The sequence below is a fragment of the Haliotis cracherodii genome, unplaced genomic scaffold (assembly GCF_022045235.1).
Source record: "Haliotis cracherodii isolate W230 unplaced genomic scaffold, xgHalCrac1.p SCAF_13, whole genome shotgun sequence".
Classification (NCBI taxonomy): domain Eukaryota; kingdom Metazoa; phylum Mollusca; class Gastropoda; order Lepetellida; family Haliotidae; genus Haliotis; species Haliotis cracherodii.
Genome location: NW_027266268.1, coordinates 23,127,190 through 23,256,441, shown reverse-complemented (window position 1 = coordinate 23,256,441; position 129,252 = coordinate 23,127,190). Strand labels below are relative to the sequence as shown.

General features: G+C 40.7%; 6 protein-coding genes across 8 annotated transcripts; 3 read left to right on the top strand and 3 right to left on the bottom strand.

The window, feature by feature from the left end:
* Window positions 1–8,397: 8,397 nt before the first annotated feature.
* LOC139459780 (cytochrome P450 3A41-like) lies at window positions 8,398–21,417 on the top strand. 2 transcript variants are annotated; one of them, XM_071241444.1, is made up of 11 exons: window positions 8,398–8,489; window positions 8,958–9,074; window positions 10,961–11,049; window positions 11,400–11,545; window positions 12,124–12,254; window positions 15,014–15,137; window positions 15,607–15,764; window positions 16,407–16,495; window positions 17,424–17,561; window positions 18,330–18,492; window positions 19,544–21,417. In XM_071241444.1, the coding sequence occupies exons 1-11, from the start codon at window positions 8,439–8,441 to the stop codon at window positions 19,619–19,621; spliced, it is 1,284 nt and encodes a 427-aa protein (XP_071097545.1). In that variant the 5' UTR covers window positions 8,398–8,438; the 3' UTR covers window positions 19,622–21,417. The 2 variants fall into 2 exon arrangements, with proteins under 2 accessions (XP_071097545.1, XP_071097547.1); XM_071241446.1 differs by lacking the exons at window positions 8,398–8,489; window positions 8,958–9,074 and adding an exon at window positions 9,166–9,182.
* Window positions 21,418–22,216: 799 nt separating this feature from the next.
* On the bottom strand, window positions 22,217–39,841 carry LOC139459779 (dopamine beta-hydroxylase-like). The gene is made up of 9 exons (XM_071241443.1): window positions 39,656–39,841; window positions 37,125–37,332; window positions 34,751–34,880; window positions 34,120–34,218; window positions 32,878–33,060; window positions 32,102–32,259; window positions 31,138–31,381; window positions 24,946–25,042; window positions 22,217–23,524 (listed from the first exon to the last, which is right to left on the bottom strand). Exons 1-9 carry the CDS (start codon window positions 39,661–39,663, stop codon window positions 22,960–22,962), a joined length of 1,692 nt encoding a protein of 563 aa, XP_071097544.1. The 5' UTR covers window positions 39,664–39,841; the 3' UTR covers window positions 22,217–22,959.
* Window positions 39,842–45,113: 5,272 nt separating this feature from the next.
* On the bottom strand, window positions 45,114–51,334 carry LOC139459076 (uncharacterized). The gene is made up of 3 exons (XM_071240517.1): window positions 50,033–51,334; window positions 46,689–47,240; window positions 45,114–45,862 (listed from the first exon to the last, which is right to left on the bottom strand). Exons 1-3 carry the CDS (start codon window positions 51,312–51,314, stop codon window positions 45,585–45,587), a joined length of 2,112 nt encoding a protein of 703 aa, XP_071096618.1. The 5' UTR covers window positions 51,315–51,334; the 3' UTR covers window positions 45,114–45,584.
* A 5,428-nt stretch (window positions 51,335–56,762) lies between these two features.
* LOC139459075 (uncharacterized) lies at window positions 56,763–61,879 on the top strand. The gene is made up of 4 exons (XM_071240516.1): window positions 56,763–56,850; window positions 57,950–59,536; window positions 60,112–60,654; window positions 61,499–61,879. Exons 1-4 carry the CDS (start codon window positions 56,763–56,765, stop codon window positions 61,774–61,776), a joined length of 2,496 nt encoding a protein of 831 aa, XP_071096617.1. The 3' UTR covers window positions 61,777–61,879.
* A 2,208-nt stretch (window positions 61,880–64,087) lies between these two features.
* On the bottom strand, window positions 64,088–76,637 carry LOC139459778 (deoxyhypusine synthase-like). Its single transcript, XM_071241442.1, has 9 exons — window positions 76,555–76,637; window positions 75,838–76,062; window positions 72,074–72,238; window positions 71,257–71,475; window positions 71,004–71,090; window positions 69,790–69,895; window positions 68,274–68,377; window positions 67,275–67,400; window positions 64,088–66,969 (listed from the first exon to the last, which is right to left on the bottom strand). Exons 2-9 carry the CDS (start codon window positions 76,030–76,032, stop codon window positions 66,871–66,873), a joined length of 1,101 nt encoding a protein of 366 aa, XP_071097543.1. The 5' UTR covers window positions 76,033–76,062; window positions 76,555–76,637; the 3' UTR covers window positions 64,088–66,870.
* Window positions 76,638–76,832: 195 nt separating this feature from the next.
* LOC139459776 (protein SCAI-like) lies at window positions 76,833–123,743 on the top strand. Of its 2 annotated transcripts, XM_071241440.1 has the most exons (17): window positions 76,833–76,933; window positions 85,366–85,461; window positions 86,715–86,801; window positions 87,063–87,161; window positions 91,423–91,467; window positions 96,023–96,119; window positions 96,838–96,936; window positions 98,524–98,676; window positions 99,735–99,857; window positions 102,282–102,314; window positions 106,794–106,968; window positions 107,666–107,762; window positions 111,268–111,349; window positions 112,320–112,392; window positions 114,436–114,609; window positions 114,997–115,097; window positions 115,861–123,743. In XM_071241440.1, the coding sequence occupies exons 1-17, from the start codon at window positions 76,833–76,835 to the stop codon at window positions 116,011–116,013; spliced, it is 1,788 nt and encodes a 595-aa protein (XP_071097541.1). In that variant the 3' UTR covers window positions 116,014–123,743. The 2 variants fall into 2 exon arrangements, with proteins under 2 accessions (XP_071097541.1, XP_071097542.1); XM_071241441.1 differs by lacking the exon at window positions 91,423–91,467.
* Window positions 123,744–129,252: the final 5,509 nt, after the last annotated feature.

Here is a 129,252-nt window from a genome sequence, read left to right as displayed (position 1 = left end):
GTCATAATCATTTTGTTTATATTACTGGCTTCAACCTTTGGGTAACGGGACCCAGGCCCGAAGAAATGACATTTAAAGGTGGATCCATGTCGACTATTTGTTGAATTATACACTGCTTAACTGACAACTGAACTGCTTGGATAGCAGAATACACAGACAATAAACTCAAGCGAGTTGTTCTGATAAATGATCATTCAACCGTCAACCAACCTTGACCAAGGCTTTACATACCCCCGGCGTACGATAAACTCATAAAAGACCCCAATCAGTCATAATCCTAGTGTTTATACTGGATTCACCCTTTTGTTTACACTACTGACTTCGTCGGTCAACATGTCTACTGACCCTTTGTTCAGGCCTCTCGAATCCACTGTGATATGAGCTTCATTAATTGAGGTATATCATTATGTTAAAAAACACTACATTTATTTCTGAGTTTGAGGGGATCCAATATGATCCCCATTAATTGAAGTTTATCATTACGTTTACAGGGAATCTGTACTTTGCCCCAGCAGTTAAACCATCGCTTTCAGGTAGACATTGTTGTTATGATATGTGTATTTGCGTTACAAACAGCATCATGCGTTGTTTTGTTTTTGTGTGTGTTGTTGTTGTTTTGTTTTGGGTTTGTTTGTTTGTTTATTTAAGTGACAAATAGAGTGGGTTGGCCGGCAACACAAAGTGAGAATATAAGCTGTCAAACAAAGAACAACCTTTGTGATTGCTGGTGGAACTACGGTATAATTAAGTTCCAATGTCCATCGGGTATTGACGTTGTACCTCTCGAAGCATCCCAAATCGTAAGGACCAAAGTACGAGGGAAAAAAACGTAGTTCAGTTGAAGGTACGCGAAATGCTACCTTCCAATTACCGTCATTAACATTCTTAAATATACCTTGGACATCTGTTGTCACTACAAATTGTAAGTTGTAGTTGATTTCTATCTGCTTTTGTGTGCAAATTCTTTTACCGCTCATACTTGGAATATAGTAGGAAACTGTAACTCTGCATTTTATAAACGAACTTTTTGAAATATTATTATTTGAAAGTGCCTTCCGACTGAGAAACAACTACGCTCCTATAAATGTTAATGCGGTCGGAGCAGATGTTTCAATCGGAGGTTGTTGTTGTGGTTTGAAACCTAAGGCTCGAGTACTTGTCAACTATGTTGATTTATAGATCATATATTTTTAATTTCATCAGTTAATTGGATTTGAACATGAACCAAGTCAAAATATCGATGTTTTGTTTTTCATTTGATTAAAAAAAGTAATTATTTGTGTTTATAAATACTTTCTCTATAAACACGAAGAAAAAACAATCAATTTGTTGTTTTCTATGGTCCTTTGTAAAAGATTAATTCCACATTATTTTCTTACAATTTATTCAAGAAAACTAAAGTCATATTAGACGTGTATGAAGGGTTTGTATAAGAGTGGATGGTATACACCTGCACGGATGTCAGTTATCATAATCAGCAGGGCTTCAAGACTACCTGATTACTCTTTGCCGGTTCTGCCTTCGGAGCCCAGGAGAACAGGAGCCCAGGAGCCCAGGAGCCCAGGAGTCCGACAAGATGATCTATACTGTATAAAAAGTGTGGCACAATGCCTTCGCTATAGGCAGAATTGCCTTGACCTTTTGAATAAGTGCCTCCATTATCTGTATTGTATTGATTGTTAGTTTTAACAACACAGAAATAATCATTATAATGTGGGTATGTAAAAACTGCAGGTTGATATGTAAGTGAGTATGTATGGTTTTACGCCGCTGTTAGCACCCCTTGATAATGTGAGACCGCCTCCGTGGTCTAATGGTAGAGCGTCTGCCCGGAGTGCGGAAGGTCCGGGGTTCGATCCCCAGTCGCGTCATACAACAAGACGTTAAAAGACTTGTTGTTACCCTGTCTAGCGCTCGGCATTAAGGGGCTAAAACAAGGACTGGTCGGCTCGGAGTCAGTATACTGTGTCTGAGTAGGGTATTCATGTTAAACTGCGGCATGGTATCTCAGTGTGCTAGCACTATAAATCGGCATCAGTTCGGACTAGTACAAGCAGCCACACACATACACATACACGCGCATGCACGTCGCTATATAAGTGCAATAATCCTGGACCCGACGTTAAACCCCATTTCACCTCACCTTGATAATGTGAACAAGAACATCTCTATCATATAATTTGTTGAGAGGTGTGCAGCGAAGTCACAGTGTTGTAGCTGTAGGCCGCTGTCAGCAATATTTCATCAATATGACGTCATGGGGCATCAGAAATTGGCACTCAATGTCCCCATGTGACCACTATACCGAGTCTCCCCCATTTGTCAGACGCATTGAACACACAAAGGCCACGGGGGGCACGGGAGCCAGTCGTCTTAGGCGCCGCGATTCGCTGTGCAGAGTTGCGTCCCTTGGGCACGCCAGAAACCTATGGTTGTTGGTTCGAATCCCGGTTCACCCCGATTAAGTTTCTAGGTTTGTCAGCACCATACCCGTGCTCGTGGGTTTCACCGAAATGGTAAACGTCAGAGACTTCCACCACTTCGGGCTTTCCTCCCACATTTAGCTGAGACGCCGTGATATAACTGGAATACTGCTAAAAGCGGCGTTAAACCCAACTCACCGTCTCACTCATAAAGGCCAAGTATGCCTTCTCCCACTATCCAAGGGTACACGTTATAATTACCACCCAAAGTATCAACTATTATGAGTTACGAAATAAGAACAATATCAATATGCCGCTGCACGAACCTACATACCAGCATTCATTTATACCTCCCTCAATCAAACTATTGGACCCGTCAAGACCCGGGGTAGAATAGATCCACGGCAACCCATGCTTGCCGTAAAAGGCGTCTATGCTTGTCGTAAGAGGCGACTGGCGGGATTGGGTGGACAGGCTCGATGACTTGGGTGATGCATGTCATTGTATCCCAATTGCGTGGATCGTTCTCATGATGTCAATTACTGGATTATCTTGCCCAGACTCGATTATTTACAGACCGCCGTCATAAAGCTGGAATATTGCTGAGAGCGACGCTAAACAACAAACAAACATAAATCAAACTATTGAATGAGTTACCCCGATCATTGTCAAATTTTAAACAGTTGATAAAAACCACTTGCGTACTTTTTAATCGTCAACCGTGGATCTAACACTTTATGTGCACGTCTAAGACACTCTTTTAGTTCCCTAAATGCAGAACTTTAATTAAGGGTCAGGCATTTATTTTAGGGAGGGGGGTGTCATAAAACATTGTAATATGTAAAGGGGGGGAGGGCGATGTACAAATACTCTGGGTCACAAATCAGAGTTGGCCAACATGGTGCAATAATGCTGACCTACTACCGCTGTGCATATAAGGGGTAAATCTGTCTGTTATCTGGCGTGTTGAGATAACGTCAGACGCCTCCAGCAAGTCTAGTTCACACAATGGACGCCCTGACACTGTTACTTGTCGGAGCTGGAGTCGTGGTTTGTGTCATCCTGCTGGGCTATATGTGAGTATCACGACCACGTTCATTACTCACGCCATACATATATAGCACATTATGTAAGTGGTATCGCATGACACGAACTGTATAAAGCAAACACCGATTGCTCGGTCCGCGAATATGTCGTAGCTCAGCGGAAATAGCCGAGGATGTCCGAGAAAAGTGAGATTATCGATCGCCTGAATGCGACCTGAAGGCGGACTTCTGTATAAATTCACAAGGAGCTTGTCAAAAGAGCCTAGTCAGCTAAATATTTTATTCTGTGAAAACCCCAGCGTCAAGACTATTACTGCTTGTCAGCGTCAACATATTAACATATTAACCACAGATAACAGCCTTCAAATGTGTTTATCCGCGCGATTAGGCTGGGGCCAATTTCGTCTAAATTAACGAGGTTTTTGTTGTTTCTACTATTGGGGATAATTACAAATCGTAATGCTCTATTCAAATAAAAGCGACAAAACCCTTTCCATAATCATAAGAAATCGGTCCATTATACGATTCCGACGGAATTGCCTAAAAGTCGGCCCAAGAAAAGTCGGGCCGGGCCGGGCCGGGCCAGCGGGTAATACAAAAGTGGATTGCAGAATAATAAAACGAAACGTGCATATCTAGGTCGATCTCAATTGTCCAGAAACGCACAGTTTTGCTCATTTAATTGAGTTTGACTCAAAATGCATTTTCAGCAATGTAATAAACTGATAATTATAGCTACACACCGAGAGTCCTCGTAGAAAAGTCAGTGTCTTGACTGTCTTATCTTTGACGAGAAGGTTTCTCACCGACCTTAGCGTGTAGGGGTGTGATGTCCTGGGCAGGAAACGACAGTGTATTGACTACTCTTCTTTCATTAATTAATTACCGTGTTTGGCATCCCTAATTAACCTTTACTAATTCATGTTAAACCAACACATATTCGCGAATGTCATAGGGCTGACACGACACGTGTCAATTAATGACTGTTAAAGCGATTCTAAAATTACAATACTAGACAAGTATTATATCTATCCAAATATCAAAATTCCCAAATTCTATATAAGCAACCCCTAAACCCCCCTCTTGGGTTGCACAGACCACTTTCGCCCCTTTCGGAAACACATTAAATGGCCTGGCCGGGCCCGTGTGCGAAATACGCATCAGGCGGAAAGCGCACGTTAAATCTACAAAGTAAGTAAGTAAGTAAGTAAGTAAGTAAGTAAGTAAGTAAGTAAGTAAGTAAGTAAGTAAGTAAGTAAGTAAGTAAGTAAGTAAGTAAGTAAGTAAGTAAGTAAGTAAGTAAGTAAGTAAGTAAGTAAGTAAGTAAGTAAGTAAGTGTCTCATATTGCGGTAGCAAACACGGTGAAGCCCTTTTCCCTCTACATTCTCTCTATCACAAGTGTTTGGCTTGTGTTGGGTCAGACTTGCTCCGGGCTGTCAAAATCTACTTTAAACACACAGATCTATCTTCAAACGTGTTTACATCTATGGACTAGTGTTATATCTACCTATATACCACTTTACAGTGTCTCAGATCGCTGTACTTAAAGAAAACAAGGTGCTCAAAGTGAAGCCCTTTTCCCTCTACATTCTCAACCTAGTCTCTATCAGAAGTGTTTGGTTTGTGTTGGGTCCGACTTGGCCCGGGCTGTCAAAATCAACTTTAAGCACACAGATGTATCTTCAAATGTGTTTATATCTATAGATTAGTATTATATCTACCTATATACCACTTTATAATGTCACAGTGTATCGCATCTAAAGAAAACTGGTCCGTTAAATTTAAGCATTTTTACTGTATTTTCTTAAGAAAATCTATGTCAGGTCTATGTGTTCGGTCCGACTTGGCCCGGGCTGTCTAAATCAACTTAAACCTCCCAGATGTATCTTCAAATGTGTTCATATCTTTAGATTAGTGTGATATCTCTTACAAAAGGAGCAACATGTTACACTATGTATGGTCATCATGCTGCATCGTGTAACTCTGTGCGAAGCACTGTAAACAATAAATCCTTGATTTCTTGAAAACTTAAATCCTTGCATCATGGAACAATTAAATCTTTGAATCCTTGAAACCCCGAAGCATTGATTCCTTGAAGCATGGGACAGTTGACTAATTAAATCTTTATCTTTTGATTCCATGAAAGATTGTAACATTGAATCCTTGAATCCTTAGGTCATTTAAACATTTAATATTTCAATCTTTCATTCCTTGACACATTGAATCAATGAAACAATGGACAATTGAAAGGTTAAATATTGAAATCTTTTCAATCTTTCATTCCTTGAAACCTTGAAACACTGGAACATTGAATCCTTGAATCCTGGAATCCTTGAACAAAGCGTATTGTTTGTGTTCAGATACGCCACATGGACACACGACATGTTCAAGCTGATGGGGATCCCCGCGCCGGAGCCAGGCCTGCTGGGGATTGTGACCCGCTACAAGACAGAGGTATTACCGTACATACTCTCATTATAGAAGCAGCGGCAAGTAGACGAGTAGTCATTGTTTGATTCTTTGTTTGTTGCTTAACGCCACACTCAGCAATAGTCCAGCTATATGACGGCTGTCTGTCAATAATCGAGTCTGGACAAGACAATCCAGTGATTGACACCATGAGCATCGATCTACACAATTGGGATACAAGGACATGCATTAACCTAGTCAGCGAGCCTGACCACCTAAACCCGTTAGTCGCCTTTAACGACAAGCAAGGGTTGCTGAAGAACTATTCTACCCCGGATCTTCACGGGTCGAGTCGTCATTGACAAACTGGGCGCAGTCTGTTTCAGAAACCTTTAGACAATGAAAACCAAACAATCATACTTCAAGGTATCTAATATTTGTCTTCACAAGTATGTTCGGAATGCAACGCAGAGAACTTCAAACAATGTTTAACATGTTTACCAACCTCGTTATCATACTAAACGTGAATGTTGTTTAACGCCCCAGGCACTATATCACCAACATTCCACCTTCATCACGTTGGGGCTGCACAGGTTGCCCAGTCGTCTAAGGCGCCGCGATTCGCTGTGCAGAGTTGCGTCCCCTGGACGCGCAAGAAACCTATGATTGTGGGTTCGAATCACGGTTCGCCCCGATTATGTTTCTAGGTTTGTCAGCACCATACCCGTGCTCGTGGGTTTCACCGAAGTGGTAAACGTCTGAGACCTGCATAACTTCGGGCTTTCCTCCCACATTAAGCTGACACGCCGCGATATAATTGGAATACTGTTAAAAGCGGCGTTAAACCCAACTCACTCACACTAAATCACGTTGGTCTGTAAATAATCGAGTAAGGACCAGGCAAACCAGTCACTACAGCATATGCACGGATCCACGCCATTTTATTATGATCACAATCGAAAAAAGAACCTGACCACCCGATACACAATTTAATCGACTCACCACGAGAATGTTATGAAGCTTAGAAGACACATATTGAGTAAGGCATCACGCACAACCATTCAGGAATAAATATTCCATTGATTAAGTATACCCAGATATAACCGCATAATGTCACCATGACAACGACGAATTCAATACTGATTTACAGTGAAACACTGGTAATGTGGACGGTACTGTTCCTATTGTCCCGATTAGCAAGTGGCTTGCTTACGGAGTAACGTCTCTTTAATCATATACAATATCATACAAATGTGTCCGGGAGACGAGGGATCTGGATTGACGGGGTGTCACTTTACAATATTAATAACGCGTCAAGTCAAGTTCATTCTCATAAGGGCGGTCGGGCAGCCTAGTGGTTAAAGCGTTCGCTCGGTCGGGCAGCCTAGTGGTTAAAGCGTCGCTCGTCATCCCGAAGACCCGGGTTCGAATTCCGACATGGATACAATGTGTAAAGCCCATTTCTGGTGTCCCACGCCGTGATATTGCTGGAATATTGCTAAAAGTGGCGTAAAACCATACTCACTCACCCATTCTCATAAATAACAACATGTGATACAGAGAGGGTATATATACATATGTACATATATACAGACATAGACATGTTCAGTGATAATTCCTAGATAGTAAAACAAATTAATAGTAATAACAGCATAATATTATACATGGTATGTGCGAGTATACACAGATATACAAATATATACTAGTCCCATTATTTATACAATTTCATTAAACTGACTATTATTATTCCGCTGCTTTTCAGGGCCTAGCTGGATGTGACCAGCGCCTTATTAAGGAACATGGCCGTGTTGTTGGGTACGTATATCGGACGCAATCAATCGGTAACCGTAACTGCTTATACAAAGACAGTAGAAGTATACTTATGGTCTCTGATTTCGATATTGGTACACTGTAGTCTTGTTAATCCGAACGCCTTCAGTGTTGAATAAAGACTTTTGTTCCAGACAGAAATCCCCAAGATTTGACCTTAAAGGAATTTCTCTCTGGTCATACGGGATGTCTTGCAAAAATATGTGTTGTTAAAAAATATGAAAATGATCGGCCCCTCATGTTACAGAAAAAATGCGTGTTTGTTATCACTCAGTGGCCGAATATTCTATTTCTTACAAAAATCCTGGTAAGTGTTGTCATATGGTTTGCTGTGCACACAGAGTGGGAGAAACAATATAATCCAAGTCATCATACATGTTATTCAGTTATCAACAGACATCTTTGATGCTTTGCTTTTTAGTATAATTACTGTATTAAACCATAGAATTTAAAGATAGTTCGGGGCACATGGGCACAGTTCCCTGTTTTGGAATCCCGTTTTCCCCTGAATATGTTTCCCGGCTTGTCAGCCACGTACACGTGTTGGGTGGTTTTACCAAAGCGACAAACTAAACCTTGCATCACTCCGGGCGTCCCTCCCCCATCGAGCTGGCACGCCATGATATAACTGCAATCCTGCCCAAAGCGGCGTTCAACCAACTCCAAACTGGTTCCCATTTCAGCGTTTTTCATGGTCGAATCCCTTCCCTCCTCGTCTCAGACCCCGCCATGATCAAACAGATTTGTGTGAAGGACTTCTCTAACTTTGTCAACAGATCGGTGAGTGCTCATGGATCTTGAGTGAGCGAGTGAATGCTTTTTTGAGCACTCTTTAGGGCATGGATCATCATAAATATACACATCATTATTAACTGCTTAATAGTCATAGATTAATTGTACATATTTAGTTTTACCCAAATTAAGCTTTTCGTGAACACCTGGCGTCATCACTGGCTTTTAGTATCCATTCATATAATGTTCACCCCTATTTTGTCTTTTAGGGCCGATGGGATCTGTTTTATGGGATAATTGAGAGTTATTACTCTCTGGCGTTGAGGTTTTATATTTACAGTACAGACAAATTGAGTGGATTTTGAATGGCTTGAATCAAACTTGGTAGGTCAGTCAATTGGATCGAGCTGAGTCTCAATTTAAGCACTCGTCGAATGAATGAATGCGGTTTTTGATACTTTAGCACACACGTCACCTAAGACTTGTAGTAGTTGCTTATTTGCATGTCTGTGTCAGACGTTCGGTCCTGTGCCGAAGATCGTGATGGACTGCATCGCTGAGATCTACGACGAACACTGGAAGTTCATGCGCTGTGTCCTCAGCCCTACCTTCAGTACAGGTAAACTCAAACAGGTAAATACTGCCTTCATTACAGGTAAACTCAAACAGGTAAATAGTATCTTCAGTACAGGTAAACTCAAACAGGTAAATACTGCCTTCAGTACAGGTAAACTCAAACAGGTAAATACTGCCTTCATTACAGGTAAACTTAAACAGATCAATACTGGCCACGTTACATGTAAACACAAACAGGTAAATAGTATCTTCAGTACAGGTTAACTCAAACAGGTAAATACTACCTTCATTACAGGTAAATACAAACAGGTAAATACTGCCTTAATTACAGGTAACCTCACACAGGTAAATACTGTCCACGTTACATGTAAACACAAACTGCCTTAATTACAGGTAACCTCACACAGGTAAATACTGTCCACGTTACATGTAAACACAAACAGGTAAATACTACCCTTAGTGTGGGTAGACTCCAATAGGTAAATACTACCCTTAGTGTAGGTAGACTCAAACAGGTAAATACTACCCTTAGTGTAGGTAGACTCCAACAGGTAAATACTACCCTTAGTGTAGGTAGACACCAACAGGTAAATACTACCTTCATTACATTTAAATTCAAACAGAGAAAATACACTTTGTAAGTATATCTCAAAATAAAGAAAATATGTACAGGTGAACCTAACCAAGGGAGTTTACATAGACATGTCCATATATACAGACTCAAACGTGTGTATATACATAAAAACATGTACAGGTAAAATACACAGACAAACCCATACATCTTTATCCACACAGGTAAACATATACAGGCAATTATGTACAGATTAACTCAAACATGTATGTATATATTCAAACATATATACAGGCAAATATACAAAGACAAATGTACATAGTCAAATATATACGTATACACTCAAACAGGTGACAGTTGACAGGAACAATCATACAAGTAAAGACTTATACTGACATCTTAGCACAACTCAATGCATACAGACAAACCCCGACCAAGGGGTATTTTCAGTTGTAAATTTGAAATAGGTAGACAAGTGATTCGGTTAGCTTATAGGAATACGAAATGTGTTTTTACGGCTTATTGGCTATAAGGTGTGTGTGAGTAAGCTGGGTTTCGTTCTGGTTCACGCTGCAACTGATACATTTTTCAGTTCTATGAGGGTGTGTAGGGGACGGTGCGTGTGTCCCGAGGGACAGGCACGCAAACGATACTGCATCCTTAGAAAATCGGCTTTTTTTCATTTGTCCTCAGTGTTTGTACTTGACAAAACATTTTTTACTGTGTTAATATTTTCTGTTAGTTCTAATTTGTAGCAAAATAGAAGCAGTGAGAACTGGTTTATAATTGTAGAACCCGAAATGCTTCTTGCAAATGTGGACTACCATCATTGGATATTTACATGTCCTCCGCACAATGTAGTGGTGTCGGTGGAGCGTGAATTTCGAAGGATGTTCTGCGCATCTATGGTACAAATAATTCCGAATCGGGACTTCAAAGTCGTTACCAGTTCCCGTTGCCAGCTAAGGGGCATAACTCTATAGCATTGTATCTCGGCTATTGAGAATCTTTGTTTCAGGATGATTTTGTCCTGTAAACTGAGAGTGAGTGAGTTGGGTTTAACGCCGTTTTTAACAGTATTCCAGTCATATCACGGCGTCTCAGCTTAATGTGGGAGGAAAGCCCGAAGTGATGCAGGTCTCAAACGTTTACGCCTTCGGTGAAACCCACGAGCACGGGTATGGTGCTGACAAACCTAGAAACGGGGCGAACCGTGATTCGAACACACAATCATAGGTTTCTGGCGTGCCTAAGGGACGCAACTCTGCACAGCGAATCGCGGCGCCTTAGACGACTGGGCCACCCGTGCCCCCGTCCTGTAAACTGACAAAGTGTAATGTTTGAATGAAGATTTCTGATGTGGTTTGGGCAGATGATGGTCCTGATAGAGAGATGTACACAGTTGCTGGTCAGGAACGTGGATAAACATGCAGGGGAGAAGAAAAACATCGAACTGAAACAGTAAGACTCGATCAGGGCGGAAGCTAGGAATCATGATCATAACGTGTTAACATTGGAAATAACAAAGTCATCATCAAAATCAGACAATGCTATTAATTTCTATGTATATATTATGATTTTCCTAGATATACTAACCAATCCCGTTAAAGCCGATCTAATAGATCAGGTGGTCAGGCTCGGTGACTGGATTGCGTGTCATCGTAAACCGAGGGCATGGGGGCTGCTCATGATATCAGTCACTGGTTTGCCTGATCCAGACTCGATGGTTTACAGGCGGCCGTCATTTAACTGGAATATTGCTGAGTGTGGCGTTAAACAAACAAAAACCAAACAAATTATTCTTGATACAGTTTGATGGGTTGCTACACCATGGACGTGATCGCCAACACCGGCTTCAGCATCGACCTCGACAGCCAGTCCAACTCCGACAACGTCTTCGTCACCTACTGCCGGAAGGCAATGAAGCTAACCTTCCCATTTATCTTCCTTGTTACACGTGAGTCACATGTTGTTACTTGACCCAATCACGCGAGATCTCGTTAGCACTTTGGTAACCTGTGTTCTGAATAATATAATCATATTATCAACAAACGCTATAAACAAATCTCTGATGAAGATCCTGGGTAGAATAGGTCTTCAGCAACCCATCCTTGCCGTAAAAGGCGTCTATGCCTGTCGTAAAAGGCGACTAACGGGATCGGGTGGTCAGGCTCTCTGACTTGGTTGATGCATGTCATCGATCCCAATTGCGAGGATCCAGGCTCATGATGTCAATTACTGGATTGTCTGGTCCAGACTCGATTATTTACAGACCGCCGTCATATAGCTGGAATAGTGCTGAGTGCCGCCTTAAACAACAAACCAACCAACCATTCTTGTGAAACAGTCATTTGGATATTTCAGAATATGAACTGCTGAACATGTATTCAATGAAACTGCATACAAATCGCATATTGACTTATATTAATATAAGGGTCGTATCGCATACTGAATCTAAAAAGAACTAATACTGTTTTTATCATGTGGTCTATGTGTGGATTCCTTTACGGTTGAAGTTGAAACTGGTACTTTCAGTGCTGTTTCCATTCACCAAGTCCGTGTTTGAGAAGGTGGACTTCCAGATTCTGGACACCGACAAGGACAAGGCCAAGTTCCGTTCTATGATAAAACAGGTGATCGAGGACAGAAAAAACAACCCCGACTCCGTGAGTACTCCAATATAAAATCATCGCAGGCATTATGGGGTGGAGGCAATCTCATTAAAATCAGATCTTAGTTCTCGCTTCCGCTAAACAATTGTCTCAGGACATCCCATTTATATGGGTCACGCCAGAACGACCTCTCATCAGACCAATCAGAGCGTCGCTTACCAGATCAGAAAAATGACAGTCGGAATGTGTGTTTTTTTAATCATGCAACCTCGAAAACGTTAACACGAGTTATTCCGAACTACAGTTACGGGCTGTACGACTGATTCCGTCAAAATCAGCGTCTATCTCTCGCTTCAGTAGCATAAACATCTGAGATTTTGCATAACCCGTGTGAAGTGCTGCCATACAATATCGACCACCTGTTAGACATTCCAGAAGGTATTTTATTCGGTTTTCAAATTTTGAATCGAGAACTTTGTCAAACTATTTTCAAAGCGTAGTCTGGAATGGAAGTCACCAGTTTGAAACTGGTGCCGTAATGAGCGAAAAAACGGCTTTCTGAATGGCTAATCCCGACTTCTTGTTAGTCATATGATTGGTCCTTCAAAGTTCGCGAAAGGTTCTGACGTGACCTGTATTTGGATGTTATCAGATCTTTGTTTAGCAGTAGAGAGACCTGATTTTAATGAGATTCGGGTGGAGGAGGCAGGTTGCTTCGTGCTTGTCATGGGATCCGACTGACGTAGTTATAACAGGGTGGAATACTACATGGATGTGTGTCCACTGAAGAGTGAGTGAGTGGTTATTGAATAACGCGGCGTTAGCAGTCTTCTAGCCATACGCGGTGACTGTCTACTGAAGAACACTAGGAGTGACCTGGCATTCTTGTGCAACCTGACCTGGGTTCACTTGCAGTAAGCGATCTAGCACTACGACGATCGTCTACGACTCTATCACAGACTTACGATAGTCGTAGCGCCAAGATCTGTTCGTGCAAGTGGGCCAAGGTCGTCGTTCACTACAGGGTTGTCCTGTTCACATTTTCAACGACGCCGAAATTTATGCGGCGAATTAACTTATTAACTCACACACTCCAAATCCGATAATATGTTATAATATTTTTTATTCTTTATTCATGTACATGTGTAGGCCAGCGGCCCATGGTACAATATTCGGTCCATCATTAACATTTATAGGGTTAGTGTTTGGAGTCTAATATTCATAGCATGGTATATAAAAGTTGCAACATTTCTAATTACAGTTTCATTGTTTACCGCCATAAGCATATTGAATTTGGCAAGAGTAGGATGTACAAAATACTTCTGTGGTAAATACTGAAGACGAAGTTCATCATAAGCGTTACAAATTAATAAAAAATGATATTCATTCTCGACATATCTTTGGTTGCAACTATTGCACAATCTCTGCTCTCGTGGAGTATTAACGTATCTACCAGTCTCAATGTGGAGAGTGTGGGAGCTACAGCGAAACTGGGCTAGTGCAACACGAAATTTGTTGATAGCGATAGCAGACAAATACAACTCTAGACTGAATGAATTTTTGAAAAGTGTATAATGGAACATTTTAGAACTATTTGCTAAAGACCAATGCCAGTCCTGTTCGTAAGCAAATTTTAACCGATCTTCACATTCGGAAATAAATGATTCGGGGCAAATAACATATTGGTTCTCCCATATATATCCAAATCCAAGGCTGTATAAAAGAGTTTTGACTTTTGTAGCCCAATTAGTTTTACCATGTGTGGCTAGCTGAAATAACATATCATAACTTTTCTTAGGATATCGTGAATTTGGTAGGGACATAAGTTTACACCAATATTTTATACAGCGTTTATACGCAGAAATGTACAGTGGGTATCTTCCACACTCTCCTCGCACAACATGATTGGGAGAATATGTTATAATATGAGGCTTTCCACTTAGTCTTTGGCGTATAGGGCGGTGGGGTAGCGTAGAGGTTACAGCTGATGGATCTGGTCAAAGTCATAGATATTTATTGCATGTAAGGTCCATATACAAAGGAAATTACATGTAAGTAGTTTCACATATTCGGATATATACTAATGTTTAACAATTCGTTTATGGGAGAAATTGCATTTTTAACATATACAGCCAGTTTTAATGCAACAGCAGCATCTTTTGAAAAGAGAAGAGAAATGAAAGCATGATGATATGACAGATAGCGCTCTGCTATAAACTTGTTTGTTAGATCACAATAAGGACGTAAAAGTAAAATGAATTTTATTTTCTATAGCTGAATGACGTAATGGGCATAACCTCTTTGATTTTTCAGTGAACATTTCTCTTCCTTCATTCAGCATGAGATATAAAGATCCAAACATAAATTGAATAAATGGACGTCGAAGGGTTATTGGTGTTAATGTTAAATATTTTTTGGGTTGAATAAGACTCTTAAAAGTTCTTTACAAGTCATACTTTGAGCTGTTTTCTAGACTGGAATACAATCTTGGTAAAACATATTTATAGATTGTTCACAAAATTGTTTCAAGAAGAGTTAGAAACCACCAACTGTTTGGTTCACCCATACAAAGTCGTAGCCGCGAGAAAGCAAAAGGTTTCTAATATGTGATGTCCATGTTACTTTGCCCATGTCATCTTAATGTACAAGCGTATCATAAGCAAGTTTGGGGATTCTGCCTTCATGCATTCCAAGAACATTAAACACGTATCTCACTTATATCACTAACCCTATGTCACTTATCCACCACTGAACGGTTAAAAGATAATCATAAATCTCACAACCTGGCTTATGTAGTACATGTCACCGCACAGGGTCACGGTGACATCCTGCAGGCGATGTTGGACACCCACAAGGAGGAGTCTGCAAGAGACCCGGATGATGATTCTGATGAAGATACAGAGACCACGCTTGATTTCAAGTACTTCAAGAAGCGAGGTACTCACCATAAAGGGAACATCCAAAATATAAACCTTGTTCTTTGAACGTGCAGAAAACACAGTAAAAAGTAATGGACTCCCTTTACCGTAATTGTTGACAGTGACACATCATGGTCCTGTTTCAAAGAAAATGACCAAGGACGGATCCATCATTTTTTTAAGAGGGGGTCCAACATATGAAATTCCTCTCTTTGTCAGTTTTACTGCCTACAAATTACTACATTTGATTTTCCAATGGAGAGTGGGGGCAGGGGTGGTGGGGGGGGGGGGGGGGGGGGGGGTGGGGGGGGTGGGGCGCAGGTCCCTCCCTATGATGTCAGATATCAAATATGAAATGTGTGTGTCAATATGGACGAAGACCACGCATAGCCACCACCTTCAAAATACCAACACTACACTTGGCTGTGTTAGTGTCTGCGTTTACCCGGATGTGACGTACGTGTAGGTGTATCGTGTTTATATTTCAGGTTTGACAAACTACGAGATCTTCTGCAACTCCCACATCTTCCTCCTTGCCGGCTACGACACCACCTCCAATGCTCTGACCTTCACCGCCTATCTCTTGGCCAAACACCCCGTGATCCAGGAGAGGTTGTACCAGTCGATAAGGACTCACATTGGTGATGTAAGTACCCACACTGTGATTCGAGAGAGAGACTGTGCCCGTCGAAAAGGACACACATTGGTGGTGTAAGTACCCCACACTGTGATCCAAGAGAGGCTGTTCCAGTCGATAAGGACTCACGTTGATGTTGTAATCACACAACCTGTGATCCAGGTTTAAACCTAATTTATGTTAAACACCATTTCTCTCTTCAAAAAGGTCCGTCCTGGTAAACGAGTATGCGGCGGGATTTGGCGTTACACGCTCACAGTAAATGCATGAAATATCACTACTCCATTGCTGCCCGAGATATTATGTCATTAGCGGAATAAGCCGAGTGGATCCGACTGACCGATATCCAGGTGGGATCCATTATCCAGTAGATAATGACACCCACACTCAGAAGATTCTTCAAAGAAATCTATCTGACGCCAATTTTAGTTTTGATAAGTGTATTTTCTTAAATGTGGCAACAGACATGCTAGTATCCGCCAACGGTATGCCAGTGATGTCCGCCCTCATATGTACCAGATCGGTTTGCGAAAAAGATATTTTGAATTCACTTCTCCCATTTAGACATTCAGAAAAATATATTTTCAAGTCTCATTTGATTTACATCCGGGAAATGTTTTTGCCTCAGCGTGTATACTTCTGTTTATGTAGAAGAAGCCCACGTATGCCGAGGTGACGAAGCTGCAGTATCTGGAGAACGTGTTCCTGGAGACTCTGAGACTCTACCCTCCGGCAACCAGGTCGGTGGAGCCCCAGGCAGACGCTTCCTACACCTACATACATATCGTTCTTGTGCATGGACCGCCTCCGTGGTCTAGTGGTAGAGCGTCCGCCCGGAAAGCCGAAGGTCCGGGGTTCGATCCCCGACCGCGTCATACTAAAAGACGTTAAAAGATGGTACTTGTTGTTACCCTGTCTGGCGTTCGGCATTAAGGGGCTAAAACAAGGATTTGTAGTCTCGGAGTCAGTATACTGTGTCTTAGTGGGGTATTCATGTTAAACTGCGGCATGGTATCTCAGTGGGCTAGCACTATAAATCGGCATCAGTCCGGACTAGTACAAGCAGCCACACAAACACACACACGTGCATGCACACGTCGCTATATAAGTGCAATAATCTTGGCCGCGACGTTAAACCCCATTTCACCTCACCTCTTGTGCATGTAAGACTGACGTAACTACTACTTCATAATACTAAACAAAAGCCTTTTGCATCAACACCCTGCTTGGTCGTTATGATGCATCTCTTGCAGCTAGCTGTTGAGTGGGAAGGACAGCATTCACTCCATATACTTTGTTTGTGGAAGAATATATTACGTATGCTTCGTTGACTATTGGTTAGTGAATACTTGTTTTGTTTGTTTGTTTTTTGTTTAACGACGCACTCAGCAATATGCCAGCTATATGACGGCAGTCTGTAAATAATCGTGTCTGACCCAGACATTCCAGTGATGAACACCATGACCATCGATCCACGCAATTGGGATCGATGACATGTATCAACCAAGTTAGCGAGCTTGACCATCCGAAGCCTTTAGTCGCCTCTTACGACAAGCATAGTTACCTTTTACGGCAAGCATGGGTTGCTGAAGACCTATTCTTCCCCGGATCGTCATGGGTGACGTATGCTGTACCCCATTTACAAACCTGGAATTCCGTCTCTTCCAGGATCACGCGAGTTCCAGCCAAGAGCACCACCATCAACGGGTACCACATCCCCGCCGGCCTGCCTATCATCATACCGGTGTACGCCATACAGCACGATCCAGAGTTCTGGTCCGATCCGGAAAAATTCGACCCTGACAGGTAGGTGAGGTGAGGTGAAATGGGGTTTAACGTCGCGTCCAAGATTATTGCACTTTTATAGCGACGTGCATGTACGTGTTTGTGTTTGTGTGGCTGCTTTTACTCGTCCGGACTAATGCCGATTTATAGTGCTAGCTCACTGAGATACCATGCCGCAGTTTAACATGAATACCCCACTCAGACACAGTATACTGACTCCGAGCCGACCAGTCCTTGTTTTAGCCCCTTAATGCCGAGCGCCAGACAGGGTAACAACAAGTACCATCTTTTAACGTCGTTTGGTATGACGCGGTCGGGGATCGAACCCCGGACCTTCCGCTCTCCGGGCAGACGCTCTACCACTAGACCACGGAGGCGGTCTCTGACAGGTAGAATGAGCTGAGGGGTACATGTATATATGGCTGAATGGTCTTTTACTTAATATTCCTAAACATGTCTTTCATTTCTACCAATCACTGTGCTGTTACTTATTGCATTGTATTTTTAACAATAGGACTAAAGTACAATAACGTTCCTCTCTATCAAAATCGGACGGCGCAGAAATTCATGGCACAGATGCGTCCATTAGGCATTCCAGAAATTTATGATTGTGGGTTTGAATCCTGGTTCATCCCGATTATGTTTCCAGGTCTGTCAGCACCGTGCTCGTGGGTTTCACCCAAAGTAGGAAACATCGGGCTATGCATCATTTCCTCCAAAATTAAGTTGACACGCCATGAACATACTGTTCAATGCGGCGTTAAACACAACTCACTTTACATTATCCAGGTTTCTCCCCGAGAATAAGCATGAGCTTCACAACTACATGTGGATGCCGTTTGGCGTCGGGCCCCGGAACTGTCTGGGCATGAGGCTGGCCTTGTTGGAAGCCAAGATGGCGATAGTGGCGTTAGTGCAGAACTTCCGGTTTGTTGTGAGCCCGGAGACAGAGGTCAGTTGTTTAACCCGTAGCCACCATTATTTCCACACTTTCGTTAGCTCACCTGACTATAAGCCCTGTCACCCGTCGCATCTGTCGTCACCTATGCATCTTCCCGAGGCAAGGGAGTTAACCGACTTTAAAAGTCAAGTTTTTACCCTTGCCGAACTACGATGGAATTTCTGTGATCGATCGTAGCGCCACCAGTGGCGATTACGAGTTATGTCCCTTCCGTGACCCTCTAATTGACCAATTAGATTCCATCTCTCATATTACTTGCATTTGCTGCAAACAAAATGGCGGCGCCCAGTTAAGACGATCAAATCGGTAATCAAAATCTATATTGTAATAAAACGGGTTTTCCTTTGCGAAGTGCATCAAATCACGTGAGCACCTTGATTAAAAACATGAAAAGATTTGGAAAATATCTGTTGACGCCGTGTTGGCGGTACACATGCATTGCAAATCCTGCAATCGACTGAAACCTGCACTGCAGATTACGAACCGGATGTCGGTTTCGTAAACCGAATTTGATTAGGCTTTGCATAGATTCGTTAGTCCAGCCAAAATATGACTCCATAATTCCAGCCTAGTTCGACAAGTGCGGAAACTGTACTTTTATAGTCAGTTTACTTCCTTGTCTCGGGAAGATGTCCGCTATGGTTAATTGTAAACATTTTCTCCTGACACTTGTATTACAATTCAAGCGGTTCCGATCCACGGCAGGGCTGTCATAATGGAAACTATTTTTTCCACAATAAACAAACATATATGTTTAATGTTATTTCTGTTATTTATTTTTGAAATCTGGTGTTTCTATTACCCTTTTAAGGCGAAGATGTCATTTTGTCTAAAAAAATATATTTGTTTACGTCTTCTTTGTATTTACACGTGGTATTAAGACAAAAGGGTCATTTTCGGTGTCTCAACATATCTCTCTCTTCTTTATGACTTTACGCTTAGCATCTTAACCATGGTGAACTATATTGAATACTATTGTTCTATGGGGCGTTTTGTTGATTACATTGTACGTTTTGAAAGGTATTTCTGTTTGCATTTTCAGGCTTCTGTGAAACTGGAAAAGGGAGGTTTCGTTAGACCAGAGAACAATCTTTATATCGGCGTTGAAAGACGCGAGTAGGCTACGTAACAGTCTTCATCCCAGAGGCAAATATGAACTGATTACCTTTCATATGACGAATCATCGCAATATTACTCACGAATTGGAAACTAAGTTGTCTGTGCGATATATTTAGTAACGAGGTAACTGGTAAGGTCAAGAAACTGAAGATGTCCCTTGTTGAGGTGAACGTCTGGGGCGATTTCCATCACCTATTGTCAACAGTACTGGATTCTATCAACAGTTATCACCAATGCCTGCCATCTTCCCGGGGCAAGCGTGTCCACTAGCCTGTATGAGAGCCTAGTTTCTAACCATGCCATTCCAAGTCTACTCTTCTTGGCTCGATCGTGGTGTTGAACACGAGTTGTGTTCCTTTGTGATTAAAACCCGATATCCAATCAGATCGCTGTTCTTATTTCGAATGGCTTGACGATGATGCCAACCTGGTCGATCAGGTAAGGAAAAGATTTGATCCTTGACAGACACGAAAATGACAGATTGCCACAGTATCTGGCAAAGGTGGAAACGAAACTAGAATAGGCTACTGGACATGCTTACCCCAGGAAGATGATCCCTTCGGGCATGTGACTTCATTATAAGTATTATATGTTTTCATTTCAATACATGTACATGTATACCATTGAGTGAGACGTCTGTACCATGATCAATGCATTCCTTCACTAAGATTCATACTACAATGAGCTCACACAAAGTGAAGGTCAATTCTTATAGTGGTTTATCACTAGTTTGTACCTGGAATGAAATAGGACTTTTTGTTACACTGACAACAACCAGCTGTAAAAAGAGAGGTGACGTGAGAGTATTTATGCTCAGCATGCTCTCTAGCCTACTCCATGAACATCTGTTTACAAGGCATGTATTCGAATAATATCAATGGAGGAGAAAGGCCTTTTAAGACTAACCTCAGTCAAAAGACAACGCGTCGTAATACATTTACATCAAGTGAGTGAGTGAGTATGGTTTTACGCCGCTTTTAGCAATATTCCAGCAATATCACGGCGGGGGGACACCAGAAATGGGCTTCACACATTGTACCCATGTCGGGAATCGAACCCGGGTCTTCGGCGTAACGAGCGAACGCTTTAACCACTGGGCTACCCGACCGCCCCCTTTACATCAAGTACAAGACGTCAAAATGGCCGACACTAATAACGTGACGGGAGAGATTTCCGAAGTTGTTAATGAGTCTGTGGCGGTTACATGTGTTGGTCATCAGGTGATTATAAAGATGTGTCAAATAGATACTAAGGTAAATTCATAGATTGTTGTAGACAGTCACTGTCAGTCTAGACACGAATGTGTATTTCGTCGTTTTGTTCACTAGGATGGGTCGTAGCGAGGGTATTCGTGAACGATCATGCAGTCAAAGTCTCCGACGTTTCTCCATGTATGCTAAAACGCTGAGTTCAAGATTAAAAGGTCTAAATAATCAGAAACAACGTTTTTCGTGCTAGGGAAATCTCAGGGGTTCCCCCTGGAGTGTGTAAGTAGTGTTTTCGTCATTTTAAGAATACGGTCTCGTGAAAACGTATGACCGTCAAATTTTGTCGTCCATACACTTATGAACGTCAATTTCGCGGTCATGTGACCGACCTATCGTTCAATGAAAAGCCGTATATAGAGCAAACATCACGTAAAACATTATATAGCTTCAAACGCCATACATGCTAGCGCTTATTGCGCATTACGATCAGTGGTGGTAAACGCACAGATCAGGACCTCGTTCAGGGGCTACGTTCAAACCGCTTTGTACGCAGTACGCAGAACAGAACAATTTTATTCAAGATTTAGAATATGGGAATTTATTTTTGAAATAAATATATGTTTATAAAATATGGTTAGTGTCATGAGTTTTATTCCTCCTTGTCAAACAAGATGACGTCATCAGTCAGTTGTGAGCAGGGTGGGCCAAGTTATCGAAGGCGCCCCTATTCGCCGAGTTACGTCCCTTGGGTACGCCCAATACCTATCATTGGGTGTTCGACTACCGGTTCGCCAGTTTTGTCGGTACCATTACCATACCCATGCTTATGGTAAACGTCTGCGACCCGCATCAATTCGGGCTTTCCTCCTATATTAAACTAACAAGCCGTGTTATAACTCATAATACTGTTAAAAGCGGCGTTAAACCCACTCTCACTTGGAAGCAATAAATTCATCTAAACAACGGACAGTAGAGCGTGGAATGGATGGATTGACGCTTGGACCTCTCGGCTCACTGGAATAATTTCAGCCCCACCGTAATAATATATATATACTAAATTAATATAATGGACGTGGAATACACCCAACTGATGTATCCTCACAGCGCTGCATTATTACCCCGGTAAATGGATCAGTGTAAACTAGAATTTCATCTCAGCTCCCTGGGGATCATACAACCAAAGCTGCTGGAAGGCTTACAGTCACATTACCATCTCCTCCTACTCTCAAGAGTCAAGGGCGGTCGGGTAGCAAAGTGGTTAAAGCGTTCGCTTGTCACGCCGGATACCCGGGTTCGATTCTCGACATGGGTACCATGTGTGAAGCCCATTTTCTGGTGTCCCATTCGACTGACAGAATGAGTGTCGCTGCTGCTGATGTCACCGTGATTATACGAATCCTCAAATGGAGAACACGTATGTAGCGTTTTTTTCTGTTTGGTGATGACAGGAGGACTGCCTCTCCTACGACTATCTCTGGTCATCCTTGGTGACTGTGACTGTCATTCGGCTCCAGCCCAAACTCCTTGTGACGTGGTTCCTTGTTCCTTTATGTTTTCTCACTCAAGAGTCAAGCTTGCCGAACAGTCTTCCATCCACCTACTCTCACTTTATTCTCTGGCGAAGAAAAATGGCTCGCGGAATACAATTTATATTCCCAATGTATGATATTTACGATACGGGAACACACTCGCCTAATGGTCTGTATATTTTAAAGAATGTTAAAACAGAAACCCTCTATACGTCGCACTCAACAACATTCCAGTCATATGACAGAGGTAAGTTAATACTCGAATCCGGACAATCCAGTGATCGATATTGTGGGCAATGATCCACGCTGTCGGGGGATTATGACATTGCATGTCACCGAGCGTGACCACCAGATCAATTTGGTAGCGTCTTAGTAGTGACCAGCATACGTTATTAGGATGCCGGGGACTAATTCTAATCACCGCGGGGGAACTAATTCAGTAATAGAACGACTTCAAAGAAGGAAATACAAAGGAAAGGAAGAAACCTATTCATTAAAAAAAGACGTTTGAAAAATGTCTTTCTATTTCGGCCATGGAATATACAGGGGAACCTTAAGCCAAACCATTAAAACAGCTGCGTTGTGGCAGCGTACGTCTTAGATTAGGCGTCCTCCAGAACGAGGAGCATTAATGCTACCACCAGGCTGATCCCTGTGTCACGTGCTGTTCGTGTGTAGGCTGTGTTTGTAGAAGTCTTGGTTGGCGTGCACAGATCCAGAGTTTTCAGGAAGTCCCTTCCCAATTGGGTCGTGTTGAGAAGACTGTTGACATAGTCGGTAATGTCTCCTCCTTTGAGGCAAGGGTGGCCCATGGCCTTCTTCACTGCTGTCCTACACGACTCCGAACACGACGTCCAGCTGGTGCAAGACACGTCTATGTCATCGTAGATCATCATGGAATCGTTGCTCTTGCCGTCCACAAAGTCCAGAGCATTGCACCCAGCCATGACGACTGATCTGGTCTTGACGGCACAGATTTCCACTGACTTGTAGGTGTCACAGTAGGGCTCTGACATGGCTTCTGACGGGTAGAACCACAGATAGCCATAGCACATCTCGTCCGAGGTGGCATCTCCGTAGTACACAGTCTTTCTGGAGTTGGTGGACTTGTAAGTACAGGTGGTCAAGAGTTCATCGCCCGGCTTCACCTCTATTGGAGGGTCGAATCTGGAAAAAGATAGAAATCAAAGACAGTACCTTTAGAACTCGGCCTCTACTATCCATAGTATATTATATATCAATTCAATTATGATAAATACCCATAAAGCGATCTTAGTGCCAAGGTGGACGTAACGCCTATACTTTAACATACGCTTACTATCATAGTAGTGCTAAAATCGCAAATTGGAACGAGGCCCTGGACCTATTCGCCACATTAGCTTTGTTTTGTGTCCCGTTTGAATAACATGATGCTAACAGTGAGTGAGTGAGTATGGCTTTACGCCGCTTTTAGCAATATTCCAGCAATATCACGGCGGGGGACACCAGAAATGGGCTTCACACATTGTACCCATGTCGGGAATCGAACCCGGGTCTTCGGCGTGACGAGCAAACGCTTTAACCACTTGGCTACCCGACCGACCCAATGATGCTAATAAGAGTCGCCATTTAAATTACAACGATCAGTAAAAAACGCTTGTGATCGATGCAATTCCCTATTTTGACTTGTACCACGTGTTCCCGTGTGTTTTCCAGGTGAACGATTACTTGACTTTGCACTTGTTGGAGATGGGTTCCTGATACACTGACCTTTTCATGAACACTTTGTATCATCCCTTTAAGATAGTGATTCATAAACACATGCTCATGATACAGTCGGAATCGTAAACTCGATTCTGCTTTTAGCAGAGATACGTTGTGCCTATGGAAAGGGTATTGTCGCTTTTATATTCATGATTGAAACAAGTGGCGATCATTCGTCAACATTCGTATCTTTCCGTAACCAACAAGAAGGTCCCGGAATAGACCGGTTTGGTCACGAATGAAGTGGCGATATCACCATGTGCGAATCATTCGTCAACATTCGTATCTTTCAGTAACCAACAAGAAGGTCCCGGAATAGACCGAGTTGGTCACGAATGAAGTGGCGATATCACCATGTCGACTCGACTTCTGAGTGCCGTCTCAAATACAACCGAAATGTCGTTTAGCGTAAGTGCTTCTCTAACCCTGATTCGTGTAACTACATCTAGATGTTATGGTAGTCATTAGGTAGGATTGAGTGAGTGTGGTTTGACGCCGCTTTAAGCAATATTTCAGCAATATCACGGCGGGGAACATCAGAAATTGGCTTCACACATTGTACCCATGTCGGGAATCGAACCCGGGTCTTCAGCGTGACGAGCGAACGCTTTAACCACTAGGCTATCCGACCACCCCTCGTGTCATTGTGACAGACTGAAGCTTGTTTGCGTGTTGCTTAAGCCAACACTTCCTACTATTCAAGCAAAACCACACCGTTACACTTTAGTTTCTCGAGGTTACTTCACAATATCAAATATAATAATTGATTATAATGTTTATAAAAATATCGATTTTATATTTTCTGATAAATATAGTTATTCACCACTTAAAGTGTCTGTACTTACTCATAGAACTTAGGGTCGTCATAGCTAAAGACGGGGTCGTTGGTGATGTACCTCAGTCTTGTGCCGTCCCGGATCAGTTCCACGGACTGGGCGGTACCTACGTGGAACAGATACAGTCAGCTCTGGATATGCCGAACTATGGATATACCGAACTCTAAAAATATCGTAATCTGGATGTCACGAGCTTCAAAACTAATGAACATCAACAAAAGGGATCTTATCGGTGCTGGGAAACAATCGTGCCGTGACATTTTAAAGAATAACGTTTGACGTCAACTAACTTCCGTAAAAATCGCCACGAGTGCGGACTGTACAGAAATATCTTCCTCTCTTTTTATCTCGCGTTCGATCGTTCGTTATGCAATGAAAACATTACTTTAAAAACAATTCAGCATACATGCCTACGTTCGTTTGATCAGACTTTATATCTAAAAACTGAGGCAGTTGTTTCATATAGCAGGCCTCCCCAACATGCTGTTTCTCCCAGTGATTATATGAGGGTGGTGGATGTTATCACAAACTACAGTGACGTGCGTGTTTTATCTCTGCCTGGTCGTATGCCCAAATAGAAGCATTATAGGGTGATGGCTTTGCAAAGTGACACAACAAAGACTGGAGTGTACAAGATGCATATTGCATCGTCACAGAATCAAAGCACTGTATCCCTGTCAACCTCTAATTCCATATGGTTAAAATACCTACCTCACATGTAATGCACCCGTCATCTAACTTATGTGCGATTTGTTTAACAGAACACTTCACTTATGATAAGAAGTGCTATACCTTCTGAGGATATGAAATCTGAACAATTGCAACAACAACAGAAGCATCTGTCACGAGGAAAGGAGTGCAGGGTGTACGAACAAGATCAGCGTGAAGAAGCAAGACAGTTTATGGCTTCTCGGGCATGAACCGAAAGATGAAGCAGCTTTTTACCAACCAAACACTTTCCTGGGAACTATCAACCATTCCTTTGACTGTGCACAGAATGCAATTCAACCACGTGATTCCCAGCTTGGCACGATGTATTTAAGGCCCCTTGGAAGCGCTTTATTTTTGGTGGGACCGCCTCCGTGGTCTAGTGGTAGAGCGTCCGCCCGGAGAGCGGAAGGCCCGGGGTTCGATCCCCTGTCTGACGCTCGGCATTAAGGGGCTAAAACAAGGACTGGTCGGCTCGGAGTCAGTATACTGATTCTGAGTGGGGTATTAATGTTAAACTGCGGCATGGTATCTCAGTGGGCTAGCACTATAAATCGGCATCAGTCCGGACTAGTACGAGCAGCCACACAAACACACACACGTGCATGCACACGTCGCTGTATAAGTGCAATAATCTTGGACGCGACGTTAAACCCAATTTCACCTTACCTCACCTTATATTTGGTGTCTGCTGTGACGGTGGCCCTGAGCAAGTCAACTACCTTACTAATGAAGTTGATTACACCGGAAAACTATTCCCTATAAAGCTATGTTCATCACTATTGAGTGAGTGAGTGAGTATGGTTTTACGCCGCTTTTAGCAATATTCCAGCAATAACACGGCGCGGGACACCAGAAATGGGTTTCACACACTGTACCCATGTCGGGAATCGAACCCGGGTCTTCAGCGTGACGAGCGAACGCTTTAACTACAAGGCTACCCGACCGCCCCTCATCACTATTGGGATACTTTTGCCATACCTTCAGATTCAATCAATCTGCACTGTGATAACTGTGTGGGGCAAAGTAAGAATAACGCTTCACTGGTGTATTTGATCTGGAGGATTATAACAGGAAGATATAATTCTTAATTCTTAATTAACTTAGTTTCCAGCATGTTGGTCATACCCAGTTTGGGCCTGACTGGTATTTTGGTATTTATTCAAGCAGAAGTATCGAAGATCAGGCGTTTCCTTTTTGAATGACATAGCAGATGTCTTTAAGAGGTCATCAAAGTATCAGAAGATTCATCTGTCCATGATGTTGGCAATTAAGCAGTTTATGTAATTAGGAGGAATGTGTTGATTGTACATGTATGACGTTTACTCTTTGTTTTGTTTGATATTCGGACTTTGTTAATCCGTCACTCGAATCCTGTGTTCACCTGATGTATTCTAATCATATACCTACTATTGAAAATTCATATTTCCTTAAATAGAATTGCATAAGTCACTTTATCAGTAATTGTATTCCTGTAATGTTATGTTCTATAGGCCTGTGGCCTCCAACTTGAAAAATATAGGTGTTTGATCTTCGTCGGAATAAAAACTGCGGATAGTAAACCAAGTTTTTAAAAAGGATCTGGCCTAATCAGTTGGTCCAAATAAGTCAGCAGCGAATGGTTCGTAAGGGAAGTTAGATTCTACACTGGACAATAGAGGGTAGCAGCGAATGGTTCGTAAGGAAAGTTAGATTCTACACTGGACAATAGCGGGTAGTAGGGAATGGTTCGTAAGAGAAGTTAGATTCTACACTGGACAATAGAGGGTAGTAGGGAATGGTTCGTAAGAGAAGTTAGATTCTACACTGGACAATAGAGGGTAGTAGGGAATGGTTCGTAAGAGAAGTTAGATTCTACACTGGACAATAGAGGGTAGTAGGGAATGGTTCGTAAGAGAAGTCAGATTATACACTGGACAATAGAGGGTAGCATTGAATGGTTCGTAAGAGAAGTTAGATTCTACACTGGACAATAGAGAGTAGCAGTGAATGGTTCGTAAGAGACGTTAGATTCTACACTGGACAATAGAGGGTAGTAGGGAATGGTTCGTAAGAGAAGTTAGATTCTACACTGTACAATAGAGGGTAGTAGGGAATGGTTCGTAAGAGAAGTTAGATTCTACACTGGACAATAGCGGGTAGTAGGGAATGGTTCGTAAGAGAAGTTAGATTCTACACTGGACAATAGAGGGTAGTAGGGAATGGTTCGTAAGAGAAGTTAGATTCTACTCTGGACAATAGCGGGTAGCAGGGAATGGTTCGTAAGAGAAGTTAGATTCTACACTGGACAATAGAGGGTAGTAGGGAATGGTTCGTAAGAGAAGTTAGATTCTACTCTGGACAATAGCGGGTAGCAGGGAATGGTTCGTAAGAGAAGTTAGATTCTACACTGGACAATAGAGGGTAGTAGGGAATGGTTCGTAAGAGAAGTTAGATTCTACACTGGACAATAGAGGGTAGCAGGGAATGGTTCGTAAGAGACATTAGATTCAACACTGGACAATAGCGGGTAGTAGGGAATGGTTCGTAAGAGAAGTTAGATTCTACACTGGACAATAGAGGGTAGCGGGGAATGGTTCGTAAGGGAAGTTAGATTCTACACTGGACAATAGAGGGTAGTAGGGAATGGTTCGTAAGGGAAGTTAGATTCTACACTAGACAATAGCGGGTAGTAGGGAATGGTTCGTAAGAGAAGTTAGATTCTACACTGGACAATAGAGGGTAGTGGGGAATGGTTCGTAAGAGAAGTTAGATTCTACACTGGACAATAGAGGGTAGTAGGGAATGGTTCGTAAGAGAAGTTAGATTCTACACTGGACAATAGAGGGTAGCAGGGAATGGTTCGTAAGAGAAGTTAGATTCTACTCTGGACAATAGCGGGTAGTAGGGAATGGTTCGTAAGAGAAGTTAGATTCTACACTGGACAATAGAGGGTAGTAGGGAATGGTTCGTAAGAGAAGTTAGATTCTACACTGGACAATAGAGGGTAGTAGGGAATGGTTCGTAAGAGACGTTAGATTCAACACGGGACAATAGAGGGTAGTAGGGAATGGTTCGTAAGAGAAGTTAGATTCTACACTGGACAATAGAGGGTAGCGGGGAATGGTTTGTAAGGGAAGTTAGATTCTACACTGGACAATAGAGGGTAGTAGGGAATGGTTCGTAAGGGAAGTTAGATTCTACACTAGACAATAGCGGGTAGTAGGGAATGGTTCGTAAGAGAAGTTAGATTCTACACTGGACAATAGAGGGCAGTGGGGAATGGTTCGTAAGAGAAGTTAGATTCTACACTGGACAATAGCGGGTAGTAGGGAATGGTTCGTAAGAGAAGTTAGATTCTACACTGGACAATAGAGGGTAGCAGGGAATGGTTCGTAAGAGAAGTTAGATTCTACACTGGACAATAGAGAGTAGCAGTGAATGGTTCGTAAGAGAAGTTAGATTCTACACTGGACAATAGCGGGTAGTAGGGAATGGTTCGTAAGAGAAGTTAGATTCTACACTGGACAATAGAGGGTAGTAGGGAATGGTTCGTAAGAGAAGTTAGATTCTACACTGGACAATAGAGGGTAGTAGGGAATGGTTCGTAAGAGAAGTTAGATTCTACACTGGACAATAGAGGGTAGTAGGGAATGGTTCGTAAGAGAAGTTAGATTCTACACTGGACAATAGAGAGTAGCAGTGAATGGTTGGTAAGAGAAGTTAGATTCTACACTGGACAATAGCGGGTAATTGGGAATGGTTCGTAAGAGAAGTTAGATTCTACACTGGACAATAGAGGGTAGCAGGGAATGGTTCGTAAGAGAAGTTAGATTATACACTGGACAATAGAGGGTAGCAGGGAATGGTTCGTAAGAGAAGTTAGATTCTACACTGGACAATAGAGGGTAGTAGGGAATGGTTCGTAAGAGAAGTTAGATTCTACACTGGACAATAGAGGGTAGTAGGGAATGGTTTGTAAGAGAAGTTAGATTATACACTGGACAATAGAGGGTAGTAGGGAATGGTTCGTAAGAGAAGTTAGATTCTACACTGGACAATAGAGGGTAGCGGGGAATGGTTCGTAAGAGAAGTTAGATTCTACACTGGACAATAGAGAGTAGCAGTGAATGGTTGGTAAGAGAAGTTAGATTCTACACTGGACAATAGCGGGTAATTGGGAATGGTTCGTAAGGGAAGTTAGATTCTACACTGTACAATAGAGGGTAGCGGGGAATGGTTCGTAAGAGACGTTAGATTCTACACTGTACGATAGAGGGTAGTAGGGAATGGTTCGTAAGAGAAGTTAGATTCTACACTGGACAATAGAGAGTAGCAGTGAATGGTTGGTAAGAGAAGTTAGATTCTACACTGTACGATAGAGGGTAGTAGGGAATGGTTCGTAAGAGACGTTAGATTCTACACTGTACAATAGAGGGTAGTAGGGAATGGTTCGTAAGAGAAGTTAGATTCTACACTGAACAATAGAGATTAGCAGTGAATGGTTGGTAAGAGAAGTTAGATTCTACACTGTACAATAGAGGGTAGTAGGGAATGGTTCGTAAGAGAAGTTAGATTCTACACTGGACAATAGAGGGTAGTAGGGAATGGTTCGTAAGAGATGTTAGATTCTACACTGTACAATAGAGGGTAGTAGGGAATGGTTCGTAAGAAAAGTTAGATTCTACACTGGACAATAGAGGGTAGTAGGGAATGGTTCGTAAGAGACGTTAGATTCTACACTGTACAATAGAGGGTAGTAGGGAATGGTTCGTAAGAGAAGTTAGATTCTACACTGGACAATAGAGGGTAGTAGGGAATGGTTCGTAAGAGATGTTAGATTCTACACTGTACAATAGAGGGTAGTAGGGAATGGTTCGTAAGAGAAGTTAGATTCTACACTGTACAATAGAGGGTAGCGGGGAATGGTTCGTAAGAGAAGTTAGATTCTACACTGCACAATAGAGGGTAGTAGGGAATGGTTCGTAAGAAAAGTTAGATTATAAACTGGACAATAGAGAGTAGCAGTGAATGGTTCGTAAGAGAAGTTAGATTCTACACTGTACGATAGAGGGTAGCAGGGAATGGTTCGTAAGAGAAGTTAGATTCTACACTGTACAATAGAGGGTAGCGGGGAATGGTTCGTAAGAGAAGTTAGATTCTACACTGTACAATAGAGGGTAGTAGGGAATGGTTCGTAAGAAAAGTTAGATTATAAACTGGACAATAGAGAGTAGCAGTGAATGGTTCGTAAGAGAAGTTAGATTCTACACTGTACGATAGAGGGTAGCAGGGAATGGTTCGTAAGAGAAGTTAGATTCTACACTGTACAATAGAGGGTAGCGGGGAATGGTTCGTAAGAGAAGTTAGATTCTACACTGTACAATAGAGGGTAGTAGGGAATGGTTCGTAAGAAAAGTTAGATTCTAAACTGTATAATGGAGGATGGGGGGGTTGGTGAATTTGTTGTTGTTATTTACAACGGTATATAGATACAAGAATGGGTTAGCATACCGAGATAGTGCATGTGGTTGGTGCCGCCTGAGATGAAGATAGATCCAGTGAGGGCGGCGTTGGTACACGTGGAGGAACAACGAGAGGTGAAGGTCGTTGCCTCCTTTCCAGGAGGAATCTCCAGATACGTCTGTCCCACACTGAGCACGGCGCCATTGTTGGGTCGGAGTTGAGTGGTATAGTAGACCACCATACCCGATGCGTCAAACCAGCCTGACCTCTCTGACGGATTATTCCAGTGGAACTGACAAGACAAATAGTGTTAAGAAAGACCCGGAATACCCATCGGGATATGTACAGCGTTTCAGGCGAAGGAGCGTGTGAATGTTGACGCAATATTCAAGTTATGCCACATTGACGTTTTCCGACCGTTTATCACCGACATACCGACATACCGACATACCCCTAAAATCTGCCCGATTAAAACAAGCATGCTACATGTTACATACTGAATCCAGTTCCGGTTCTGCTACCGCATTTTTAGAGTTATTTTCAATTCCGAACTGACCTATTCGTGTGACAAACAGGAATATTTCAATGTGGCCTCATATCACGGCGAGGCATTTCTTTGAAAATAGTTGGAGACTGTGCTCTCGTAGCATATTAAAAGTGGCAATTTGTGTTGCCATGGTGATCTACAACTTACTGAAAATCAGATAAGGACGGAAACACTGAAAATGCATATTAGATTTTTTTGTAATACTAGTATTTGGCAAACTGGCCAGAAAAACACAATTTATGTTGTTCTGTGTATTTAAGCATGAGGTAATCAAACACAATAAAGTCGTCGTTCGGGTTCGAATCTCATTCCATGTGTTTCGAGAAGGATTTGAGCACATACACCACGTTTGATGCTTGAAACATGATTATGCGTTTCCATTGTGTGTCAGTATATTTTATCCATAAGACAATAACATCTGTAGAAGATTATCTCTAAACTGAAGCCACGATCATTAAAACTAACCTCTAGAGCAAATCTGCTGTATCGGGATTTGCCAAATAAAAGCCCGAACCTTTCATCAAGGCAGTCTCCAGCTTCTCCAAGAGTCCATGCACCAATCATCGTAGTGCAGGAATTAGCAGCATTCATTCCGCACTCATATGGTGCCGTCGGGAGGGGGGCTGGCGGTCAAACAGAAATAATAAACCTTTTCTTGTTTCAATCAAATTCGTGGCCCATTTTAAAATATATTTACATGACGTTGAAGTAACAAGGAAACCAAAATACCCCAGATACCAAATTTATGTACCCACATTAAACTTTAAAGTTAGGCAAACAAGGGGAATTGTAATAACTTGAACCACAACCGCAGTTCAAAGGAGGTTATTATAGGGCTGGATGGTTGGTTGGTTGTTTTACGACATGCATCAAGCAAGTCAGTGAGAATGACCACCCATTACAAACCATTTACCCCATTTACAAACTTGGAATTCCGTCTCTTCCAGGATCACACGAGTTCCAGCCAAGAGCACCACCATCAACGGTAACTGAAGACCTATTCTACCCCGGATCTTCACGGGTCGTTCTTATAGGGCAGGAGGGGGTTGTACCGTGTATTCTTAACACAAGTGGGTGGGATTGAGCAAAGAGTATTTTGGTTATCGTCTTTCATTTTAAAAAAAAAAAACATACGTCAACTTTTTTCAGTTGAGGTTGTTTGGAGATGTTCGTGTCATGGAGGTTTATCCTTCATTGAACGTTTCAACTGCTCCCTTATGAGATTTCAAGCTTCATCTCACCGTCTGAGTCGTCGCAGCCATATATCAAGATGTGATGCATGACGTTGTCGTTGTCAATGTACGGCTTGTAGCCGATGAGGTGGTGGTCGACGTCGCTGGGCATGTCAAACACCATGCACATGTAGGTCGTTTCCTTGGCCGGGACGGCGGTGCGGGGAAACTGCAGCGTGACGTTCAGTGTGTCTGTAACACGACATGTAATCACATGTATAACGATATTATATCACAGAAGTCTAAACACATAACACGCATGGTGTCTGATTTATTCTGGTTACACAGAGCGCCAGTAGACAGTGATGTCAATCACTGGTCCAGACTCGATAATTTACAGACGTCATATAGCTGAAATATTGCTGAGTGCGGCGTTAAACAACAGACAAACCTTAACAATACAGCAATGATACATTAGTGCCCAGTGACGTCGTCAAAAGGGAGAAATGAAGTATATCTTCGAGGATAATAGAACTTTTATCCTTTTATTTTCCCGGATACCATGTCCTTTCCCGTCCGGTAAATAATTTCAATATTGTCTTTGTCCGACATGTTTTTCGCATCCACTAGATGACATAAAGCTGAAATTTACCACAGAATTTCGGTCACTCATGAGATAGATATGATCACAAATATTATCGAGTGTTAATATATCTACATTCTGTGATGACAAATGAACTTAATCGTTGGTGCGAGTTAGATTGGAATAGAAGGACGCGAGTATAGAATAACCTACTCACAACTCGTTAGAATGATCGGTTCCTCTTGATATACGAAAATAATTACCAGATATCCCGTAATTCCTCGAAGCACGTAGGTTATTCTCTAAGAAAACCATGGCCCCAGCAGTATGTGTAATTGGCGTGGGTTTGGCACACAAGTTCGACCTATACTTCACCCTGTCCATTTCAAGTTCAAAAGGGAGATCACCATTTCCACTGAACAACTGGCTTTGGCGAACATGGATCAACTTTATTATACATAGAGGTGTTTGATGTTCACCACGTTGGTGAACCAAGGAGCACGGATATGGTCCTGAGAGAACAAGACACATACTCTTGGCGATTCTAGGATTGGATCAAACTATCAGCGGATCCTGGTACAACTAAGGGACGAAACCTGATTTGTGCCAGAACTATAGATGAATGGCAACGGGTTCTTTGGATATATTTAACCTGAACTCCAGCAGGAGCTTATACTTCAGAGTCAACACATATTACCAAGAGAACATCATCAAGTCTGCGACTGTACCTGGGTTCTCTAGCGCCGGACATTCTAACACCGCACCAGTACAGTCCACCCAGTCATTCTTGCCTTGACAACCTGCAGACCCAAACGGGGTACACACGCCTAGACAAAAGACAAAAGATATAAGATATAAACATTTCATTCATAAACTCAGGTTGGAGAACCTCTTGTGTTGAGTAAACTGTGTCGTGAACTAATCAACTGATTTCATTTAACTATTTTACCCGTGAAGATCCGGGTTAAAATTCTTCAGCGACCCCTGTTTGTCGTAAGAGGCGACTTACGGGATCAGGTGATCAGGCTCGCTGACTCAATTGCGTAAATCGATGCTTGTGATGTCAGTCATTTGATCATCTGGACTCGATTATTTACAGACCGCCGTCATATAGCTAGAGTGCGGCGTTAAACAATAGACAAACATTTTACTAGTCCAATGTTTTGTTTATTACCAAAACGCCGCAGCCGGCGAAACTACAGCTATATGACGACGGCCGTAAACAATCGAATCTGTAATCGACAAACCAGTGTCCGGGGGTTACTATCGGTGAAATCACTTGACCATCTGATCCCCACTGAACATTGAGAATGGTTGAGTATGGTCATGTTATGTAGTTTTGAAGTCTACTTGTCTTACCTGGGTGTGTGATGTCTGTGGTCCTGTTGGGCAGCGTCCCGGGGGTCCACTCACAGTCCGGGTCCCCCAGCTCCACCCCGTTACTCACACCGTCCTCGTCAGAGTCAAGCCGGCACAGCTCTGGCGTCCACTGTAACACAGGACACGATCGATTGATCCGAAACCAGGCTCTGCGAAATATTAGCTCAAACGGGGAAAGAAATTGCTGAAAACTTTCATCAGGCTTCTGGAGTTACTGATTCGAAGATTAGAAATGGTCTTCATGCCGCTCATCTCCATGTTCGATGGTCACGTGTTGTGCCGCCCCTTACAAATCGTTGCCAACAGACATCAATTGGGTAATCGTCGCTGGTCACGTGTCACGTTTTTAGACGAGTCCCGATTCACTTTACACTTCCTTGATTGACGTGGTCGTGTGTGGCAACGTCGAAATGAACGTCCCCCCCCCCCCCCCCCGTTTACACACACACACACGTTTGGGGCATGATACAGTGACGTGATACGTCGCGGACCATGTTGGCTGAACTTGGTTCAAGAGGAGTGGGACAGACTCCCTCAAATCGCCATTGGGAAACTCATAAGGACTCATAAGCAGTGTGTCTCATCGAGTGAATGAATGTTTGACAAATCGTGGCGGTATTGTACTCACGACTGATCCAAAGACGTTTACTTTGAAATTTCCGTTCTTACCCCCATCGTCTTTCAAGATCGTTGGCGGTCATAACATCAATTGTTTTAACTCAGTACCAGTTGTAATATGTTCCCAATTATCATTATTATTATTATTATTATACAACTATTACTAGAAACTAACATTTCTTACAATTTTGGACATTTTAAGTTACTTTCGAGTATCTCCTACTTTTTGAAGAGACCCGTGAAAATCCGGGATAGAATAGGTCTTCAGCAAACCAAGCTTGTCCTAGAAGGCGGCTATGCTTGTCGTAAGAGGCGACTAACAGGATCGGGCGGTCAGCCTCGCTGACTTGGTTGATGCAGGTCATCTTATCCCAATTGCGTGGATCGATGCTCCTGATGTCAATCACTAGATTGTCTGGTCCAGACTCGATTATTTACAGACCGCCGTCATAAAGCTGAAATATTGCTGAGTGCGACTTTAAACAAAAAGGCAAACAAACAAAACCTTTTAAAGAGAATACATGTATATAAAACTTCTCCACCAGGGAAGAACAAGTCTCTATTATCTGCTGAAACAGGTTCCATTGTGCGTAAAAGGCAAAACACCTGTGAGAATTATATGCATGGACTACTGAAAATCTCAGTGATGACAACAGGTGTTTGCGAAAAGGGTAAGCTAGACAGTTCTCGTGTCCACTGTAACCTGATGACGAGTGCAACATTAAGCATATTGAAGCGCTCGTAATATATCCAACCCGAACCGTCAACTAAGTTTGCGTTGCCGTGTGCCAAATCAGCTCGGTTCGTTAGTTCAGTTTGTGTTTTCCGATTGAGAGAACTTCACTAAACAGAAGCGCTCCCCAAAAATCTAGTTCGGTCTGTCAGCTGACATCATGATTATACTGTAGGGGTTGGGTAGCCCCATTTGCCGTCTGGTTTACTTTCAGCACCGAAGACTTGGTTTGATTCCCACCTACACTTTGTAAGGCCTATTCTAGGTGCCATAGAGTATAGTATAATTCTCATGCTTTCACACGCACACAACGTAAACATTTTGACAGCGCTGTATGTGAGACTGCCACTCCACACGGGGTTTAGGGTCCAATTTGAGGTTGTTCGGGACGCAGAGGGGGTGGTACGCGGGACGCACATAAAATGTATTTTGTAAGCAGATTCATCATTTAAAAACATAATAACTGTTTCGCAATAAAATCCGGATATAATATATTTTTTCAATTTCTTTGCAGTAATTCAACTTTAAATAGCAGGGGGCCCCGTGTGGCCCAGTCGTCTAAGGCGCCGAGATTCGCTGTGCAGTGTCGCGTCCCTTGGGCACGCCCGAAACCTATGATGGTGGGTTCGAATCCCGGTTCGCCCCGATTATGTTTCTGGGTTTGTCTGCACCATACTCGTCATCATGGGTTTCACCGAAGTGGTAAACCTCTGAGACCCGCATCACTTCGGGCTTTCCTCCCACATTAAGCTGACACGCCGTGATATAGCTGGAATACTGTTAAAAGCGGCGTTAAACCCAACTCTCTCACTTTAAATAGCACCCTTTTCTCAATGCCTTTAAGATTTGTGTTAAGTAGTATTGGAGATTCAGCAATGAAAATTAGAAGATATTCGAGATTCAGGGGATGGGGTACCCTCATATGTCGAGTGCCCAAGGTACAAATATCCAGTGCGCTTGCTACAAATAGTGCGATTTGAACAAGTAAACAACATCTTTTACATGGTGATTATTTGCAGCAAAGTCCAGCCCAAAACTGTTTCTCGGTCCTCCACCCTTGACATTCTTGTGTCCCACCCCCTTCCAGATGAAGTTGGGTTTACAGGGGTGTCCGACGCGTTCTCCGTTAGGCAGGCGGGTGCGGTAGTGGCCGTACCCATCGACACCCCACACAGCGAGCAGCGACCAAAGGGAGATAACTAGATGACACCTGAAACAAACAACAGCGTTTTTCTGAAGCTGCGTATAACACCAAACTCACTCACGTACAAAATATTTAAGACCCGTGAAGATCCGGGGTAGAGTAGGTCTTCAGCAACCCATGCTTGCCGTAAAAGGCGACTATGCTTGTCGTAAAAGGCGACTAACGGGATCGGGTGGTCAGGCCCGCTGACTTGGTTGATACATATCATCGTATCCCAATTGCTTGGATCGATGCTCATGATGTCAATCACTGGATTGTCTGGTCCAGACTCGAATATTTTTCAGACCGCCGTCATATAGCTAGAATATTGCTGAGTGCGGCGTTAAACAACAACCAAACACAATACATTAAGATAAATGATCAACTCACATGTATTTCCAGATGGAATCAATAGAATCCTAAAAGTGAAGTTGTCGCGTCGTCGCCCTCACAAAATCAATCAAAAGTGTCAAAATTACCAAAGCGCGACACTAAGACAACAGGACATGGTGACCGATGTCGCATTGTCGCGCTTTAAATAAGATTAAAATCTAAACTGCGTTTTATAAACGCGTTAAAATGCACGACGACGAGACAATGTTCCTTCTTGGATTCAAAAGCGATCACTGCTCAAAGGAAAGCGAGTAAATAAAGAAGAACATTGAATCATCATACAGTATTTTTTTAGTTTGAGTAAACATGGTAAAAAGGTATTGACGGCCTGAATTCGCGATTCTCCACCTAAAGAGCTATTGGCGCGTCTGGCCAGTGACAGACTAGAGTTTCATACACCGTACACCGTACACCGTAGACCGTACACCGTATTCGTTCCGAAATGTCAACCAGTTCGTTAAAAAGTACATATAAGGTATTGCATGTATACATCTCAAGAAAAAGGTGTTTCTTCTCGAAGAACTTATGTTTTCTGGGTCGGGCACTGTTTGCCTTACAACTACTAAGTCTTGTTGACGCTCCGAGGTCACCGCGACCTTACCCGCCGGTTTGTGAAGGGAGGGTCCGTGTATCGACGACTATCCAGGCCACAGATTCAGAGCAAATGTATTCAAAACGTTTGACATCGTAAATAACATGTGTAGGTAAATAAATTGTACTGCACGATGAGCTTACAGTTTGTGCAGGATGCAATGCGCTTTTACAGAGTGTAGAAATGCATGTTGATATGCAACTCTGTGAAGTGCCTTGAAGTAGATGTTATGCAGTACATTTAAAAAAACCAACACTTTTCATAAGTTAACAGTAATTAGGTAAAGCACTGGCGTAGAACCAAATCTCCTCATCTCGCTGAGTGATGTCTCACCACCTATGTTTCATCCTTCAGAACGATGCCTCGCCACCTGTTTCATCTCATTGTACCCATGTCGGGAATCGAACCCTGGGCCCATTTGCACAAAGCGATCTTAGCACTAAGACTATCGTAAGCCTATGTTAAAGTATGGGAGTTACAATCATCTTAGCGCTAAGATCGCTTTGTGCAAGTGGACCCAGGTCTTCGGCGTGACGAGCAAACGCTTTAACCACTAGGCTACCCGATTGTCCCATCATCCCTTACAATGCTACCTCTCCACCTTATGTCATTCCAAAGAATGATGACTGATTGAATGATTGTGGGTTCGAATCCCGGTTCGCCCCGATTATGTTTCTAGGTTTGTCAGCACCATAGCCTTGCTCGTGGGTTTCACCGAAGTGGTAAACGTCTGAGACCTGCATCACTTCGGGCTTTCCTCACACATTAAGTTGACACGCCGTGATATACTAGTAACTAGAATATTGTTAAACGCGGCGTTAAACCCAACTCACTCACTCACTCATCCTTTGGAGGGCAGTCGGGTAGCCTTGTGGTTCGCTCGCCACGCCGAAGACCCGGGTTCAGATCCCAACATGGGTACGATGTGTGAAGCCAATTTCTGGTGTCCCCGCCGTGATATTGTTGGAATATTGCTAAAAGCGGCGTAAAACCATACTCACTCATCCTTTGAATGATGTCTCACCGACTATCTGTCATCCCTTAGACCGCGTCCAAGAATCAGTGACAATGAAGCAGAAACGAGTGTATATACTCTAGGCTAGTGTGGCTATGAATAGCAAAAGCTGTAGTTATGCTTCGTATAACATTGAATACACCAACCCGACTATAGCACCCCATCCCCTTCCCCGCCCGCCTTACGTATTGCTTAATATATCCGACGTATATAACACTGACCATATCCCACATATTATGCAACTCTGAATATATCCCGCCCGTATATCTCGCTTAATGCATTATACCCGAATAAAACTCGGAGTATGAAAAAGCGTACACCCAACAGTTGGTATAGTGTGACTGTCCTACCTGTACATTATTAGACACCTGTGTCCGACTCAGTACGTCAGCAATATGTCTAGCAGGCCTTGTACTCGCAACAACACCCAACAGGTCACGTCCCACTGAACCAGTCAACCACGACCGAGCGTCGATGCGACGCGTATCCTTTGTGACATGGCTAGAATTAGCTCAGCTATCCTTCATGTGCACCCGACCATGTTTCGTCCCGGGTGTTGTATTCTCAATTTCAGATGTTTACTTACATGATCGCTTTTTTTCATATTTGCACTGAACAGTCATCCATATACCAGCTACATCACGGCGGCTTGTTGTTTATACAAGCCATATACACCAGTAAGGAAGGTGAGGTGAGGTGAAATGGGGTTTAACCTCGCGTCCAAGATTGTTGCACTTATATAGCGACGTGCATGTACGTGTGTGTGTGTGTGTGTGTGTGTGTGGCTGCCTGTACTAGTCGGACTGATGCCGATTTATAGAGCTAGCTCGCTGAGATACCATGCCGCAGTTTAACATGAATACCCCACTCAGACACAGTATACTGACTCCGAGCCGACCAGTCCTTGTTTTAGCCCCTTAATGCCGAGTGCCACACAGGGTAACAACAAGTACCATCTTTTAACGTCTTTTAGTATGACACGGCCGGGGATCGAACCCCGGACGTTCCGCTCTCCGGGCGGACGCTCTACCACTAGACACGGAGGCGGTCCAGTAAGAAAGAGAATGTATAGATGTCAACTTCTTTGTTATGAGGAACACAACGTTTAGGAGTATATGCTTACTCCTTCATCAGGCGAATAATAAAGAAGTTGATATCCATATATATTCTCTTCCTTATGTGTATCACTTCTAAATGCCCTTCAAAGACAAGTGTTTGGCAGCATGAGGGGCGATCTATGTCTTTGGGTTACGAAGACATACAATGAACAAGGTCGCACATTGTGACGACCGATATGAGTGGACTTTCCACAAACGTGGTGCTTACACCACAAGTTATTGCACATTAGAGTGAGTGAGTGTGGTTTTACGCCGCTTTTAGCAATATTCCAGCAATATCACGGCGGGGGACACCTGAAATGGGCTTCACACATTGTACCCATGTCGGGAATCGAACCCGGGTGTTCGGCGTGACGAGCGAACCCTTTAACCACTAGGCTACCCGCCCGCCCATTTTGCACTTTAGAAATTTGTGGGTCTTATGGTCCCTTCTTTTCATTGTTCACACAGACCTCTATATATCTTCTATTAAAGGGGTTGTCTGTCAAGACTCGATTATTTACAGGTCGTCTTCACTCAGCTGGAATGGATAAAATGCTGCGTGTGCGTTAGACAAGAAACAATGCCATTAAACGTTTTTCCAGTAAAACACATAACTTCATTACATATTAGTAAACGATTATGAATTAATCATGAATAATGTCAAATGCGTGTCGCCATGCAAATATTCAGCTCCCTCGATCTGTGTTAAATTTAAATTATATTCATTTCATTTACCCAACGGGGGCACAGGTGGCCTGGTCGTATAAGGCGCCGAGATTCGCTGTGCAGAGTTGCATCCCTTGGGCACGCCAGAAACCTATGATTGTGGGTTCGAATCCCGGTTCGCCCCGACTATGTTTCTAGGTTTGTCAGCACCATACCCGTGCTCGTGGGTTTCACCGAAGTGGATAACGTCTGGGACATGCATCACTTCGGGCTTTCCTACCACATCAAGCTGACACGCCGCAATATAACTGGAATACTGTTAAAAGCGGCGTTAAACCCAACTCACTCACTCACTCATTTTGCCAACTTTAGAAGGATAGAGCTTCATACACATTGTCCTTGACGTTGGGCATTGAGGTGGCAAGATTGTGAGTGACTGTTACCTAATAAGACAATCCAGTGATTGATATCATGAGCATCGATCCACGCAATTGGTTGGTTTGTTTATTTGTTGTTTAACGCCGCACTCAGCAATATTCCAGCTATACGACGGCTGTGTGTAAATAATCGAGTCTGGACTGAGCCTATCGCTGAGTGCGGCGTTAAACAAATAGCAAACAGCATAACTAGAGGCAAGGAACAATACTGTGGTTGTAGGTAGGCTGTAGTAGGTGCGTGTTTCCCCAATAATCGATAATGGCACATAAATATAAAAACAAAAACAACGCCAGAGAATAACCAGTCTCGATTATCCACCGAAATATTTTCCATTCGGCGTAAAAGGCAAACAAGTGGTAAGAATTATATAAATGGGTCACTGAAAATCAGAGATGACACCAAGTGTTTGCGAATATTGACATCATGTCCAGCCCTACCGGTTTCACCCGCCACTCACACAATTGTGTTATTGCCTTGGCCGTGTAATAGTGGCTATGAAGGGACTGTCCCTCTTTTGCAAACACTTGCATGTTGATAAGGAAAGGCCGAGTCACCATCACTTTGCACTTATTGACCTGAGCCACGGCAATCTGATTGGACAATGAACGAATGACGTCACATAAAAGAACTCACTACTTTTGCACCCTTTCTATTTCAAAGGAATTTCACAACATACTGTTGTATAGTTTTAATTACACTGATAAGGCCATGTTAGAATGTATAACCATTAGTCTATATTTAGCGCGGGAATTCCCGGTTATTGCACCTTCACTTATAAGGTCCTGTGCCTGTGGTCATGTCTATTTTTAGCGTGACGTCATTCGTTCACTATCCAATCAGACTGCCGTGCCTCAGGTCAATAAGTGCAAAGTGATGGTGACCCGGCCTTTCCTTATCATCACTTGCAAACACTTTCTTGTTGCTTGATTAAATGACGGACGTGAGGGGTAGTCACATTGTCACTTGAAATTCCATGCTTGACCCTTGTTACGAATTTACCTATTTCCAGAACTGCTTCCCCCTGTTAACCTTATAAAACATGTCGATGAAGCAATACTTCGATAATAGACTGAACACGTCACTATTACTACAGCTAAGACAAAGCTTATGAATGTGACGTCATACTAGTATTTACCAGTGGATATGGTGCATATTGGAAGTTAAAATGACAACATCATGCTCTTCCACAGCACGTGGTTTCTTGTACGGTGTAGCATATCATGTACCCGTGGACCGACACAGCCAACGACTAAATACGTATTACTAAGTTTTATTGACCAAAAAATACCCCAAATAAAGATACAAGAATTACACAAACGGTAAAGCTTGAAATAGCGATGCAGATACATACATGTGTGGTGATTAGTTTAAGCAAACATATCTGTCATGTCAAAACATTTTTTCATGTGCACACTGAACACACTATGTGAAGGCTTAACATGACATTGTTGTTTATTCAGCAATGTTACGTAGGCCATCGTCCCGTGTCACAACAAATGTACAGCAGCCACTATTATAATTGAAATTTACATCAGCAGTTTTGTCCTCAATTGCATAGACTTATAAATATACACAGCCAAATTTCTTTTGATATTACATTTATCACTTGACATCAAGACATTGAATTTGTGCGATGTGGGAAATACATAGTAGTTTCTCGTAATGTACTGTTCACGCATTTCGGCATACACCGTGCACACAAACAAGAAATGATACTCGTCCTCAACGAAACCTTTTTTACAAAATTTGCAAAACCTTTCATTTCTTGGAACATTTGCATTTTTGCCAGTCTCATTTTTTGGTTGGTGAGAACTACATCTAAACTTTGCTAAAGCTACACGAAACTTATGGATAGAAAAATAAACAAAGCCAAATCCCATTTAAAATAATAACCTTCTTAACTTTAAAGCCCAATTGCTTTTACCATGACTCATATCTAACAATATCGTAAGTGAGTCAATTCCGGATTCCAGGACAGCATGATATTTGTACTTGATCAACAAGATCATTACTGAACAATGAAAACAGAAGGGGCTTAAGACACATCCCTGACGAACTCCCACGCTACAGTCAAACATATCTAAAAGTAAAGTACTGTCTTAAATTTAACGCACGATTTTACACTTTCATAAAAAGTCATGATACAACACAACATTTTGGCCGAACCCCATTGTGTTGTAGGACTGACCCTAATTTTGAACGATTAACTGAATCGAAAGCCTTAGCAAAATCCACAAATAAAACATAATTTGGCTTTCTTTTCCCCCCAAGAGACGACCAACAACAGACTGTCATATTAAAACATTATCAATAGATGAACAACCCTGCGGAAACCAGCTTGCGATTCCGAATCGTTTTCATAGGCATCACACCCAAATCTTGATCTAGCATTCAAAACTGAAATATAAACTTTAATGAAAACACTCAAAATTGTTATACCTCTATAGTTATATGTAGAATTAAGAACTCCCTTCTTATGTAATGGCACTATCAATCCTATCGACCATGATTCTGGGAAAACAGAACCCTAAAAAAGTCCATTTAATACAACAGTATGAAGCGGTAATAAAATATCACTTGCATCCATAATATTATAATTCCAAGGCGATTTTGAAGTTTTGAGTTTGTCCAAAGCAGCTGCCACCTCCTCTTGAGTAATTGGTAAATCCAAAATGTCGGCAGTAAATGCATCAAAATCTCTTGTAACATCCCCAAGATAAACATTGACATCGTCGATATTAGCCTTACCGAACCGAACGTGAAGCGCCTGAAAAACTCTTAAGTGTAAACTAAAACGATTTACTACTATTGAGATTATCCATCAATCTATCTCTAATTTTATTTTAATATGAACACTTTTTGTCTCGAACAACAGCTGAAAATAAGTTTCTTGCTTTTAACTCCTAATTCTCCCATGATTGTTGAGATTTATGTGCAAAACAGGCCCGTTTACGATTCATACAGTCTAAAGCCTTACATATTGCATGTGTATTTTTTTCTATGGCGACATTAATACTTTTAGACATAGATTGTAGACATTCTTCAAACAAGAAAATCATCTGCCAGCAGCTTATCCTTGAACAGGTCAGCATCGTTTACGTCCCACACATAACGGTAGTCATCCGCTGGTTCACAATGCAAGACGTGTCTATACAACACATAGATGCAGGAATAGTAGCAGACCAAAATATACAGCAGTAACATGATTGCCATGGCATCAACAGCAGGACATAAAGATCAAAAGTCAAAGTTTTGCAATACACAGAATACACACCATGTGTTCCGTATTGGTATGTCTGGTATTAAATAATTATTTAAACTTTCAACCTCAAAATAATTTGAGTCACAATGTGGGACATTTAACTTATTTCTTTCTGGCCGATTTGACAAATTGTCAACCCTTTATCTGCTAAACACTATCAAGGCATAACATTTGACCATTATTCATTGCTGACTTCGTCCAGAGGATGAAGATGCGAGTGACAACCATCCTCGGTGAGCCAGTGTATCACATCTGCTTTCAATGGGTCCGGAACATTTATCATAAAGGAAAATACAAGGATGGTCCACAACGTCTCAATATATATACATGAATAGCCTCTCATGAACAGAATTATCAGATTATAAAAGTTTATTTTTCCTCTTAAAACTAAATGTATGTACATGAATGAATAAAAATATACATATAAAATTAATGATGAACCTGTTAAGAGCTGAGGTGAAATAAAGTTTAACATCGCGTCAAGAACTATTTCACATATTGCTTACTAAAATATAGCTACATCAATGCGTGGTCCAGAATTCAGAGTGCTAGCCCAATGAGATACCCTACTGCAGTATCCATTCAGACACAGTATACTGAACCCGAGTTATAGTGTTCTTCCCTTAATGCCGAGTAACAACTAGTACAATCTTTTAACGTATTTTGGTATGACGCGGCCTGGGTATCCAACCACCGAACTACGCCCTCTGAGCAGATGCTGCAACCTATAACAATAAAGCAGGTAGCAAATATATACATATGATAAATAGTTATAAAGTCTTTCTCATAGGCAAGATGTTCACTCGGAATGTTTCAAGCACTTGCATATTTTATATTCTCATCCATTGAGTCGGCAATCAATGCTAAGCCACATTCCCGGAGGGTAGTCTTCAGTTGTGCATGAGTAGCATCTTTAGAGAAACGCATTTTCCAAAGCAGCAAAGCCTGCAATGCCTGTTCCTGGAGGTTTCGACTGTGGTTGTATTCCAATTTTTCAGTGTCAGTGTGATCCAACCCAAGTTCCAGGGCAACACGTTTCCAGTTGTTCCCAAGTTGTTGTGAAACAGCTCGTAGCACACAGTCTTGAATTGCTGTTGGAAATAAACGTATAATGTACATGAACAAAATTCCTTATAATAAGTGAAATTTGGTTGAACATCGCGGCAAAGATTATTGAACTTATATAACGACGTGCATGCACGTGTGTGTGTGTGTGTGTGTGTGTGTGTGTGTGTGTGTGTGTGTGTGGTTGGTTGTACTAGTCAGGACTGATGCCAGTTTATAGTGCTAGCTCACTGAGATACCATGCCGCAATTTAACATGAATACCCCACTCAGACACGGTATACTGACTCCGAGCCGACAAGTCCTTGTTTTAGCCCCTCAATGTCGAGCAAATGCGATACGATAGCATGCATCAACCACATCAGTGAGCCTGACCACCCGATCCCGTTAGTCCCCTTTTACGACGAGCATATAGTCGCCTTTTACGGTAAGCATGTGTTGCAGAAGACATGTTCTAACCCGGATGTTCTTGGGTTTAGTTGGTTGGTTGGTTTGTTGTTTTACGCCACACTCAGCAATATTCCAGCTATATGACGGCGGTCTCTAAATAATCGAGTCTGGACCAGACAATCCAGTGATTAATATCATGAGCATCTATCCACGCTATTGGGATCGATGACATGCATCAACCAAGTCAGCGAGCCTGACCACCCGATCCCGTTAGTCGCCTTTTACGACAAGCATAGTCGCCTTTTACGGCAAGCATGGGTTGCTGAAGACCTATTCTACCCCGGATCTTCACAGGTCTCTTGGGTTTAGTATACATATTAAACATAATCAGATAATAATAGCATGCGCATATGATATGCATTTCTTTGTTGAAAAAACCATATAATGGTGGACATGATCTTACCGGAAACAGGAAACTGTAGACTTGGCGATCTGTGGATTCGGTGTTCAGGAGAAATAGGCATCATGCTCTCCGGAGACTGGACACTCGGTGTTTGAGCAACATTAGAAAAGGCTTTCTCTGTATCTCCTTTAGGAACATTTATTTCTGACTGTTCACGTATGACAAATCGTTCAGGCGTTTCTCTGCACTCCTTGTAATATCTGTACACCTTGGACTGACTTGATTCGGGGTCTGAATAGTGGTCAAATAAACCCGGATGTTGAAAGGATATCCGGTTTGGAATTGTTCTTTGGCGAAACGTGTTAGCCTGTACAGCCAGAGGATGTGTCCCTTGAATAAGTGACTCAGTGCTTGAGTTGGACGTTGATGGCCCAGATCCCTGCTGTAAGGGATACAGACTAACTTCATTTTGATGACAAGGCACATGTTGGAATGTTCTTCGTGTTTCTGGTGGCAACTTTCTTACCATGATTCCACAATGAAACTCACGAGCTGGAGGAACACTTTCTGTCATCTTTCTTTCAAGCACATCAAATGGGATTGAATCCGGTGCTGAATCAAAGAATAAAATAGATATCACGCTTATTTTCAATTGTACTCATGGATACCACAACAAATATCTTCTGTGCTGCCTTAAGGCCCCTTTACACAGGGCTGCTACCTTTGTGCCACCTTTGAGATATCACAAACTGGCCACTATGCTCCATGGTCGCCTGAACCCAGAAAATCATGTTTCTATGTAACTGCTCCAGCTGATCGAGTTGTTCAACGTCAGCAACCACAATGAAACACTGCAGGTACAAGCCCTCTATTTATAGGTAGGCTGAGGAGGCACTGCAGGTAGGTCAAAGGAGGCAGAAAATAGGCAGAAGCATTGCCATGGTGTATCAAGGGTTGCCGTGGGCTCCGAATTGAGGCACGGCGGTCGCCACAGTCATCGTTCAATGCTTGCAGAGGCAGAAGCATCGCCAGGATTGACGGGGACATTTGCAGCAGAATGCATCTATTACCTGGCGACCATTAGGCGACCACTGTGCCTTCATTCAGCAACAACGGCAATACTTAAGCCTCCTCGATCCCAATTTGAGCAACCAACCTCCTCGTCGACCTTTGTGCGACTGTTTTGAACATGTTCAAAAATTCACGGCGACCATGTTGTCCGTGACGATGTCTGATCCTCCTGTGAACCACCTTGGAACGACCCAGGCAACCATTCTGCATCCTTTGAGCCATCAACGACGGCCTGGCAAATTTTATAGCCGCACACGGGAGGCACAAATGTGGCTATCCTGTGTGATAGCCCCTTACCTATCTGCAAGTTAATTACAATTTCTCGACCAAGTAATAATAAATGTAACTTTGCAGGACAAATGAGTCCGTCAAAACATACATTGGCGTTGTAAAGTATTCTACTATGACATTTTGGAATCCTGCAACCTGATTTATCTGCCATTGGTAGCAAATCTACATTAGACCATGATTTTGACAATTATCAAATCAACGGAAACAAAAATATTTATATGAAAGCCCTGCTTTCTCAAATACTGCGGATTGTAATCATTCTTACAGGGCATCTGCCCTAGTCTATTTTATTTTAAAGTTATTCAGGTATCATGGTGGAAATAATGGTGCGGATTTATGAAACCAGTAGTCATCGATTTCTTTAATTTGACCATTCAACCTGAGGGATATATTGGACTCAAACAATGCCACATCACCCATCACCTTAACAACATCATTACATGTCATGCTGAGTATGAGAACAAAAATTAAGAAATTGTGTCCTCAGTTTGGAGGATTGGGTCAGTTGTTCAGAAATCGATCAACCATCAAGACTGAAATCAGCACATGAAACTCCCTATAATCCTTCAGAATGTCACAATTGTCAGTCAATATCGTGTATGCCCACCACGGGAATCAATGCACGGGAAGCAGAAGATGTCAGACGCGTGATCACAAGAAATATGATTTGACGCCATTATTCTCGGAGGGCGCCTCTGATAACTGATCCTTGTCATAGGGTCGACCTGCTCTAATTTGACGGCCTAGGTGATCCAACAAGTGTTCAGTCTGGTTATTGTGCTGGCCAAGGCACGACGTTGTATGGGACCTTGTGTTATATTGCTGAAACAGAGTCTGGGGATTCTGTAGCAAGTGCGGTAGCAAAACAGGGTAAAGAGATTGGTCGATGGAACGCAGTCCAGGAATGTTTCCTTACAAACATACCAAATCTGTCTTGATCTGGCTACAGATGCCGACCTCAATCCATAATGCCGCCACCTTCAAATTAAGGATTATGTTTAGTTTGGTGGTGCATTTGCTGAACCAAGCAATAGGTCTCACTTTGTAGGGATTGTTATGGAGCTTTGCAATCCAGTATAAAAGAGGAATGGACATGTCTTCAGGTTTTAGAGTCAAGTCAAAAGTTGACAGTACTGTAGCATGGTTTGGGCAGATCAATTCCTCAGTTAACATGCTGGCCTTGATGTGTCATTATTTGATGTCACATATACCAAGGGTTTTATCAAACAATTAATGTAGTGATGTTTACATATAATGGTTGTTATTTGAGGTTCTGTCAGTGGGAACAACTGCAAACGTTTCATGTAGGGCAGCCAGACTTGGGAAGATAGCTGGCTGGGACTGTTATTCCAGTTCTGTTTCCTCACATCACTCACTGACCTAACCCACTCTGAAAGGCATTCTACAAGTTCCTCTTCACTTTGGGCCCATTTAATGGCATACGCTTTGACAACATCCATAATGATTGATATCGGATCCGTAATTGGTAGGGAGGCTGGAACTTTTGAAGTATTCCCTCGACAATAATGGGACAGTTGACTATAGGAAAGTTAAGTCATCTCTCTTGTCATACAGTTTCGTGGAGAGTTGTCTGTCACTCTGAATCGTTATGCATAGATCTAAACATGAAACAGATTGGGTATTGCCTTTTTGACATTATTGATCATCGATATACCTGAAACTGAAGTTAACTCACAGCATTTTTAATTTTTCATAGATTCCAAACCTGTAATTGATAAATGTTAAGCCTTGCAGAAACAAACTGAAATATCCAGGTAGGTACATGTTTTGCAGAGGTGGGTTTTCTCCAAAATAAGGGGCTTACATATTTCCGCGAGCACAAAAGGACGGATTTCTGATACTCAAAAGATTTGATTGAGTGCTACTGATACAGGGTATATTATATACCCTACTTATAGTATCGTGCCTATGCTCAACACATTCATTCGATTTTATTTTACAGAAAGGAATTAATGTTCTCTAAGATACTATGTATTCTCACAAGCTGGCCATGATCTTAACCAACAGCTGAAATAACTTACCATAAAATAGAACCTTTCCTGCTTCTACTGCAAATGTTTTTTTAAAAGTTCCATCTTCTTTGGCAATGTACACTTTCATTATTCCTGCTTTCTCTGTTTCATCAAGCTGGGCAAGTCTGGGGATTAGCACAGTGCTTCCTGAGACGAGGCCACTTTCTTCCAATGTTTCACTGTCCTCAAGACATTTGCTTCTATGAATAATGCTTATCTTTGACGACTGACTTCCAAATTGGTCAGCAAGGAATATCTTCACTTTCCCAACAGTAGACTGAAGGCAATTTACTGTCAGGTGTAGTGTTTCCCTTCCAGGCTGACGGACGCTGAGATATACTGGTTGATGAAAGATATTAGCATGAATTGTGTCTTCATCTCTTACATGATAATCTTGCATCAGATTTGCATTCTCCATTTCTTTTCCTTCAAAGAACATCTGCAACTGGGAAACTGCTACAGATTGTCCCTCCTGTATTATCTCTTTTAGGCGTTGTACCGTGTCAAGTTTGAACAACTTAACAACAAAGCCGTTTTCCTGACCACCTACTTTCAGTTTGATGAACACATGTATCTTCTTTGTGACTTTTGCAGTCACAACACACTTGTATTGAAAGCCCATGGTCTCTGACAGTGTCATCTCCTTCAACCTTTTGTTTTTGATGAACAGGCGCAGGGCACTTGGTGGATATTCTGCCAGAGAAGATATTTCTTGCCGAAGAGCTGCTGTTGTCAATGGGGATGACACAAGTAGGACCTTAGGTGCGTGTTCTACTCCGGGAACATCAATTTTGACGGTAATCGGAAATGAGCCCACTGGTTTAACATGAACAACCAGTCGTCCTCTCTCCTGCAGTGGCGTTCTCTTTTGTTGATCAATACAGTAATATTCATCTTCCTTTGATAGATGCTTGCCAACTGAAAACCATACATCATCATCGCCAGTTTTAAGTCCGGGGAATTCTTGGCAGAATACCTTTTTGAACACATGTTTCATTTCACCAATACTGCTTGCTTGTGAACATTGAATGGTATACTTGTTTTCAACATTAACCTTTGGTGAATGAAAGCATTGCACATTTACATTTGATGACGCAAAACACGAAACATAATCTCCATTCTTAAAGAGAGAAGCTACCATCAATGAATCATCGTCAATGCGCTTTCCTTTATAAAACAGGAAAGGCGGGTTGCCTTTGTTCAGACGCTCATTTTCGCGGATGATTGATTTCAAGGTTTTTATAGAAGTGTCAGGGGGCAAACCAATGCATCCAAGATGCTGCTTTGTCATTTTTAATGATAGCTCATCGATGTCACTATGAAAGTTGATGAAAATAATAAGATGTTCAGCAGCATCATGGATTACACATCCCTCTGACCACATATCGATACATTCTTCACTCACACCATGGGTGTTAGCAACAGTTTTCTTGATGTGCACTGGAATGTTTCTGGGTGAATCTCTTCTGTAACCCAAATGTAATGTTTTGCTAAATATGACAGAGTTCTTCCCGCGGATGTCCCAAACACATATGCTATCTGTCACGCTGGTCCCGATTCTGTAAAATGTTGAATACTCAAAATTATCGTCGTCACTTTCGAGTTCAATCATCATTTTCCACTGCACTCGTGAACTGTTGAAATGAAAAGTGTTGAAATTGTTGACAAGAATAAAAGAAGAATGAGTTCTAAACAGGAACTGTTGGTGCATATCAGAAGTGTATTATAGTGGAGGGGGGACGAGCGAACAGTCAGTAAGATGAACATAGTCTTAAACTAATATTTTACCTGTTGCCAGTGTACACACTGACTTTACCACCTCTGTCGATGATTCGAAAGGTTCGGCCTGAACAAAACAAACCGAACACAAAACACAAATGTTCCCTCGACAGTGCATCCCTTGGGGGTATATGCAAAGGCGGTCCAAATCGACAGGGAATCTATCCACAACGTAGCCATTTTTATCCTCAATTCGGAACCACAAGTTTTCGAGATCAGATATGCTTCCCCAAATGTTTAGCGAGCTCGTAATGGACATTGGAAAGCCTCGACGCCTATTGGGCGATTGGAAAGTTCATATCGAATAGAAGTAGCATCTTATTACAAATATTCTGGAATCGTCTGGTTAATGACATACGAAACCTTATCACTACAAACTAAAAAGGGCTACATTTCCTTTTTTTAATTTTCAAGAATTATCAATCCATTTCAGTGAGAGTTGTTTCCATAGTTTATTATCCCCCGCCCAACAAAGTTGGCGGGGGATATAGAAACGGGCTCCGTCCGTCCGTCCTTACGTCACGTTTCGTTTCCGGAGCATAACTCATCAACCGTTCAATATTTTTTCATCAAACTTTGCAGGTCTGGCAGTTACATGCTGAACTGATGCCTTTTGCTATTGAGAAATTTTAGAAATTTTTATTTTTTACGTTTCCATGGCAACAAGATGGACTTAGGTTCTGTGAGGTTAGGGTTCGTTTCCGGAGCATAACTCATAAACCGTTCAATATGTTTTCATCAAACTTTGCAGGTTTGTCAGGTACATGCTGAACTGGTGCCTTTTGCTATTTAGAAATTTTAGAAATTTTTATTTTTTTACGTTTCCATCGCAGCAAAATGGACTTAGGTTCCAAACTCTTCTTTTTTTACAATTCCCATGACAAGTTCCACCTCGGTTAAAAAAGGTTAGGGTTTGTTTAGATTTAATTATGTCATAAATTCTGCAATAGGGGCGGGGGATATAGCCACGTTAGTGGCAAACTATTGTTTTTATATGTTTCGAAAACTTGGGCTAACAAATGTTGAGACTATGGAGAGAAAAAGTTTTGCCTTCATGACATATCTGAGTTGATGACAAAGTACTCATAAATGCTTTACTTTATTTCACTACTACTAGAAATGATTTTGATATATTCGGAACTCGGATCACACAAGATTGGGGAAATAGATTATATACGATGGTTGAAAAAAAGGCGTTCAGATATAAAGATTCAAAATGTCTTTATATTGGTCTCGACCATTTTTCCATATGGGGCAAAACCATTAGTAGAAATCGGTTTTCTCAACGATGCATATAAGAGATGTTAAAGACTTTATACCTGATATACCTCCTATATACCCCTTGGGAATTTTCCTGAAAAGTGAGTGAGTGAGTGAGTTAGGTTTAACGCCGCTTTTAACATTATTCCAGTTATATCACGGCGTGTCAGCTTAATGTGGGAGGAAAGCCCGAAGTGATGCTGGTCTCAGACGTTTACCACTTCGGTGAAACCCTTTCCTGAAAAGATTGGATGACAATGAAAGCCAGGGTCACTCAGTATTAACTAGTCAAAAACACCTTGTGGGTATTTATCATTAAATATTGACGATAGTATACATGATCTCAAGGGCAGAGTAACGATCGCATCGCCTTTTGGGTGACCTCAAGGTCACTTAAGTTCACAGAATGACACCATTTTCTTAGTAACGTACAGATTCTCGTACTTTTTTTGGATGAGTCCCTTCCGGGATTCGAACCCACACTGCTAGAGTGAGGCACCTAATCTCCACCACAGTGGATGTTATGTGTGTCAAAAGCGGAGTGTATGCCTTTTTACACTCCACATATGCACATAATCACTTTCCTCTTTACATGTCAAGCTCATATCAAGTGTTACGGCCACTCGCACACTGAAGACTTGCAAACAGTACAATTCCGGGGCATGGGAATTTCATTTTCAAATTGGTACTGTATTGGGTGTATGTTTTCCGGGAGTGTCCATAGCTCGTTATTAGGGTAGAAAGCGGCATATTACTAAATAGAACTGCAAAAGGGATCAAATATTTATTAAATGTCAATTGCAAGATAATAGCCAATCTAGATTAACCGCCGAAACAGATTCCATTGAACAGCTGTGAAGATTATATAAATGGACCACTGAAATTCAGGTGTTTGCAAAATGGGTGAGCATGTCCTGTCCTACCAGTAGCACGCGCCATTCACACAATTTGCATCAAATAAGTGCCAGGCAACGGCGGCCCCTAAACAAACCGAACAATCGAGTGATTCGTGAACCAGAAAATCCAGTGAAACGATGGTGCATATACTGATAAATGTAAATTGTTGTCTTGTTGGTAGAAATAAATTTTCAAAAGCTGCCGTTTACCTTCGAAATAGGCCATTAACAGCCCGCTATATATAGGTTATTGACAAGCTCTATTAAAACAAGTACACAATATAGTTTACACTACGAATGCAGATTGTTTGGGAACTCATAAAGAATGTAGGCAGCATAAATTACATACCAGGACAAGAGGGTCTTGTGCAGAAATAAAGGTGAAATATCTCGCCCGATCTAAACAACGCATTCAATCGAAACGAAAGAGAAACGAGGAATGTGTTGCAAAGGGAGGTAAGTTTTGCGTGTGTTTATATCTCGCGACGGATGTTGTTTTGGGGGAATTTTAACGTTCAAATCCGTCAAGAAACTGACAATCAATTTTCGTGTTTTCGCCATTCCGGATTTTTCCCGTCAGCCGTTAAACTGCAGGATTCGCGTATCTGAAGGGACATAATTTAAAATCACAACTTGCGAATATTTTAAGGTGCTCCGCCGAAAACCCCGTGTCAGGCCCAATGTAATTCTTGAGAGAATAATTTATAGGGGAAAATAGCGTCAGGTAACATGCACTTATGAAGTAACACGTCCAGGGGGGGGGGGGGGGGGGGGTCCTTGTCAATGTTGGGGGGGGGGGGGGGGGGGGGGGGAATAGAATGGTGTGTTAAGTCCGAAAAATGGTCAACCGCATTGTCGACTAGCATTGGCTTTTACAAGACATTAAATATAGCCATACAGTTAGATTTTATGTCGAGTTGAAATAAAGAACCACCAAAGTCATATTTGTACTTAGCAAACATTCTGACCATCTAGAATTCTGACGTCAATTAGTCGGATTTTTTTTTTCAATCTGGAACCGGCATCTCATGGTATGTAAAACAAATACGTTCACTACTCTTAAATGCCATTCCAAGATTGCAAAAGATTATTTTACCCTTGACTTTCGATTGTAGTTCTTCAAATGGTAATGAGGTATAAACGAAGTATGTCATTGAAAACTCTGAGTTCAAGCACAAAGTTATCACGCGGTCATTAAATCAGTTGTTCCATACTTTGTCAGATTGGGTGATGACGTGACGTAGGGAATTAACTATGATCGGAATAGAAACAGGGACTGGGGGGGTTTCTACATGCTAAATGAAGCTATATGTACTGTAATAGGTCTTCCCACTCGGGTCAACTTGGCGTATTCCGCTACCTACATACAATCTCGGGAAGCAATCGCGTCGTAATATCCGAATAATTCACTTAGAACCGCGTTACGCTGGTTACCGTCACATATAGTTCGTATGACACGACGGCCGTTTTTAAAGTTTATTCTGTCCTTAACAGTTTTTACGAATACACATTGATTTGACAGAAATAACGTTAACATTTATATAAGGTTCATGAGTGCCGCTAGTTTAATTTGTGATTGTGTCTTTCGTGTGATATTCACGTGCACGAAACCAGATCCAATATGGATTCCTGCCAAGGATGGTCGAGGCGATATTGATGTGAGACGCGTCGAGTAGGGTCGACAAGTTCGGATTGCAGGGGGACGGAAATACACGACTCAACAACAGGTTTTATAAACACCTGAAAAAGGTTAAACACACATCCCTCGATATTTCTGCATGTCCCTTACCGGTAGAGCAGGACATGCTTTCCCTTTTTCTGAACACTGATTTTCAGTGATCCATTCATATACTTGTCACCACTATTTTGCCTTTTACGCCGAGTGGATAACCGAGACTGAATATTCTCTGGCGTTGACATTATATATCTCCATGTATATGTTGGATATTTTTACAAATATTGTTTTCAGTTTACTAAATGTCTATGGTACCACTAATACATACTGACGTGACATTGCACGTGTCGCCAGATGGTCACAAGTAATATGTAATATCATATGATGCAAAGAGTGAGTGAGTGAGTTGAGTTCAACGCCGCTTTTAACAGTATTACGCGGCGTGTCAGCTTAATGTGGGAGGAAAGCCCGAAGGGATGCAGGTCTCAGGCGTTTACCACTTCGGTGAAACCCACGAGCACGGGTATGGTGCTGACAAACCTAGAAACATAATCGGGGCGAACCGGGATTCGAAACTACAATCATAGGTTTCTGGTGTGCCCAAGGGACGCAACTCTGCACAGCGAATCGCAGCGCCCAAGACGACTGAGAGAGAACAATAACAAAAATTGTTTTTCATCCAATGGTCCGCTGACTCATATGGGACAAACCTCATCAGTGTAGGTTTACAGTATACTGCTTGCTTTCATATTATGCTGACAAAAGGAGTCAATGATTAGGCGAATATGTTAGCTATCATGAAATAATGACCTTGAATGTGTTTTAAACAAGAAAACTGCAGGCACGCTTGTATCCACAAAATTTACATTTGAATAATGTATGTGTGACGCTCAACAAGAGTGCTATTGTACTGTGCCTGTTCTGATGTCAGCATGCTTATGTTAATGATCACAAAGCAATGTTATAATACACAGGATAAACACTGTAATTACCAAAAGCGATTAGCGTGTTCTCATTACGTCTGGCAGCTGCAGCGATGTATTAGCTGTGCATGTAATATCACTACACAACTCCTGGCCGTGTGATAATTGTACATTCCCGATGAATCTGTAAGACTACCTATAGGCCGATGTGGAGGGTGGACGACATGAACTGCTGCCCCGACAACGACGACAGTGATGATGACCCGTGGACCTCACTGCAATCGGTGCAGCAAAGTAAGCATGAGGTGAGGTGAAATAGGGTTTAGCGTCGCGTCCAAGATTAATGCACTTATATAGCGACGTGCATGCACGTGTGTGTGTTTGTGTCGCTGCTTGTACTAGTCCGTACCGATGCCGATTTATAGTGCTAGCTCACTGAGATAAAAGCCGCAGTTTAACATGAATACCCCACTCAGACACAGTGCACTGACTCAGAGCCGACCAGTCCTTGTTTTAGCTCCTTAATGCCGAGCGACAGACAGGGTCACAATAAGTGCCATCTTTTAACGTCTTTTGGTATGACGCGACCGGGGATCGAACCCCGGATCTTCCGCTCTCTGGACGGACGCTCTACCACTAGATTACGGAGGCGGTATGAGTCGTTCATACTGTTCAAGTGTTTGTTTGTTTGTTTATTTGTTGTTTAACGCGGCATTTCAGCAATATTCCAGCTATATGACGGCGGTTTGTAAAAATCGAGTCTGGACCCCGCAATCCAGTGATTGACATCATGAGCATCGATCCACCTAAATGGTATACGATGACATGCATCAACCAAGTCAGCGAGTCTGACCACCCGATCCCGTTAGTCGCCTCTTACGACAACCATAGTCGCTTTTGTACGGCAAGCATGGGTTGCTGAAGATCTTCACGGGTCTCAAGTGCTTGTAGTCAACATATACTTGATACAATATCTGAACCGAAACGTAGCACAGAAAAACCAATTCTGTCGTCATTGATCTTCATGTTTCTAAAATGACACTTAAAGATAAATAATCGAGGTTAGGCCAGGCTAATCAGAGGTTCATAGCAAATGGAGGTCTGATTCGGTGACTTGAATGATTGTGTGTACCCTGTGTTAGACGTTGGTAATAACATTGACCACTGGTTTGTCTGGACTGTATGTAGTTAGAGATAGTGAGTGTTTAAAACGCCTTAGACCACCCGTGACCCCTGATATTGCTGGAATATTGCGGCGCAAAACAACAACCATCCCTATGTATTTGAATAAACGAATAGATATAACGAATAGATGGTATTCCAATATTTAAGGATGTTGTACAAATGATAGCCTATGCACTATGTTTCCTTATGTAAAACCTTGTACACGCAGGGCAGTTACTCGGATGCCACTACAGGGCTGGAGCAGAACCAGACCAGATCTTCACCATCCAGGTGTACGACATCAGAAACACCAATCAGGTCTTGCCGGCAAAGTACGAGTCGTTCCCTATCGACAGGACCTCAAGCTGTGCCAGCAGCACAGACCACATCCGGTCCATAGCAGACAGGTATGGGGTACTATTGGACACCATCTACACTGACCGGAGGGAGACAGAGGCGGTGATTTATGACGACCGTGACCTTCATCTTGTGTTCATTGATGTCAGAGCTCAGGATTACCGCGTTCCTTCGTCCAACTACACAGAACAAGGCTGTGTAGGCATTGGTCCCAAGCGGACTGTTGCTTTCTTGAAGAAACTGATTTGTCAAAGTGAAAATTTTCAAGTTGGTGAAAACGTTGGTTTGTTCTATAGAAAACTACGCTTAGATGATGATGCAGCTATTGGTGCGTGTGTGAAGTTCGGGGATCATTTGCTTTGTGTTGATGAATTGAATTTACAAGTTTCGTGCTTCCATCGTCCGAAGCGGCAAGTTGAGAATAAGTATATACTGAACTGTTTGAATACTGCCAATGTTGGGGAAATTAGGAACAGGTTCAGGGAAACGTTCCAGGAGGACTTTCCGGGACTTCAAACTGGAGCTGAGGGTATCTGGTTTACACAGGGGAAGAATGTCCTCAAAGACAAAGACTTTCTGTTCATCACCACTTCACTTCGGCAACAGTTGCAGGATAGAGGGAGGATGGTGGTTCACGTAAAGCCACCAACATGCTTCCCAGTTGTAATCAAACTCCTGGGCTCGAACTCGAAAGAGGCTGTCCACCACGTCCTCGTCGTGCCACCAGACATCACTTCCTCCGAGTTTAGGTGCGAGTCCTCAATTCTGGTTGAACATCCGCCAAACGCCCTTCATTTACTCATAAACAATAGAAAGCTAAGAAAGTCTACTATGACAGAGGAAACTGGGTTTGTTCCGAATTGCACTGTAAGTGTTACAGTTGCTAAGAAGATTGCTGTGAACATATGCATCGATATGGGAATGTCAGGTCTGAAGAACGTTCAGGTGAAGTTGTACAAATTAGACACAGTCTCAGATCTGAAGAGGCTTCTCTCCAGGCAAATACATGTTGATCCAGCCGAATTCCAGATGTTCTTTGAGGACAAGGAAGTTATCAATGAAAGACAGTTGGTGGAGTATCGCATACGAGACGGTGATACGCTGTTTGCTGTGCACTTCCAGGATTCTATCCATCTCATGATTCGCCAACCAGGTATGCCGCCATCTTGTTTGACTGTGGAGAATTTTAGACTATGCAAAGTCAAAAAGGTTAAGACGTTTCTAGCACAGGTTCTGAAGACAAACAGCGAAAATGTGAATATAATTCATATGGGAAGATGCTTAGGGGAAGACGTCAGCCTTGGGGACGCTGGGTTGTTTTCGGGGGACACACTGTTGATTCCAAGGGTCATCCAGGACGATTCCAGAGAAGAAGAGGTGAAAAGGGTCTTCGTTTCCACGTGTGACGGAACAGTGCGAGTCACGATGGCAGTTCTCAGGGCAGGCATAACATTTTATGGTGAGAGAAAGTGCAAACTTTGATACGATTAGTCAGGTTTTGTGAAAGCTGAACTTTTTTTCGTAATTGCCTCATCAACTTTATTCCGAACGTAATGGTCATAGTTTGTAGCATTGTTTGGCAACCGATTGGCCATTTTGTCGAGTTATCATTACAAAGGAAGTGTTGTTTTATGCAAAAGTCAACCATATTTGATCTTTATCACAACGACATATAAATGAACAAGTCTGGGTCCGATGGGATACGATGACATATAATCAGCCATATTGCAGGTGGTAACCACCAAATCCAATCCTAATTTTACTTGGCTTCTATACGAGAACCACAGGATACTATTCAGCCCTGTGGGGCAGTCGGGTAGCCTATTGGTTAAAGCGTTCGCTCGTAACGCCGAAGACCCGGGTTCGTTTCCCGACATGGGTACAATGTGTGAAGCCCAATTTTGGTGTCCCTGCCGTGATATTGCTGGAATATTGCTAAAGTCAGCGTAAAACCAAACTCACTCAATCACTCACTCTTTTGTCCTGTATCACCACCGTGTTATAAAAAAAAATATTTGGAACTTGTTATTTCAGCACCAGATGGCATCTCAATCCACCGTATTGAAGAACAGTTATCTACCAGACGCAGCAGAAACTGGTCACAAGGATTGATGCTAGGAAGCATACCGTTGTCCAGGTCATCACCTAGAGGATCGTCCTCCAGCATGCAGACCTTACAGCAGAGCTTCAAAACACTCTTTGGGGCATCCACCGAGTCTGAATCAAGTCACGCCGAGAAGTCACCTCACATCCAACTCCACAGTAGTCCTGACACGTCAAAGTCCAAAAGGATGCTGAATCGTCCCTCACAGAAACTGACCCTCCCTGGCCACCATTCAGAACCAGACAGCACAGCCTTAAAACGGTTCACCTTGTGCAAGGAGCTCGCACAGGAGGGTGACAAGCTTATGTTCCGAGAGTCGTCCTTGTATGAGGAAGACGTATCTCAAGGTGGCTCCGACAGACGATTCCCGTCATCGGAGCACACAGTCAACCCCACGTCCCCTGACGTTGACGTATCCGACACTGATTCTCCAAGGTTCTTCCGATCACCTAGTCTTCTGTTTCCGCCACAAGGTATGTCACAGCACTAGTCTTTATCTGGAATATGTATAACACTCATAAAAAGTAAAAGAACGATTTTTTCATGTTACTACAGCTATGGACCATTTATTTTACACAAAATCACCCAACCACAGATTACTTTTTACAAACTATTGCCACAAGGTATGTCACAGCACAAATGTTTATCTAGAATATGTTTTCTACTCAAAAGAAGCTAAAGAACGACTTTTTTCATATGACTTTGGTTAATTTGTCTTGTCATAAACCAATTCATTTTTACACCAAAAAAATAATTAAAAAATGTATTACCCGGCCACATATTACAAACTGTTGCAGGAATGAGTGGTGGTTAAATAACACAACACAACACAACACAACACAACACAACACAACACAACAACAAACAACACAAACTGGTTAAATAGACATAATCAAATTTAACAACGGTTCTTTCGGTTTGCATAAAAAACAAACTCGGATAACTTTTTTTGCCCCTCAGTTTAGTTAAACGGAAGTTGAAATGATTAATCAATCCCGCCTTCATTATACTTCAGGATCTAAAATGTCGCTATTAAAGTTTCGGTGCCGTACCTGCAGACACGTGAAGATCCGGGGTAGAATAGGTCTTCAGCAACTCATGCTTGCCGTAAAAAGCAACCATGCTTGTCGTAAGAGGCGACTAACAGGATCGGGTGGTCAGGCTTGCTGACTTGGTTGGTACATGTCATCGTATCCCAGCTACGTGGCTCGATGCTCATGATGCCAATCACTGGATTGTGTTGTCCAGACTCGATTATTCACAGACCGCCGTCATATAGCTTTCAATAATAACCCGGCATCTCTCCTTTCCTTCCAGCCATACAAAACTCTATCCTAGAAAGCGTCTCTCTCGAACTGGGTCACACCTGGAAGAGGGTTGCACTAATACTCGGAATGTCTCACTCAGACCTGGAAAACCTTGAATATCGTCACCATGGTAACCTACACGAGCAGGCCCTACAGGCTCTGCTGCTATGGAAACAGCGTGAATCGAAGAAGGCGACCGTAGCTAAACTGAAAGATGCCTTGAAAGAATGCGGTCTGACCCTAGTTGCAGACGCCATCAATGAAAACATCAAATATGAAACAACATGAACTATACAGTTGCGACAATGTCCCTTCTAGACTTCCATGCTATGGAATCCTCATCTAAAACGCACACACTTTCATACTGATTAATAATATAACGTCATCCTGAGTACCTTAATAATGCCTATATATATATATATATATATATATATATATATATATATATATATATATATATATAATGTGACGAATCAACGCCCTTAAGCTTGATCAACGCGCTACATTATTACCCATGCCAATGGATCAGTGTGCTCTCGATTTTCATTCTCAGCTCCCTGGGGAGTATACTTTCTGCAACAAACGCAGTGCTACCATAACTGTGAATGGGTGAGTGTGGTTTTACGCTGCTTTGTACATTATTTCAGTCATGTTAAGGCATGTCTGCTTAACGTGGGAGGAAATCCTAAAGTGACACTGGTCTTCCTGGGCTTGACAAACCAAGGATCATAACCTGCACGAATCTGGGATTGAACCCCACGGATACTGGCACGACAATGATGGGTTCGATTCCCGACATGGGTACAATGTGTGAAGCCCATTTCTGGTGTCCCCCGCCGTGATAATACTAATAATAATGAGTCAATTTGTATGACGCCAAACTCCATACCAGGTCGTGTGCTCATGGCGCTTACATAATACAAGGGTAACACTTGTCAAAGAGAAATGTTTTAGTCTAGCCTTAAAGGCAAATAGGGTCTCAGCAGTTTTTTAGGGTTTCTGGGAGTGTATTCCACAGCATTGGTGCTTGACAGGAGAATGATCTGAAGCCATGTCCCTTTAACACTACACAAAAGCTGGGATTGTGATATTGCGGGAATATTGTTAAAAGCGGCGTAAAACCATAGTCACTCACTCACTTCTACTTGCATCATCATGGGGCATGTGGTGCATCATGTCATTGGAATAGGTTGGTTTTACATCTCTTCAGTCATATCATTGCGTGTCAGCTAAAGTAACAGGTCATGGGGTTCGGTGAAAGCTACAACTACGGGTATGGTGCTGAGAGACCAGGGATCGTAATGGGACTGTGTGCACAACCAGATCCCGGCAGCCAAGGACCCGTGAAGATTCCGGGGTAGAATAGGTCTTCAGCAACCCATGCTTGCCTTAAAAGGCTACTAACGGGATCGGGTGGTCAGGCTCGCTGACTTGGTTGATGCATGTCATCGATCCCAATTGCGTGGATCGATCCTCATGATATTAATCACTGGATTGTCTGGTCCAGACTCGATTATTTACAGACCGCTGTCATATAGCTGGAATATTGCTGGGTGCGGCGTTAAACAACAAACCAACCAACCAACGCTGCAGCCAAGGGACGTAACTCTGCACAGAATGTGGACTGACATGGGACTTGTTCATACGCTTCTTGGTGCTGTGGTTTGCTGGTTCCCTTGTTGTAACTGTACACCTACTTTTACTTTCGAGAGTAGCTTGTAATGCACTTTAAACTTTCTCCTCTTGCCACGTTATGGTTTCCCTATATGATTTCTCAAAATTCCTGGTAAATTAAAATCAAACGATGATTGATGTGTGATCTTAATTGATACCAACTCTGAACCTCATGATTGTCAAGCCACGGACATTACATCTCTGCCACTGGGTCAGAGTGATGGATGAAACCTTTAAAAAAGGATTTTTTGTGCGAATATTTTATGTCAGTTTCAAGTACTCATGTCAGTTTTCACATAAAACACATTTCGCATTTCCAAGTTTACTCACCAGGAATGGAGTTGTGCCCACACATCTCTTGGTGTATCTGCCAACAGTTTTGTTCTTGGTGGAGGCCTATAAAATTGTAGGTGTATTGGCCCATACACCTTGATCAATAACTCTTACACATACACAACAGTCCCATGTCCATATACTGGATACTGGGCAGTGTGTTGTCTGGTGTATGTAGCCTATCTGGCAAAGACCCAGTACAATTTCACACATGGATAAGGTCAAACCGATCTTAGTGTCTCCATACTGGCGATATTGCTAAAAGCAATATAATACTAACTCACACAGGTTAGAATTGGTCTTCAGGCTCGCTGACTTGGTTGATGCATGTCATCATATCTCAGTTGTGTAGATGGACATTCATGATGTCAGTCACTGGATTATCTGGTCCAAACTGGATAAATTACTTACAGTCCGTCAGCCTATAGCTGAAATACTGCTCAGTCTGGCATTAAACAACAAAAAACAAAACTGGCTACTCCTACTTTAACTTTATCAACAAATGAGTAAGTGAATATGGTTTTACGCCGCTTATAGCAATATCTCGGTCGGAAATCACCAAGCCAGAATCATCAACAAGCTGTCTCAAAACCCAGTATATTAATGAGCATAACAGACAAACGAAAATAAGTATGTTGTATGTTCAAGTTTAAACACAAAAGTAATTGGTTAAAACAATAATGTCTTTATTCAAAAGGCTTTCATCAAGCATCCATGATCCTCCAGAAACACAACAACAAAAATAACAGTTATAAATATACTGATGCTAAAAAATAAGAGTAATGTTTACAAGTGTGTTCAATCAATCTGCCTTACATGAACAATCAGGTGAAAGTACAACACAGTATTTAGAAGTGGTGATCGTTGACAGCATGGGTCATTCAGATTTTTTTTGAAAAACTGTCAGTGGTCAATATATATATACATATATAAATCTGACCCTTTAATCTATTATTATTTGTTTACAGTAAACAATGTTTATAACGAACTGACTGATATAACGAACATATTTGTAAGTCCTGGCCATTTGCTGTATATATGCTTATGAAGAACTACGGTTATTGCGAACTAAAATTAGTGGTCGTTGTAAACGTAGTTTACTGTATTTGTATTTTGCTTCTCTTGGTCTCAACAACTTGGCTGACACCCTTTTGAAAATAACTTGAAGAAAGTACAAGAAAATAAGTGAGTAAGTTTGCCCTAACACCACTTGAAACAGTATTTATGGTGAAATTCAAAAACATGTCTATGGTGCTGACAAACGTAATCAGGACAAATATGTTATTGGGACCCATGTTCATTGGGTTGTCGTGCCCAAGGGACACAACTCTGCACAGCAAATCGTGCCCAAGACAAATGAACCACTGATCAAGAATCAAGACAAATATGACCCCTGGCACATGTTATCAACACAACCAAGAAACATTAAAGTAGAGTATACTGAGCATATACTGTACAACAGCTTTCACCGGGGTGCATTTGCACAGAACACACAATGACTATTAAAAGTCAAATGTTGATATCATGTATGGGGGTTAGTTTAGCTGGGGCTACAATCACTTAGGCCAAGGGAAATAATGTAACTGACAAAAATGAAACCAGTTTTGTAACTGTCATTACGTATTTTATCACATCTCTGTCTCTGTCTACGGTATATCACAATCAAGACACAGTCAGTATCAGGTGATGATATCAACATTTCCCAGGATCTAACATGATATCATTTGGATCTGTTTGGTGTTACATGATAGCAACATTTCCCAGGATCTAGCATGATATCATTTGGATCTGTTTGGTGTTAAATGATAATATCAACATTTCCCAGGATCTAACATATCATTTGGATCTGTTTGGTGTTACATGATATCAACATTTCCCAGGGTCTAACATTATATCATTTGGATCTGTTTTGTGTTACATGATGATATCAACATTTCCCAGGATCTAACATGATATCATTTGGATCTGTTTGGTGTTACATGATAACAACATTTCCCAGGATCTAACATGATATCATTTGGATCTGTTTGGTGTTACATGATAGCAACATTTCCCAGGATCTAACATGATATCATTTGGATCTGTTTGGTGTTACATGATAACAACATTTCCCAGGATCTAACATGACATCATTTGGATCTGTTTTGTGTTACATGATAACAACATTTCCCAGGATCTAACATGATATCATTTGGATCTGTTTGGTGTTACATGATAACAACATTTCCCAGGATCTAACAGGATATCATTTGGATCTGTTTGGTGTTACATGACAGCAACATTTCCCAGGATCTGACATGATATCATTTGGATCTGTTTGGTGTTACATGATAACAACATTTCCCAGGATCTAACATGACATCATTTGGATCTGTTTTGTGTTACATGATAACAACATTTCCCAGGATCTAACATGATATCATTTGGATCTGTTTGGTGTTACATGATATCAACATTTCCCAGGATTTAACATGACATCATTTGGATCTGTTTGGTGTTACATGATAACAACATTTCCCAGGATCTAACATGATATCATTTGGATCTGTTTGGTGTTACATGACAGCAACATTTCCCAGGATCTGACATGATATCATTTGGATCTGTTTTGTGTTACATGATGATATCAACATTTCCCAGGATCTAACATGACATCATTTGGATCTGTTTTGTGTTACATGATAGCAACTTTTCCCAGGATCTAACATGATATCATTTGGATCTGTTTAGTGTTACACAATGATATCAATATCTGCCAGCCCTTGAACAATAATTGCAATATGATGTATCATGATATCCTCTCCAGGGTTTATGATATCAGGATCTACATCCACATGGATATCATCTGGATTTGGTCATATGCTCAACTTGCAAACAGATATCACTGAAAGAGTGACATATGGGTGTACTGATTGGCCCATCATTAACAAGCAAATGATATCACTGGGGATCAACTTTGACGATATGACTGAGGTCAAAGATGTGGTGTAACCATGGTATCTGTAGATCAGTTCAGTGGTGCTTCAGAGATCTAGACCCATCATGCAGGGTCTGAGAGATGGTGATGTAACCATGGTAACTGTAGATCAGTTCAATGGTGCTTCAGAGATCCAGACCCATCATGCAGTGTCTGAGAGATGGTGATGTAACCATGGTAACTGTAGATCAGTTCAGTGGTGCTTCATACATCCAGGCCCACAATGTTAGTTCTGACAAATAGTGATTAAACCACGGAAACAATACATCAGTTCAGTGGTGCTTCATAGATCCAGGTCCATCATGCAGGGTCTGAAAGATGGTGATGTAACCATGGCAACAAGCAGGATCTGGGGTCTTGAGATATCACAGTGCTGCAGACAGTCTGAAATCTACACATCATGGTCGGATCTTGTAGAAAGCATCATATTCCTTTTCCCTTCTTGCAAATGTTTCTGCCACCATCAGTGGGAACACTAGACTTGCCTCAGCACACACCTGGGGAATAAACAACATAATTCAACATCTCTATTAGTGGGAACATTAGACTTGCCTCAGCTCATACTGGTCAGTCACCCAATGGACAGAGCTGGGACACATCACCCTGGTCAGTCACCCTATGGACAGAGCTGGAACACCTCACCCTGGTCAGTCACACTATGGACGGAGCGGGGACACCTCACCCTGGTCAGTCACCCTATGTACAGAGCTGGGACACCTCACCCTGGTCAGTCACCCTATGGACAGAGCTGGGACACATCACCCTGGTCAGTCACCCTATGTACAGAGCTGGGACACCTCACCTTGACAGGCTTGGCTGTTTTCCTGATCTTTCCCCATGAGATTGCTTCGTCTGGGCTGGCTCCCGAATCACTGCCGTCAAACTCAGATGCTGTGTTGAGGTACACAGAGAAATCTGCACCATTACGCTGAAGCACATACAGAAATATGGCTACATACAATACACAGGTCACATCTGTAGGCACCATTTTTCTCATACATTCTGGGAAAACACGGATTACATGGTGAAACGAAATTTCTGGAACATTAAATGGAACAACTCAGAATACCATATTCGACATAATAAGCATCCAGGGCGCTCTCAAAATAAAAAATAGGGGGCTCTTATTAGGATATTATTTTGGTGAAAAAGACAGAGTTGAAAGATAAATTTTGTCGTTTATGCTGACAGCCTGAAATGTTTATATACAAGAGACACATTTTTCCAGAATTTAAATGCCCATAATTAAGGGTGCATATAACACACGAGTATGTATTATATGTGAATAAATAAGTGTTGTGTCCATTGATCAATCGGAAGGGGTGCTAATTGGTATTGTTCACTAGGCAATATACTAGCCGTGGGCGCTTATTAGAGCAGGCGATTATTACGTCGAATACAGTATACACACATAAAATAAAGATTCCAGGATTCCTGTTCTCCATGACTTATATGCAATCTATTTATATACACAGTGAGCTGATATATTTCATAATTTTCAACACTTACCATGTTTTAACTTTCAAACGGTGTAACTTCAATGCAAGCTGACATAGCAGCTGGTAAACTTAAGAAGTGAAAATAGCAGATTTCATGACATTTCCACCACCTTTTGGCTAACAGCCCTTTTCCAACTCTTTTCCAGGCTTCGAAACATTTGAATTAAATTCCATGATTTTGCTAGGAAGTAACGGCCTGTATGATTTTGCCAGGAAGTAACGGCCCGTATGACCCCAGTAACACTTTGTTACTGTTCATGTCACCAGGGTCAAGGAGAGAACAGGTCAATAGAGCTCCTCACCATGAGGTTGGCATTGGCAGTGTGGTGTTTGACGACGCCACCACCCAGGATGATCATGCCGGTGTTGACAGCGTAAACGGCCTGGCTGTTCACCCTCCGGATGTCTGAAACACACAGCATGATTAATCCCCAATCACAAAGAAATTTACGGAAATTATGGCTACTTAATGACGCAATAACTTCCTGCAGCCTTACCTTCCACCCTCCAGCCCTAGATTCCACCATTTTAAGGTGAGCTAACCCCTACTATGGCTACTTTATGATGTGATAATTCCATGGAGACCCAAGGTGCTATTTGTTTTGCTACTTAATGATGTGATAATTCCATGGAGACCCAAGGTGCTCTTTTGTATTGCTACTTAATGATGTGATACTTCCATGGAGACCCAAGGTGCTATTTGTATTGCTACTTAATGATGTGATAATTCCATGGAGACCCAAGGTGCTATTTGTATTGCTACTTAATGATGTGATAATTCCATGGAGACCCAAGGTGCTATTTGTATTGCTACTTAATGATGTGATAATTCCATTGAGTGAGTGAGTTGGGTTTAACGCCGCTCTTAACAGCATTCCAGTTATATCACGGCGTGTCAGCTTAGTGTGGGAGGAAAGCCACTTCGGTGAAACACACTATCATGGGTATGGTGCTGACAAACCTAGAAACATAATCGGGGCGAACCAGGATTCGAACCCACGATCATAGGTTTCTGGCGTGCCCAAGGGACGCAACTCTGCACAGCGAATCGCGGCGCCTTAGACGTCTTGGCCACCCGTGCCCCCTTAATTCCATGGAGACCCTAGGTGCGATTGGTATTGCTACTTAATGATGTGATAATTCCATGGAGACCCTAGGTGCTATTGGTATTGCTACTTAATGATGTGATAATTCGATGGAGTCCTACCTTCCACCATGCAAAGGTGAGCTAATAGTCAATAGTGCTACTTAATGTGACAATCCCATAGAACAACATTCCACTATGATAAGGTGAGCTAACAGCCACTAGTGCTACTTAATGTGACAATCCCATAGATCTACCTTCAACTCAGGCAAGGTGACCTAACAGTCACTATTGCTACCTTCCACCATGCTAGGTGAGCTAACAGTCACTATTACTTCTTAATGTGACAATCCTATAGATCTACCTTCAACTATGGCAAGGTGAGCTAACAGCCACTATATTGCTACTTAATGTGACAATCCCATAGATCTACCTTCCACTCTGGTAAGGTGAGCTAACAGCCACTGGTGCTACTTCATGTGACAATACCATAGATCTACCTTCGACTCTGGTAAGGTGAGCTAACAATCATTAGTGCTACCTTCCACCATGCTAGGTAAGCTAACAGTCACTATTGCTTCTTATTGTGATAATTCTATAGAACTACCTTCAACTATGGCAAGGTGAGCTAACAGCCACTATATTGCTACTTAATGTGACAATCCCATAGATCTACCTTCCACTCTGGTATGGTTAGCTAACAGTCACTAGTGCTACTTAATGTGGAGCCCTACCTTCAACAAGGTCCAGCACAAGTCCAGGGTTCTTGAAGGAATGGAAGTAGATCATATCACCCAGAGAGCCGTCGGTCAGCGCTGGACAGAAGACTGGAATGTTGTTCTAGACAGATGTAAACAGCAGTTATAGCAACAGGAATGAAACCATGCAAAATATAAATAACATGAGATTTGAAATCGGTGGGTCTTACTTATTACTTCGCATTTGGTGCCTCGGAATTTGGAACCGACAGTATTCAATGGCAAGGCAAGGGAGTTAAGTGACTTTAAAAGTCTAGTTTCAACCCTTGCCAAACTAGGCTGGATATCTGGAGTTGCATTTTGGCTGGACTAATGAGTCTATGCACAGTCCAATCAAATTCGCGCAACCAACTAGACATTCGATTTGTAAACTACATGGATTTCAACGTGCAGATTTCGATTGACTGCAGGATTTGCCAAGCATGTGTACCCTCAACTGGGCATCAACAAAAAAATTCCAAATTTATTCATTTTTTTAATCAAGGTGCTCAAATGCTTTTATGCACTTCGTGAGGTAAGGACCAGAGGCGGATACAGCTTTTTTGAAAAGGGGGGGGGGGGTGTGTGTGTGCACAATTAAGATCTATTTATTGTCTTTGGTGGAAATTTATACAGAAATAAAGATTTTTTTCGAAATAAAAAGGGGGGGGGGGGGGTGCACACCCATGCACCCCTCCTCTGTATCCGCCCATGAGGACTATTTATTTACAATATAGATGTTGATTATTGATCAGATTGGCTTAACTGGGTGCTGCCTTTTTGTTTGAAGCAAATGCAAGTTATATGAGAAGTGGAATCTGACTGGTCAATAGAAGAGACGTAGAAGGCACATAACTCGTAATGGCCACTGGTGGTGCTAGGTGAGCCTGGAAATCCCAGCTTAGTTCGGCAAGGGTGGTAACTGAACTTTTACAGTTAGTTTACTCCCTTGCCTTGGGAAGATGGTGAAAGACTGAAACACCACTTGTATCTCATCAAGTAATTTTGAAAGGTTTGATGACATGTAACTTAAAAACATAGGTCCTGCACAAACATGGACGACACACTTACATTTGTTTTATAATGCAGAAACCATTTAACCACAAACTGATACCAAGTCAACTGTCACAAAACAATATTGCTGAGTGTGGTCTTAAACAACATGCAAACACAACAGTGGCAACAGTGATTGTTTATAACATTTCACTGACCTTGTAGGCCCAGTAGTAAATTGAGTCAGTGTTGTCGATCTCCTTCCCCAGACGCGCGATCATCTTGGACGGACTCCATGTGATCCCCTACAACAGACAAACAGAAGTCAGCATATAAATTGTGATCTCTTAACTTACAAAAATAATTTGTAGGGGAAGAATGTTGGAACTTGGAAACAACTGAAATGTCTTGTATAAAAACAAATGCATACAGAAAACTTAAAATATGTTCAAATAGTGGAAAGAAGCTTACTTCTTCTTTTTGTTCGGCCACCATCTTGTCAAGGATAGGCATGACCCAGTCCTCGAAGAAGCAGTAGTTCTCATTAGGCACCAGCAGATTGCCGATACGGTTGATGCCTTTGTCCCTCAGGTCCCGCCCATTCAGTGCGAAGTCGCCCAGGTATGTGGGCGCCATACACTTGATGAAGTCTTCCTCTATCCCTCCTGCCGTTGTCACCACCACATCAACCTATCACAGTCCGGGGCAATGGTCAGGAGACATAGATCTTTTTATTAATGCATGGACAGTTTAGCAACGGTTACTAGTCTGAAGTAAGTCATACTAGACATGAGCTTCGATGAGTGACAATATATCATCAGACCTGAACCAAAAGACACTAAAGGTTGATAATGTCAGCAAAAATCAAAGACCTCAGGGTTCCCAATGACCTTCAAATGTTCACTCAAAGCACCAGAAATACTAGCCATGTCCTTTACGGATAGTTGTGGCTGTGTTCCAAGTACCTCTCAAATTTTTTAGGGGCGGTCAGGTAGCCTTGTGGTTAAAGCGTTCGCTTGTCACGCTGAAGACCTGGGTTCGATTCCCGACATGGGTACAATGTGTGAAGCCCATTTCTGGTGTCCCTTGCCGTGATATTGCTGGGGTATTGCTAAAAGCGGCGTGAAACCATACTCACTCACCTCTCAAATTACAAAAATTTCCCAATTTGGGACAAAAAATAATATAAAAAATTCCAATTTTCCTGACATAGGCCCTCTTGTTTTTGTTAGATTGGGCTTCTTCGTGAAGTTAATGGATCTGGTATGACAGCTCACCAGGAACTCACCATGTTGTGTTGCACGAGATAGCGGATCACTTCTCGGACCCCAGCGGACACAAGGTTGGACGTGTAGCTGAGGAAGATGGTGCAGTTGGACCTCTCTCTCCCGCAGGGGTTCAGATTCATGTGGTGTTGGTCTTCAGGCGACATCGGCTGGAGCTTACAGTCGATCTGAATACACATTACAACTGCTACTTTACACACTGTAATCAGTGGAGGACGTAACTTGACACGAGACAGGACCCCCATTACATGTACAGGTTACTACCTGAGAGAGGGTCACATGGACATGTGACTTACTGTCAATAAACCATGGCTTTCTGTAAATAGCACAAAACAATTCTTCAAGTGTTATTCATCAAAATAGTAAAACAAGATCAGGTAGTTATTTAAGGATTGTGTATTTTTTTCGGTTCATTGAGGTATGAATCGAAAAACCAGTGTGCAACCTGTACGCGGATTCTTACAAAAGTTTGCACATTGGTTTTTCGATTCATACCTCAATGAAACGAAAAAAATACACAGTCAATGCTTATAATTAAATTCGACAGCATAAAACATGTTTTATCTACAATAGTTTAACCAAAAACAGTTGTATATATCAAAACAGACAAAAATGACGAGATTGATAAACATTCCAGGTGTAGGAATACATACTGTGGCGTGACATGAATCAGGTGATTGTTTAATTTATGCACATAAATTGACACGCCTACACTGTCAGTAGCCAATCAACGGAGAGCAGGATCAAAACAATGTTCATTGGACCTGTCAGTTAAGACAAGTTGCAAAAAGAACTGCAACAGTCAGACTGTAACAAACTGGAAGAAATATGTCCGGGAGAAGGCGGCCGTTTCAAATTACATGGTCAGTTACCGCCAGATTCAAATATTATTTAATTATTAATAATTATACCAGTTATTGAAATAATACCAATTATTGAAATGGTAATGTCACATAATGATAGAATTCTGTGCCAAAACATGAGCCAATAGCCTCAACCTGGCTGTGAGTATCATTTTCAGCATCCTCTGTTATCCAGGGTATGATATCTCCAATCTATCATCATAAATACCCTGGACCAATTCACTACCACAGCTTTATTCTGAGCCTGATTAGAAAGACAGGATGATGACATCCATGAACTAGCCATCCAATCAAATTACTCTCAAAAGCAAAAGAAATTATGTTCTAGCAACATGAAAAAGGGAGATTGTTGCTTCACTTCTAAAATTGAAGTTATGGTAGCAAATAAGTCCATGGTTTATATCATACTAGAAAGGAAATATAAGAGAACTTAGTGTCATAATATGGACTATCATCATTAGCAGAACTTACTAGACCAAACAAAAGATGATTAACAGTCTTAGATGTAGTGTGTACTCTAGACAGCCTACCGTCTCCTGTATGCAAGGCGAGTACACTTGACACTAATTAATTCAATTACCGTGACAAGCCCACTTAAGAGCGACAACAGCCTATTTGATTAAAGCGTCCTGTATATATCCCCAAGCGTGATAGTTAATGTCAATCGTTAATACGGAGGATTTCTGATCACGGACTGTGCAATTTCGTCACTTGCACACAAAACATTCTGAGGATGAACCGTGTAATCTGCACGCTGTAAAGTTTATGTATTAGCTTTTATCTAACAAAAGTTAAGTATGATGACTTGAATGGGGACCCATCTCGCGTACATGTTACATCCTCTGCTGATTGAAGTTGGACAAGTAGATTAAAAACAGACTGACATTTAAAACTTGCAAAATGAAAGAATGTGTACTGAGAACTACAGATAAGCAGTGTATTTCTGTAAAATACCACCCAAAATAGTCAAAACCCAATTACTTTCAATAAACTTGCGTACAGAAACTCATGCATTAAATGAAAAACTCAAATGTATAAAAACAGCATGCGAAAATACCCAATGAAGCTTTTTCAGCATGTGTACAAAAGAGCTAATTTCCAAAACACAATTACGAGCTAATTTACTTTCCGAACCAAGCCTATATATTTAGAACAGTTATATACATCTGAAACATTATTTCATTTTTTTTAAATCTTAAAATATTCACTATTTTGGGGAAAAAACAAATAGAGTGATGAGTAGACATGATATATGAGTGAAACAATATTGGTTACCCAATGAAAAAATGTAATAACAGAATTAAAATAGAAACCCTAGAGTAAAAACTCAATTGCTCAAAAAAGTTATCTGGAGCTCTGATACTGCAAACGGATTGCTTAGAAATGTTGTTTAATTGGCAGTCTGGCAATCTGCACAAGTTGTCCCTGCACATCATGACTCTTCTTGATAAGCATTGGTGTTCAAATTTGAAAAAAAATAAATAATTGGCATAGCGATGTAAATATCGTATCCATTATTTGTTATATGTTGCATTTAATTAACAATTGTCAAAAAACTGCAATGTTTTTTTTTCACATTCTGCTAACTTGACAGGGTCAGTTGTCAAGGGTGCAATATCCACTGTAGCATGACATCATAGAATTCCAGAGCATCATCATGATTAACATAGCTGTACGAGTTCACGCAAACAGAGAGTGTGTCAGAAAATTACCCATTATTTTGTTGTACTCTTAATTTCTATAAACATTATGTGTTGTCAGATTTGCAGGTGTTATAGGGCAGTTGAAGCTCAGAAATATAAATATGGAAACCCCAGGATTACATCATGTGACGTACATGATCTAGGTGCCCATGATTTTTCAACTTTATAAGTATGACAAGAGTGAGAAATTCTGACATTTCTAGGAGTGAGTGAGAGAGTTAGTATGGTTTTACGCCGCTTTTAGCAATATTCCAGCAATATCACGACGGGGGACACCAAAATGGGCTTCACACATTGTACCCATGTCGGGAATTGAACCCGGGTCCTCGGCATGATGAGCCAACGCTTTAACCATAAGTCTACCCGACCACCCAGACGTTTCTAGGAAGATTTAGGAGCTAATTTTTAGAGTTCATTTCAGCAAAGTCTGTATAACATAGTGTAACTGATAAAGGACAAGGATCAGAAATCTAACATACGTATAGGTTAGAGCATGAGGGTGTGGTGTCTAATTGTTGAAGTGGTTCGAGTCTGAGGCGCAGAGCTCCAGGATCCTAACCATTTCAACGATTAGACAACATGGTTCTCATTCTCTAACCTATTTAAACCATTTCCAACACGTATAGCACCTAAAATGCTTCAAAAACATTGTTTTGTTAATGGCATTTTGAAAGATATTCAGAAACTATATGCTTAACTGTGAGAACACTGTGAAAGTCGCCCCTGTGTGATGCACGTGAAATGTGTTCTCTGAGCATTTCACACGTGCATCTCGCAATTTGCCGACTCGGGTTATGAAATGCATGTCCCAGGACAAGTATACCATTCATTTTGGACCAACTTGAGCACATGTATCAATCACTCAAACATTACTTGCCCATGTTGATGGGCCTATTATGATTAAACATAGCCCTGATCATGATGATAGTAATTTATTTTCTAAATGTTTTTCATGAAACTGTTCTATCCTCAAGGTATCATCATTGCCAACTGGTGTTTTATTAATTAACAATTATGATAGTTAGCATGCAGTCAAAGACAAAGGAGCCATGGTTAAATTATGATTAGCGCCATGTGTAAAGCTGATGCTTTGTCTGAGTACTTAGCTGATCAGTGTGACCGTTAGCCAGTTGAAAATGGGCGCTAGAGCTTGGAGCCAAGTCCGCCCTTAACGCCATTACTACTTGTTGCCAGTCTTACCATTCTATTTATTTCCTCCACTGCCCTGCCAAAATTTGTTGCCTGGAAACCACTTCTCCTGTAGGATGTCATCAGCTTGTGGTAGTCGATGCCTTCGTTGAAATCATATCCCTTGACAGTCGGGGCTCCATCTGGCATGGGGGAGCTCTTCACCAGTACAGCCTCAGTGGCTACAGATGGGGGAAGATTCTCCATTCTAATGTGTCTAAACCGCTTATTGTTTAACTGTAAATAGACATATGACAGGTAAATTTACAAAAATCTGCTAGGACTAGTGACATTTCCTTGTGGACTACCATCTGGTCTAGAACTTAACACTAGCCCGCTAGCCCAAGGCTTATACAAATCCCTGTGGGCTAGTACAAATTTCCCCATTGTTTTAACATTACATGGACATTTTATCTTTTAGCCAGACTAGAAAAAAATTGAGATTAGTTCTAAGTACTTCTAACGGTCCGATTTTATTTATTCTTCACTATCTTTGGCCTCGATCTGCTACAGCCTTGAGTTGCTTTATACCTAAAACTAACATTGGACAATGATAGCAAAGATCAGTCATGTCACTCACCAGGCCTAATCTTTGGAGAGTGAATCTGAGTTAGGTTAGTGACAGCACTATATATGCAGGATATATGTATGATATGAAGGCAGTTATTTCCATAGTCATAACCGAATTAACCTATGAGCATTTCATTCGCGCACACATAGAATACTTACATGGAACTGTTATCAAGTAAATAAGTGCAAAATCGGGCGATCAACTCGCAAACCGGCTATGTTGTGATTTCACCACAAACGCACATGCTTCCGGTCATCCCTGACATGCGCATTCTCAGTAGCCTCTAAATATAAGACAAACCTTTTGTGAATAATTGACAAGTTTGCAAATAATTATTTTCTTTGGAAACTATATTTACGATGATGGTAAAAAATATCCCATTTACGTCAAATATACGATAAATAGGGTAGAGGGTATGGCAACCACAAAAACAAATATGGCGGACGAAGTACCGACCATGGATGAAAACGAGAGAAAAGTCGTCAACGAATTCTGCCACCTGTTGGAAAAATCGAAACAGCTCTTTAATGGCCTTAGGTGCATATTTTATTATTCTACTCCATTTTTCATTTTTGAATGAATGTATTGTAATATAACGATTTCTTCACACATTAATAATTGGTAATTCCTGCATAAACATGCTGTGATAAATGCCATTGGTATATTGGTAATGATATTTGTTTACTGAACGAAAGCAACAGGGTCTTATTTCGTTTTGATGGTTATGTTATGTCACAGCCCCTCAGATGTAATATCGCTATCTCAGAATCTCGTTGTACGTTGAATCTTTGATAAATACGAAGAATTTTACTGTTCCTTGTGGGTTAAAACTTTATAGACGTATCCATGGAAATTTTATTTCCCAAGTGGGCGATCAGGGAATGAATGATTACTGGGGCACAATATAATCCTGGTTCAACAAATTGCTATGAGTGGTTTCACAGTTTAGATTGTTCTGAAAATGCAATGATAGTGCCACTGGATCAATATTCATGCTTAGTTTTTTTCGTGATCTGTCATCTATATTCAATGTAGAATCTATTACTTTTATACATTGTGATGTGTGCTAGCTAAAACAGCCCTTTGCCAAAACACTGGAGAGACCAGCACCAAATTAATCAAAATGGCCCCATTTTTCATTGGTGAAAACTGCCATGTAAAAATGAAAAGGGGTGAGCTGAAATGATATATAGGTTTGCTGGTGCATTGTATGTTTTTGCAATGATACGATACACATTTTTCTCTGTGTCGATACAAGACAATACACTTTCTGAATTATATTGCTTACTACTCTGTTAATGACATCCAAGCAGTTTTGTCAGTCAAATGTCGCAAAATGTGTTGTAATTAGTGTTCCAAGTTCTAATATAGCCACTACAGGCATGTGTCTACCATGTCTACAGCTAGCTCTTCCTTTGAAATATTTATGTTTAAGAAGTTTCCACCATGTCCACAGGATTTTACGTAAATATGTGTACCGCACTGTGTATGGTACAGTGATACATATAGTATAGTGACCTTGCAGTATCGTTTCACCCCTATAAAAGAAAGAATACAATAGAGATTTGAGATTATGTGTTTAATGTTGTCACTCTGTATTTCAATAATTTATAAAATATCATTTTCTGATCATTGATCATTAGATCATTTAAAAAATAGTCATAAATGTCTGTCTTGTGTAAACAGATTAATTAGTTCACTGATTAGGTATTTACCTAACATGCTTAACAATGGGATTAACACATATTCCAAGTTTAATTCTTCAGTTGGCGTTAAACTCACTCTCTCAGTAGGTTTCAACTACTTCAAGAATCCCGGGGGTTTATGAGTGTGTGAGATATATTTTAAATGAATGCCGCTGTTCGCTTACAATTCAATTTTCAGACCAAATGGGGGAGTCATTTCGGCATGGGACAATTTAGCCACAACCCACTATCATGTGTATACTGTGAAGGATCCCATTTCTCCAAGCCATCATAGCGCTATGACTACCATAAGCATATATTAAAGTATGGGAGATGTAATAATCTTGGCGCAACAATCGCTTTGTGGAACAGGGCCAAGTATCAGTTACAATAGTAACATTGCACTTAGCATGTAAAACCATAGTGTTATGTAGTGGTGGTGCAGTCACATTCTGCAATTTCATGATTTATGTGTAACGCCTGTCTCAGGTATCAAATCAGCTGTAAGGTAGAGATATGTCATGGTGACAATTGTTTCTATACAGACAGGTTCTGCCTTCACAAGCTTGTTTAAATGCATTTCATAGATTTGTATACACCCTGGTATGGCAACAGTCAAATACTGCAACACTGAAAATGGCAACGCTACGCAATAGCCAGTTCACAAATATTACAGACATGCACCTGTATCTATCAGTAAAGGAATGCCGGTCATTATTGGCTTATCATATTAATGTAGTGGTTATATTGCTGGATTTTTGTGTATTTGTTGTGGTCTTGTAAATGTATTGTACATTATTATTGTGCATTCCATATTGACAGAGTAATGATGAAATATGTGTCAATTCTTGCACAATGATAACATAAAAATGCTTACAAATTTCAGATTTACTAATGTATACTTACTAATGTATACACAAACACTGTGGTTTGTAATATGAACACCCTCCGCTACACAGCTGTGTTGGGTGTTTTTTTAAATGTTCGTACTATACTAGGGCTGAGACGATACACCAACTGTGCAATCTTTTATGTATCACAATATCTTGCTCACCAGAAATTATGGTTTATTTGCATGTGCTCTTATCTGTGGTGTGAGACATCTTTTTCATAGAAATTTTACGGACCTGTTATGTGTTGATGGGGCTTTGGTCATCAGTACACCTAGCAGTGAATGGGTACCTGGTAGAATGAGATAGTTATGTGACTGTTAACCTTCTAGCGCCTCACAGTTTGCTTGGGTTCTATACTCCCCAAGGAGCTGAGAATGAAAATCATTTACTCTGATCCAGATGCCGAGCAATAATAAGATCTGTCATGGTCTAAGTGTATTTGGGCTATTATTAATTGGAAAGTGAGCTGTATAAATTCATAATATTTTCAAAAAAATATTCCGATATCAAGCTTTTGAACATCTCTGTAAAGTGATTGAAGTTTATTAGCACCCTGGAAAACTTTAATATGAGAAAAAGTTACTAAACTAAAGTGGTACTGATAGTATGTTCTTTCTAAGCTCACCAGTAGGACATAATTGAATCTATGGATTGTGCTAGAATCATGATAATCTTTAGTCTAGTACAAAATGTTCTGCAACTCTCAAACAACATGTCTCTCGATGTACAGGCTGTGCAAAAATACTTTGAGTTTGATACACCAGACTTGTTGATCACTGTCTTTTGGAATCGTTTTCTGAACATGTCATGATTACAGACTGAATGTTTGTTTCACAGGACTCCAAGATTAACAAGGGGTGGTCGGGTAGCCTAGTGGTTAAAGCATTAGCTCGTCACGCCAAAGACCCGGGTTCGAATCCCGACATGGGTACTATGTGTGAAGCCCATTTCTGGTGTCTCCCTGCCGTGATATTGCTGGAATATTGCTAAAAGCGGCGTAAAAACTCACTCACTCACTCCAAGATTAACATGATTAAATTGAAACATGTAAAACAAATGATAAAAAAACAACTGGAAAATTCAAATGACAACTTCTGCAACTGAGAGGATTAAAATGGGTTGGCAGTGTTTGATGTGCTGCGCAATTTCACATGTGTATGACACAACTAATTCGTGAACATCTCACAAAATGTGAATTAACATGATTAAGGCTCAAGCTTGTTAGCCTTGTTGCAAAATCATGGTGCAGTAGACTTCCCCATCCAACCCCCATGCCACACCCCAATTCCTGATTATGTAGAGATTTATCTAGAACTCTATACTAAGTGCCTTTGCCGGGAAATTTGGGGGGGTTGAATCTTTATTTTTTTTCATAATCAGGATTATTTGTTCCCCGTCGCGCGAAAGCGCGAAGCGGGGGATATAGTATTCACGACCGTCCGTACGTCCGTCCGTCCCACCTGTTTGTTGCCGCGATATCTCAAGAACTAAACCCTGGATTGTCTTCATATTTGGAACTATGGTGTATATACAGACTCCGCAGACACCAGTCGGTTTTGGTAACCTTGACCCCATTTTCAAGGTCACAGCAGGCAAATCTGCTTTTGGAGTTGGAAAACGGTGTTGCCGCGATATCTCAAGAACTAATCGCTGGATTGTCTTCATATTTGGAACTATGGCGTATATACAGACACCGCAGACACCAGTCGGTTTTGGTGACCTTGACCTCATTTTCAAGGTCACAGCAGGCAAATCTGCTTTTGGAGTTGGAAAACGGTGTTGCCGCGATACCTCAAGAACTAAACACTGGATATTTTTCATATTTGGAACTATGGTGTATATACAGACTCCGCAGACACCAGTCGGTTTTGGTGACCTTGACCGCATTTTCATATGATTCAAGTTATGTTTTATCTGTTCTGACTGAGACTGTGAGAGTGGCACCAACTGTGAGCATGGTGAGATACGGGTCTGATTATATTTCCATGATAACCTTGATCTCGATAACTTCATTGTACAGCTGTATCCATTATTGACTTATTGAAAGCTGTTAACAAGGAACTATCAAGGCACAGCACAATGGTGATCATCAATAACAATCAACATGATCAAGCTGACAACTGGGTTGATTGGTCCTTTAGTCTCCAGCCTACATCTAATCAGTGACATCTGACTGGATGTCATATTTTGTGCCCTTGGCAGAAAAAATGGGAAAATCATGTTATTTTGTTCAAAATTGGGATTTAAAAAAGTAATTTCTTATTTTTAGAGGACTCGTATAATTTGATCTTGCATTGTTACATTTCATTCAACTTGTTCCATACCACACATGATACAATACGGTAAAATTGAACCTCTCTCTTTTTATTTTTATTTTAAAGTGGGGGCATAAGTGTCCCAATCGTCTAAGGTTCCACACTTCACTGTGCAGAGTTGCATCTTTTGGGCATGCCAGAAGCCTATTGCTATTGTGGGGGCTGGGTGTGTGTGTCATCTTCTCATGGCTCTTGTGATTGTCTGTTATCAGTGGAATACAAGGGTGGGATTTTGATCATACTATCAACCACAGGTTAGCTTTACTTACAGGCTACCATGATAAAGCCAAAGTCAAGATAAGCATGATTTTACAGGAATTTCTTGTATGTCTTGTTATTACCGTTGGTAAACATTCTGAATTAGTCGCAGGTTTCAAATAACAATGACAAACCTTTGATTACAATCTCATTAAGCATGTTAAGCTCAGATCTCAGTGCTCGCTACCACTATGCATAGATATGAGGACATCCTATTAGGAGTCCTACATTAAAATGAAATTTGAAATATATAATTCTCACTTGTAAACCTTCTTGTGGTGTTATGACTACTTAAACTATGTTTATTTCTAACCATAAATGGATGTCAGTGACACTATGCATATTTATTTTGCATAATTGAATGTCTTATCTAATGATAGATTTTATAATGACATTTTGTGGAAATATTTCATTTCAGGGTACAGTAGGTCTTCTGCAACCCATGCTTGCCGTAAAAGTCGACTATGCTTGTCGTAAGAGGCGACTAACGGGATCGGGTGGTCAGGCTCACTGACTTGGTTGAAGCATGTCATCAATCCCAAATGCATAGATCAATGCGCATGATATTAATCACTGGAGTGTCTGTTTCAGACTTGATTATTTACAGACCGCCGTCATATAGCTGGAATATTGCTGAGTGTGGCGTAAAACAACAAACCAAACCAATATTTTGGATTTGGATTCTAGTTTTTGAAAAGTTTGTTTTCAGTTTGAGAGGGAAATGGGAATGTTTTTATTGTGGAATTTTGTAAGCCACACAATTCAGCTGGGACTGGTATATGAGCATCACATGTTTTAGATAAATAAACCAGTCAGTGATAATGTTGAAAACATCCAAAACTGAAGTTGAGCCACTGAGCTTCATTCGTCAATCTGGAGCAAAGTGGCTATGTTTGAAATTTTTGATACAATGGGGGAGCGGTCAGGTAGCCTAGTGGTTAAAGCGTTCGCTCGTCACGACGAAGACCCGAGTTCGAGTCCCGACATGGGTACAATGTGTGAAGCCCGTTTCTGATGTCCCCCGCCGTGATATTGCTGGAATATTGCTAAAAGCGGCGTAAAACCATACTCACTCACTCCGATACAGTGGTGCTCTGTTGGAATTTACCTTTGATTCAAGTTCAGTTGAAATCATTCTGATAATGGCACTTGCATACTTTGAAGTTTGTTTGGCCTTAGGGCTTCTCATCTCTTCCTGTACATGTACCAGTAATTCTGCACCATTCTTGCTCTTATCACATAGTACAGCTGTGACATACTAGTCCTGTTTTGTAACACATAGACGTTGAACTGTTGTAGGATCAATCATGTTTATCCCACTGGAAAAGTCAGCCCAGCTAATGGAGTTAAATAATCAATTGCTTGATATTAGCCATGTTTGTCTGCAGTCTATGAATTATTAATCTGTGGTGAGGTTGGTTGTCACCCAGATGGCTGATTGAACAATGTAGCCACGCAGCATGACTGTCTACTAACCACAATGTCTGTCTGTATCACTGGATATAGATAGAAATACCTCAAAAGTCATTAACTGGCTGAAGATCAACACCATAGTTGGAGTTCTAGTATCTTCACCATGTAAAGATCTGGGCTAGAATTGCTTGTTGTAGGAGGCAACTGACAGGATCAGGTGGTCAGCCTCGCTGTTGATGCAAGTCACCGTATCCCATTTGTGTAGATTGATGCTCATGTCAGTCACTGGATTGTGTGGTCCAGTTTCATTAAAGAAGACTTAATGAGGGATGCAGAAAACTGCTACAACTTGTACAATAGTAAATAGCACACCCAAATTTATAAACACTCCAGAAATTCTGTTTTCGAGCCTCATCTATTCCCATGAAATAACCTGTTTTGATCATGTCGATACTGAAGCCAGATTGCCATGTCATTTCTGGAGGTGGGTAGCCTTGTGGTTGAAGTGTTTGCTCTTCATGCCCAGGCCTGGGATCTGTTCTCAACATGGGTATAGCATGTGAAGCCCATTTTTGTTGTCCCCAATCATGATATTGCTGGAATATTTCTTAAATTAGCTTAAAAAATAACTCACTCATTCACGCTGATTATCATTTCATTTTGAATTTTGGGAAATTAGCTATTTTTGAAATTGTATTGTATCCTAAAATAAAGTTCTGGGTAGCAATGTGTTGTCGGAATGTATTGATTCCGCTAATGACATGATTGTACTGTGATGTAATATGAAGTACAGTTACCATGGTTATCTTTCATGTTAATCACTGGGGACATGAAATCAGATAAGCTTGATGTTTGTAAATATCAAGGGACTGGTATCAGGAAATTACAATTGAACAGGTTGTCATGGCGATGTCAGGTGGAAATGAATAGACCTAAGTTTGAGAAGCTTGTACATGTCCAGTAACTTGTACATAATTTTAGCAGTTCATTCTTCAGTCAAATAGCCTCATATGTTCTTGGTAGCGGTGGGGTAGCTTAGTGGTTAAAGCGTTCACCTTCACGCCCGGGTTCAATTCCCCGCATGGGTACGATGTGTGAAGCCCATTCCTGATATCCCCCGCCAAGATATTGCTGGAATACTGCTAAAATCAGCATCAACCATAATCAATCAATTATATTTTCTTGACTGAAAAACATGCAATGAGAAGAATAATATCAGGGAATTATCTAGATTGGCTCAGTAGCTGATATAGCCAATGTCGGTAAAAATTCCCCAAGTCAGAGTATGGCCATGATGGTTACAATTAATGTTATCATGGTTATGTTGTTTTGTTAATTGTGCAAGTGAAGACCAATTCTAGCCCGGATCTTCACAGGTTATGGCGTTGTAGAGATGATAGAAGGGCTAATAAATAGCAAGAAGGTTTAATGCTTAGTTTTATGTCATTGCATTAAATGCAAGTTTTAATGCAATGTTAAAATACCCTGAATTTACAGGGATTTATCTTCAGCTCCTCATAGGCCGATATTCTGGCCCAAGTCAGCAGCAAATGTCAGTAAAAATTCCCAATTCATGGGAACATAGTTATGACAACTATATGCCTTTGTGGAGTTGACTTGTATATCAAGGGGCGGTCGGGTAGCCTAGTGGTTAAAGCGTTCACTCGTCACGCAGAAGTACCGGGTTCGATTCCCGACATGGGTACAATGTGTGAAGCCCATTTCTGGTGTCCCCCGCCATGATATTGTTGGAATATTGCCAAAAGCGGCATAAAACCATACTCACTCACTCACTCACTCACTCACTTGTATGTCATGATAACAGGACCAGTAAGCTGATAAAGAGGAAGAGGCATTGCTGTATTGAATGCAAATAAGGACACACTTTATCATTTTTTTGTTTCATAGATTTATTCCAACTTTTCCACACAAGGATGGTCGAAATCAAAATCAAAATCAAAATCATTTGTTTATTTTATACGTCGAGATAAAACTGCAGCTGGCTTCTTGAATCACTGATAGTGATGTAGACATGGAATTTATATATAACATTTTATTTTGAATAAGAGGGTCTATATTACTATATAGACAATAAAAATATATTTTTTTATGTTTGATTATTTCTTTGACCAGCTGTGTTTCAGTCATGTCAGTAGGGGTGGTGGGCTGGTGAAACAAAAAAATTTTTGGTGTGGATTAAGTATTTTTTCCTAATTTGCCTGCCAAGGGTACTTGGTTTGGGATCCCTGATAAATATTTGTATTTGATTGAGGAAAATAAGTGCTTTAAAAAAAAGGTGTATTTTGAATACATTTGCCTGTAAGCCACTTGGTTTGGAATCCTAGATAAATCCCTGAATGTATTATCTGCATGCTGTGATGAGATTGTTGTCATGTTTCTTGCAGAGACTTACCCCAGTATGGCCACAAACAATGGCAGTCCTACTTCGGCCGGACGTTTGATGTGTACACAAAACTGTGGAAGTTTCAGCAGCAACACAGGTAGGACTTCACATTCAGCATCGTATGACTTCTTCAGTGATTAGCAAGATATGATTAAGCATGATTGATTCAGCAAGATATCCCTGCTCATATAGCAACATTTTGCAAATGTGATTTAATACTCTTTTGTTTCAATAAATTAAATTGAAACGTTTTAAAGTCTTTTTGTCAAAAGTGACAATATGCTTAAGAAATTTGTTTTATGGTTTGAATTGTAATAATGTTTTCATATGTTATTATGAATGTAATGTAACAACAAGATATTCAAGGTAACTTTAGCCGCTATCTCCAGCTTCTAATCATGAGTCTAGTGCTTACATGGCTTCAGGGAACACCATTAATAGTTTTTCAGGGCCTAGAACTTTTGTTAGATTTATTACCGGTAGTCACTGCTTCAAAACATGAAAACAATTATCTGTGACATGTCGAGGGGAACAATTAAATTTTGTTCACGAAAGATTTTCTTGGAACTTCTTGGCTTGATCGCAGTGCCACCTGTGGCTATTACCATGATTACGAGTTATGTTCCGTCTATGTCCCTTCTATTGACCAATCAGATTCCACCTCTCACATCACTTGCATTTGCATTTAGCAAAATGGCAGCACCCAGTCAAGATGATGTGATCGATAATCAAGATCCTTATTGTAATAAATGGGTCTTACCTCACTAAGTGCATCAAATCACTTGAGCACCTTGATTAATAGATTTGGAAAACATCGGTTGACGCCCAGTTGTTGGTACACACGGTTTGCAAAATGTGCTATCAACTGAAATCAACTCGCCATCTTGTTTATCAACTGGCAACGTTAGAAATTGGCACTAGTCCTGTAGTCCTTGCCAAACTGCCTAATAGTTAAGGTATCATAAGGACTAGTAGAAATTTGCCCTTTCTAAGGGTTTTGCTATATATTATCACTATGAGGACTAGATGACTAAAACTTTTAGTTTCTAACACTGAACCTGATGTCGACTTTGTTACGCGACTTTGAATGAACTATGGATAGACTTGCATGCACACACAATCAACTGGGATGTCCCTTGTAGCATGGACCATGTTCAAGATGAAAAATGGATGTCAACATGGTCAAGGGGTCCCTGTCATCATAGCCCTGGTATCGATGTGAAATACTGAGGGGTCCTGAGATGCAAATATTATGGTGAAAATCCTCAAGAACACTCATGACATTCCATTTGGATTATGACAATCAGTGATACCATTATTAGTAACTCTTACATAATTTTGTGTTTTCAGACAAATACTCGATTCCAAGTACGGCCTGAAGAGATGGCAGATTGGAGAAATAGCTTCCAAGATAGGACAGCTTTACTACCATTACTAGTAGGCTACTTATTTCAACTTCTTCAATTCTATTTTCTAAACCTTATTGATGGATGGATGGATGATGGCGAGATGGAGCAGAGACAGACAGGATGTTGTATGGACAGATAGACACTGCCCAAAGACCAAGCTTTTCACACAGGAATAATCTAGGCTTCAATAAATAACTCCTTAAAAACTGTTGCCTTCTTCAGCTCCGACTTGTTAAGGTACCGGTATGTGTGTTTCAGTTGTATTTACCTTTACTTCCATATTTTCCAGTTTGCGAACCAGTGAGACGAACTACTTGAACGAGTCTTTCTCTTTCTACTCTGCGATACGGATGAGAGCTTACTACTCCAAGGCAACCAAAGAGGAGAGGTACAATCATTACACCAGCATGGTCAGCCATTCCTTGCAGGTCTGCTCTGTACATGGTCCCCGTTCCACAAAGCGATCTTAGCTCTGCGATGGTAGTAAGTCAGTGTTATAGAATGAGAGTTACGATCGACTTAGTACTAAGATCACTCTGTGGAACAGGGCCCAGGCCATGTGTGGTCAAAGAGTCACAACATGCTATGCAGAGTTGTGTCCCTTAGCCATACCAGGATCTGCTGGTACAAATCTAGATCTATGATTATAATCCTTGTCAGCGCAAACCCTGTGTTCATGATTTTCCCCAAAGTTGTAAACGTCTATGACCTGCATCACTTTGGGCGATTCTCTGTCCTTTATCTGACATGATACAATTGAAATAATGTTCAAACTGGTGTTATTCTGCTAAAATATAGGTAAATGTGTTACTAAAATTAAGAAAAAAGAACCTTTTTCCTTTGAAATAAGGCTAACATTTATTGAATTAACTGATTAAGTACATGCAGACCATGTTTTATTTGTTTTATGGATTGTACCTGTAAAATATCTGAAGGTAGGAGGGAAGGATCGATAATAAATATCTCTGAAAAAATCAAAGAAGCAATGGCTAAATAGTACCTTTTATCATGTATTGTATATAATGATTTCACCTTTTTGATTTTCATTATTTGGGGAGGGGTATGAAGCTATCCTTGCACTTTAGGTACAGCAAGTTGGAGAGAACAAACATAGTCAATATATCTCTAAATATGGAGATAAACAGGTTATTTCTAACTTAAGCATGTTAAGAATTTGTTTCTCATTTTTTTTTTTTAAATTTACTTTTTGGAAATGACTTAAATGTAAAAGATGTAATTATATTGTCCTGATCTTATTCAGAATAGCTTATCAAGATAAACCCATCACCACCTTATCGATTATTTTGAATGATCAATTTCAGTTTGCCACTACCAGTAACTTGTCATGTGGTGCTCTTTTTTCTTCATCTGTTCATCCATCCATTCTCATCTTGTCTGTATTTCACTATCAGAACTTTCATCTGTATTTCAAGTAGATCTTTCCAATGTAAGGTAATTTTCTTATAGATTATTCACCTTTTATACTCTGAATATATCCAAATGAACATAGGTCCCCCACACCCCCTGTTCATCATATCATAGGAGTTGACTAAAGAAAGACATTGCCACCATTGCTGATCATGCTGATTGTGTGTCATCATAACCTAACAATCTCATTAAAATCAGATCTTAGTTCTCGCTACCGTTAAACAAAGATCTGACGACATCCCATTACGGGTCACGTCAGACCAATGGAATGACCAATCAGAAGGCAGCTTTCTCATGCTTTACGGAACTAATTTCAAATTTGAAACCTGAACAAAAAAACATTCTGGAATGGTTATAGATGGTCTAGATTGTAAGGATTAATTCGTTAACTATCTTTCGGAGTTAAAGTTTTCGAGGTTCCATGATTAGAAATCATATTCCGACTTTCACTTTCAGAATCTGTAAGCGATGCTCTGATTGGTCGGATGAAAGGTCGTCTGACGTGACGCCTAATGAGATGTCCTCAGATCTTTGTTTAGTGGTAGCGAGAACTGAGGTCTGATTTTAATGAGATTGCATAACCGAATGGTATGGATTGTTGATCATGCTATCAACCACTGGTTTGCCTGGCTCAGACTGGGTTATTTGCAGACTGCCTTCATGTGGCTGGAATATTGCTGAACGCAATAACTCAACACGCACTCATTCTTTTTTAATAATTCACTTGACTAGATATCTCTGTTCATGAAGGATTTCCCCCAATCAGATTTATTGCACTGAAAGATGAAGGGGATCAGGCATTTGTCCCTGGGAGATATCATATATATGACCCCTATTTTGAAACCCATCTTCATGCCAGAGATATCAAGTTCAGTTGACACAGTATTAACATCACAGTATTAACACCACAGTATTAGCATGGCATGATGTAGGGTTGCCATGTTAGTCAGTGCCTTGGTTTTACAGATACATGATGGGGATATAGATATTGCAATACGTTTGAAGCATAGAAAGTATTTTACTGATATTGTTTAGGTGAAGAAAACAATATTAAAATCAGGGCCCTGTGCCACAAAACGATCTCAGCACTAAGGTAGTTGTAACTCCCATACATGAACATAGACCTACGATGGTCGTAGCGCTAAGATTGTCTTTTGAAAAGGGGTCCATGGGGCTGTTGTTCGAAGCAATCTTACCGCTAAGGTGATCGTAACTCCCATACCTTAACATAGACTTCCGACAGTCGTAGCGCTAAGGTTGTTTTTGTACAACGGCACCCAGATCTTTTACTTCAATTCAATACCTCACTCAACATCTGACACACTTTTCATAGGTCAGGGGGCACGGACGGCCAAGTTGTCTGCGGCATGGCAAATCTCTGTGCAGAGTTACGTCCCTTGCTTATGCCAGGATCCTATGATTGTGGGTTCAAATCCTGATTGGTCCCAATTATGTTTCTAGGTTTGTCAGCACCATACCCATGCCTGTAGGTTTAACCTCAGTGGTAAACGTCTGAGACCTGCATCACTTCAGGCTTTCCTCCCACATTTAGCTGACACGCTGCGATATAACTGGAATACTGTTACAAGCGGTGTTAAACTTGACTCACTCATAGGAGCTGACGTTAGGTAACCATTAGTGAACTATGATAACCCAATCAATATAAAGGATGTATGCCTTTTGGATCCAGTCAGATCATGGCTTTCTAAAGTGATTATTTTTTTTACACGATCCATTGTCAGATGCAATGCAATTTCTTCTTGGTCTAGATTCCAGTCTTAAAAAAACAAACCATGTAAATGTTCTCTCAATTGTATGCCCTCAGAAACTACCGGATGTAAACTATCCACGGCATACCATATTATTCATTATTCAGAACTGCCTGTTTTCATTCGATTTCAAGACACAGAAATCAAATATGCTACTCCAAATGCCTTGCTGACTTGTACTGAGAATTTCAAAGCTAATTGGCTGATAAGAAGGTCACCTGACCTGCAATGAAGGATCGAGTTGCCAGATCTTGACAGAGAGAGGTATTGAATCAGCGTAGAAGATTTAGTTTTATGAAATTGAGGGAAACATGTTCTTTACACCATCTATGAGGAGCCACGAGTCGGTCCACAACCAGTAATTCTCTCTCGGGTTCTATGTAATGACAGTAGAGCAAGATTAATTTTCAAATATTACTTCATAACTTCATAAATTGTTCAAGATAAGTGTTGGGTGATTATGACAATGTCAGAAGAGCATATTTTTGAAATTATTTATACTGTTCAAAAGAAGTTAAAGAACACCTGATTCTTTCATATTTGCTATACTTTACTATGGTAATATGAAAGCATCTGGTGTTCTTTAACTTCTTTTGAGTGGTATACATGTCAGGACTATGTGATGTAACCAAGTTTATTCAATTCTGCAATATATAATGTATTGAAAGTTATTTGGTTTTGCTGTTACCATGGTTACATAGAACACTACAAAGAATAACATCTTGCAGATTGACCATAGTTGTACATAGGACCAATGTATAACATTAGAAAAGTGTTTCTCGGCTAATCATGTTCAGTTTCCATGTTACCATGATTGTCTTTGATTAGCGTGATCTGTGAAGGAAATTACCAATATGCATCCTCACAATGAGCAATCCTTGAAATGCAAATTTACAGATTGTCCCTACAAAGAATTCACTAATGAAACTTACCTGATTTATTTTTCTTGCCATTGTGTGTAAATTCCAGTTGAACAACGACAAAAGGTTTTGTTTATACTGGTTCTTTGTGGCTAGAATTTTAGTCACATTTGGCCTTCTTTTATTACTTGGTTTGCAGACTTATTTTAAATTAATATGTTTTGTGGTCAAAGGTAAGATAACCTTTTTGAGGTGATCCCTTACAATATTTTTGGTAAAAGAATAGAGAAAAAATGACATAAAATTGCTGCATTGACTGTATGTATCATTGAATGACAATGAAAGAGTTACTTCCCTTTCCCTTATAAATTTACGTTTGGAGACTATTTTTTTGTTACTGAAATTTGTTAAAAGACAAGCAACTGGCTACCTGCCTAGTCTTTTAACATATTTCAGTTTTAGAAACAATGTTTAATTTCATTCCACAAAATTTTCAATCCGATCTGTAAACCAGAGAGTAAAAAAGGCCTTGCTGTTTTCTAGGTGGTATGCCATTGTTTAGTGCTAGATGTTTTCCTATTCTACTCCACAGTACACTACATGACATAGGGAAGTCACTAGTTATCTCCCATGACAGGTCAGTCTAAGGCGGCCCTGGTGACAGCGTCTCCTATAGTCATCGTCTCTACATGTGCATGCATGGCTCAGTCCGGCGTCCGGCATTCCTTCCGTCAGTCATCTAGTTCTCACTGCTCATGATGTTGTAGGGAGTTAGGCACAGTCTTAGCTATAGTAGACATTTATGTCGGGACAACCTTGAGTTGCAAGTTCTGTGATAGATGGCATGAGTTATCATGTCCAGTAGGGAGCTAATGATTTTAAAGTATTTATAGAAAATCTGATATTTTCCGTGTTTCAGAAACTCTAATTCCTCAATCATCACATTGGTAACGACATCCATTATTATCCCTGTAGCCAGACATAATGAATAAGATGTCATATATTTCTTCTCAAAGTAAATAACGCCAGGACCCCTTCTAAAAAATACCCAAGCAGTTCATTGTAATGATTGTTCCCCTACTTTCTATAGGCATTCCTTGTACTGAGAATGCTTTTTATCCTACTGACAAGGTCACTGTCAATAAAGTCTCTTGCCTCATAATATTATGAGATCATAAATTTAGGAAAAATCTTGAAATATTTTCCAAGTAGAAGCCCACCCCTCCATAACTGTTGTGTCCTCAACCCTTCCGCTTTAGTCCTCACCAGCTTATGATGTCCTCCTTGGCTTAGATGATGCCGTCATGTACAATCTGTGGTCCCTGTACTGTATCGCTGTGTTGTTAGACAGCTGCGTTATCAGCTACCTGTGTCAGTAAGTAGATCTCGTGTTAGGCATATTGTAACTTGCATACCAGTGACATGCACACCATTAATCTGCATACCAGTGACTTGCAAACCAGTAACTTGCATAACAGTGACATGCATACCATTGACATGCACACCAGTAACTTGCATACCATTGACATGCATACCAGTGACATGCAAACCATTAATCTGCATACCAGTGACTTGCATACCATTGACATGCATACCAGTGACATGCACACCATTAACTGCATACCAGTAACTTGCGTACCAGTGACATGCATACCATTGACATGCACACCAGTAACATGCATACCAAGAACTTGCATACCATTGACATGCACATCATTGACATGCACACCTGTAACCTGCATACCAGTAACTTGCATACCAGTGATATGTCAGGGTATATCATACCAGTAACTGGCATACCAGTGACCTGTACAGGGACATCATACCAGTAACTCAGATACCATTTGTATGTTTAACAGTAATTTACATGAAAGACACATACTCACCATCGACATCCTTACCAGTAACATGCACACAACTTGCATCACAGCAGTAAAGTGTTTCCGATGACATGCACACCAGTGACACTGTGCCAAGGACATCAATACTAGTGCGTGCAGCTTCTCATTGTCACATGCTTCTGTGTTAGATTCATGCAAATTGTCATTTCCCAGTTAACATGTTCCAGTGAGACTTACATGGCTCATTACACAAGTCAATTGTCTTAAATCATGTTGAAATTGTATGTTAGAAGCAGTGGTATGTACTGTTTAGTGTTTAAAGACATACAGACGAATCCTTGCTATAAATGTATCTTATTATCTAGGTTTTTTGCAACTAGAAGATTAAGTATAATCATGATAATTGCAATAACTCATGTAGCATAATTGTTGAAACAAGCAAGATTGTCCCAAAACTGTCTTTTATTTTTAATAAAATAATCCCATCCCCCGTAACGTCTGAGACTGGGTCACTGACTTGATATTAAGGATGATATATACAATGGATAGCCATGATATATGCATCATATAACACATCTGTGTGATATACGGTGGTATATGGTGGTGCTGCTTTGAGTGTTTGCTGTGCCCTGCAGTGACCTGTGTCTCTCCCTCTTCTCTACTGTAGACTGGATATTGTACCAATCGCACACTCTGTAACATGTCAACACTCGACGGCGCCATTATGGTTGCTATGGTAATGGGTGTCACGGTTCCAGTCGGGACAGCTTTTGTCATGATTGGGATATATGATTTTCTAACTGTTGAATGTTCTGATGTAAATCTCCTGAATGGTCAACTTGCTTGGGTGGTGGGTTGAGTGGTTGTCAGCACAGGTGGTGGGTTGATGAAAGAATAACACTAACAGTTACCTTGCATGTTCAGTGTAACATGTTGGTGATGTCTTGTCAGTGTTGGACTGATTACTACAGCTGCTAGACTGATCGGCACACTTATCCACATTGAGGGCCAACTGTTGCACATGGTTAGACCCAACTGAGGTTAAGAAGCCCTAGTATTTATGTCTTCTAAAGGATCATTTGCAAATTGTACCAGGGCATTATTTTTAAAAATGAAAGTTCAAGATTGTCTGTTTTTGACTGAATAAGGATGGTGACTTTGTGGATCTTTATTGTGTGACAATGGCAGTATGGTTATTGTGATGGAGAAGGGATTCAGGCCATGTTCCTTGATGTACACTGAACATGAGAACCAGATCGTCTGAGGTGTTGAAATCACCATGTCCTTTGACCATACTAGTATCCATCAAAATGGAACAGAATTATTTATTGTTAGCTTTTGGCTCCCAGACTTCAGAAATTGTTGTCAGAACACAAGAATACATAGAACTCATGCAAGACTTTTTTAAAATTGTATACAGAGTATGCTGACCCTAATAAATTTTAAAACGGAAACAAATACATATCTGAAAAGCACTATTTGTTTATTCTACCACATAACTTTAATATTTAACAGAAATACATTAACATGCAGTAGTTAAAACTCCCAAGACAACTGATTGACTTTGGTTAAATGATATAACAAGCTTAACTAACACTGCACACATGGCAACTTTTTGAAGAACAAAAAATAATAGTCTTTATTATTTTTGTTGCCACCTACCGACCAGAGTTTTACACAATAAAATTTGAAAACCCAAGAAATAGAAAGTCTTGCCTCACAAGAGTACTGTGTTCAGTGACGAGGCACAGGTCCCAGTAACAGAGCATGCTGAGGAGCCAATGCTGTAGTAATCAGTCAAACAGAGGCTGGACACTGTGTAATGATAACATGTGAAAACTTGAGTTACCATGGTTACATGGATTATCATTATCTTACTTAGCCAGTTGTGGTTGATGTTGTGCATAATTTATTCCTGTATCACATACGCTAGCCAACTTTTGATATGGATGTTTTATTGTGTAACAAAACTTCTGGAATTCTGTATTTATGATGCATGATACGTAGAAGAAAATGTGTTGGTTCCATGGCAATATCAAATATTTATATAAGGCAGATCCTACATGTCCATGCAGTCTGTCACATTCAGTCCCAGGCTACCTACTGATTGCAGGATAGAAGAGACCCGTGAAGATCCAGGGTAGAATAGGACTTCAGCAACCCATGCTTGCCGTAAAAGGCGACTTTGCTGGTTGTAAGGGGCGACTAACGGGATCGGGTGGTCAGACTCGCTGACTTTGTTGATGCATGTCATGGATTCCAATTGCATGGATCGATGCTCATGATGTCAATCACTGGATTGTCTGGTCCAGACCCGATTATTAACAGACCGCCGTCATACAGCTGGAAGATTGCTGAGTGCGGCGTTAAACAACAAACCAACCAAACCAAACAGGATAGAAGAAGCCCTGGTATCATGTTTGTTATGTGTACTCACCGACAAAAGAAATGTGAATAGACGTACCATACATGTTGGCTAATATATGAAGGGTTACTCGTATTCAAGAGATGGTTCGTAGCACAAACAAACAAACTATTAAGTTGTGCGAACTGACACTCATGAACGCATCACATTTGACCTCATATATCCATGATAATACACCATTTGTCTTGTGCAGGATTAGCGTGTAAACTTTGGAAATTATGTGTGGCATATCGTGATAAGAATAATGACACTGTGGTAACAGTTTACTGATTTCTACCTTTGTCATTACTTGGTTCACGTTGGAAACATCTCTTTTTAACATACATTCTTCTGTATGTTTGTATGGTTCGCGTTTCTTTTGGCGGTGTAAAAGAATATAAAAGCCAACTGATGTCAGTCTGGTCAAACCTAAACATTTTGACAGTTGGTTTGCCAGATTTGAGTCTGTCTGCAATTTTAACCTCTTGTCCAAAGCCAGTGTAAGTAAAATTATTTTTGGTCTCAGCCCAGCTAATAATAGCACAACTGGTTTGCCAGAATTTTGCAATTTTTGCAATTAGTCCAAAGTCAAGTAAAACTGTAGACAGTCTCGTAAGCTGAGCGAATTAGCAGTCCACAAAACAAGACTGAAATCTACTGAAAATGCTGCTTAGAAAAAGCTTGGGCTAGTGTCTTGAAAAGTTCATGGCACAGACATCACTCCACTAGCCTCAACACATCATGCAACAAGCATACGTATCAAAAGTTGGTTAGTGTATGTACATCCATACGTACTGTTTTCAGAATAACTGGATCCCTTATGGTAATGGTAGATGTAAAGGTTTTCAATAACGTGAGCATATGTGCATAGGTGTGACACTGATCTGGGTGGGACTGTGTCAGTGATGTAGCAACCTTCTTGAAGGTGGTCATGTGTGATGTTGCAGGCCAGATCTGATGGTGAAGAAACTCCGCTACTATGCAAGGTTTATTGTTGTCTGCTTGTTGCTGAAGAAGATGAAGCTTGTACGGGATTTGGTCCGGGTAAGGCTGAAACCAATGAACCAATAACTTCTCTATGATTTGATGGTTTTGAGCCTAGTTCGAATGTTAAATCTTGGCCCACTCCACACCAGTTTATCCATAGACATTTTGTAATTGGGCCACTGTAGACAATCTTTATTTTCTTTAATTACCGTATTTGACATAATAAGCGCCCAGGGCGCTCTCAAAATTAGAAATAGGGAGCTCTTATTAGAATATTATTTTGGTGAAAAACAACAGAGTTGAAAGATAATAAATTTCGTGATTTATGCTGACAGCCTAAAATGTTTATATACGACATATATTTTTCCAGAATTTAATTTCCCATAATTAAGGATGCATATAACACACGTATTATACACGAATAAATAAGTCTTGTGTATATTGATCAATCGGAAGGGGTGCTATTTGGGATTGTTCACTAGCCAATATATTAGCAAATATCGCCATGGGAGCTTATTAGAGCGGGGCGCTTATTACGTCAAATACGGTAACATAAGGCCTGAATGGGGAATATTGCTATTTTCTGGAAGAAAGTTAATTTGACAGTTTCACGAATAGTTTAATTTTTATTTTGAAACATTATCATTTGATGTTGCACTTATTTAAACCCAATCTGATGAGCTACTGAGTCTGTCTGCTTGAATATCTTATGTATTTACATGACAATGATGATTTTGTATCATGAAGCATCTGTCATTGTTTACTCTGTTGTCAGGAATTGGCCAAACAAATAGATGACTACACCAGTGCATATGAACCAGACGATCAGCTGGAGTGGACGCTAGTTCTTGGAGAAATTAAGGCTTTCATTGAGGTATAAGGTTATTGCACCCCATGCTTTGTTTAATTGAGGACTAAAATGTAGCAATCTCATTAAAATCAGATCTCAGTTCTGGCTGCCGCTAAACAAAGATCTGAGGACATCCCATTACGGGTCACATCAGACCGACCATTCGTGAACTCTGACCGACCAATGGAATAACTGACTAGAAGTCGACATTAGCCAATCAGAAGGCAGCTTTCTCGGGCTTTACGGCACGAATTTCAAATTGGTGACTATGCTTTGACAAATTCTTGCTTAAAAATTTGAAACCTGAACGAAAGAACATTCTCGAATGGCCAATATATGGTCTAGAATGTATAGATTCAGTCGTTAAGCCCGTAACTATCGTTTGGAATACTCCGTTTTAAAGTTTTCGAGGCTGCATGATTAGAAATCACATTCCGACTGTCACTTTCATGATCTGGTAAGCGACGTTCTGATTGGTCGGATGAAAGGTTGTTCTGACGTGACCCCTAATGGAATGTCCTCAGATCTTTGTTTAGCCGTAGCGAGAACTAAGATATGATTTCAATGAGATTGAAAATGTAGGACCTTTCAGAAAGTGTGTTGTTGTATCCTGTTTGCATGATTTTCTACTTTGTATCAATTACAGAAAAGCCTGTCTTGTCTTCTCTTTAAAAAGGAAAAAGAAACTTGTTATTGAAAGCATACAAACACTGTTTTCAGGATCATTTGCTCCAAAGCCAAAGTTATAGTACAAATAATGATTGCAAAAGAGATTTGAGCACTAATGAATGTGGATGAGTTTTAGATGTATAGAATGGGTCGTTGTTGCCAAAAGATCAAAGATTTCGAGAGTATTTAGATTCAAATACTGTATCAAAATACAAGGACTCCCATAAATTCTCACACTGTCATGTATATGTTCAGGGGGCACAGTTGTCTGAGCTGTTGCAATTCACAGTACAGAGTTGCATTCCTTAGGTGTGCGGGAAACCTTTGACCATGGGTTTGAATCCCATGTTCACCCTTATTATGATTCTTGGTTTGTCAGCACCATACCAATGCTTGAGAGTGTGACTGTTTAAAGACCTGTGAAGTTCCGGGTTAGAATAGGTCTTCAGCAAACCATACTTGACGTAAAGGGCGACTATGCTTGTCGTAAAAGGCGACTAACAGGATCGGGTGGTCAGGCTCGCTGACTTGGTTGATGCATGTCATCTATCTAAATTGCGTGGATCGATGCTCATGATGTCAATCACTGGATTGTCTGGTCCAGACTCGATTATTTTACAGACCGTGGTTATATAGCTGGAATATTGCTGGGTGCGACGTTAAACAACAAACAAACAAACAACTAACTGTTTCAAAATCGGTAAACACCAATTTGGCTTTTCCTTCCATGTTAGCTGACATGCCATGATGTTAGAAATATTTTTGAAAGTAACATTGAACCGAACTCATCCCACTCACATCAGATTCCAGTTGATTTGAACAAGTGGAATTAGCGGATGTAGTGTGAGTTAATTATATGGGAATCTAGATAGCTCAGAGTCTATTGTGAAATAATCACTGGAAGTCAGTGTATATAGTGATGATGATGTTGCTTTTTCCCAGGCTGACAACATCATCAATGTGGTGGACGTAGACTCATCAACGATCGTTCTGTCACATCGACTCACACCACTCAATACCCCACCCCTGGACAAAGGCGCCCCTACATATCTCACGCTACAGGAGATCCTCATAGTTGGCAACTGCCACGAACAGGTAAGTTGTCTATCACCACACCTGACTTCCCTACCCCCTTAACACCCAACCCATCAACTCTCCATCCACTCAAAAGCCTCCATCCACTGAAAAAACACAAGTGCCCACTTTGTAACCAAATCCCTCAATACAACCCCCCCTTCAATATCCCATCCTATCAATACCCCACTTCTTCAATAGCTCTGCCCCTCATTTCTTACCCCTCTTGCAAACCCACCCCCTCAATATCCTGCCCCATCAATATCCATCCCATCAATAGCCTTTCCCCCTAGTATCCACCCCTTTCACACACCTTCCCCCTCAATATCCTGCCCAAACAATAACCTGCCCCATTAATAGCCCACCCCATCAATGTGTCCCTGCAGGTTCAGTGACCTGACACTAGACATGTTCTAGACTCTCACCAAAAACCACACTCTCACTCACTCACTCACTCACTCACTCCAATGTGTTCCTGCAGGTCAAGTTCAGTGAGCTGACACTAGACATGTTCTAGACTCACTCACTCACTCACTCCAATGTGTTCCTGCAGGTCAAGTTCAGTGAGCTGACACTAGACATGTTCTAGACTCACTCACTCACTCACTCACTCACTCACTCACTCACTCACTCACTCCAATGTGTTCCTGCAGGTCAAGTTCAATGAGCTGACACTAGACATGTTCTAGACTCACTCACTCTCTCACTCACTCACTCACTCCAATGTGTTCCTGCAGGTCAAGTTCAGTGAGCTGACACTAGACATGTTCTAGACTCACTCACTCACTCACTCACTCACTCACTCACTCACTCACTCACTCACTCACTCACTCTCACTCACTCACTCCAATGTGTTCCTGCAGGTCAAGTTCAGTGAGCTGACACTAGACATGTTCTAGACTCTATCTCACTCACTCACTCACTCACTCACTCACTCACTCACTCACTCACTCTCACTCACTCACTCCAATGTGTTCATGCAGGTCAAGTTCAGTGAGCTGACACTAGACATGTTCTAGACTCTATCTCACTCACTCACTCCCTCACTCACTCTCACTCACTCCAATGTGTTCCTACAGGTCAAGTTCAGTGAGCTGACACTAGACATGTTCCGCATGCTTCAAACCCTGGAACGAGAGCCCCAGGAGGATCTCACCAACCAGATCTACGATGCTTCCCCCGCACCGGGCCGACAGCCATTTGTGAGTACACCCTAGCCTCCGCCCATTTCACTTGACATCATTTCAACCATTCATACTCATATTTGGTTTTCAATGGCAGTGCCTTTTCAATTAGTGATGTATTAAATTCACTAATCATCAGTACAGTAATCTGTATATTTTAAGCAATGATAACAGAGTGAATATGGAAAATTATTTTTATTATTATTCACATGCTTACCATTGCTGTAGAATATGCTAAACTGATCCTCAATTCAGTTTGAAGGTAATCCAAGTGCAGACTGATGACATTTATATGTGTCTGAAACAGTGATACGCTTCCATCACAATGACGAAACATTTAAGACATTGATCACAGAAATTAAAAGGAAATACATTATAAATGTAAACATGTATATTACGGAAGTTATAACAGATCAATCAATCCACTGTAATCTTTTTATGTCAATTTTCTGTGGGTAACCATGGTAACAGAACCTCCTCCTTGAGACCCCAGTTGTATTGTTTTTCAGCCTTTGATATATATATATATATATATATATATATATATATATATATATATATATATATATATATATATAACACATCAGTTTGGACCTGCATTTTCTACGCCCTCGTGTGAACAAACAAATTTATCCTGGGTGTGCTTGATAGGTTTTAATGTTTTCAGGTGTAAACGAAACGTTGGGGATAATTGTGCCACATTAATTACCGTATTCGACGTAATAAGCGCCCTGCTCTAATAAGCGCCCACAGCGATATTTGTTAATATATTGGCTAGTGAACAATCTCAATTAGCACCCCTTCCAATTGATTAATGTACACAAGACTTATTTATTTGTGTATAATACGCACTCGTGTGTTATATGCACCCTTAATTATGGGCAATTAAATTCTGGAAAAATATATCTGTCGTATATAAACATTTCAGGCTGTCGGCATAAACCACGAAATTTACGATCTTTCAACTCAAAATAATATTCTAATAAGAGCCCCCTATTTCTAATTTTGAGCGCGCCCTGGGCGCTTATTACGTCGAAAACGGTATTGCAAGGAATGACATGATAAGCTTTTCAAACATGGAAATATAACTGATGATGAATTAGAGAACAATGAATGATCTAATGGCTTTGTTTGGAACAGCACAGCTGAGATATTTTTAGATGTGGTCCATTTAGATTTAGAATAACCAATATCCCTCTTAAACCTTGGTCAGTAATGTAATGTGTTATTGTAGAATTTTGGAATTAGTGTGTTATGAAGCTTGAGGATACTATGGGTTGGGGGAGGGTGGGATGGGATGGGATGGGATGCGGTGAAGTATCCCACCTGGGGGAGGAAAGTTGAAATCAAGCTTGTGTTAAGAAGGGTTGGGTGAAGTGTGCTGGGTAGGGGAGGAAAGTAGAGATCAAGCTTGTGTTAAGAAGGGTGGTGCCAGGGTGGGGTGAAATATCCTGGGTGGGGAAAGAAAGTAGAAGTGAAGCTTGTGTGACATGAAGTGTGGGGGGATGTGATGGGGTTTGATGAAGTATCCCATGTATGGAAGGAAGGTGAAGTTCTAGCTTGTGAGGGGCGGTGGGGTAGCATAGTGGTTAAAGCGTTCACTTGTCCTGCCAAAGAAGTGGGTTCAATATCCTGGTTGGGGCTTCTTCCCGAGGCAAGGGAGTTAACTGACTGTATAAGTCCAATTTCGGCCCTTGCCGAACTAGGCTAGAATTATGGAGTTATATTTTGGCTGGACTAGTCAAATCAAAATCGCAGTCAAGTATCCTGAGTGGGGAAGGGGGGCAATAAATAGAGATCAAGCTTGTGTGTTATGCAGACCATTCCCACCAATCTCCCCATTTTTCTTCTTCTTATTCTTCTGCTTCAGTGCCGTGGCAGCAATGTTTGTGTTAAACTCCATGTTTCTGTGATGCAAGTGTACCACTCTGTCCTGAATCATCTTCAGTGTTCAATTGAATCCTTGCTATTGTGCTTTCCAATTTTACAGATGTTAAGGTGTTCAATGACATTGCTTTCTGCTTACACAATGATGTGTTTTATCATTCAGAAGGAAATTATCTGTTAGCCATGCCTACCTTCTGCAAAATACACATGATTAAAGACAGTTGTCAATCTATTTACTTGTCAGAGTTACGCTTAATTTGTTTGGTTTGAAGTTGTGACTTTTGTTCCCACCTATTCCATACTTGTACAAATATTTGCCCCCTCTCTCTCTCCCCCCCCCCCCCCCCCCCGTCAAAAAAAGTTAACTACGGCCTTGCAAACAAATGCCTTTGAAATGCCTATTTTTAAGTTCTGCTGAACATACTCTGCAGGTTAGGCATGGCAGAACAGATATATTTCCATAGGTAGTCACACAAATAGTAAGAATTACATTTAACTATTTGAAATGTTCATGATTTAGGTTACATTCAGATTAGTTCTTTAAATTATTTTTAGATGCCTATGCCAAGACCACGAGCTGTAGGGGAGGTAACTCTATTATTCTTATATCTTGGGAAAGGTTATGTCTTCTCTTCTATGAGATGCCTTCCTATATGTACATGGGCATTGCAGCAAATATTATTCGCATGATTATGATGTACTCATTCTAAGCAAACTAACTCTACAAACTCTTATAAGGCCATTGTTTTTTTATTTGTTGGATCACAGCACTGATTATTTTGGTTAAAGTCAAGTCAGGAGGGAATAAAAATTATTTTTAAAATGCTGACTTCAGCTTCTTTTTTAAACTGGATAACCGAATGTTTTACAGATAATACCTGCAGGATAGGAAGGGGTAAATAAGAGAAAATTTTGTCATCTACAGCCCCATCCTGAGTCAATTTTGGCAAAAACAAGGGACATAACTCTAGATTTATTATGCAAGGAATTTCGCTCGAACGATATTTTGAACGAAATATCAAATTGAACATCATAAGTTATATAGATGTTGGTTCTTTTAAAACACTAAGTATATCTGAAATTAATTTTGCATTTGTGTCGGTGAAAATAAATTTGAGTAAATTTGGATGATATTTTTATATTTTTTAGAAAATATAGGGTCAACAGATCCGCGATCCAACAAGTACGAAAATATTGGCCTAACATTTATCTCAAATCAGTCGTATTAATCTTGTATTTGTATTGTCTTGATAACTTACATAATGTTACCAGCACAACCCTTCACATGTGTCAATCACAAAGTGAACTCTTTCTGTGCAGTAATGTAATTTTGCTCCAGAATTATATCAGAAGTTCTTTGAAATATTTTTTGGGACAGATGTGATCAAAATATTCTCCAGTAAAATAGTTTATTGAAGTTGTAAGGTTGTGTAGCAACTAGTTTAAGTAGAACATATGAAAACATGGCTGTGTGACCAGTGGTCGTCTCCGCTACTGTTGACTGTAGATGTAGCCTGTCGTAGCCTTCTGTAGCTAAGCTTGGCTTATTGCATGATGATCCGTGTCTGTCTCTCACCAAACATACGACGGTTGATCAATGTGAAGCTCATAACTTATCAATCAACCCTCGTAGATAATTACATTAGTTTTTCAGATACCAAAACAAAAGTGTTTGTTATTTCTACAGACACTGATAGTTTCGCAGCCTGATTCAAATTCTTTAAAAACTTATGACACAAGTGCCCCAATTCGCTGCATTATTGCCTGCTCATAATATCGATCACTGGATTGTCTGGTCAAGATTCAGTTTTGTACATGCCACTGTCATATGTCTGGAATAGTGCTGAGCACAGCGATTGAAAGCAAGCAAACAAAACCATGTTTGTTTTAAGAGTTTAGGAGTTTAGCTCAGTGTCTTAGCTGAGTGTGTGTCCTTATACCCGATGTCCTTGTACATGGCACATTATATAACTCAAAACAATGATCATAACTAATTATACCAATCTACCACTTGATGATTATCAACGTTACACAGTTGTGTCTCAGGTCCAGGTGTCTCAGGTACATCCACATGTCTCAGGTCCAGGTGTCTGAGGTACATCCACATGTCTCAGGTCCTGGTGTCTCAGGTACATCCACATGTCTCAGGTCCAGGTGTCTCAGGTACATCCACATGTCTCAGGTCCAGGTGTCTCAGGTACATCCACATGTCTCAGGTCCAGGTGTCTCAGGTACATCCACATGTCTCAGGTCCAGGTGTCTCAGGTACATCCACATTTCTCAGGTCCAGGTGTCTCAGGTACATCCACATGTCTCAGGTCCCGGTGTCTCAGGTTCATCCACATGTCTCAGGTCCAGGTGTCTCAGGTACATCCACATGTCTGAGGTACATCCACATGTCTCAGGTCCAGGTGTCTGAGGTACATCCACATGTCTCAGGTCCAGGTGTCTGAGGTACATCCACACGTCTCAGGTCCAGGTGTCTCAGGTACATGCACATGTCTCAGGTCCAGGTGTCTCAGGTACATCCACATGTCTCAGGTCCAGGTGTCTCAGAGACATGCACATGTCTCAGGTCCAGGTGTCTCAGGTACATCCACATGTCTCAGGTCCAGGTATCTCAGGTTCATCCACATGTCTCAGGTCCAGGTGTCTGAGGTACATCCACATGTCTCAGGTCCAGGTGTCTGAGGTACATCCACATGTCTCAGGTCCAGGTGTCTGAGGTACATCCACATGTCTCAGGTCCAGGTGTCTGAGGTACATCCACATGTCTCAGGTCCAGGTGTCTGAGGTACATCCACATGTCTCTGGTCCAGGTGTCTGAGGTACATCCACATGTCTCAGGTCCAGGTGTCTCAGGTACATCCACATGTCTCAGGTCCAGGTGTCTCAGGTACATCCACATTTCTCTGGTCCAGGTGTCTCAGGTACATCCACATGTCTCAGGTCCAGGTGTCTCAGGTACAACCACATGTCTCAGGTCCAGGTGTCTGAGGTACATCCACATGTCTCAGGTCCAGGTGTCTCAGGTACATGCACATGTCTCAGGTCCAGGTGTCTCAGGTACATCCACATGTCTCAGGGGGTGCGGTCGGGTAGCCTAGTGGTTAAAGCTTTCGCTCGTCACACCGAAGACCCGTATTCGATTCCAGACATGGATACAATGTGTTAAGCCTATTTCTGGTGTCGCCCGCCCTGATATTGCTGGAATATTGCTGGAATATTGCTAAAAGCCTTGTAAAACCACACTCTCACTCACTCACTCACTCACTCACTCACTCACTCACTCACTCACTTTTATTGTCAAAGTGATCGTTAGTGTTGGCAATATGGAAAAAAATTATTTAGAAATGATTGTCAAAGCGATCTTTAATGTTGGCGGTATAGAAAAAAACCTTGTTATTCTGATGTTCATTTTTTTATTTTTCGATTTTATGATTGACAGATACTTAAACCAAGCTACTATTGATTTAGTATGTAGGTTTATAGTGAACAGATTTCTCAGTAAGTGGCGGTATAAAAAAAACCCTTGTCGTTCTGATATTATTTTTTTAATTTTTGATTTTATGATTGACAGATACATAACCCAAGCCAAAAAAATGTAATGCCTGAATAACTTGTTACTTACTATTTAATATCTAGGTTTGTTGTGAACAGGTTTGTCAGTGGTGTTGTATTTATATTATACTAGGAGTGGCTTGTCTTGACACTGAGCTCATGTGCATTCGCATGATTGTTCATTGTGATTGTATAGTTCATTTTGATTGTATTGTTCATCAATAGTATTGTGTACATAACAGACTTCACTCCACTGTAACCACTCCTTAATCTATTAGTATTAAACTCCAACTCATACTTGTATTTTTGCTTCTCATCCACACTCTGTGCCTCACTTACCGTATTCGACGTAATAAGCGCCCACCGCAACATTTGCCAATATATTGGCTAGTGAACAATCCCAATTAGCACCCCTTCAGACCCCTATTAGCACATAATACACACTTGTGTATATGCACCCTTTATTATTGGCAATTAAATTCTGGAAAAATATATCTGTCGTACTTAAACATTTCAGGCTGTCAGCATAAACCACAAAATTTATCTTTCAACTTTCCACCAAAATAATATTCTAATAATAGCCCCATATTTCTAGTTTTGAGAGCACCCTGGGCGCTTATTACGTCGAATACGGTATTTGATAACTGTGTAGAACCTACACCGAAACGTTGATAATAGTAATAAGGAAGTTCTTCATCCATATATATCTTGTCCTTACTTAATAGCATTGTTTTTATGTGACATTGTATTGATCAAAGGTAACATTGTTCATTAGTAGCCTTGCAATGTTTAATGTATCACTGCTTTGTATGTGAGCAACATTGTATTGATAACACACTGACATATATATCCAATAAAATGTTTTGGATCAATGTTTTATTATAACAGTGAAAGGTAACATGTCTTACAAATATTGACAGTTTGTTTTCTTTTAGCTGTATGGGCACATCTCTCAACATCATCTAATTGGTCAAAATTTAATGTGAATCTCTACATCCTTGTCCTGGAGGAGCACAGGTGACCCAGTCGTCTAAGGCGCCGCGATTCACTGTGCAGAGTTGCGTCCCTTTAGCACGCCAGAAACCTGTGTTCGAATCTCGGTTTGCCTGATTATGTTTCTAGGTTTGTCAGCACCATGGCGTGCTTGTGGGTTTCACCGAAGTTGTTAACATCTGAGACCTGCATCACTTCGGGCTTTCCTCCCTTTAAGCTGACACGCCGCAATATAACTGTAATACTGTTAAAAGCTGCGTTAAACCCAACTCACTCACACACTTCTGTCCCCCAAACTGTGTCCCATCTCACAGCTTTCTTGCTCCAAAGATTCTCGAATATTCTGTGATATTTGGCAGAATATGATCAGTGTACTATTAGTTTAGTTTTTGTTTATTATTTGCTTACATCCAGATACCATGCCCAACATTACTTGTTTAATAAATGTTGTTTTAAGAATTTCCTCATCATCGCATTAAGTGTTCCTCATAATAGGAGTGATCTTTTCTTCAGGAAAATGGCGACCGGCGCCGTGAGAACCCTCACAAGTATCTGCTGTACAAGCCAACGTACGGACAGCTGAACACCTTTCTTGCATCCGCATTTAAAGAACTGCCTCCTAATGGCGCCAGTCTCCTGTACATATCTGCTGATGGTTGCCATGGAAATGCAAAACACACAGATGATGGTGACTGTTTTTTATATACTGAGAACTTTGAACGATATACAGTGGTTTGTAAGCTGCAGACTGTTGATTGCTGGCGTAATGAAATATTATGATGACAGCTCAAGACTTTTTTATTTAGAGGAGGGTGTAGGATAAGGACACTGGAAATGTCAAATTTTAACATTGAAATATTGGTATGAAAATTAGCGGACAGGTTCAAATAGCTTGCAAGCCTTTTATTCTTTTCACTTCCAAGTTTTCACTTTGGATGAAATTCGGCTTGGGTCAAAGACTTTTTAATGTTCAAATATTAAAAATACACTTTATCAAAACCTCAAAAGTCAGCCTCTTTGACACATTTTACCTGTAACATGCAATTGTTGAAATGAACAAAGTAACATCAGATGGCCAAAAGGTTTTGCTAGGTTTTTAACAATTATACAAATCCCTTGGGCTAATAGGGACCCTAATCCTACCTGATCTAATGTACTCCCAACATGATGATGTCTGTACAGGCAGGCCAGATAACTTGTATTGGGTTTGAGTAGACCGTGGCTTGCTACAAGGCTACATAGCTCCATTTACCGAAGACGTGGAGGTTTTGTGGGCATAATTTCTTCTCTGGCCATGAGTTGGACTTTAGTGGCCCACTGGTCTCAGGAACTGCTATTTATTGTCCAGATGTGTGTGCCTTTGCTAACTAGGATCTTGTTTGTAGCTGCATATGACCTTGGAGGTGTCATCACCAACAGTAGACGAGAGGGTGATGCCCCAATTAAAGGAAAAAGACCAGGCTTGCTGAAAGAGATGCACTGGTAAGTCCCCTGTCACAAGAATGCAACCACGTCACTAAGGACCAGGGGTCACTTGCACAAAGCGATCTTTGCGATGATTGTAACTCCCATACCTTAACATAGGTTTACAAAAGTCTTAGCGCTAAGATCGCTTTGTGCAAGTGGGCCCTGGGCCACGTTCCTTAAAGCGATCTTAGCATCAAGGTGATCGTAAGTCACATACATTAACATAGGCTTACAATCATTGTAGCGGTAAGATCGCTTTGAGGAACGGGCCCAAGTGAATTCAGCTGAAACAGATGCTCAGTCAGGCTTACTGAAAGAGATGCACTGGTAGGTCCTCTGTATGTCACAAGACTGCAACCATGACACCCAGGTATGCAAAGTACATTTTGCCTTATCCTGACTCTGATACTAATTTGCTTATCTCTTCTTATTCCTAAAAGGCAGTGTCCTTTCAGTGTTTGTCAGATTTTCTGTTTCTCGGATTTCTTGTGGCAGATTGTTCCATAGCAATGGACCAGCAGATTGAAATGACCTATCGCCATATAATTTGTGCCTGAAAACTCTCACATTGGGGTAAATTGCCGTTAAAAATAACCTCATGTTATAGTTACGTGCTTCACAGATAGTGGAAATATCACATTCCCTGAAACCATTTAATTCGCACACAGCTGCATTATGTCATTGTCACCATGTGCCCACAAGGTTTCACTAACAGATAATATCAATTAGCTGCTGCTTATAGATACATTGAGTACCTTTCCTACCTAGCTGAGCCAGTTGCTATATTAGCCGCCATGTTTAAAAAATGGCATACTCCATAGATACTGCCTTCTGTGCTTGTGCTAAGTGATCAGTGATTCTCTTGGCAGCACAGCTTGGCAGTGTAACTAAAGCACACAGCCTGGAGGAATAAATAGCTGTGAGTAGAGATAGTACAACCCAATGTCCTAACTCCAGGATTTTATTCACCGATCTTCTTAGCCTCCAGGAAATACCTGGGTTTCCTCTACAAAGGTCAACATTACCAATGGACAGTCATGCTCTTTGGAAAGCTGTGGCCTTTCAGCACAAGAGGATCTCTTGCACTTTTTGCTTGGATGACAGTTGCTACTCAGCTACTCAGACTCCAACTGAATTTCACTCTGTTACACAACCATGTTAGGATGGTTAGTCAATTATCGGAAGTCTGACCTTCAACCATCCCAAGCTCTCAAGTTCAGGTTCCTGATGATCCTTGGATCAAAATCCATAGTTATCTTCCAGCAGCAGTTCACAAACAGTTGAGAGACAGGAATCTGATGATGAGAACAGACAACTCAACTATGGCCTTTATCATAAACCTCCACGGCAGAGCTGGCATCCCTTCTGAGGTTAACCTTTCAACTGTACGACTTTAACAGATAGTCTGAATAACACAGACAGAAATCAAGACAGATCCCAGGAGCGTCCCATGTCTAAGCAGACGTTCAAACCATCAGTGAAGTCGCTAAATCCAGAAGCATTCCAACTAGCGACGTGGGAAGGAAGTTGCCTATAAGTCACCTGTTTGCAACCAGGATCAACAGACAGATAGCAACCTTCGTCTCCCAAGTACCAGACCCTCAGACTTGGTCCAACGACGTGCTGGCAATATGGTGGGAGGGGCTTCACGCATATGCGTTCCCACCACCAGCTCTGATGCCACTGATTTCACAGAAGATCATTTAAACAAAGAACCTTCAATTGCTTTTGGTTGTGCCTTATTTTGTAGCCTTTTACGAAAACCTCACAAGACAAGGCTACTTGACCAGGGCAGCTAAGGCAGTCTCCTTTGCACTTTGTAGATCCACTAGGAACTTGTATGACGACAAGTGTAAGAGATTTGACAAGTTCGCGAGAACAAAAGGGTTCACAGCAGCAAAAGCTTCTTCACAGCAAGTGGCAGGTTTTCGCTCAACTTCAGTCGTACCAGGTTTGACAGCGGTGAACATGCATCGGCCCATCTTGGCTTGAAATGGGATTTCATCCTGAAAAAACAGCTACCTGGACAACCAGATAGATAATTTCATAACCCAGCGCTTTCGTCCATTCTAGGATCAGAGGACATAGAAGACTTGTCCCTTTGTTAGGGCCCTACACATCTATCTTCAAAAGACAGAGTTTAGAAGAAAAAGACTGCGAAGACTTTTCATCCCGTTAACGAGATTACTACCTCAGAAGTTTCAAGAACAGCTTTCTCATTCTTGATGAGAGCAGTCATCCCTTAGAGTTTAAAGGCCAGCAGGTCCGCACCCACCTAAAGCGTCCCACCCACATGAAGTCAGAGCAACAGCATTGATTCTAGCCCTGCGCTATTCCAACTATTATGAAAGGATGCTTCTGGAGATCAGATTCCATCTTTGCGACTCATTTCCTCGGAGACCGAACATGTCACTGGCATACACCAATTATGACCATAGGCAGTAGCCGCAACTGTCCCTACCAGGAGATACCAGAGGTACATTCACTCACATATCACGTTGACTTGGTGACGTCAGGTTACAGTCCCATAACCACCAACCGAGAGTCCATGTTCCCCTGTATTACAATGGAATTCGGACGAGAGTGATAACGACTGTGCTAAGGTTACATCTTTGTTTTAACACAAAAGTCATTTATAAACCAAGCTTGAATGATAGTCTCTGCGAGATTTACTAAATCCACAAGATATAATGATTTTCTCCTTTGTTCTCCAAAAGCGAGGTGGTTCCCCACTACAGATATCACAGAACAAACAACAGAGCCTCAGAAAATGTCTGACCTTGTTCCCATGTGGTTTCTACAGAACAGACCATGTCAGAATCAGACATCCAATTGACAACTAAATTAGTTTGAGTCAGGATTAGGTAAAATATGAATTTTGTATGATGAGAATGTCTTTTATACTTATCCTGACTCACCTGAAGCACCTACCCATCTGTCCCAACTCTCCCTGATGTGATTTCGACTTAAGAATGATAGGAGAAAATAGAGAGTGATGAATCATCACAGGGGGTTTGCACTATACATCTGCCATTTCCTGCTTTCTGTAGCGTGCAGGGGTACTGTTTAAGAATTTAGGGAGTAGCTTTTTATTATTGTCGGAAATGAAATCAAAGTGTTTTAAATGGACACCCACATGTCTCTGTGAACAGCAATTATTGCTGGTTTGTGTGTCTTTCATGTGTTGTAATAAGTTATTCCTTGTGATGTGATGAGTTATTCCAGGTTTTGTAATGAGTTATTCCATGTGTTGTATGGAGTTATTTCATGTGTTGTAATGAGTTATTTCATTTGATGTAATGCGTTATTTCATGTGTTAGAATGAGTTATTGCATGTGTTGGAATCAGTTGTTTCATGTGTTGTATTGAGTTATTCCATGTGTTGGAATGAGTTATTTCATGTGTCGTAATGAGTCATTTCATGTGTTAGAATGAGTTATTCCATGTGTTGGAATGAGTTATTTCATGTGTTGGAATGGGTTATTCCATTTGTTGTAATGAGTTATTTCATGTGTTGCAGCCTTCACCCCGGTGACCTTTACCCCTACACAAGAAAGCCTCTCTTCCTTATCATCGACAGTGATAACAGCTCAGCCTTTCAGGTAGGCCAATCACTTGGACTCTCCTGCTGACCAACCATTTGATATTCGGTGGGGAGGGTTCTGGGATATGTTCCCCACAATACAGAGAAAAATAATGTAAACTTTTTCTCTGATCAAGAAATGAAAATTGATATTTCACTGGATGCCCAAACAGAAAATTATTCTGATTCATCCTAACAGAGAAAAGAAAAACATTGTATAACCAGTAACCAAAATAAACAATAAAAACCCAGGGCTCCCCACTTAAATGGTGAATCCCTTACTGACATCACACTGTTTAAAAAAAGAGATTTTCAGTCTCACTTCAAAACCTCTCCCGTCACTTGATGGGTTAATCATCCTCACTTTTTCTGTATGAAAAGGGGCGGTCGGGTAGCCTAGTGGTTAAAGTGGTCGCTCGTCAAGCCTAAGACCCGGGTTCCATTCCTTACATGGATCTAATGTGTGAAGCCCATTTCTGGTGTTCCCCGTGGTTATATTGCTGGAATATTGCTAAAAGCAGAGTAAAACCTCACTCACTCACTCACTCACTCACTCACTCACTCACTCACTCACTCACTCACTCACTCACTCACTCACTCTGTATGAAAATATAATGACATTCTTACAATTAATGTGTATGCCTGAGCTCTCCCATGTGGATAAATAGTGAAAAGATAGTACTCCTTAGCATAGTTCTGTATTTCACCATTTGGTTTGAGTACTCGCAATACACCAACTATATGGTTTTCCAGACACTAACATCTAGTCCCTGAAATGAAAATGTTTTACAAAAACAACAGTTGTTAAATTATCTAAATAAATAAAATATAGAGAAAAGTAGCCCAGATACTTTCAGAAACTGCACTAATCTACATTTGGCAACTATTATAGACTTGCATGGGCTGTATTGGACATATTTGTGTCAGGCTCTGTATGACGGACAAGGTTGTGCACTGTGGTGCAGTGATTGATACAACTGCTGTTTCAGAATTTCCCCAACTTGTTTGGACAACCGATGGTGTGCCTCCTCTCCCCCGAACAAGTGCCCACTACCATGCAGGGTAAGTCTCATCACGCTGGGATGGTTTGGGTTTTTTCAGAATAAATAAAATGCAGGTGATTCAGTTGCATTTTATTGGATAGCAATTGTTTTTGAAAAACTGAAAAATATGTTTGTTTTGTTTGTTTGCTGCCCAACGCTGCAACCAGCAATATTTCAGCTGTATGACGGCAGTCTGTAAATATTCGAATCTGGACCAGACAATCCAGTGATTGATATCATGAGCATCGATCCACGCAATTGGGATTGATGACATGCATCAACCAAGTCAGCGAGCCTGACCACCAAATACCGTTAGTTGACTCTTACGACAAGCATAGTCGCCTTTTACGGCAAGCATGGGTTGCTGAAGACCTGTTCTACCCCGGAATCTTCACGGTTCTGAAAACTATGTAGGCCTCGCCCACTAAAGGACGATTGTTTCTTTCTTGGCTGATAATAGAATGGGAGGGGTTTGTGTGTTGAAAGATGTCACTGATTTCAATTGTTGTCTACAGTATTTTGTTTTGATGATTAAATAAGCAGGCTGTGAAGTTATTGTTGTTGACATGTATAATTATAAGAATTGATTTCAATATGTTTATGGAGTTATAAATTACAATAATTTGCACAGTGTACATTTATACGTTCATAAACATAAAAAATTGTTGAAGTCAGTTCTTAAATAACTTATAAGCAGGGTTCACATGAACTTGAAAAGTGCTTAAATGAACCTATTTTGTCGTTGAATTTACCATTTCTTGATCAAAGAGCATGAAAATGGCTGGAGTGTTGTATTAACAATCCTTGAAAGGAGCTTTAATTTTGATATGCACAAACCTCCAAGTTAAATATTTACAGGATTACGTATTGATCTTAATTTACAGCTATGTTTACTCCCCACTAAAACTGAAGCCAGATTCAGGACAATAGGCAGCCCTGGCAAGATTCATCCACTTAGTTTGTCAGCTGACTCAGTTTTATGATGTAAATTTTGTAATAGATAGAGGACGAGTACCAGTAAGAAGCCGAGCCCTTTGTTCTCACAACAGTACATTATTTAAGAAATAAACGACTGCATGTAGTGGGCGTTGTTTATCGTACAAATAAAACACTTCAGGGAGAATAAAACATGAGGGTTGCAGTCGTTTAATACTTATATGAGATATCAACATTATGTACAGCCTCTTTAAGGATGATGATAACATGTAGAAGCTTTAAAAATATTTACCTGTATTTTAATAAGGATGACTCCCTGAATAGAATCTGACCTTTAGAGTCGGACATTTTATTAAGTCCATTTTGTGAACACCTGGATTTGGTATAGGTATTCACGGATATTCTCACAATCCTCACGTCGATTATCTGTACCTTTTCTCACAATAGCAATTGTCATATTTCTCCCACTTTTGGAAACAATCGTTTGGCCACTGCGTTTATCTGCGTTGCTCAGCTAATTCTTTAGGGAACAACTAACCAGACACTTCCCTTTAAAAAAATAACATCGTCCAATATAGGACATTATCAAATGGCGAGCACATATTCAAATCTCCAGAGTTGTCATCATGATAGAACAATGTTTTATCGTGAAATAAACCACGCTTCGTGATTTATCACAAAGCAATCTATGTCTCCTGATATATAACTGGCATAAAATTTTCTATCTATCTAGAGCACAGGCAAATACTTGCGTTCCACGAATTATACACTGCAGATTGCACAAACTCCACCATTCACATTCAAAGCATTTGGACGATTTCATTTAAACAGTAGAGTTCGTCCAGTCACGTGTTTGTTGTTTAAGGCCTGTCATGCTAAAATGGGCAAGTTTCATGAAGCCTGGGAGTTCACGCCTCTATGAACTGTATACTTTACAGTACTTTATCAGCATGTAAATTTACTCCACCTGACCAAAATAGTGACCACCCAATAGACGAATGTATTTGCCTGTGCTCTAAGAAGCAGTTAGTGATAAGCTTAACTACATTGAACTACATTGAGACATGCATGTCTGAGGTTCACAGGGCACTGATAACAACACCTTGACCAATGATTATTTCCACAGACCAGCACCAGAAAGGGAACCTGTTCACTCTTTTCATGCACTCGCCGCTGATGGCGCTGTGCCATGTGTGCAACATCATCGACATCCCCATCACGCTGTGGGATAAGTGCCAGACACAGATAGACAAGTTCATGTCCGAGTCCAGCAAGCTGTTCGTCAGGGCCAGAAAACTGGGTAATTAAGGGCAACAACTGTGTTTTCTCTTTCATGAAAGCTCCATCCAAATTAGTAATGAGTGAGCGCTGCTGTCAGCCATCTTACAGTGATATCATGCTTGTCCATAAACAATCAACAATCCATGCCATCAGGGCTCGAAGACACTCTTTGACAAACTTCAATCTTCATTTTATTGTAATGAAAAGCACATGCTTTTGTTTTGAAACTGATCTTTTTACATTGATATGTGTTGCATTTAATGATAACCTTCCAACACTCACTTGGCTAGATGATGCTCAAAAGGGCAGTAAAAATATTGAATTATTTAACTTTGGGAAAGAAAAGTCTTTAATGGACCTTATATAAATCCAAACTCAGAATAATGTGTTGCCACTGTGTTTTCAGATCACTCTTACATGCAGTTTTTTGGGGATGACTTCCTCCGGTTGATTCTGCTGAGATTTGTCTTCTGTTATATTGTTCTCATCCTGCATAGAGGCTTCAAGGTGAGACAATCTTAGAAGTAGTCACTTATTTGGGCTTAAAGGTGGGACTTTCATAGGGCTTGAAGGTAAGATGCTCAGAGGCTTCAAAGTGAGATACTCTTAGGGGCTTCAAGGTGAGACAATCTTAGAAGTAGTCACTTATTTGGGCTTAAAGGTGGGACTTTCATAGGGCTTGAAGGTAAGATGCTCAGAGGCTTCAAAGTGAGACACTCTTAGGGGCTTCAAAGTGAGACACTCTTAGGGGCTTCAAAGTGAGACACTCTTAGGGGCTTCAAAGTGAGACACTCTTAGGGGCTTCAAAGTGAGACACTCTTAGGAGCTTCAAGGTTAGATTCTCAGGGGCTTCAAGGTGAGATTCTCAGGGGCTTCAAGGTGGGACACTCAGGGCTTCAAGGTGAGATTCTCAGGGCCTTCAGGATGAGACACTCAGGGTCTTCGAGGTGAGATGTTCGGGGGCTTCAAGATGAGACACTCAGGCTTCGATTTGGGGACTGAGGCGAGATGCTCGGGGATTTCAATGTGAGACAAGCTAACTTTCAGTTTGTTTTAAAAAACCACATGACATTATGCATATAAATGACTAACGTTTCCTGGACGGGTTCCTGAATGGCCACAATAAATAACAAAAATGATTTAATTTTAAATAGCTGGCTTCGCTGGTCAGTATAAGCTGGTCCATCAACACACACATGCCCACAATAAGATAGGGATTATATGTTTTGATTCTATGTTATTCTGAGTGAACTGTATGTCTGTGTTGCAGGGCCCCAGCTACTATCCGATGTCTCATCCCCCGCTGCCTACTGACGAGATCCTCGAGCACCCAGCATTGTATAAAATAGTCCTGGACCTTGCAAGTATTCTCGAGGTTCGAGGCCTTTTCGCTGAACCTGGGGAAGTGGACATTGTTGCATGACAGGGTCCTAGGCTGTATATCTGATCTCACTCCTCTACAATACTCAGTGTGACGTGACTATCTCAACCATCGTTAGTCTGTTCCATATGTGTGACCAGACTCTCTCAACCATCCTCAGTCTGTTCCAGATGTGTGACCAGATTATCTTAACCATCTTTAGTCTGTTCCAAACGTGTGACCAGACTCTCTCAAACATCTAATCCTGTTCCACAGTGTGACCTATTGACGACAGCATCAACCGTCTTTAGTCTGTTCCAGACATGTGACCAGACTCTCTCAAACATCTTCAGCCTGTTCCACAGTGTGACCTATTGATGACTGCATCAACCGTCTTTGGTCTGTTCCAGACGTGTGACCAAACTCTCTCAACCATCTTTAGCCTGTTCGACTGATGGCAGCCTCATCCGTCTTAGTCTGTTTCAGCAGCTTGACTAGACTTATAACTGGTCAACCATCTTCAACCTGTTGAGACAGTGTGAGCTAAATCAGTAACTACCATCTCACAGCATACGTCAAACAGTTCTGGCAGTCTGATGTGACTCTTATCTCCCTACCACTGTATCCATTATAACTTGAAGTATGTTAGATATGGAAAATGTGGTGTATCTGTTCATTAATTTGGACTTGATGGGTAACTGACAAGGTAACATTATGCTGATTTTTATTACTTAATTTACACAGCATATATTGCATAGTAATCTCGTAAAAAAGTAGATTTGCTTAGCTGAAATAATGAAAATTGTTTCTTTGAGTGTTTCTTCAAAGAGTTGGGGCGGTCAGGTAGCCTAGTGGTTAAAGCGTTCGCTCGTCACGCCTAAGACCCGGGTTCGATTCCCGACATGGGTACAATGTGTGAAGCCCATTTCTGGTGTCCCCCGCCGGGATATTGCTGGAATATTGCTAAAAGCGGCGTAAAACCATACTCACTCACTCACTCACTCTTCAAAGAGTTACTTCCCTTCCAATGACGGGGATGCAGAGTTACTTCCCTTATGTTGATAGAGTGTGAACAAAAAATATTTTAGTAATGCCTAATTTGTGAATGTTGAATTAAAAGATCTGTAAACCAAACAATGAAAGAAACATCGCTTAACCAATAAGACATTATTAGCGAAAACCATGATGGGATGAGTACAAAATGAGATGGGAACTGAGATGGTTGATACAGGGAGCGTTGTACTCTCTCAGAGCAAGCCCAGTGGCCTTCTAAGTGTAACACTGCACATTGTTAATCACATTGACTTGAACATATAATTAGGCCAGAACAATTTCTTTTCTTGTCGGGGCCTGGGTGGCCCAGTTGTCTAAGGCGCCACAATTTGCAGCAGAGTTGCTTCCCATGGGCACACCAGAAACCTATTATCATGGGTTTGAATCCTGGTTCACTGCTTATGTGTCTAGGTTTGTCAGCACCATACCTGCGCTTGTGGGTTTCACAAGTGGCAAATGTCTAAGACCTGCATAACTTCGAGCTTTCATCCTAGATCAAGCTGACATGCCGTGATAGAACTTGAATACTGGTCAAAGTGTTGTAAACCCAACTCACTCACTCACTCATTTTATTTTTAAATTTCAAGATTTAGGATTGAATTGTCTGTGAAACAAGAACAGAAATTTTCTGGCTTTGCTATACATTTATCACAGATAAAAGAAAACTATCTCATTTGATACTTCTCTCACTACATTTGCTGTTACACCTGTGTGCATGTGACGGTATTTGAAATGCTAGATTCTGAGATTGTGGTCTAGGGTACAGGGTCCAGATCTCAGTGATGGTCAAATTTCAAATGATTGGAAAAATCAATAACTGTCTGAATATATCTGGTACGTCTACTTTTTAGGACATGTTGTAGTCTTTCTTTTGGAATGATGATAAACTCACCATGCTTAATATGATAAAATATATAGTACTATATTGAAGAAGTGATAATCTGTGAAGTAAGAAGTGGTAAAATGCCAATCAACTCACCATGCATAGTCACTTTAGTGTGATAAAATGTAATGGAGAAAAGGTTGAACGTTGGTGTATAATATCTTTTATTGACTATTGTTGACGATGGTTTCCTTTTGACGATGGTTATGACTTTGCCCAAGTTTACACGTTCCTCTTAAGATGAGACTTGAGGTAGTAAGACAGCTTCATTTTCTTCACACCCAAGTGACAAGTGTCTTTTGCGTCTGTGCCGCAAAGCAATCTTAGTGTTACGACTGCCTTAAGTCTATGTTATGGTATGGGAGTTACGACAATCATGGCACTAAGATTGCATTGGTGAATGTGCCAATGGACACAAGATACATTTTCATAAATGTTTATTTTTTGTTATGTTTCTGTCTTGTGTGGGTAGACCATTGCTACGTCATGTTGATTTTTATGACAGTTTTGTCGGATATTTTGTGATATTTGTTACCTCGTCAATGATGTCACAACAGATCCAAGGGCCCTTCACATTGCAACCAGAAAGTATGGTTCTCCAACATGATGTTGAAGAAATTGGTTTCAAATATTTGTTGCCTATAATTAGTGAGGTCATTATTGAACTGGAGGCTGGAAGTATTGTGTTTCAGAGAACTGTTGACATTAATAACGAATTACCATTCAGAGAATGGGGTCATCACTTAAGAGATCTCAGCATAGTTCAGTCCCAGACAAACTTTGCGGTAAAATAATAAAAATTATGTGCTAAAATTCTGTGGTAAAGACATAATCATTTCCCTCTAAAATAATAATAGAAAATCATTTTTTTTCTTAGAAAATTTGCATTTTTAGCTTTGGGACATTTTGTTGGTTTAACATGACATTTCTTTGCATTCAAAACACCACATGAACGTTTAAAATTGAGAATTATTTATTTCAAATTTCCATTTTATTGTAGGATTCATATTTTGTATGTTTAAATCACATGTTATGTGTTGGAACATCATGCGAGTGCAAAATTTGATTTGAAAAGCTTTAAGATATTGAAAACTAGTGTATTGATTGATAAAAAGGCAAATTCTGTAAATCACATTTTCTGCAAATCACGGGATCGTGGAATTCGTCAGGGACTGATAGTTGATCCAACAGCCTCGTACTACAAGGGTACAGAGGGGTACAAATGGCCCAGTCAAAGGTTCGGGAATTCGCTCTGCAGAGTTGCGCCCCTTAGGTGTTCCAGAAACCTATTATCATAGTTTTGAATTCCAGTTCGCCCTAATTGTTTCTAGGCTTGTTAGCACCCTGTTCATGTGTTTCACAAAAGTGGTAAATGTCTAAGACCTACATCAGTTCACGCTTTCCTCCCACATCAAGCTGGAACACTGATAACTGAAATAATGTTCCAAGCGTTGTTAAACCAAATTCACTCACTCACTCACTCAATCCCAAGTACATAATCGTCTGGATCTCCTGGTAGTATGTTATTCATTGTTTACCTGCGTTACATGATGTAGCAGTGGTCCCCACCTTGCGCCACATGTACTGTGTGATAGCTACCTGTGTCTGTGAGCGTGATACATGCATGTAGAGTGTCTCTGTCTAGTCATGAGTGCACCATTCTGTTGACATCCACACTCAGGATTGCTGACTTCCTTTGCTCTGGAGAGTTCGCGTTCTTTCAAAGTGTTGACGTGAATTGGAAAAATGAATTTAATATTGAGGGTTGTTAATTGTGTGGTTTAAGTCATGGGTGATATTAATAAAGTTCATGAGTGATATGTAGATAGCTTCTCCATGAACTGTACATGTTTCCTGTTAGATGTTTGACTGTTAATTAGTTTTCATGTAAATAGTTTGGATAATTAGCAAAATCAAAACCGATTCCTTGTTCATTTATGACACTGTATGCTTCACTACCCAACAGTTCAGTGATGAAGACCTGATAAACTCAATGTTCATGATATCTCACAGTGAGGATGATTGATAATATTTATACACATCACCAGCAGATCAGGGTAATCTCACATCAGTTGAAAGACGATGAATTATTTTGATGCAGTGGTTATCAATGTGTGTGATTGAGTTTACATATTATTATATTACTCTCAAGTCGATGACCTCAATTGTCAGGTCACAATGTATCGGTTTTTGCTGGTAACACTTTGCAGGTACTTATAAGAATGTGTGGACCAATTTTTGTGTAAGCCAATTGCTCAGCCATCTTTGATAGTATTTGCCTAACAACAGCTCAAGGGAGTGTGTTAGTCAGCACATGTATAGTAGGTTGTAGTTACATATCTTTGTAGTGTTACATTTTTTATTACCAGTTTTACATATATTCTATTTAGGCATGAGTGGCTTGGATATATGGTTGTTTACACTTGTTGAACAAATATAGCATTCCTGTACATGTTGCTTGTGTTGTTTGACTGCTATAACGTGTGGGTTGGATGGTATGGATGCTCCAATATTGTATCTTTGATGTATGTCATCCTTTCTAAAAAAACTCTGTATGTTGCCTAAATTTATGTGGATATTTCTCAGTATTATTGTCATGGAATAGCTGTATTTTACAGCATTTCTCTGCTTGATGAAAGATATCATAATATAGTGGTCGCTAGTGTTGAATTGAAATGAAGTGAAGGGTCCTGTCTCCGAGATAAGACGTCATCCCGAAGGTGAGAACAGGATGGTACTTATGCTGCATAATATGGATTCGATGAAGTGTTCTTCTTCTGTGTTAATTTTTACTCCCAACACCTATATTCATTCAATATGCGAGTGCACCATGAATTGTGTTTTGTGAGTGATTGGTCCTAGAATATTCTTCTTTATGTGAACTGAAGCCAGTGGACGTATCTTATCCCTGTGACTATTTGCCTTTATTGTGAAGTATGCTGATTGGTGCTTCAGAGGTGGCAACCGCTCCATCAACACAGTCTCAGACTACGCCATTCAAAACATTCACATGACTGTACCGATACAATGGGTTTTTTAAATACTTAAAAAAAAAATGGTATTAATTCAATTAATGTTCATGATTTGATTTGGTGACACTGGCAGCTGACCAGCAACATCATTTATGCATATACTGAGGGCTAGAAATAAGGGAACAGATTTGATGGAAACGTTTGTGACACATGACATTCTGTATGTATTCACAAAGATGAGAAGTGTTGTGTTGTGATTGTTACAAAAGTTTCCCTCTGTGCTCCTGTTTTGTTGCCAAGGCAACCAACTTTGGTTGTATACTCCCAAAGGAGCAGAAATTGTAGTTTGAATGCACAGTATTAGTGGCCTATTATTAAGTAGCAATAGTGTTATCATTTTGAAATGAAGCATCTATTTTGAATGCTGCTAGATGTTCCTTTATTTATTTCCTTCAGTATGAGCTGAAAATGGTGGATTTTTTAGATGTTTGTTCTGAAATTAAATTTCTTAGATCAGTGGAATCTCTTGCCATCTCTGAATAATACAGGTTTGTTTGTCTTTCAAGAGCAAAAACCAACTCTGATGTTTATTTTGAATTTGCATTCCTTTCTGCATAAAGTATAATGTTTAATCTGTGATTTTTTCATGAATATTTTTTACAATCTAGCTAGATGAGCACAATGAGACCGTGAAGTTGACATTTTGATAATGTCACACTTTTTACATATTCAAGCATGTACACTTCCTGATTGGGATGACATATCAGCCAATGTTTTGTGGTTTTACCTTTTCACGTTTCATATCAAATAATGCATTGCCAGCTTGGACTACTACAGTTGACATGTAGATGATGCACATTCCGGGTTTAATGTTTGCATGAAGATTTCATATCGCTGTGATTATATTTAGCTCAATGAAGTTGATTTGAATTCATTTTGTTCAATGGCTGTATTGGGTTTTGAGGAGGAGGCTAGGCTACAACACCCTAGGAAGATTGTGATCGTCTTTTATTTGTCTTTAATCCTAGTTTTAAGTATCTGTAGCTCAGAGCCTAAGAACTATTTCAAAACACATTTTTGTGTGCCATTGCTGATAAAGAAACTGATGATTATACAATACAGTGTTTCAGTTTCACAGGAACAGCTTCTTTTCACTTTATAAATATTAGCACATACGCAGCTCTCTTCGTTAATTAATAATCGAGATATTTGTGAGTCTTTTTCAAGTGGTGACGACTCTAGACACTAACACTGGGGGAAACGCCATGAGACCAAGATAGCATTTGAACAGGTTGCTAGTATATCATTCTGTGATGACTGGAGTAAGGTTCAACTGATAAAGAGGTTTAGCCATAGATAACTGAAATCAGTCAGGAAGCCCATGCCAAGTTTGTAGAAAGAATTGTTTAAGGTAGACTAGAGTGGTTAAAAAATAGGCTAGTCATGCCAAAGAGAAGGGTTTGATTTCCCATGTGGGTACAAAGTGTGAAATCCATTCTTTTCCCTGTCAGATAGGAGTGGAATAATGGGTAAATATCCATACACTCACTCATTATTATCTTTGACCAATTTATTTTGTTTTCTGTCAGTTTGTCCCTTCCTGAACTAAATGGTGATGTCTAAGGTCAACCAGGCTTGAAAAGGCTTTGTGGTTTTAAAATCTGTGTCGAAAAGCCCTTGAATTAAGATTTGTGTCTTGAAAAGTCTTCAAAATGATAATGTGGCATGAAAGGCAATCATAACCAATACCCATCTCAAACCAATACCCATCTCAAGCAAATTGCCTAAAAATGAATATATCTTTACATAGTTTGAAAAAAACATATCGAAATTAAAATGGACAGTTTGTATACAATCTGTTAAGTATCTGCTGAGTTGTAGCCCTTCCAGTGAATGACTATTTCCTTTTGAGTTCAATCACAACAAGGGGTTTTGTGACAGCCATGCCAGTAATTGAATCAAACCCAGGTCTTAGCTCACTTAAACAGTCAAACAGATGCATCTAAGCGTAACCCTGTATTCATATGTAAATCATCTTCCCAAGGCAGGGGAGTTGCACTTGGCTGGAATATCTGGGCTCGATCGTAGCACCACCAGTGGCTATTACGAGTTATGTCCCTTCTATTTCACACTCTTTTGATTCGACGATGCTTAGACTAAAAAATATGACTGGGGCGGTGGTGTAGCCTAGTGGTTAAAGCGTCGGCTCGTCACGCCGAAGGTCTGGGTTTCATTCCCCACATTGGTACAATGTGTGAAGCCCACTTCTGGTGTCCCCAGCCTTGATTTTGCTGGAATATTGCTAAAAGCGACAAGGCCTAGTTTGACAAACTGGACTTTTATAATCAGTTAACTCCCTTGCCTTGGGAAGATGATGTAGAAGCCTTTGAATTTGATACTGAAATCCCATATGAACCCTGGATACAGACTTAGGAAGAATGGAAATATCAGCCCACTTCTTGTGCCTTCATATCATTACAATACAGGCCAAGTTAGTCCATTGTACTTTAACAGGGAAGCCTACCATATATATATATACTACTCAACTTTTGGTAAGGATAATCAGTTATGTTATTCTATTTAAATATACACTTGACATATGATTGGTTGGTTTAACGCTGCACTCAGCAATATTCCAGTTATATGACGGTGGTCTGTAAATAATCGACTCTGGACCAGACAACCCAGTGATTGATATCATGAGCATCGATCCACGCAATTGGGATCTATGCCATGCATCAACCAAGTCAGCGAGCATGACCACCCGATCCTGTTAGTCGCCTCTTACGACAAGCATAGTTGTCTTTTACGGCAAGCATGGGTTGCTGAAGACCTATTCTACCCCGGATCTTCACGGGTCTCTTGACACATGGGAATCTGTTTCAAATATCCCTAGTGGAGTAGTATATATATAGCTTTGTTGGTCTTTGTAGTGTACAGGATGACTACCCCGGTCAGTGGATCAGTGTGCACCCATTGTGTTACCCTGTTTCCTGGAATGTCGTTCGAGTCCCGACATGGGTACAATGTGTGAAGCCCATTTCTGGTGTCCCCCGCCGTGATATTGCTGGAATATTGCTAAAAGCGGCGTAAAACCAAACACACTCACTCATTCTCACCTCCCAGATGTGAAGCCTATTTTTGTCGTCCCACAGAATATTGCTGAACTCACAAATGGTGACAGGTTCTTGCTCATATCAATTCTTATCGACAAGCTGTGTTCAGATAGGAAGGACCAACCAGGGGGATTATATTTGAGCCTATGCTGGACATAGGGTGATGTAATAAGTATGTCTTTCGTATTTAACAAACATTTGCTAATGATAGTGTCTATATGGTTTCCTAGTGTGACCTTTTGTAGTTGGTAGTTGTCATGTTGTTTTATCTCAATGTTTTAGTTTTCATTACATAGTGTGTTTTGTTATAAGACAGATATCAGTTGTATATGCCCTGGGCTGAGTCTGCCGAGGAACCTGGGTCAGAATCTCTGTACTACGCTGAAGTAGCTGAAATATTTCTGACCCAGGCTACAAAGAAACTGGATGTCCCCAGTAAGTCCTTGAGTTACGCCCCTTTGTAAGGATCCTCGGGTCAGAGATATTGGATTCCAGATTCACAAATTATGACAGTTTATACGTCAGCGACATATCCATGCTTGAGCACCAATATGGTAAGTGTCTACAACCTGGGTTTCAGCTTTCCTCCTAAATAACTGAAATAATGTTCAAGGTGGCGTACAGAAAACTAGAATCTATTTTGTGTCAAAATCTTGGTATAGTTTGATAGTATTATGTAGGGACCTATGTGATTAGCTGAAGTAACCAAATCTACATCACACTTCATATGCTTCACCATAGTGCATGCATCATGATCTAACGACAATGCAGCATGTATATTTTTAATACTGGTAGATTGTGCAACAATACATTTATTTATCAAGTTAGAAATCAGACTGGTAAAGTTTATTTATCTGACATTGCTGACCAAAAATCTGTACCTGCTCGTTGATTCCAACCCAGGAACCAGGTAAATGTTTGTTTAACAATTGAAGTTAAATTGATCAATTTCGAAGTCGGATCGCTATTAGGCCTAGATTTGGAGAACCTACATCGTGTGTTTTTAACAAATAAAAGAAACCAGGTGTTCATTGTTGGACATTTATTTTATTAGGTCATCCCTGTAGTCTCACCAAATACGTGTAATCAGATGGGAGACAGCATGAAATTTATAGGAGCCAGTGATTACCCTGCGGTCAGCTGAATCCGTGGTATCGCGAAGGGCATTATCGTGGGGGATGAATGTACATAAAAAGTTGCATCATTAAAAATAGAAGTACATACATTTGAAGCCAAGTGTTTTAGTAAGAGACTCATGTTGCATATTTTGTGGGATTACATTTCATGAACATCAAGGCAGGTTGTTCGTGCGGCATGTTCCGAATCAGGAATCTATTTGGAAAACACTATGGTACAGCCTGCAGCTCTGTATAGCAACAAGTCAATAACAAAATCATTTATAGAGAGCAGCAGACAGATATGGTTACCACAGCAACCGTTTTATATAAATTTTGTAGCTGTAGGTGTTAAAGCTGGAGTTAGTGTCGTGCATAATGTTGGGTTGGATTTGTTTGTAGTGAGTGCATATCATACAGTATGTAGTATTTATGTTTTGTTCTACTGTTCAAATCAATCAGTTGTTATGGATATTACACTTTATGTAATAATGATATTGTAGCATTGTTGAATTATGTTTTCTATTTTGTTAGTGCTCGGAAGACTTTTTATTTCTGTTACCATGATAATGTATATTTAACAGTTCTTATATATATATATATATATATATATATATATATACATATATATATATATATATATATATATATATATATATATATATATTTCAGACTTGGGATAAATCAGTAATATTTTGTTATATTTACCGGTAGTTCATGCAATTTTTATGACATACTTTGATTTATGTTCTGTTTTCATTTGTCGTCCATTGAACCCTACATCTTCTATCTTCAACACGCATGTGCTGCCATTGTGTAGCTGGAACATTGGTGACTGCACCGTAAAACAACATTCACTTACTCAACATGCATTCCGTGTTGTCATATATATTTAACAGGACATATTTCCAATCATTTTGAACTTCATTTCAGCATTTCGTCAACATGCTTGTGATAATTTATTTGCATCGGAATAAAAATAATTTTTGACTCAGAGTGCAAATACTGGTAGGGTTTAGTCTCTGCACCGGAACAGCCAGTCCAAATATTTGTTTGATTTTATGCTATTTGAAGTACTTAAAACTACAGAATATACAGCACTGATTATATTTCATTCTTTGACAGGTTATGGATAATCTCATTATCCTTTAACCAACACAAAGTATTTCAAGAACTGGTTGATTTTCAAGTCTACACTAGCCCTGTTTAATGGTGCTTCTTAATGCATCACAAGTCTGGAGTTCAATTTTCACTCATTTTTAGCTGATTTTTATGCTTGTTATGTGCATATATGTTTTTCCATTTTCATTATTCATGTTCATTACTTTTTAAACAAATTTATTTCTACGCAATATTGACAATGACTGTCAATATGATGATTATATTTCATATGAATTCTACGCAATATTGACAATGACTGTCAATTTGATGATTATATTTCATATGAATTCTACACAATATTGACAATGACTGTCAATATGATGATTATATTTCATATGAATTCTACGCAATATTGACAATGACTGTCAATATGATGATTATATTTCATATGAATTCTACGCAATATTGACAATGACTGTCAATATGATGATTATATTTCATATGAATTCTACGCAATATTGACAATGACTGTCAATATGATGATTATATTTCATATGAATTCTACGCAATATTGACAATGACTGTCAATATGATGATTATATTTCATATGAATTCTACGCAATATTGACAATGACTGTCAATATGATGATTATATTTCATATGAATTCTACGCAATATTGACAATGACTGTCAATATGATGATTATATTTCATATGAATTCTACGCAATATTGACAATGACTGTCAATATGATGATTATATTTCATATGATGAAACAGTGGGAGTGATGAGGTATGTGATGTGTTCTGTGGATGATTGCCACACACTATATGGCACACTGGTTCAGCGTGATGACACTGTGTGATGTTAGGCAGCCCTGTAAAGTGGAATGTATATTCATTAAAACCATGTTACAACCAGACCAATTCAATTACTTGGTTTACAGACCCGTAGAGATCCAGGGTAGAATAGGTCTTCAGCAACCCATGCTTGCCATAAAAGAGGCGACTAAGGGGATCGGGTGGCCAGGCTCGCTGACTTGGTTGATGCATGTCATCGTATCCCAATCGCGTGGATCAATGCTCATAATGTCAATCACTGGATCATTTACAGACCGCTGTGATATAGCTGGAAAATTTCTGAGTGCGTCGTTAAACAAATAAACAAACTAACAAAACTTGGTTTACAGATTTGTGTCTCCCAAAAGATATGAGGAAACAAAAGTAAAAGTACAATCTCTTTCAAAATGAAAAAATATCCATGACTAAAGGCAATAACGTTTTCAGTTTATTAAGCATTCCATTCCCAAATGTTCCCCTGGCCAACTTCAAATTTCATCAGGAAGTAATATTTATAGGAGCCCTGTAATAAGCTTGAATATTTCTGTGGCAGTCTTTTTTTCTTGTGTATCTTACAGATTTCTGTGAAGTCTTTGCTAAAATGAGCAGGAAAGTCAACAGTCAAATAATCATTGTGACTATGTAATTTGAATCTTATTTATATTCCCATAGGGGAATTCAAATAAATATATAACTATAAAGCTTCAGATTATGTAGTTAAATATTTTAAGATAAAAACATGAGTATTTCCTGTAACAGTTTTTTGGGATGTTTAATATTGGTGAAAGAGTGACAGCCAGATCTGTGAGCCAAGTAATTAAATTGGTCTGGACTAAAAGTATTTATTGATTTTACAATGTAAGGTTCAGTGTCCATTATTTAAACACTGAACACCCACAAGTTGCAGCTAATGGCTGGGAGCAACCCTGGACACAAAGACCAAAGGGACATTATTCACAAATCAAGGTCACTTTGAGTTGTCTCCCTTGACTTGTACATCAATCCAGAAAATAGCCCTGAGACTTAATATTTGCAGCTGGCAATCAGTTAAGTTAGCCCGTTACACAGCTTTATTATCCTAAATATTTCATATATTGTGGTGTGTAAAATGCTATAAATGCACTTAAGTTATTTGTTAAAATTTTTAAATGTATTTCTTAAAAGTTTGTGAATTTTCTTACATTTTGGCTCCTGCTCTGATACCACCATGTTGCTTCATCGTTGCTCTCTAAAACCAGACTTGTGTACAACAGCTTTGAATGTTTTTCTTGTTATGTTTTCAAATATGTATACCTCTTTTGTGTGTATGTTGACTACAGAAATGTCATATTTTCCAATTTCTTACAATTTGTGAGCAATTTACATCATCTTATTATGAATTAAATATAGATGTACAATGGTTTATTTGTTGTGTTTTATTAATGAGGAGGGGATATGATTTGCAGGAGTTAATTACTACTCCACTTGCACCTGATACAAGTGTGTTTGACGTACGTGTTGGACTGATATTACTTATACATATAACTTCCTCCATGGTCTAGTGGTAGAGCGTCCGCCCGGAGAGCGGAAGGTCCGGGGTTCGATCCCCGACCACATCATACCAAAAGACGTTAAAAGGTGGTTGTTGTTACCCTGTCTGGAGCTCGGCATTAAGAGGCTAAAACAAGGACTGGTTGGCTCGGAGACAGTATACTCTGTGGGGTGGGATATTCATGTTCAACTGCGGCATGGTATCTCAGTGGGCTAGCACTATAAATCCACATCAGTCCAGACTAGTACAAGCAGACACACACACAAACACACGTGCATGCACGTCGCTGTATAAGTGCAATAATCTGGGACGCGATGTTAACCCAATTTCACCTCACTTATAGGAGAGCTCATTTAACGAACAGGACTACCACACTTCTTGTGAGGAGGGTCCGGAAAATTTAAAATCACAATCGGACATTTGCATTTAGGCCATGCCCCCTTCAAATAGCGTATTCTAGTACGACTTTTCACACACGTTACAAGTTTTTACAAGTTGTAAGTGAGTGTTGTTCAACAGTCAACAATATTCTAGCTTTTGCAAACATTTATTAACCAAATCTTGGGCTAACCTGCATGAGAAACTTCATTATGGCCATATGCATAACAGCAGTCTCCTGGTGTAAGATGTAATATGTATATGCCATAACAGCAGTCTCCTGATGTAAGATGTTATATGTATACGCCATAACAG

Coding starts and splice junctions, on each gene's coding strand:
- LOC139459780 (XM_071241444.1), top strand. CDS start 8,439: ATGATCAAACAGATTTGTGTGAAGGACTTCTCTAACTTTGTCAACAGA. Junction 9,075..10,960: donor GTACAGGTAAACTCAAACAG/GTAAATACTGCC, acceptor TGGTTTGGGCAG/ATGATGGTCCTGATAGAGAG. Junction 11,050..11,399: donor AAAAACATCGAACTGAAACA/GTAAGACTCGAT, acceptor TTCTTGATACAG/TTTGATGGGTTGCTACACCA.
- LOC139459779 (XM_071241443.1), bottom strand. Junction 33,061..34,119: donor TCCGGCGCTAGAGAACCCAG/GTACAGTCGCAG, acceptor GTCGTGTTACAG/ACACACTGAACGTCACGCTG. Junction 31,382..32,101: donor ACAGCAGATTTGCTCTAGAG/GTTAGTTTTAAT, acceptor TTGTCTTGTCAG/TTCCACTGGAATAATCCGTC.
- LOC139459076 (XM_071240517.1), bottom strand. CDS start 51,314: ATGACAAAGCAGCATCTTGGATGCATTGGTTTGCCCCCTGACACTTCT. Junction 47,241..50,032: donor AGGAAAGGTTCTATTTTATG/GTAAGTTATTTC, acceptor TCTTTGATTCAG/CACCGGATTCAATCCCATTT. Junction 45,863..46,688: donor TCTACAGTTTCCTGTTTCCG/GTAAGATCATGT, acceptor TATTTCCAACAG/CAATTCAAGACTGTGTGCTA.
- LOC139459075 (XM_071240516.1), top strand. CDS start 56,763: ATGTGGAGGGTGGACGACATGAACTGCTGCCCCGACAACGACGACAGT. Junction 56,851..57,949: donor ACTGCAATCGGTGCAGCAAA/GTAAGCATGAGG, acceptor TTGTACACGCAG/GGCAGTTACTCGGATGCCAC. Junction 59,537..60,111: donor GGCAGGCATAACATTTTATG/GTGAGAGAAAGT, acceptor TTGTTATTTCAG/CACCAGATGGCATCTCAATC.
- LOC139459778 (XM_071241442.1), bottom strand. CDS start 76,032: ATGGAGAATCTTCCCCCATCTGTAGCCACTGAGGCTGTACTGGTGAAG. Junction 69,896..71,003: donor TTTACTACTGGGCCTACAAG/GTCAGTGAAATG, acceptor ACATCTGTCTAG/AACAACATTCCAGTCTTCTG. Junction 67,401..68,273: donor CTGCCAATGCCAACCTCATG/GTGAGGAGCTCT, acceptor TATGTGCTTCAG/CGTAATGGTGCAGATTTCTC.
- LOC139459776 (XM_071241440.1), top strand. CDS start 76,833: ATGGCGGACGAAGTACCGACCATGGATGAAAACGAGAGAAAAGTCGTC. Junction 96,120..96,837: donor TTGTACGGGATTTGGTCCGG/GTAAGGCTGAAA, acceptor CTCTGTTGTCAG/GAATTGGCCAAACAAATAGA. Junction 111,350..112,319: donor ATAACAGCTCAGCCTTTCAG/GTAGGCCAATCA, acceptor CTGCTGTTTCAG/AATTTCCCCAACTTGTTTGG.